At 44.9% G+C, this 144179-nt stretch overlaps 1 protein-coding gene and 1 pseudogene across 1 annotated transcript; both read left to right on the top strand.

Annotated features, from left to right (window-relative positions):
- The first annotated feature begins 42754 nt into the window (after window positions 1-42754).
- Window positions 42755-115299, top strand: NUAK1 (NUAK family kinase 1). The gene is made up of 7 exons (XM_004473291.5): window positions 42755-43137; window positions 75560-75680; window positions 93219-93370; window positions 95935-96000; window positions 106411-106530; window positions 108406-108538; window positions 110793-115299. Exons 1-7 carry the CDS (start codon window positions 42868-42870, stop codon window positions 111944-111946), a joined length of 2016 nt encoding a protein of 671 aa, XP_004473348.1. The 5' UTR covers window positions 42755-42867; the 3' UTR covers window positions 111947-115299.
- Window positions 115300-123268: 7969 nt separating this feature from the next.
- On the top strand, window positions 123269-124049 carry LOC101442150 (histone PARylation factor 1 pseudogene; annotated as a pseudogene).
- Window positions 124050-144179: the final 20130 nt, after the last annotated feature.

Here is a 144179-nt window from a genome sequence, read left to right as displayed (position 1 = left end):
TGGATGAAGCCTGCCCACAGTATCAAGGGTACTCTCCTTTACTTTAAGTCCACTGATTGTAAATCATCATATCTACAAAATACCCTCATAGCAACATCTAGGCCAGTGTTTGATGAAACAAATGGACATCACAGCCTCACCAAGTTGATGAATAAAATGAACCATTAAATCAGGTGGTGTGTCTTTAGTTACAGACTGCTTCATTGAGGTTTGGCAATCTGTGAGGTAGACCAGAGGTCCTCACAGATGACTGGTTTTTCCCTTGAGACATTAAAAAATTTGGGATTAAGAAGTGTACTTTTAAAAGTTAGGTGAGGGAGTGGATGTAGGTCAAGTGATTGAGTGCCTGCTTCCCACATACAAGGTCCTGGGTTTGATCCCCAGTACCTCCTAAAAACAAACATGAAAAAACTAGCTTTCATTGGGGAGCAGATGTAGTTCAGTGGTTGAGTTCCTGCTTCCCACGCATGAGGTTCTGGGTTCAAACCCCGTACCTTCTAAAAAAATTAAGTTAGGAGAATTTATATTTTAAAAAATCTGGATTTCCAGGCTTACTTGAAAAAACTGGAAGACCTGGCAGTGCTGGGTCCATATCTCACATTCTAACACCTGGCTGGTGCTAAGGGCTGGCCTTGGCGCTAAGGTGGGCTATGTTTCTCCATTGCCAGGGTCACCCTCTGTGTGCTCTGCTTAAAACCCTTCAGGCTTCCCATTGCTTGTAGGATAAAGGTCCACATTCTTTCCATGGTCCACAAACCCTTCATAGTTGGATCCTCAGAAAAACCTGGGAGGGAAGCACTATTATTATCCTTATTTTACAGGTAAGGAAAATGAGGCACAAAGAAGTCAAAGGCTCACAGGTAGGAAGGTCCAGGACTGGGATTTGAACTCAGGTACTAGCCCCTTGCGGACTTTGCTCTTAACCGCTGCAGTCATTCGGTGGTTCCCTCCCACCACAGGCTTTTCTGCCCTTCCCAACTTTCTTCCAGTTGATTTTCCCTCATCCTTCAGTGCCAGCTCAAATGTCCCTTCTTCAGAGAAGCCTGTCCATGCCTGAGTCACCAGAGCTGGTGGTTTTGGCTTCTTTCCTCTTGAGCAGCAACTCCTGCGGTGCTGGAAATACTCTCCCTCCACGCTGTCCATTTGGTAGCCACTGACCACATGTGGTTGCCGGATACTTGGTTGGCGTGAGTAAGAAATCCATGTTAATTTTGCTTAGTTAAGTCAAAGTTAGATCCAAATAGCCACATGTGGCCAATGGCTGCCGTACCAGACGGTGCAGCTTTAGGGTGTTTGTCTCACGTTGGAATTATACCCCAGCTTGTGTTGGTTTGATCCATGTTTGTCTCAGCCACAGACCGTAAGCTTCATGAGGGGAGGCTGGGGCCTGCTGCTCCCTGCTGTATCTCTGACCCCTTCGTCAGTGCCTGGCACAGCCCAAATATTGGCTGAATGGACAAACTTCCAGCTTTTGTCCCCATCAGAGGAGGACGTGGCTGTTAAAGACGGGCAGTCGGAAAACCCAGGATCCGGCACTGCCCTGGCAGCAGGGTGATGGGGCACCTACAAGCGCTGTGAGCCTCGGTTTCCTCCTCAGGAAAATGGAAATGGGCATCATTGCTACCTCAGAGGATAGCTGTGAGGAATAAATGAGTAATTGTGCACAGTAATAGCTGGGCCACTGCCAGCTTACCGTGTCTTCTAAGGGCTGTCCGCAGGTTCTTTTAGTCCAACCTCCCAGCAGGCTGAGGCCCAGAGGGGTTAGGCGACCAGCAGCCATGCGGCAGGCGGCACAGGCGTGGAGCCGGGCGCACGCTCAGCCGTCCTGCTCCCCGGCACTTGCTCTGCATCGTCATCCAGAGTCTTTTAGCTGTTCCCTCACCCACCCCTTCTTTGCCCTGTCCCCTCCTCCCGCTGCCAGCTGCTCCCTGAGTCCAGATGCAGGAATGACACCTTCAGGGGGAGCGCGGGGCTGCCAGGCCTTTATGGGCCCTGGGGGGCTGAGCAGAGCAGAGCAGGAGAGCTGTCCTGGTGTCCAAGAATGGGCTGGCCCCCAGCCAATCTCTAGGGTGACCCCGCTGCTGCTCCGGACCTTGGGCGGCTCAACAGGCCACTGCAGCCTGGTCCAGCTGTGCGAGGTCAGCCTCTCTACCCCCAGGCAGTCGGGCTTCTATTTAGGCTCCGGGGGGATTCCTCTTAGAGTCAGACCCTGAGGCTGAGGAGGTGGGGGGGGGGAGGGCATAGGGAGGAGGGGGAAATAGAATGAGCTGGTGGGTGATAGGTCATCTCTGATGAGAACTAGGGCATCTTGGGATTTGTAATCTCTTGGGCAGCACTTGGCAACAAGGATAATGCTAATAATCTGGATAGATAATATTTATCAAACACTCGAAATGAGCTGGGCACTTTCCTAACCCCTTTACATGTATGATCTTATTTCAACTTTGCAACAACCCTTCAAAATAAGTTCTATGAAGATTCAATTCCATTTGACAGATGCAGTAACTAAGGAAGAGAGAAGTGAAGTAATTTGCCCAAGGTCACACAGTAAGTGATGGAGTCAGTATTCCAACCCATGCAGTGGGACTTAAAAGCCCAAATCCCCATGAAATGATAGGAAGCCCAGACCATCTCATTGTCTAAGTGTTTTGGGGGGACCCCAGAGAGCAACTATCTAGTACACCTGGCTCATTTCACAGCTCACACAGCAAGAAGCTACAGGGAAGACATGATTGGCTAGAGGACATAACCATGACCAGAGACGGAGCTGGGTAAGAACCCAGCCCCTGATTCCTGCTCCAGGGACATACTGAGAGGAACCAGGACTTGCCCGTGCTCAAATAACAGGATGGAAGAGGAATCAGGACTTGCCTATGCTAAAACAGTAGAATGGAAGAGGAACCAGGACTTGTCTATGCTCAAACAACAGGCTGGAAGAGGAACCAGGACTGGGTTATGCTAAAACAACTAGAATTCTAGCTCCACTATGACTTCTAATAGAGATTCCAGTAAAGTACTTCCAGAAGCATGCTCCACCAGATGCATATTTGCTTGCTAAAGCCATGTCATCTATAGCAGCTTGATAAGAATTTTGTAAGCATTTGATTCAATGGAATTTAAAGAGAGAGAAGGACTAGTTGCAACTCAGGTTGAGAAGAAGGAGGGTGGTGGAAATCAGATAAAATGGGAAGTATAGTATTTGGGAAAGGCCATGGACTTCAGTGTAGGTCAGACTTGGATATAGATTCTGTTGCTCTACTACTGCTGGACTAGCTGGTGACATCATGCAGCTCCTTAAAGATGGTTTCCTCATGTGGGCAATGATGCCTCTCATGTATGTGTGAGCAGAGATGAAGTTGTTGCTATATCTGACATGCAGGGTCAAGTTGACCAGTGATAGCTATTAATCTTAAAACAACAGTTTTCAAAGATCCAAAGTATATTAAGGGAACATGGGTTCTTTGGATCTTAATGGGTGTTACTGTCAAAAGGCTTTGTTATCAAATACATTTAGAGAATGGCTAAGCAAAGGGAGACAGAGTTCTTTTTGCAGGACTTATCAGCACCTTTAGCTAATTAAAAAAAAAATTTTTTTTTTAGGTACTGGGAGCCAGGAATTGAACCTGGGAACTTGTATGTGGAAAGCCAGCACTCAGCCACTGAGCCACATGGCTTCCCTGAAATGGTTTTTTGTCTGTTTTGCTTGTTGTTGGAACTGAACCTGGAACCTCCCATGTGGGAGGTGGGTGCTCAACTGCTTGAGCCACATCCGCTCCCTAGATTCCTATACAACTCCATCTCTGGTCATATTTCCTAGGATTACCAATTCTGAGTTTAAAAGAAGAACTTAGCTTCTTTCTTTCTTTTTTTTTTTTTTTTTTTTACATTTTTAAAAAATTAAAGTTAATAGATCACAAAGAATGTTACATTAAAAAACATAAAAAAAAGAGAGAGGTTCCCGTATACCCCACTGTCCACCCCCCTACCCCATCATTTTTGTAAATGACACTTTTTTGAAGATATAAACATCACAAAAAAAAATAAGACATTCCTGTATACCCCCCACCTCCCCACCCCACACCAACAACCTCCTCCATCATAGTGTTATACTCATTGTACTCAGTGAACACATTCTGGAGCACTGCTGCACCACATAGATAGTAGTTTACCCTGTAGTTCACACTCTCCCTCAGTACATTCAGTGGGTATGGCAGGATATAGGAAGTCCAGCATCTGAACCTGCAATATCATTTAGGACAATTCAAAGTCCCAAAAATGCTCCCACATCACATCTCTTTTTCCCTCTCCCTGCCCTCAGCAACTACTGTGGCCACTTTCTCCACCTTGATGCTAAAATTTCTTCTATTACTAGTCACAATAGTTTTATAGTAGAATATCAGTAAGTCCACTCTAATCCATATTTTATTCCTCCATTCTGTTGACCCTGGGATGGTGATGTCCACTCCACCCCTAGATCAAGAGGGGACTTAAATTCCACATGGATGATGGATACAATTCCTCTGCTTGTAGTTGTTGGCACTCTTGATTCCCTGTTGTGGTGGTTGACCATCTTCACCTCCCTGTTGGCTGACCTGGGTAAGTCCAATGAACCAGAGACCAGGAGTCACAACTTTGCTGAGGCTCAGGGCCCAGCTGGCACAATGGGCAGTCCAGAGATTCAAGTTCCCTGAGTATGCCCCATCCCTAGCACCAACCACAGATTCAGTAAAAGTGACAGAAGAGGCATGTGTAGGAAGGTCACATCTGAGTCCAGCTCCATCACACTCAGGAGCATAAATTCCAAAGTAAGGCCCTCTGACATGGCACAGAACTCCAAATCCATCTGCCATAACCATATACCCTGTGGATCTCCATAGCCTTTAGGAGAACCAGCACCTAGGGTTGTATCTACTTTGGTTCTCTCTGGGGTCCTGCTGAAGTGTGCATAAGTGTAACCCCTCTGATGACCTCCCGACTCTTTTTGGAAGACTCTTAGCCATATAAACTCATTTGTCTTTGCCATTTCCCCCTTTTATTCAAGGTCAAAAAGCAGTTTTTAACACTTGATCCAATATGTAGGCTGAGATATTCTGCTGGTTGGAGTTGACCCTTTTATTCAAGGTCTCTTTCTAGTTGCATCCCAGTTAGTGATTGGAAGTAATCCCTCGGTGCCAGGGAGGCTCATCCCTGGGAGTCATATCCCACGCTGGGGAGAAGGTAATGCATTTACATACTGAGTTTGGTTTAGAGTGTGGCCACATTTGAGCAACATGGAAGCTCTCAGGAGGTAACTCTTAGGCACCCTGCAGCTCTAGTCTAGTTTATATTTCAGGTCTTTTTTGATAACTGTGTCTTTCTTTGTAATCTCTAAGTCATAATGCACCTAAAACCTTTTGCAGTCCTTTGAATATTGACTAGTACGGTATCCTGAGCTAAAGGGATGACATGTCATACAAGGTGTCATAGGGGGGATAAAACAAACATTTATTAAGGACTTACTTTATGCCAATTACTTTACACATATAGTCTTATTTACTTTGCACAAAAAGCATGAGTGATGTCATTATCCCCATTTTATAGACTAGAAAACTGAGGCTCAGAGCTCAACGACCCAATGTTCTCCAAGTAGTTTATGGCCTGCTGAGTTTTAAACCCAACTTCAGGCTGACTTCAAAGTCCATACTCTTGGGGTGGTGGACAGAGTGTGGTCTTTGGGAATGTTGAAAAATGAAAAGGCACTAAAGAGAGAAATGAGCAGTTCCTTGGGCAATAAAATATGAACAGAGATGCCCAGGGGGAAATGAGTTGGCTGGACTGCAAGCTTTCCTCTGGCTGGAAAGCTGGTGCTGGGGAGAGAATTGAATACGTGAAGAGGAGGGTCAAGTTTTCTAAAGATTGACAAGCCAATAAAATAATGACCTTCATCTAGATTAAGGGATGGAAAATGGGGGTAACTGGAAGAGAATGGCTGTTTCTACCTCCTCTGGCTGAGCCCTACACTTTACTACATGTGTTCAGTTTGGATCAATTGTGATTTTCCGGCTCTGTTCCTAGTCTTTAATTTTTTCTAATTTCTCAAAAAGGACTTTGAAGCTGGCTTCCAAGAAACAACTTTTCCATTTTATGCAGGATCGTTTTAATGACTTAATATTGCTTATTGTAATTTCCAATAATCCTTTGGATATTGGAAATAAAATGCTCTGGTTAAAAAAAATATGCTTTCTCTCCCACTTTGGGATTTGTGATTCTTCCTTTTTAGAAAGAATGAAATGGAACTTAGGAGAATTAAAGATAGAGAGGGAAAAATTGAACATGGACTTGAAGTCAAGGCCTTTGGTTTCTAGTCCAGAGTTAGGATTAGAGGTACTACCTTGCTGTGGGGCCTGAGCAAGTCCCTTGAAGTCTCTGAGCATCAGTTTCCTCATTAGGCAAATGAGGGTTTTCAACCAGCTTATCTTTAAGGTGGCCCATTGCTCACCTACTCCATAGCTATGAGACTATTGGGTGTGCATGGGATAAAAAATTATACAGTCAAAGTTCCAGGCTAAGGGAGCTGGATCTGGGAGGGGCATCGGGGAGAGGAGTGGGAAGGCAAGGTCTTCTTTGTGACATCAACCTCAGAGGGTTAGAGTTGCTCCATAAACTGTGTGTCCTAGGCCATACACAAAAAGACTGTGTGTTATCATGGTTGCTGTGGGTTAAGGAAGGGTTTGAGTCCCAGACTTGTTACTTGATGAGTTGGTCAGGTGATGTCACCATACTTTCAGAAAACCTCCCGGGGGCGGTGTGATACCCGGCTCTGTCTGGGAACCCCTAGTCTGATCAACTCTCAGGTGTTTCCACATATAAAATGACTCCAAATCAATTTCTTTAATCAGCAAAACTGAAATAACAAGGCTTATAGATGTGTCATGCAGGTTGAGTGAGATAATATGGGGAAGGTGCCCCATGAGAAGTAAATGCTCATTAAGCAAATGGTAGCACAAAGTAGATGCTCAATAAACACCGCATACTTACCTTGTGTGTTATTTCCCTGCCCCCTCCTGCCTAATCTTGGCCCTTTTTGCACCACATCCCCACAAAACTGTTCTTCTCCCTTGTAGGTGATCCCACCATACATGTTGCTTTCTCCTTTGAGACTTTGTCCCTGAGCTGCCTGTCACCGGTCTGTTGGGCATGCTTTCCCAGCATGCTTCTGTTCTATGGTCCTCATTGCCTGAGACTGGGATTGGAAAGTCAGGTTTTATTTTAAATAAAGCAAAGTGTTCCCTCTTTATTATAAAAGTGATCCCCACTTATAACTGAAAATCTGGAAAATAGGGAAAAAATTAAAAATAAAATCTTCATTAATCTAAAATTTATAGCTGAACACAGTGACGGTAAATGCTTATGCCACAGTCATGTTTTCTTATACCCTTTTGTCTACACAAAATATGTTTGAAAATAATTGGAATCAAATAATACATACAATTGTGCACCCTGCTTTTTTCCTCTAACATTGTAACAAGCACTTAAGATATAATCACAAGCTCTTAGGTCTTCTTTGTAAAAAGTGTCTAATACTCCACTGAGATGGGTGGCTGTATTAGTTACCTAAAGCTGCTGTGACAAAAGTGCCCCAAACTTGGTGACTTAAAACAAAAGAAATGTATTCTCTCACAGTCTTCAAGGCCAGAGGTCCAAATTGAGGGGTCAGCAGGGCCCTGGTTTCTCTGAAGGCTCCCGGGGAGGGTCTCCTCACCTCTTCAGCAATCCTTGGCATTCCTTGACTTGAGGCATCCTTGACATTGCTCCAATCTCTGCCTCCATCACCATGTCTTTCTCCCGTGCATCTCTGTGTCCCTGTGCCTTCCATGGCCTTCTTATGAAAGGACACCTACCTCTGGCGGTAGGGCATACCCTAATCCAGTGTGATACCTTCTTAACTTGGTTACATCTGCAAAGGCCCCATAGCCAAAGAAGGCCATAGTCACAAGCCTGAAGGCTAGGATTTCAACATATCTTTGTGGGGGACACAACTCAACCCAAAACAATGGCCCATAATCCTTTTATTTCACTATTGTTCACACAAGAGGCTGAGGGCCAGGCACTAGGTAAGCTGTTAGACACTTAGGTTGTGTCTATTTGTGTAATAATATATATAGTCCTGGGGTAAAAAAAAAAAAAATAGTACATAATAAAGTTTTTTTTTTCCAGTTTTTTGGGGTTATCTTCTTAGGCTAGATTTCTAGAAGTTGGAGGCAGTAGAGTGCGTTTAATGGAAAAGTCTTTGAGTCAGGCAACCGGGGCCTGTCTCCTGGCAACACCAGCTGCTTGACTTTGGACAAGTCACATAGGCTGTCAGAGCTTCAATTTCTCTTCTTTAAAATATGGGTTAGAAATCATCTCTCCCAGGACCATTCTACAGATTAAATGATGCTGGAGTAAGGCCTGGTATATAGCTAGTGTTGAATAACCAACACAACAAAATATATCGTATTAGGAGTTTGAGGGTCAGAACATTTCAGACATTTGTATCAATTATGAGTCGAGGCGCCTCTTGATTAGCCTTCTCAGCTGTCCTCTCATTTCTTTCACTCTGGGCCTGAGAATATCTTAACAAGCTCTTTGTTTCTCTTTGTCTCTCTTCATTTATCCAGAAACACCTCTCCGTGAGGCCATAGGGCAAGAAGTGGCCTGCGAGGTGAAATCTAAAGTGAAATGAATGGACTGCCCACCCTCCACGGCTCCCTGCCGGCCTCCCGCGGTACCCACTTCTCCATCCGGGCCACCTCTGTGGCTTGCAGCAGCGGGCTGGGCCGACGGCCAGAGCCTGGGCCTACTGTGGAGGGTGGGGTTTCAACCCTGACTCTGCCCTGGGAGGGCCTCAGAAGGAACCTCTCTGAAGCAAGTCTCCTCTGGCAGGTGGAGCCAATGCTTCCTTCCCCCAGGACTGAGGGAATCACCTGAGGGTGTCAGTGGAATTGGACGTGGCACGGCGGCAGGCTCCCCTCACCTCACGCCCTGCCCGGCTCTGGGTGCCGCTCAGTCCTCTCTCTGTCCTGCCGGGTTGTGCCCTGTGCGATTCCTCCCCAGCGTTGCCAGGTCTTCTGATTTTTCAAGAGAAGCCCACATCTCTGGATATTTAAACATAAAATAATCTTCCAGGTTTTAAATATTAGCAAACTCTTACCCATCCTTCAAGACTTCCAGCCACGATCTCTTCTGGGGAGTCCTCTCTTACTCCCCCCACCGCGCCCCCAGCCTCCCCAAGCGTGCCCCTCTGACCCTCTGCTTCCCTCTCTCACTGCACCTAACTCCCTCGCATATCCTCTCATGGCTGCTTTCCTGTCGTCTCACATTTGTCCATGAGTCCTTTGAGGGCAGCCGCCTGGCCTGACTCATGCAGTTTCCTGGAGCCCAGCACAGAGCCTGGTACTTGTGGGTGCCTGATAAACTCTTGCAGCATGAATTGATGACTCCGTGACTGATGAGCTAACCGAAGAGCTAATGATGGAAGATGCGATGTTCTGATGCACAACTTGCCAATTCGAATGTCAGCCTGGCAAAAACAACAGAAACTGGGTGGTTTGTGGGAATTCTGTATTTTATGCATGATTGTTTTGTAAACCCACAACCTCTCTAGTTAAAAAAAAAACAACAAAAAAACGGATAAACAAGAAAACCAGAAGCCCCCAAAGCTGGCTGGACCTGAGATAAGAGGTGCCAGGCTGTTGTAACATGAACAAGAAATTATTCTCTGCCTCTGTCATGTGGCTCAAGCAAACTGCCCAACAAAAGACACACTGGGGCTGCTCGTGTGCCATCCTTGTAAATCACTAAATGGGAGTGGATTACATGTGACACTCTGTCAAAATAGCTCTCATGTATAAAGACAAGAAAATTGAACAGGACACAAATTACAACAATGATTAGGGGTATCAGGATACTGGTGTAGTTCTTTCCATTAAAGAGTTTATTTTTTGTTACAATAATTAATAAATTGTTTAGCTGGAAATGATATTGAAAAAATTGCAGAAAGCTAGAAAGCATATCGTAGCACACATCCCTGCACCCTGAATTGTTAACATTTTCTCTTATTTGTTCCGATCTTTTTTTTATGTAGATGAAATTAAATACAGATTAAGCTTAAGTCTTCTTTTCTCTTTTTACTCAGCCCACTTCTCCCTACCTCCTCCTTCTCCCCACACTACCAATCCATACTCCACAGGCATTTTCTTCTCATCAATCTTGTACACTTGGCAATGCTGTTTTACACAATAAATAAAAATGAGAAAACAAAATAATTGTGCCTTATTAGACCCGATTCCTCTTCTGTTAGATGCTGTGATGAAAGGCCTGGAAATCTCCCTAGAGATTACAATTTATCTAATAGCAGCATTAGGAAAAGAGGGAGGCGAGCCTGATTTCTAGAATGGGGGTGGGGTGCCTCGTAGGGCACTGTTACATGTTGAATGAGATTACACACATTGGAGACAACCAAAGAAGTAATGATAGATTCAGAGTCTACAACTATGAATTATATGACCTCATTTGATCTTTCCAACAGCCTATGTGGGTAGTATTTCCTTCCCACTTCATAGATGAAGAAACTGAGGCTTAGAGATGTGTGACACCCCAGGCTACACCTAAGAACCAGCAAAGCTGGATTTGGTCCCAGATGAGAGGCAGTTGAGGGACAGAGGCTGCAAACGGGCTCGTGCCTGCAGGCCAAGGGTCTCGTGCTCATTAAACATGGCTGCTATTTGGAGCTCTGTTTTCTTTCACTCACTCATAATTTTTCTGAAAATTTCTCTCCTTAGGGCAACATTTTCCATCACAAAAGGTGATTTGTTTTGGAAAAGTTTGAGTAAAAACAGCTCTATATTTCTTGCTTTCCAGAGAACGGAAAAACACATGCTATTCGGTCGTGTTTTTAATAGCTACTTTAAGAAACAACACACAGACACTCACATAAATTATTTCTTCTTTGTTAGTCACCCCACATGCCATCCACAGTGTTTCCAAAGAATGGCTGGGAATATGAGCTCGAAAGTTGCCTGATTTCTTAACATATTTATTCTCTTTATGAAATCTGTATCCTCTGCTTTTGAAAAATAAATGTGTTTGCTATTTCTCAACTTGGAATTATTCAACATTTTCCAAGGACCAGCAGACTTCCAGGTCCCTTTCGGGGCATCCAAATAGACTTGGTCCCTGTCTATGGGATTTCAACTTAAAATCTCATAAACTGGGCAAAGATACACAAAGATGTCTGAATTAATTGTGGCTAGTATTTGTATAGTGCTTTGCAGTTTACAAAGCGCATTCACCTAAGTATTTCATTGCCTACCCCTGTGAGGTAGGGGAGGAGGCATTGTTATTCCCATGTTACAGAATAGGCAGGTGGGATGTCCAGGGATTAAGTAATGGGATCGGGTTACGTGGTTGTCAAGCGGCAGGACGACCTCTCCAACTAAGGACTTCTGACTTCTGGATCTGGCTCATTCCACAGGGAGACGGACTGATCTGGGTTTGAATTAGACTCTGCTGCTTGCTGACCAGCTGTGCAGCTCTTGGACAAGGCACCAGACCTATGAAGATCTCATGTCTTCAGCTGTAGCTGCCCTAAAGGGATATGAGAAGAATCAGTGAGCAGAGAAGAAACCCACAAGAGCGGGTGCTAACAGCCTCTTCAAGGAGCTCAAGCAGCAAGTGGGATTCAGCCAGATGGTCCTGGGGTGGCTCAGGAAACCAGGCTCTCGCTTTCTCCCTCTTCTTTCTTTACTTATCCCCTACTCCCTGCGACCCTGTGACCGCTCGTCTTACTTCTCACTCTGCCTGTCTGTTTTCTTCTTTCCCTCTCCCCACAGGTTTTCTCTGCATTTCTGGACACAGGCCATATAATGGCTCCTCAGCTCTCACCTGTCATCTTGGTTCAAAATTCTTGGTTCAAGAATTTTTCAGTACCAGTTATAGCTTTCAGAAAGATAAAATCTGATTGGTCCGGCTTGGGTCAGGGTTCTCAGAAACAGGCCCTGGGGTCAAGCAGTCAACAAGTATTTAGTAAACTTTTCAGAGCCAGGCAGGAATGCTATGACTGGGTCAGATTTTTTGTTGTTGTTTAACTACTACTAATTGAGTGTTTCTGTAAGACAGGGCCCCTGCTTTGTACCATGATTTCATTTTGCACCATGGTTTCATTTTATTCTCACAACAAACCTTTGAGGAAGGCATTATCCTGTTTTTTTTTTTTTCTCCTTAACATATGAGGAAACTGAGGCTCAGAGGAATCAAACTATTTGCCCAAAGGATAATAAGAGGCATAGGTGAGATTCGAACCCAGGTCTACCTGACTCCACATTGTAACCACCAGATAATACTGCCAATAATGACATTTGCTGCTTGTTGGAATGCTAAGGAATAAATGAAGCGATGAACAACCCAATCGCCTATTATTTCAAAGATGCATGAGAACATGGGGGTGGCATGTTTCTATCCAAGCTCTTGCAGAGACTAGTGAGCTGTGATTAATTTAAGGGTCTTTCCTGGGTTGTAGGTTAAGGTGTTGTTTTGAACCTGTTTTGGCATTGCTTCTGCTGGTTTTCCAACTCTCTTCTCCTTCAGTCCCAGACACAACTCAAACCAATGACAGCCAACGGTCCCCACTGGCACCTCTCCCTCCGGCCTGTACTCTAGTTCCAATCTGTGTTCTTTGTACCCCTTGACACAAGAGGACTGACAAACAGGACTTCACCAAAGAGACTGTACCTCGCAGATCCTTGTTTGATGGGAAATCTTAGACTGAAGTGAGAACCATGTTCACCGACCACAGGGGAATCTAAAGAGGCCTTGATGTTGTTGGTTTCAGCTCCCTTCCAAAGCTCTGCTTGGGGCAGTGGTGGTAATCTTGTTGGTGGGTAACAAAGCCCTGGGGAAAATTGCTGTATTAGTAGCTATTTGTGAAAAACATTGATGAAACTGATTAGAGTGGGTTCTTACCAAGTGTATTAAGAGCTCACCAAAACCAAGGGTGACCCACTTTTCTGGGCTGGGTAGATGTTTTGTTCTTTTAAAACAAGCAATGAGGAATAAGCTCCTGGACATCAAGAGATGTAGAAATCACTCAAAGGTTGTTCTGTCCCTTCAATATCAATTCAAACCAACAGTTAGTCATTACCACGCTGTTTTCAGTCCTCAGCTTGGGATATGTATTCCTTTTTGATCTCTCAGAAGAGATCTCCCAATTTGGGTGGGAGCAAACCAAAAGAGTTTTGCCCTCAAATGGATACCTGCTTTGAAGTGGGAAGATGGTAATTTCATAAAGTCTCCTGAGGAGGATACAGTTAGAGTGATGACATCAGATCATACAACTGAAACTTTGATTGATGGAGATTTAATGGGTTCCTGTTAGCTTTCTAAAATTAACATTAAACTGTAAGAATGGCCAAATTATTGAATGATCATTACTTCCAAGTATATGTTCTATTTGTTTCAATAATGCAAAATTTGTCTTTCTGAGAAAATTATACACAGATCTTATTGTGATTTATTGCAGGCAAAGAGAAATAGTTGAGTGTATTTTTATCCTCTTCCCAAAAGATATAGGGGGAAAAAATCTTAAAATGTATGGTAAGTATGAAAAGGCCATTATACCTTATATCAGTTAGCCTGCAGTCAGGAAATAAAAAACAATGCTAGGTGTTACTAACAGAAGGAATTTAATATAGGGTACTACACAGATGTTAAAGGACTAGAAAAGCAAAAAAGGAAGGAAGAAGGGGGACAGAAAGGGAAAAAAGGTTGCAGTCAGGTCTAGATGAGTCAAAGAGGTATCTCCACAGCGTGGGCTGGTACTGCTGAAATGCAGCTACTTCTGCCAGAGCAGCTGACGTCCAGCAAGCACGAGCACATTCTACGCTGTCTGAGAGCCAGAGCAGGAAGCTTCTCACTTCCTGCCACCCACTTTCTCATCTCCCACCAATGCCTCCTATTGGCAGAGCAAGCCAGGAAGCTAGCAGGCAAGGGAAACTGGGAAATGCAGTTTGCAGATACCTCTCTCTAGCCATACAGAGCAGAGGCCAGAAAAGCAGATGTAGGGTCAAGAATTGACAAGTAGATTTGGGGCTCAGGCCTATCAAAGGGAATTTGACCAAGGGTCTCCTGGAACCCCAAGGCTTCAGGGACAGTGGTATAACTTGAGGGGGGTTGGTGATGAGAGTAACTGGGAGAGAAATGGGAAAGAGAGGACTGGAGAGTCAGGAGACAATTATGCAGGATGTGATGTGACCCTTCCCCATTGTCTCCCTAGCTTTAGTGATGTAGCTAAAAAAATTAATTACTTATTTAGGAGACGGATGAGAGATTTCATCTATGAGCTGATGCGATGTATTAGTTTCCCAGCTGCTAAAACAAATATCACTCTGTGGACTGGCTTAACAACAGGAACTTATTGGCTCAAGGTTTCGGAGGCTAGAAGGCTTGCTTCCACTTGGGGGTCAGTATCTTCTGGCTGGCCAGCAATCTTTGCGTTTCCTTGGCCTTTCTTTCACATGGCAAAGCACATGGTAGCATCTTCTCCTTTCTCTTCCAGGTTCTGTTGACTTCCAGCTTTTGGCTGCTCCCTGTGGCTTCTCCTTCTGTGCCCAATTTCCTTTGCTGCTAAGGACGTTAGCCATATTGGAGTAAGGCCCACCCTCCTTCAGTTTGGGCACACCTTAACTGATAACATCTTCACAGGTCCTGTTTGTAAAGGTTCACACTCACAACTCACAGGGCCATGGACTGGGACCTGAACATACCTTTTGTGGGGGGACAGGATTAAATACTCAACATGCCAGGGTGGCCAAGACAGCTCATGAAGTCCCAGATATAAGAGCCAGAGATAGGAGACCATGATAAGTCCATGAGAATATGCGGAAATTTTGGACAGGCTTAGCATCCTTTGGCTGTATCTGTGCACACTTAAGGTACTCTTCTACAGATCTCAAGAGTTGCGAAGGTCTATTTTACATCTAGGTTACAAGTAGAATATGTGTTTGGAATTAGACTTAATTTGGGCCTCTGCTGTTTACTAGTTGTGTCACCTTTGACAAGTGACTTGTTGAAGTCAATCTCTCTGCACTTCAGATTCCTCCTCTGTGAAATGGGATAATGGCTGCTCTGCTGGTTGTTTTGAGGATTAAATGAGATCATGAGAGCACAGTTGTTTGCACACTACCCATTGTACATACCACTCCCCCTCTCAATTCCTTCCCTTCTGTCTACACTTGAACGTCCTCTCTGTCTTTCAGGGCCTGGATCCCCTGTCACCTCCTCTGGGAAGCCTGCTCCAGCACCCAGACAGAGTGAGGTGGAATTTCTTCTGTGCTCCCACAAACCCTTATGCTTTCCTTTCTGGGAGATCTTCTGGCATGGTATCATGAATGGAGGGTTTGTTTTTCTCTCTCTCCCCCTGAACTCACTTGAGCTCCTCAAATGGACTAACTTCACTTTATTCATGATCTCATTCTTCTTTAGTAATAGATGTTTTTCCTGGGCACATGGCTGTGCAGAACAAAGACTGCATTTCTCGAGGTTCTTTGTAGCTAGTAGGGCCATGTGACCACGTTGTGGCCAATGGGATACAACTAGGTGTGACGTGGGAAACACCCAAGCCCTTAAAGGGAGGAGGTCTACGGCCTTCCCCTGCTCTTTCCTTCTAACTGGCTGGAATGCTGATATGGTGGTGAGCTGTCTTGTGTCACGTGGCTGAAGGGACTGCTTGGTAGTGGCTGCTGTACCGCACTGCCCAGATATGCTTCAGAATGGGAGAAGTCATTCCCATAGCTGCCAGTCCTCAGCTCTCAGCCCTCTTTGAGAATTGCTCTCAGCTGAAGAGAACCTTTTTAAAAAATTATTTATTTATTTACAGCCCCCCCCCATTGTGTATTTGCACTTGCTGTCTGCTCTCTGTGTCCATTTGCCATGCGCTTTCTGTATCTGCTTGTCTTGTCTTCTCATCTTCTCTTTTAGAAGGCACCGGGAAATGATCCCTGGACCTTCGATGTAGCAGAGAGGCACTCAGTCACTTGGGCCACGTCAACTTGCTGGTTCACTGAGTCTCCCAATGTCCCTCCTCTGTGTGTCCTTTGTTGCATCATCTTGTTGCACCAGCTCGCTGCACAGGCCAGCTCTCTTTCACCAGGACGCCTGGGAATCAAGCCCAGGACCTCCTATATGGTTGATGGGAGCCCAATCACCTGAGCCACATCCGCTTCCCTGAAGGGAGTCTTATCCTTCAAGATCACCCCTTCTTCTGGCGGCAGCCAGTATCCAATGATGAATCTCTGAGCGTGTGTGTAAAGGCGCCTGCATCCTCACGCCACAGCCTGACAACTGGGAAGGGCCGTTACATCGTCAGAGCTCCCCAAGGGCTTGGCTGAGACCTTGCTTGTGGCTATATCACGGCCCAACTCCTCCCCCTGCCCAGTCCTGCTCTTTACCTTTTCCCCACAGGTGTTGAAACTGGGAGTACTCTTCAGGAAACTTCCTGCATGCTAGGCTCCATCTCAGTCCTGGCGAGGCTGAATTGCAACCCAGCCTAAAAGAAAGTGAACCAGAGGAGAGAAGCCTCTGCGCCCCCGACACAAGGGAGCTGCCATATCAACCCGGTACTGTTCCCACCAGGACTGTGGCGTGAGAAAGACATAAACTACTTCATTCGAGCCATTGCTCTTTTCAGTCTCTGCCGCTGCCTCAGGTCCTATGTCCTAGGTACTGCTGAAGGCTGGAGAGGTGAGGCACATTGAACAGCGGGTCGCGTTCAGTGAGCTCTGGTGGTCTTTCTGGCCTGGAGTTTCTAGGATTCCCACATTCTATGAACATAGCACGGTGGTCCAAAATCAGTGTGTGCATCACTAGAGAAACTAAAGATACTGGTTTGGGGGTTTCATCCAAGACCTCTAACTACCTAAACTCTTTGTGGAATCCACATGGTTCTGATGCAGCCAACGAGGCAACCAATTGCAGATGGCCTTTGGGACGCACGGTGTGGGGGATAGCGGGAACCCCGTTCCAGCCCTGAATGTGTCTCTTCCCACCTCTGTCCTTTGTCTGGGCTTCAACAGATTCATCTCTAAAACGAGATCAAGTTATCTGAAAGTCTTTGCTCTGCCTATTTCAGAAAGTTGCATGAGGCCAAACTGAGGCCAGATGAGGGACTTGGAAAGGGCAAGAGCACTGTCTAAACACACAAGGTGCTGTTAGCATTGTTGGTGTTGACGTGGAAAGGCTGTTTTGGTCACAGGTTGTGTGAACTGATACTTGACAGATGGCGCTCCCCGAAAACTCCCAGGGGCATCATGCCTGGGAGATTTTCCACTGAATGCCTTTCTCTTTCAAAGTTTTGTTTTGAAACCAGAGAGCCAGTGAGGAGCCTTGGCTAATCCTGGATGAAGGCTGAACAAGTCAGCGGGCTGAGCCTAAGGCAGGCCTTTTATCTGGGCCTGAACCTTTGGTTGACCCTGGAGGAGAAGCTCTTTCAGTCCTTAAGACAGTGAGCCACAGCTGACCAAAAGAGAGCTGAGTTAAACTCAACTCCCTGCCTTTGCCTTTGTCTTGCAGCATTTTCTGAGGAGCCGGTGTATATGTGTGTGTGTGTGCGTGTAAGAGAGAGAGAGAGAGATCATAGAATATTGGCATACTGAAGCTGGAGGGGACCTTGCACAATCTAATTTCATTTTCCTCATATTGCCAATCATGACACAGGCTCAGAGAGGCTTAGTGGCTGACTAATGTCACTCAGCACATTAACAGATTGCTAGGAGCAAAATATAGGACTTTTAATTTCCAAGCCTGGGGCTGTTTACCACCCCAGAGAGGCTGTTTACTGTAGCTACCTTAGAGGCTCAGGAGAGCTGGGGAGTGTGGCGGAAGGGTGGGGCACATTTGCCTGGACCCAATTTCATATCTCAATTATTTGTTCCTCCCTTGGTGTGGCTTGAGCCTCGGACAATTAGCTTCTCGGAAGCAGCCAGGGGTGGTGACCTGACGGCCCTGGCTGACCCTACTTTGAAATGGAGAAGAAAGTTGATTATGTGGTCTGAGGAGAAGGGCAGTGGGACACCATCTGCTTCTCAGTGGACTGCCTGACCACTGCCTGGAGTTCCTCCATTAGGGTCCCTCTTTGGGGTTGCCTTTCTAGGATTCCTGTATTTAAAATGTAAATGCCCCTGGTAGTGCAATATTTTTCCATCTGACCTGCTTCTGTTGCCTGAGAGACAGAATCCAAATGACCACGTTGGGGGGTGAGGGGTGAGGAGGGGTTGGGGAGGGGTTGGAAAGAGTACAGGAGTGAAGACTGGGTCGTGGGAAGCAGGCTTTTCTCACCTCACGACGCTGAGGGCGCTGGCCGGCTCTGCTGGCCTGGCCTCTGCCTGGGTGCACTTGACCTGATTTCTAACTTCAGGTAGGCGGCCTGGAAAGTCCAGGGCCTCCTCACAACGCGACGTCTTCCACAGATCAGCAGGTGGGAACCAGGCACCTGAGAGCAGAGCTGCTGGGGATCCGGGGCCATTTTGGGGAACAGGGAAGAGCCCTTGACGGCACGTGTGTGCTCGAGGCCTCAAGGTGGCCCTGGGGCAGAGAGCAGCGGCAGAGCTGGGAGGGGCCATGAGGACAAAGGAGAGCTTGGGGAGGGGTCTTAGCAAAGGTAGGGGACGACCCCCCCCAACTTCCTTGTGTAATTTCAGGGGAAACTAGGGGTACCTCGTGATCCCTACATATCCTCCCTCTCCACTGGCTCTGCCTTCTCGCCCATGGAGCAGCATTTCTTTTAAGAAAGAACATGTAAAATTTTCTTGTCATAAGTATTTATCATAGGAAATGTGGAAAACAGAAACACATAAAGAAAAACAAAAGCAATCACCTGTAATCCTGTTGCCCAGGGAACTGTGTGTAAATAAATACTTCTGTAAGGTCCAAGGAAAGCAGCCCCCTTCCCCACCTGATGTCTGAATCTCCTGAGAGAATCCAAAGAGCAGGCAGGAAGCTCGCTGGAAGAGAAGGGGCTTCCCTGAGGAGCGGGTAGGGAGGGGTAAGGAACAAACAAGCATGGCCATGGCATCCGAGACGGGCCACCGTGGAGAGGACTGACCTCCCCAGAATGCAGGGAAAGGAGAGATTCCACGGCCATGGGGGGCATGGTGCCACCGGGCAGGGGTGCTTCTCCCCCAGGGCTCCTCGCTGGCGCCTCCCATGAGCTGAGCTGCGTCCAGCTGCAGCTGGAGGTCTCTGGCCTAGGGAGGCCAGAACAAAGAACGAAGAAGGGATGGGGTGGGGGACAAAGAAAGAGCCAGTGTGAACTTTCTCCCCCGGGGAGAGGTGAGTGAAATGATGAGAGAACCCGGGTACTTACAAGGAAGTAAAAAGCAGGAGTGGGGAAAAATCTCCCTCATCCCACCTGTCTGTCTCTATCCCTCTATCTCTGTCATCTACCTTTCTATGTCACAGCATATCATATCACAGCATATTATTTCAGATGATCTATCATATATCGTACCTATCTACATATCATCATCCATCTATATCTATCGATCTATCATAGATCATCTCTCTCTCTTTCTCTTTCTTTCATCTGTCTCTACATATATTTCTTTCACGAGAAAATTAAAGCAGTTTGGAGCAGCAGCTAAGTGCAGGCTCTAGAACCAGAGCACTTGAATACTGCTGGACCTATTAATACCTATGTGTGTTCGAGGCAGGTCATTTCATCTCTCATTGGCACCAGTGGTGGCTGGGAGGATTAGCTGAGTGACTATGAGTAATAGAACAATGCCTCTTGCACATAGTAGGTGCTCAGTTTGTAGCTACACCAGCAGCTCAGTTTATAAATAAGAACTGATGAGTAGTTGGATAAGAGTTCCTGGTGTCAAAGAAAGAGCCAGTTGCCCGTTCGTGGGTGCTGGGCTGGGGGCTGCTTGCCCCTCCATCTCAGGCTGGCTGGATTCAGCTTTCACAGCCAGGGCTGCAGGGGGGCGGGGGCAGGTTTCCTGGGATTTTCTCTTCCTGTTTGATGCTTTTGAAAGTGAATGTCCTTGCAGGGAGGGAGTGATTCTCACTGAGGTGCTAACGACTGGCCAGCCTTTAGTGGCAAGGGAAGTGGCATTTATTAGCTTAGGCCAGGAAAGGAGAGAAGGGGGAAGGGAAGGAAGAAAGACGGGGAGCAAAGGGCACCGAAGGGAATGTGTGGGACCCAGAGACCAGTTCCCCCCGGCCAGTTCTGAGCTTGGTCTCCTGCTCACAGGTCTCTGCTGCTTTCTGGCTGCGTGACCTGGGGTGGGTCATGAAGTGAGCCTCAGTTTCCTCTCCTGTCAAATGGGAATAATAACCCCTCATTAACCTGTAATGAGGTTAAAGGAAAGAATGCACTTTAAAGTGCCTGGCACAAAAGAAGAAACTCGCACATGGTCAGGAAAACAAAATCAAGGGAGTTATAATAACAATGTTATTATTAAAATCAAGGGAGTTATAATAGCAATGTTATTATTATCAACAATTGCTATTATCTTTTGAAAGAAGTAAGTGAGCTTTTTCAGTGCTTTTTCTTTCTCTGAGCCCAGCGCAATACCAGTAGGTTCTCAATTCATTAAAGTTCAAACAAAACAAAACAGAACAAACAAAAAACCATGGAAGCTGAAAGGCTCTTCTCCTCTTCCTCTGCTTGCTCCTCCAGTTCTTTCTTCTTCTGGAAGGCTGGTCCTGTGTCCTGCTCACTGTTTTATTTCTAGGACCTAGCATGGTGCCAGCTTACCTGAAAAATTTTAGTGAGTGAATGACAAAGGGCAATTCCAAGGGGAAAGACTGTCTCTATTCTCCTACTTACACTCCTGGAAATGCACCTTGAGGCTATTGGCTTGGCCATATAAATGCAGCAAAGCAATGGAGAAGCTAATAACAAGGACAGCTACTCTTCCCTGGAGGGAAACTTTCCTGGAACTCCCTTCCCTTTATTCCAGAGATAATAGGTAAGAATCAAAAGCTTTAAGGCAGAAGAGCCAGCACTTGGTGAGAGAGCTGCAAGCTTCTCATCCCTTCCTAGAAATGCCGAATCTTTAATCATGCATCAAAAAACAGACAAGAGTCCTTTCCAAAATCCATGTTACTTCCAAAGGGATGAATTATATGAGAGGTTTTCCTGTTTTTTCATTGAGCATTCCTTTGAAATGTTCTAATTGTGGAATGCACAATAGTCACTTTTTGGTAGAGCAAAATTTATCTCAGGGTTTTGAGAGCTACTGTGTTAAAATCCCTTGGAGACTGGAATGAGAGTCTTGTACGCCCATTTGCCTTTTTTCCAATGGGGAGTTTGAAAGTCTCTGTGATTATTTCTCATTTTGAAGACCAAGAGCCAAAAGGAAGAGGCAGACCTGGGGCCCCTGGCCTGATTGACAAGGGCAGCACCCAGCTGGTTGCTGCCTCACCTCTTACTCTTTAAGGGGGGGCCTATGCATGGTCACCGCCACTCTCACCACTACCCTTGTGTAAACTAGGGCTGCCAATTGTATTTGTTAGCTTTTGCTGCGTAACAAACTACCCCAAAATGTAGTGCCCTAAAACAACAACCATTTGTTTAGCTCATGAGACTGAGGGTTGACTGATTGTCTCTCAGAGCTCGGCCAGGTATGGCTTATCTCTGCTGGGCTTGCACATCTGAAGTCAGCCACAGGGTTACCTGGGGGCTGGCTAGTCTAAGAAGCCCTCAGCTGGGATACTTCTTCTGTGTACCAAGTGGTCTCCCATCCTCTGGCAGGCTGGCGCAGGCCTGTTCCCATGGTAGTTGCACAGGGTAGCAAGAGAACAGAAGTGGTAAGACCTCTTGCGAGTTCAGGCTTGGAACTGGCTGAACATCACTTCTGCTGCCTTCTCTTGGCCAAAGCAAGTCACAAAAGCAGCCATATTCAAGGAGTGGGGATAATTTCAGGTCACTCTTACATTATAAGTTGCTAACACATGGGCTATCACACTGACTGGAGAAATAGTGAAATAGTACTTAGCACAATGTTTCCCATTAGTCATGCTCAGGAAATGTTGAATGAGTGAGTGAAAACACTTCACTAGGTAGAAGGGATGAAAATCAGAATAAGATGTAGATCTTGCTCTCAAGCACCTCAGAGCCAAGAAGGGAAGACAGATTCATAAACAGAACTCCACTGCGATGTGCTCGGGCAGGTGATAGCAGTCCAGGTGGCATGCTACGAGGCCAGTGAGAGAAGGGCTCCCCTCACCAAGCCCGGCAGTGAGACTGGATACAGGGGAGTGTTCCTTGGGAAAGGTGATTCCTGAACTAGAGTTAGTAGGGTGCAGTGTTTAAGGCATGGTTTCCAGCCACATTGCCTGATCTGAAATACAGGATCTGATACTTACTAGGTGTGTGTCCTTGGGTAAGTACTTGACCTTCCTGTGCCTCAATTCCCTCATCTTTTTTTAAACTTTGTTTTAAAAGAAGTTTTAGATTACAGAAAAGTTAATTCGAAAATGTAGGGGATTCGCATATACCCCACTCCCTCTCCCTCTCACATTTCCCCCTATTAATAACATCTTTCATTAGTGTTCGATTCCCTCATCTTGACTGTGTGGATGTTAAAAATAGCATCTTCCTCATAGTGTTTCCATGAGGTTTAAATGAGTCAATATTAGAAAAGTAGGTATAACAGTAACTAACCTACAGCAACCATTATATGAATGTTAGCTATTATTATTACTATTATGGGCATTGAAGAAAGAGTAGGCCTTAGCCAGGTGGGGTCTGGGAGAGTTCAGGTGATTCTGGGTGTTGAGGGTTCCGTGAGACTCTACTCAACTCTCCTTCCCTTTGTATGTGGAACAAACCTAGAAAGGGAGCAGGAATCAGAAGTGAAAGGATCAGTTTTATACTGGCAGAGCTGGACTGGGATCTAAGCTGTGGTCTGAAGTTAGAATGATCTCCCCATTCCTTTGTTCCCTCATAGACTCCGGTAGGGGGGCTAAAACGAGCCCTGGTGAGATTATCACAGGGCAGGTGAGAGGAGGGAAATAACGTCAGCAGTGTGGGCAGGCAAGTCCCAGAGCGAGACCCCACATGTGATGGTACCCTTTCCCCACCGCCCCCCTCGGATAATGAGGGATTATGTAGAGGGGAAGTGACCTTTCAATACTGTTCTCTTCTGAAGGGTGAGGAGGACTCTCCCTTTCACACATGGACACATTAGAAAGGATGCAGCAGATTCTGCCATCAGAGAGTCACTGTCCCTCCCACTTCTCAGTGGGGTCTCTGCAATGTGACTTGCATATGTCAATGGAATGGGGCAGAACTGATGGATACCACAGGCCCTCAGAGGCTTTAAATGTATTCACATGGTTGGTTTGGCTTCTTGAGCTTCTGCCTCTGTCATGAGATCAACTTGCCGGAGATAGTGACTGTTCTTTCAGCCCGGGTCCTGGAGTGAGAAGACACATGGAACAGACTTGAACTTGGCCTGTGGCCCAGAGCTGAGGCCCAGTTGCGTGCAGCAGAGTCTCCAGAGAACTGGCAAAACCACACACGAGAAATAAATATTTCTTGTTGTAAGCCACTGAGATCTTGGGAGTTGTTTGTTAGCACCGGAAAAGCTGACTAGTAAAAGTGAATAGCTGGTATGTTCCTCTACCACTAAACGGAAGGAAGGGCCTGAAAAAAGTCAGAGAGGCAAGGAGGAGGAGCCCAAAGCAGCTCAGGGACACTGGAGCAAAACAATGGGATTCAAGGATGGATGGAGAGCAGGCAGGGGCCAGGTTAAGGAGGAAGGGCCTCACTGGACAAGGCCTTTGAACTTTAACTTAAAAGCAATGGGAGCCATTGAAGGGTTTTAGGCAGGGGAGTGATGTGGATTAAACTTGAACTTTAGCCCCTTCACCTGGATAATTATAAAAGGTCCTACTATACATTTAGGCCTTTGGAAAAGTGGTGAGATGACTAAGACCTAGTTCTTACTTCAAGTATGTGGTGGCACTTGGGACAAGCCCAGACTGGAATTTGGAGACCTGGATTCCTAAATTCTATCTGCCCAGATGTGTCCACTGAGAAGGAGAAAGAAGAGATGAGGCCATCCTTCCAAGTGAAGCTGTGAAGTAGATTTCTAGAGAAAGGCCATTGGACACAGGATTACAGAGGCTGAGCATGAGTCTTGGTTTTGCCACTTGCTTAAAATTACCAGCTCTCATGGTATTATTTAGAACTGTGCTTGCAAGTAACAAAAATGTGTTTGAGCTGGGTGAAATGAAAGAGGGACTTTAATGTAAGATGCAGAGATGTTTTGCAGAATTTAGGAAAGGAATGCAGGTGGGTCTTAGGAAGAAGCTGGAACCAGTAGCATAAAAATCTTCAGGAGCCATTGCTTCTCTCTGCCCATCTGCTGCATCCTCTTTCCGTAAACTGACTTTTTCTGCTTCTTGCCACATGGTGCGTAAGATGGATGCCCCATAGCTCCCGAGTTTACACCTCCCCATTCAAGTACTCAGCCCAGACCCATGTAGAATCTGTAATCCTCATTTCAAATAACTAGAAGAGAGAGTGCAGTTGGACCATCTTGGGGTTATTAGCCACTCCTGTGACCATGAGTTCAAGGTCATAGAGCCCAGACTCATACATATGGGTGAAGAAGACGTCAAGAGCATTGCTGCAAGCTGGGAATTATCTCCAAAACTTACCTGTGGGTTATCTTAGAACATAGGTTCACTGGTTTAATGAAGATCTAAAATAACAATAGTTAAGTCAGATAGATTATTTCTCATTTAACAGCTCAGTTATAAGTAACACAGGGCAGGAGCCTAGCCACAATACCAGTATGCTGGGCTGCTTTTGTCTTGGTGTCTGCCATGCCTAGGATTCACCCTCTTCTTCACTCCCTACCGGTTTTACCTTCAAGATGGCAGAAGAGGTAAGAGAGAAGGAATACCGCTCTCTTCAATGGCATGATTGAAAAACTACCATATCTCTTTTGCTCACATCCCATTGCTCAGAACTTTGTTACATGGCCAACTGCACTGCAAGGAAGGCTGGGAAATACAGTCTTTATTCTGGATGGCCATGTATTGCAGAGGAAAATGGATTTTGTGAGACAACTAAAAATCCCTGCTACACTATAAAATTTCTTACCTCTACAAGTTGTTCTGAGGATCAAATGACCTGGTACATGGAAAACTTTGGAAACCATAAAGCACAATATAACTGTTCACCTTCAGCCTGGGTACTATGACCCATGACCCAAAAACCTTCTCATGAGTTGATTTTAGGCCAGTGTAGGGGTTAAGAAGCTTCATTTCAGAATCAGAAAAGACTTCACCACTTATTATTTGTGCGGCCTAGGGTGAGTTACTGAAACTCCTGGGCCTCAGTTTCTGCAAAGATGAAACGGGGCTAACAGTAGTAGCTGTCTCAAGAATGTTGAGATTAGTTAAGACAAAGTACTTACTGCTAATCTGGCGTGTTATGTTTAACAAGTTATCACTCTTTATGGTGTCTCCCCCTTTCCTGCCCCCCCGCCCCCCTTGCCCACAACATCCCCATGGCCTTGGGTACCACCTGATTCCCCAGATTGGGCTCTAACTGAATTTTGACTCTTAGTGGAAATCAAATCTCTGAGAGCCTTTCTTCGTTGCCTCCTTGACCTCCTATTTCCTTTTCTGATCCCACTATGGAGGCTGAGTGTGCTAAGTATTTGCTTTCCTAGTATGCTCTGTAGCTCAGGGTAGCTCTGTGACCAAGATTTGGCCAGTGGCAGGTGCTAGGAAGTATTGTTGGCTTTCATAAAAGAAGAGAAAAGCCTATGAAGGGAATTACCCTGACTGACCACCCCCTTCCTTTCTTTGGAGGCAGTAGTATGAGGATGTGAGGTTTGGGACTATGGCAGCATCTGCGACCATGAATTAATAATTCAAGGGTAACAGAAACCAATAAGCTAAGAGCGGTAGAAAAGAGGACTATAAAGAGCTTGTGACCTTGATGTCCTTGTTGAACTGCTGAGCCTACCCTGGAACCTTGAATCTTCAGGTTTCTTGTTATGCGAGACACTGGCATGTCCTCATTGTTTGAATCACTTTTACTTGGTTGTTTTGTTCTTTGTCACTACAAGCATTCTCTTACAAGTCCTCCCATTATGAAGGAAGATGCATCCTCGCTTAATATGCCACACGCTAAGAATGTTCTTCCCCAAAAGTGTCAAGCAATATCTAACATTTGTTGGAATGAGAGCATCCCTTCTTAGGGAGACTACTCTGAAGTGCACACCATTCCTTTTGGATTTATAAGTTCTAGTGTATTTATTTTTTCAAAAATCAGTCTCATTCCTTTATAGTTACTCCCCAGGGCTTCAGTTAACTACTTACTTTGCCCCAACTATATCAGGCACTGAAATAGCGCTATGCTGTACAATAAAAAAGAGACCCTCACCTGGACCTCAAAGAACTCACAGTCTAGGGGAAAGAACAAATAGATAAACAGATAATTCCCACCAAAAATGGAAAGGGCAATGATGGGTATGAATGTACAAAGGAGGAGCACTGAGCCACGTGGCGGGGGTAGAGGAGCAGCAAGTCAAATAAGGAAAGAGAATGTTTATTGAACACCTACATGGAGTGTCTAAAGTATATGAGAAGATGACTTTTGATTCAAAGTTTCACTTCTGGCCATAGCATCTTATCAATACCAGCATCAGTGCATGAGGGCTGTCTTCCTCCAAGGAGGACCACCTTACCTTATCAGCATCAGCATCAGCATCAGCATATCAAGGTAGCCTAGCAGCGCCAGCAGGGGCAGGAATCAGCTGATCTAGAATCACCAGACTAGGGTCTGCTTATTTGCATTTTTAGTCAAGGAGAACCGGAGGGTGAGTGGAAATGCCCAAAGGGGATCCAGTCGCAGAAAGGGAGTTCCTCTCTACAGAGCCCAAGAACCTGGAGCTTTCACAGCTGGGGGCGACTGTCACCCCACTTTCCTAAGTAACCCTTGAAGTCTTTGACTAGAGGCTCTGGACTTCATACTGAAGAGAGACCTTGTACTGGATACAGCCCCTGGTGTGGGTGGAGGCAGCTGAGGCAGGTGAGATCACATTCCTTTCTGACCTTTGGAGGCAGCTTCCTGGACCTGAAGGTACTGATAAGACATTTGATCCCAAAGGATTATATGTGTGTGCATTAAAAGGAAGGTTGTCTGGACAGTTTAGGTTATTTTATACTGGAAGATCCATTCAATGTTTAATAATCCTAATTTTATGTGCCAGTGGAGTGAATAAAATGGCTCCCTGTAGCTTTAGAGCCCCATAGCTTCAGGGTGCCCATAAATGGGGACAACACCAGACATTTCTGCTAAAGTAATAAGGATGGATTTTGTGGAGCCCACTGTCTCTGCAGCTTTTATGTCAGAGTCACAGTCAAGGTTGTGCTCTACACACCAGGCCAACACCCTCAGGAGACAAGAATTCTTATCTGAGGTGACCCCTGGCCAACACTGCCCTATGCCACTTATTTACAAAGATGATGGGAAGGTCTTTCACCTATATAGACACTTCTCCAGCTCATCTGGTATGGTAGACTGTGTTATGCGACTGAACAAACACATGTTCTTAATCATAATCTGCATTCCTGTGCAGCAAGCCAGCACCAGAAAGCTATAGAATTTTTTGGGAGTAAGCATGTTCTCACCAATACCTTGATTTTGATTTCTAGTCTCCAAAGCTGTGAAACAATAAATTCTTTTTGTTAAGCCAACCTGTGTGGTATTTCTCATAGCAGCCTGGCAAACTAAGACATCTGGCTATGTCTGAAATTCTATAATTAAAGTTTCATCCCTTTGGCCAAGGCCAAACAGGGAATCTGTGTCTTATTAAAGTGTATTCTTAACTGGAGAGCCAACCTTTCCACTTAACCACAAAAGATTTGCTCTCATATCCTCTCCTCTCTTTGGATGCCCTTGATAACCCAGTCAGATAGACTTGGCCATTATGCCTGTTTCATTGATGAGGAAACAGAGGCCCAAAGAAAAGCAGGATTTAAATCCTTGGCTTGGATTCCATATTTCTCTGCATGATATTGTTCATCTGTAGGTTGGACAAGATAATGCAATAACACAGCTAATCTGGCAGTTATTAGGAAAATGGAATGAGGCACACTACTCTTTTGCTTGATGATTCATTAATTAATTAGTTAATTCATTCATTCATTCATTCACATTTAAGAAAATGGTTCTTGCTGTCCTAATGCTAACTCCCAAAATGCTTAAGGAGAAATTGATTTCCTACCATAAAAATTAGCAATACCCACCTTTAATTGAGCCCTTATGATGTGCTGGAAACCAGGCATAATTTAATATAATTCTCCTGAATTATATGAGGTATTGTTATTCCTATTTTGTAAATGCATAAACTGAGGCCCAGAGAAGTTAAGCAATTTGCTCAAAGTTACACAGCTAACAATGGAGGGAACTGGGTTTTGCCCTAGATCTGACATCAGAACTTTCATTCTCAATATTATACAACCTCTCCTGCACAGCACTTTTTGTGTGCTATATTCCCTTCACCTTTGGTTGGACTTCTGTTTTAGTCTGCTAGGCTGCCAAAATTCAATATACCAGAAATGTGTTGACTTTCACAATGGGGGTTTTTATTAGCAAACAAGCTTACAGTGCCAAGGCTGAGAAAAATGTCCAAATCAAAGCATCATCAGGTGATGCTTTTTCTCCAAAGACCAGCTGCCCTGATCCTAGATTCCTCTGTCATATGGCGAGGCACATGGCTGTGTCTACTGGTCTCTCCCTTCTTTTCTTGGTTGTATTCCTTCAGCTTCTGGCTTCCCTGGCTTCTTTCTCTGAATTCATCCTGTTTATAAATGACTCCAGTAAGAGGATTAAGATACACTCTGGGACATGCCTTAATTGAAGTAACCTAATCAAAGGGCTTACTTAGAAGAGGTTTGCACCAACAAGAATGGATGAGCCTCAAGACAAGTATATTTATGGGGTACATAACAGCTTCAAACCATCACAACTTGTTTTATGTAGATGCAGCTGGATGCTAAGGGCCTACACAGTCAAATGGAAATCTGCTATGGCAGGTAGGCCAATGATACCAGTATTGTGGTGAGAGCTGTTGGAAAATTTTAGGTAAAGGTATTGGGGCTCCAAACTCTGCATAACTGCTGTATCTGTGCTGTGGCTGGGTGTAGACCAAGTGGGTTTCTCGCTGTCTCCTTGGTCAACTTCATGAAATATCTGGTCACATCTACTCTTCCTTGTCAGTGTAGGGGTATCGTCCCTTGGGCCAGTCCACTCATCGTCACCTACCTGACACGAGTGACTGGTATAGCCCTGGAGAGGAAGGCCAGACCTGAAGCTGAGCACCAGGCAGAAGGGGCCTGCTGGGTGGAAATACCCCAAGGGCACATTAATTTCCCTAAATGCCCTTCCAGCATAATTAAGGCACTGAGAATCCAACCAGCTGCCCTTTTAAAAGGAAGAGCAGGAGGCCAAGCTGAAGCTAAGCTGGGTTTCTCTGTCCTGTCTTTTTTGCTGGCTCTCCATCTTGGCTCACTGTACTTTACCCTGGATGTCAAAACTCTTTGCATCCGTTTTCATTTAAAAAAAAAAAAAAAAAAAAGATTAAGTCCCTGAAACCTAACACATAAAAAGCACTTTTACAAATAGCTTTCACAAACCTGTTCTTAAGTCATTTTGACAATGCCTCTACAATGCCATCATTTTATAGATGGGGAAACTGAGGCCCAAAGTGACTGCATAATATGGTGGGAAGTGCCAAAGACTAGGAGGTGGATGATTGGGCCCTTCTAATCTAACAAATAACAATGGACACTGTATAATTCTTTAGAGCTGACAAAGAATTTTTGCATCCAACTTTTAAACTCCTCCAATGGAAAACCTGAAGGGGTTATTAGAGTTATCTCCCATTTTACAGATGGCACAGTTAATGACTACCTGATCCTCTAACGCCATATTCTGTTCTTTTCCATCATATACGGCCCCCTGGGCTCCTCAAGGTCTTTGATTTCTTTCCCAGGGGTTGATAAACTTCTGTGAAGGGTCAGCTAGTGAATATTTCAGGCTTTGGGGGCCACCAGGTCTCTGTCACAACTACTCAAAACCGCCACTGAGCGCGAAAGCAGCCAGAGACAATACACAAACAGGCATGGCAGTGTTCCAGTAAAACTTTATTTATGACTCTGAAATTAGAATTTCATGTACTTTTCAAGGTCATGGAATATTATTCTTATTTTGATTTTGTCAACCATTTAAAAATATAAAAATATGGACACTGAGTGTGCTGAATAGTAAAAATATAAGAGTTTTTCTTTCAATGAAACAGTATGTTAATACCAAAAGATGTTAATAATAGGGTAGTATAGGGACAAAAACACACCCTTAGCCAACTATGGACAATATTATGAACTGTAGGGATTAATAATATATTATTTTCCTATCAATTGTAAAAAAAATGCAAAGTGAAAGAAACCAGACACAAAGTACTACATATTGTTTGACTCCATCTATACAATATGTGAATATAAATGAATCTATAGAGATAATTAGATTAGCAGCCATGTATGGCAGGGGAAGGATAGAGGGACTGAGAGGTGACTGCTAAGGGATAGAAGGTTTTTCTTTTTGGAGTGATGAAAATGCTCCAGTATTGGTTGCAGCGATGCATGCTATTGATTGCAGTGATACATGCACAACTCTGTGATTATACGAAAAGCCACTGAAGGTACACTTCAGTTGGATTGTACGGTGTGTGAATATGTTTCAGTAAGATTGCTTTGAAGATAAAAAGAACTTGTCTCTGGGAAAGATGAACCTGTCAACAGATCAATAAAGTTAAAGCCTGCTTCTCCCCATCCCTACCTCCAAAATGTAAAAATTTAAAAACCTCAGGGGCTGCACCAAGACAGGACTGGGTCATAGTGCCCTGGGCCCTGCTCTGTCCTCATCTGGCAAAACTGGGGAGCAAGAACCTCTCCTTAGACTTGTTGCGTGGATGAAATGAAATCACACAGATAACGCTCTTCACGGGGCATAAGCACACCGTCATCCTATGTCATCCTGTAAGAGCATGAGCTTCCCCGGGACTCAGTTTCCCTTCTATAAAAAGGGAAGGGCTGGCCACCTCCAGGCCCAGGAGCTGGCATGGATTTCTGCTCAGTTTTTCCTCAGAAAGTAGTTTGTCAGTCTTTGCACTGTCCTGAGGACATCTACACCTCCTGGATCTCCCTTGAGTTTCTCCACCTCAGCCCCATTTTGCCAAGTCCCTTTTCTTGGACCTGGTGTGTAGATAGTTTGTGCCGGGCTTGTACTGAAACAAACTAGATTTCTTCTCCCTGTGTTTCTCAGAGAATTTTTAGTGTACGGAGACTCAGCCACTTGGTGGTGCTGTGGGAAGATGTTTTTCCTCAGAAGCTACCTCAAATTCCACCCAGAGAACTTCAGATGTAAAGGTGGAGACACTGGAAATAGTGCTTTGGGGGTGGGGGGGCGGGACAAGGTGGAAGAGCGGGGAGAGGCAGTGCGAGGCTGCGCTCCTACCTGTGTGTGTGTGTGTGTTTCCAGCATTTGTCCACACTGTTAGTTGGGGCAGTCGGGGCTCTGAGTTCAGGTATTTCAGGCACCCTGAGTGGGGTGCTAATAGCCGAGGGGGCAGGGGAAAACAGGCCTGGCAGATTGCGATTGACCCTAATTCCTGAAAGTTTCCCAGATGATCTCTTCTGCCATATGGGGGAGGGAGTCACTCCCCCACTTCACCATTTATAATATGCAATTTCTTTTTGGAGCCGTCAGTTATACAGTCAATGGACTTTACCTTTCAGTGAGGTGACTTCGATGACTTTTCCGTGACTACCATTTGTGAGATGTGATATCGCTGATACTAGCTGCGGTGTAGCCCAAATACCTGAGTTTGAGCCGTGGCTCCCTTTATATAAGCTGCGGGACCTCAGGCAAGCCAGCCATCTCTTAGCACCTCCTGTGAAAAATGGGAAAATCAAGACTATCTAATCCCTAGTAAAATATCATTAGGAGGATTAAAAGTGACCGCTCATGGGAAAACATTTTGCAAACTGTAAAGCGCGGTGCCGATGGGAGATATGCCTTGCAGGCAGGGGACGGTTGTCTCTGACTTTTTATCCCCAGCCCTGATATAGAAGCTGCATCATCAGAAATGTTCCATAAGCATTTGTTGCATTCTGGAGGGGAGGGCGGATAGGAAATGTGCCCTTTGAAGGGTTTCAAAGGACGAGAAATGTGGGGCACGTTGCCTCATCTGCTGAGAAGGCAGCTATTGCATCCCTCCCCAGCTGCCGCCTGGGAAGCCTGGCTCCACTTGGGTCCTGCTGCCAGGCTCCAGTCCCGAGCCAGTGGACCAAGAGCTTCTGCTGTCACGAGCGGGCTGCTGACATACCTGGAATGCTCTCGCTCTTGTGCTGGCTTTTAAAGCCCAAGTCCCCTGGTGATAGTAAACACGACCGATGCAGGGCCTGACACCGAGCTGCCCTGTGCCTTGGCAGAGTGGGGCCGAGGGACCGGTCACCCATGGTTAAAAAGTACACATAAAAACAGGACAGAGAAATACAGGCAATTATCTAAAAAATTCCAGGCCCCAAACCTATTGTTTTCTGACCTAGTTTTTTGTTTGGGACAGAATTACTTGGGAAAATGAAATTATATGCTTTAGATGGTTACTATAGACCTGATGGGATAAATTGAATAGTAATAATGTTATTTTTGTGAATTTAAGAGTACTAATGGCAGCTACCATTTGTCAGACCTTACCACAAACCCATGTAGGTAGTAGGCTAAGCACTTCGTACATAGAATATTATTTAGTTCTGTAAGACAGCACTAACCCTGGAGGATGATATCACAGTGAGATCGCTGATACTACCTGTGGTGTAGCCCAGATACGTGCTTTTGAGCCCTGGTTCCCTTTATATAAGCTAGGGAACCTCAGGCAAGCCTTAAGGTAAGTATTAACATTAGACCTATTTTACAGAGGAGGGTATTGAGGTTTACTCTCTTGCTGCAGATCACAGAGCTAGTAGGTGAAAGAGCTGGAAAGTGAACCATTATGTATTAATTCATCTGTTCACTCATTCCACAAATATTATTGGCACTTACCATGTACCAGGTACCTGGGATTCCTGAGAGAATCCTGCTGATTTATAATGCTGATAAAAACCCCTGCCCCCTGGGGACAGACAAACACAACAGAGAAGCACAATAGATCCTGACATGGTGATACAGGCAAAGGTGGAGAATAAAGCAGGGAAGGGGGTAAGGAGTACGTTGGGTCGGGAGAGGGGAGGGTGGTCAGGAAAGTTCCAAAGTCCCTGTTGAGAAGGTGACATCTGAGCAAAGAGCTGAAGGTGCTGGGTTGCTGGGCTGTGTGCAGCAGAGAGACGGTTGCTGCCTATGAACTTTGCCCCATGGGGCAAACAGGCAAATTGGAATCCAATGATTTCTGTGGAAATCTTTTAAATTCATTCTCACTCTCCTGGGCTATGCACTTCCAGGTTAGGAACTAGGATGGCAAGTTAGGGAGGAAGTAAAGGCAGTAAAATTCATTCATTCAATCACTCCTTTATTCATGGTTTATTAGATACTCATTACAAGCCAGGCCTGTACTTAAGATCTTAAACTGCTTTGCTGGATACAATTGCTATTTGCCATATGTGGCTACTGGGCACTTGAAAGGTGGCTATGTGACTGGGGAACTAAATTTTAATTTTATATAACTTTAATTAACCAAAATTAAAATTTAAGTTTAAAAAAGGAAGCAATACAACATTTTTCTGTTAAGTACAACTTTGTTGTTTTGGTAGGGATACATTTCAGTTCAACCACTGAAAATTAAACTCTGAATTGACATTTGTTATAAGTCTATAATACCCAGTGGATTTTGAAGACATTTCAAAAGGAAAAAAGACTATAAAATATCTCATTACCAAGCATATATAATGGTTACATCTTGATAATATTTTGGACACAATGGATTAAGTAAAATACATAATTAAAACTAATTTTACTTGTTTCTTTTTACTTTTTTTAAACATGGCTGATAGAAAATTTAAAATCACATATGTGGCTCACATTATGTTCCTCCTGGACAGAACTGGTCTGAACCTGACCATCCTGTATCTCCCAGGCAGCTGGGGGGACGTGGGCATGCAGGTGGCTAATCGTCACACCAGGAGGTACATGCTAGAAGAGACCCAGGAACTGAGTGCCCTGCAGATGAGAACTGAGCCTTCGGCTTCCCCCAGGGCAGGATCAACGGCGGTGATGCCCTAAGCCAGGTCTCCAAGATGAGTAGGGGTTTGTCATCGGGGGACAGGAAGAGGGACAGTCCAGGGGGTGGGCATGGTGTGTGCAAAGGCCTAGAGGCATGGGACAGTGCGAAGCGACCCTGGAATGCCGGGTGCCGGGTGGTGTGGTGGTGGTGGTGGGGTACGCATCCTGAGAGACCTCTTAAGGCCAGACTGTGCAGGAAAACGGAAACGAGCATCACTAAGCAAAAGAGAGCATTTGCTGGGTGCCTGTGTCTTTATGCTCCATGCTCATTCATATATTCAACACATCTTTGCTGAGTGCCTAGTATATGCTAGGCATCGTTCTAGGTGCTGAATATGCAGCAATGAACAAGACAGGAAAGCCCCTGCTCTCACACACTGACATGCAGGGAACAATATCCAGGGCAAGGAAGAAACAGAAAACAACTGAGATCAGAGAGGTTGAGTGACTCAGGCAAAGTCACACCGTGGGTGAATGTAAGGCCAAGTTTCTATCCTGGGTTCTTTCAGTGGTAACCCCAGTGCTCTGTCATCCTGCCACAACTGCCCTATGTGTCAAGTTATAGAGTTTGGACTTTGTCCTGAAGGCCACAGAGGATCAGCAGTGTTAGAGGAGGGGGACATAGGGTCAGGGGTGTGCTTCAGGAATGAGCCAAGGTGGCCACCTGGAGGGGGATGGCACTGGAGGCCAACCCTGAAATACGATACTTTTTGTTTTGTATAATAGTTCTTGTAGGCGCCTCTTAACATTCGCCATAGTGCTTCCCTTCCTGCCAGAATCATTTCCTCCCTCAAGTCAGTTGTCAACATAGTCGCTAGAGGGAGACTTTTAATACCCAAGTCTAACTGTGGCACTGGTCTGGTCAGAATCTGCCAACGGCTTCCCACCTGACTCAGAATAACAGCCAAAGTTCTCATAATGCCTCACAAGGCCCTTTACGGTCTGGTCCGCCCTTAAGTCTCTGGCTTCAGCGTCTACTACTCTTCTCCTAGCTCGATCCACTTTACCCACATTGGTCTCCTTGCTGCTCCTTGAGCATGCCCCAGGGCCTTTGCATTCCCTAGTTCTTATGCCTGGAAGACTCTTCCCTCAGATATCCAGATTGCACGCCCCTTTACTTCCTTGGAACCCTGCTCCAATGTCAACTTATCAACCATCCTCTGCTTACCATCCTCACCATCTTCACCTGATTTATGCTTCCTGCTGGCTCTTACCATTATCTGATACATAATACGTTTATTTGCCAACGGCTCATTGTCTGTCTGTACACCCAGTGAAAGCAGGGACTTCATTTTTGTTCACATCTGCATCCCCAGCACCTAGAATTGTGATGGTTTCATCATAAGTACTTAGTTAATATTGTTGACTATATCAGCCCGTTGGAGTTTGGTGGGATTGTAAAGAAGAGCTCTTTATATTCCCATCCCTACCCTCTTTAACATCAACAAAACTCAAAGGCCCTTCCATTGGAGCCAAAAGAGTTTTACTCCCACATGACCCCAGCTCATCCGTGCATGGGACATATTGACGCTCTCGACTTTCGGGATGCTAGTCATCAGTGTTGTTTCCTGTTTCTGGAGTCCAGCCAGTGCTTACCCTGTTGACGGGGCATTTATCACATTTCAGTTACTTTTTCTTGATAATAGAACCCTCCAACGAATCCCTGCTGATTCCAGTCCCCCAGGAAGAAGCTATCTTATTTTTCAGTTTAAAGGTCAGGGTAGAGAAAACAAAGCAAATGGAACTGCTGCCCGCCAATCATTGGCTTGCCCCACACTTTCACACATGTCCAAAGATAGGGAGAAGAGGAGGGATGGGCAAGGAGCATAAAGCTGGGTTCTGCAAAAGGAAATGAGCGCGGCCAGTGCCAGAGGGTCATCCGAGGTCATTGCTGGGAATTGACTCAGGCTCCCCACAAAAGACACGTTCGAGTCCTAACCCAGGGTCCTGTGGGTGTGAACCCATCTGTGAGAGAACCTCCGAAGGTGTTGTTAGTTAAGATGTAGCCCAGGTGAGTGAGGGAGGGCCTTAATCCAGTGTGGCTGGAGTACTTACAAGCAAAGGAAAATAGACACGGAAGCAGAAACCAGAGGAGGCGACAGAAAGACAGAGTGCTCTAGGGCGGAGGTATAGACTGAGCTACCCCGAGAATGCTACAAACTACAGAGTAAGTGACCTGCTAATGCCTTGACCATGGACTTCTACCCTCCAAACACTGAGAAAATAAATTCTGGTTTAAGCTCACCGGTTTGTGGTCTTTATCACAGAAGCCCTGGCAAACAAATACAGTTACCTGGCCTGCGGACTTTATATTATAGACAGGCAAAGGCAGCTGCCCGAGGGCCCCGGTCTGTTGGTTGGCCCCATGCTATGGAGGATATCCAAACTGATGCTTTTCTCCAAAGAATCCTACTGCCTTCAGTCACGAAATGGAAGAGAAATGGAGAGTAAACTCTTGATCTGGATTATTTCAGTTGAATCCTTTAACATCCACTGATACTATTTATAATACTGTTTTTTGATGTCCTGGGGGATCATCAATCCCCACGAAAAGGCCTTCCCTGTGTCTTACTTTCCAGGCTGCTATGACAAATATCTCACTACGGATTGACTTAAACAATGGCAATTTATTGTCTCACGGTTTTGGAGGCTGGAAGCCTTGCTCCCTATGCCCCCCTCCTGGGGTCGCCAGCATTCTGGAGATTGGCAGTTTCCTCGGCTTTCCTGTTCCACGGTGATGTCCTCTCCTTTCTCTTCCAGGTTCCAGCTTCACGCCCTTCCATGAGGCTTTCTCTTCCCAAAGCTTCCAGCAATAAAAGGATTAAGGTGCAACCTCATTCAGTTGGCCACACCTTAACTAAAAAACAGTATCTTCAAAAGGTCCTGCTTAGCATGGGTTAACACCCACAGGACTGGATAAAAATTAAGAATATGCCCCCTCTCCCGCCAGAGGGGGCGTACTTAATTCACCCTACTGCACCTTGTATCCTTTTACACATAAAATATAAGACCAGTGGGAAAGTGGTAAATAATATAAGAGCCAACATTTACTGAATGCCACTGTGGATCTCATGCTGTTTAGGGTTTTTTGGTGCATTTACTCAGTCGATTCTCACAAAATACCTCCCTCTGAGGTAGGTATTACTAATGTCCCATTTTACAGAGGTGGGAACTGAGAAACAAGAAGGAAATTACCCAAGATCCCACAGCTAGAAAGTGGTAGAGCTTAGATTAAAACTCATCTGGTTTTGATTCTGGAATCGATGTGCCCTTAAGCAACATTTTTACAATCTCTCCAGCCCCTAACAGGGGAGGACCACAGTTTTCTGTTTTGATTTGTGAGCAAACTTTCATTTTTATTTTAGTTATCTATTTCACATTCAAATAGCCTGGGTTGTCCCAAGAAGTTTGGAGATCAGGCAAATGCTGTAAATTGTGATTTCGACCCACAGACTGGAAGCTTCCCAAAGATGGGGTCATCTTGTCTTGTCCCAGCTGCATCCTCAGCCCCAAAGATTTGATGTGTAGTGGGAAACTAACAAATACTTTTGCAAAGTAAATTCATTTCTTGCTGTTTTATGACTGAGGAATACTTATTTGATTTCTGAGGCATATAACACATGGAAAATTAAAGGAAAAACCCAGACCCCGAATAATCTGCTTTCTTCTAGAACAAGCATGTAGACAGACTATAAAAGTGGCATATTGGGGAAGTGGACTTGGCCCAGTGGTTAGGGCGTCCGTCTACCACATGGGAGGTCCGCGGTTCAAACCCTGGGTCTCCTTGACCCGTGTGGAACTGGCCCATGCACAGTGCTGATGTGTGCAAGGAGTGCCCTGCCACACAGGGGTGTCCCCCGCGTAGGGGAGCCTGATGTGCAAGGAGTGCGCCCCGTAAGGAGAGCTGCCCAGGGTGAAAGAAAGTGCAGCCTGCCTAGGAATTGTGCCGCACACGGAGAGCTGACACAGCAGAATGATGCAACATAAAGAGACACAGATCCCCGTGCCGCTGACAACAACAGAAGCGGACAAAAAAGATGACGCAGCAAATAGACACAGAGAACAGACAACTGGGGCGGTGGGGAGGTGGGGAGGTGGGGTGGGGGAGAATAAATAAATAAATAAATTTTTTTAAAAAAGTGGCATATTGGTTCCAAATATTTGATGGCTGCTATAATTGTCCATTTTGCATTTTATATGTAAATGCACATCTAATGTAACTGTATATATTAGTGAGGGTAATACTAGCTACTGTCACAAATAAACCCTCTAATTTCTGGGGCCTAACACAATTGAAGTTGATTGCTCGCTGATGAACCCATCCCATGTAAGTATTCCCGGTCAGAAGGGGCTGCTTCTTCATGAAGATGCAAGGACTTCTTCTCTCCTGTGGCTCCACTGTGCTATAGGGCCTCAGTGTCCGCTGTTTCCAGTGGGGCAAAGTAGGGACACTTTTTAAACACCCTGGCCTAGAAGTAACACACATTCCTTTTGCTCACTTACATTAGAAGAACTACATATATGGCCACATTTGAATGCCAATGAGGCTGGCTGAGTAGCTGTCTGTCTGCTCCCCTATGCAAGGAGGGACATGAATTTTTGGTGGGCAGCTAGTTATTTTCGGCCACATCAAAGGCCACCTTCTTAAAATGTTGTTTAATGCAGATGTTCATGAGATGACATATTACGTTAGAAATTTCACAAAGTAACTTCCCAGTACTTTATCTAGAGAAATGGGAGAAAAATATCAACCAAAGGACAGGCATTAATTGATGTGAATTATGATGTCAGGCAGCTTGGAATAAGGGTCAGAACAAAGACTTTGAGGAAGATACTTAAGTTGCTAACTGCCTGATCACAGGCAACTTAACCTCTTTGAAACTTGGTTTTCTCAACAGTGAAAAGGGGACCGTAACACCCACCTTGCAGTTTATAATGATTAGAGATAATATACATATAAAGATCCTGGCATACAGCAGATAAATGTTGGCTGGTATTGCTGTTTCCTCAACAAAGATTTCTTGAGACAGTATATACATACTTTCTTTATTTTAAATTGCTTTGATAACAAATTGTAATAAAGAAACAAGTAATGAAACTTAGGTAAATATAACTTGTGGGATAGTGTGGATGTCATGCTTCCAACTGCAGATCTAACAGCATTGGTCCTACATCCAGCATGGAGCCAGAAATCAAAGTCTAAGCAAGCAGTGTGCTTAAGCCACTTGCAATTTTTCAGAATTCTAGTAGGAGCCATGGGAGAGGAAAAATAAGTATAATGTCAATGGGCATTGATTTATTGATTGTGTGTTACATCCCTTAACCCACATGCCAACCTCATGGGGCATAGGATTCCCACTGCCATTTTGCAGAAGAGATAACTGAGGTGTACAGAGGAAAATAATTGTCCAAGGAGTAGTCCTAGGTGGTAAGTGGCAGTCTGGCAAAACCAGGCAGTCTGACTGCAGAACTCCAGCTCGTAATCATGCAGCCTGAGACCTTGTTGGAGGAAATGCTTTGTATGTGTGAAAACACTTGCGCATGATGCGTGATAACATTGTACTGCAGTGTGGTTCAAGTTATAAATGCTATAGGAATTCAGTCTGGAGAGGAACTCCCAGGGCTTGGGCATGACTGTGTGCCAAGCATTGTCCTGGGCGTTTTCCATCCTTCCCATTTAAGGAGAGGTAGCATGGCATATGTGGAAGGGAAGAGCACGGGCTTTGGAACTGGACAGGTTGGGTTTAAATCGGACTTCGCTAGTCACAACCTGTGCGATATCAGGCAAATTACGTCACCTTTCTGATGTGGTTTCCTCAATTGAAAATAAGGAGTAGAGGAGTGATTTTAGATAACATATGGAGAGCACCTAACACAAGACTGACAATTCAGTAGGTACAATTCATTCAACAAGTCCTGATTAAGTACCAGGCATTTGGGAACCACACTATCCTAAGTCAGAATAAACTAGATCATGCTGCTGTAATAAACAACCCCACAAATCTCGGTGATGTAATATTCATGCACGCTACTTTTCCAAGGCAGGTTGCCTGGAGCTGTTCTTCCCTCTTCATATTAGAGACCCAGGCTCGGGAAGGTTCTATCTCTGTCCCGCCACCATTGCCAAGGTCAAAGCGAACAGGGTGATTTGCTTGCTCTCTGTCTCTTCCACCTGGAAGCAACACATGTCACTTCTGCTTACCTTCCATTGGCTTACTCAAGTAGCATATCCACACCTCACTTCAAGAGGATGGGTAGTGGATTCCTCCCAGGGAGGAGCAAAAGAACCAGAAAACATTTGGTGAACAGTTCTAATGACCACTACAGACGCAATCTGTAAGATTGATCCTCTAATCCCTGTTTCAAGATGAGGAAACTGAAGCTCAGAAAGGTTATTTACCCACAGTCACACAACCACTCCTCTGGGACTCAAGTCCTGCGTCCCTTGCTCTGACACGTGGATGTACACGCAATGTCGACAGACTTTGCTAAGAGCAGGGTTCAGGACCGGGGCAGGGAGGCTTTGGACAGAACAGGAACAGAATAAACATGGCCTCTGTGCTTGTATTATGCAGTAGTCAGTGTGGGTCTGGGGAAGGCAGAAAGGGCGGAGGGGGTTATGACAAACCTGAGCAGAGGAAAAAGTGGTGAGATAAAGAGCACCAAATGCCAGAGTGGGGGAGGCACGTGTGAGGAGGCTATGGTAAAGGGCATGCTTCAGGGCCCTTACCCTGGCAGGGGCAGGTGCAGGGGGAGGACGGGCCTTTGAAGGAGTCCAGGTAAGGCGGCAAGGGACAGACAGGAGCGAAGACAGCGCGGATTTCCAGAGGAAGGAACGGACTTGAGATGCTTCAGGGGGAGCTCAACCGGCTCAAAGGTTACAAAGAACCATCCAGGTGACTTACAAAACGCACCAGCCACTCTTCATCCCTCCCCCGTCCTAGCCCAGTCTGGTCGACCGCATCGTTTATACAGACAGAGATATAAAAAAAATCCTTAGGGCCGCCTTTTCTCTTTCTTCCTTCCTGATTTTTTCTCGCCCCTGGTTAGGAGAACGGCGGTAGCTTCCCCCGCGGTTGGCAGCGTGTGGGAGACGGGTCCGGACCTGGCCCTCCCCGTTAGAGGAAAACGTGCGAAGGGCCAAGAGGCCCGCCAGTCGCCGCTCGCTCAGCAGGACCCGAGCCCAGCTCGAGTCCCTTGTTTGCCCACCTTCGATGGCAGCCTCCGCAAGCCGGCAGGATGGGCGCCTCTGCGGACCCAACTCTGTCCTGGCGCCTCCAGCGCTCCATCTCTTTCACGTCCCCAACTCTCTTTTCTAGGCGGCAGCCCCCGCCGGGGTCCTGGATGGTGCCAGGGGACCGGCAGTGGGCGGCGGGCCCCGGGTGCAGTCCCTGCTTCTCCCCTCCTCCCCGGCCGCTCCCTTCTTAGGGACGGCGCCCGCACCCGGGCCCAAGCGCCCTTCCTGGGCTTCTCCAGGGCGCTCAGCTGCCCCACGCGGGCGCGCCCTTCCCCAGCCGAAGGTGAGGGCCTGCGGGGCCGGCGTGCCAGCCCTCGCTGGACGGGAGAGGGTGCGCGCTTCGGCGGGAGGTGGGTGCAGTGACTCAACGCCTGTAACCCAACACCCGCCCTACTTCCCTTCCCCCAGCCTCTCCCCCACCTCCGGCCCGGCGGCCGCGGCGACACCTAACAGAAAATGAAGGCGCGCCCGGGCCCGTGGCTCCCCCAGCCGGATCGCGAGCGGCCTCCGGCGGCCCCCAGCCCAGGGCGCTCTCGCTCCCCCGGCCGCGGGGCTCGGCGAGCCGCCGCCTCCGCCCCGGCGCCGGCAGGAAGGAAGGCCCAGCGGCCGGAGCAGGAGGCGGCGGCGGCGGCGGCGGCGGCGGCGGAGGGCCCGCGGTAGCTGCGGTGGGGGCGCCCGCGAGTGCCCGCGGCGGGGGCGCCCGGGCTGGGAATCCCCCGCTCCGCGTCGCGGCGGAACGAGGACAAAGCCGCTGGCCGGCGCCGCGGCCTAAGCCGCGCGGCACAAAGGGCGAGTCCCGACACGCACCCATCCCCCTCCCAGCTCCCCGGCCCCGGGGGGCGGCGGGGAGGTGGGGGAAGCCGGGGCCACGCCGCCCCTCGCTCCCCCTCCCTGGGGCCGAGCGAGCGCGCCGCCCCCGCCCCCGCTCCGTCCGCCCGTCCCCCCGGGGAGGGGTTGGGGGGCGCGGCGCCCCACATAACACTCCCTCTCCTGCGCTCGGAGCCACCCCTCTCCCCTCCCTCCTGCAAACACCACCGCCTCCCCTGCCACCGCCGCCACCTCGCCCGCCGCTCCGCAGCTAGCCGCGGCCGGTGGGCGGTGCGCGGACTGTGCGCGCCGGGGGCGCCAGATGTGCAGTCCCCGCCGCTGCCAGTGACCCAGCCGCGGCCAGAGCGGGATCCCGGCCGCCTGCTGCATGCGGCGGGGGTGACCCTGAGCGCACCCCGGCTTCCCTCGGCGGGGACCCCGACATTCGGAGCGCTGCGACCCGGTCCTACCCTCTCCAGCCCGGCCCGCCCCGCGTTTGGATATGGAGGGGGCCGCTGCGCCCGCGGCGGGGGACGGCCCGGGCTTGGGGCCCGGGGCTTCGGGCTCGCCCCCGGAGGCGGCGGCGGCGGCGGCGGGGGCGACTGCAGCCCCAGCGGCGGTGGCCGCGGCCCTGGAGCCCAGAAAGCCGCATGGGGTGAAGCGGCATCACCACAAGCACAACTTGAAGCACCGCTACGAGCTGCAGGAGACCCTGGGCAAAGGCACCTATGGCAAAGTCAAGAGGGCCACCGAGAGGTTTTCCGGCAGAGTGGTGAGTGGGGAAATCCCCAGGGGCGCCGGTTAAACGCGACTGGGGACCGAGGGCGCGCGGGACGGGGGTCTGTGCGTGCTGGGCCCCCTTCGTGGGAGGGACCCCCCAGACTCCTCACTCGGCCGCAGCACCCCGTGACTCAGGAGTGTCTCCTGAAACAACACTTGTTACATCCTGTCTGTCTATATGAAAACACTTATACACACGCACACGCATATATAAAATCTCAGCGGCAAAGTCAGGTTTCTGATTTGCAAACACTTCGCAGTGTCGGGACCATCAGGGTCTGTCTCGCGGGCTCGCATTCAGACCATGCCCGGGAATGCCTTATTCCTCCAACTCCAAAGAGGTCCCATCCTCACCTCAGAGCTGGTGCCACATCCCCTGTCCTGTAGGCAAAGGCCTTCTCCTCACCCACCCACCCACAGACCCTCTCTCCGCATCCTCCCATTCTGACTCCAGTCACCCAGGTGCTGCTTCCGCTATAAGGGAGGGCAGACCTGTGCCTATTTTTTATTTTATTTTATTATTATTTCTAAGAGAAAGCGCTAGGGAGCAAAAATAAAGGCAGCTCCAAGCCTGACAGTTTGCACCATGGTTTCTGGAAGGACCAAAACGCCTGTGGGCATGGCAGCCATACAGACGCAACAGACTCACAGCACTTCAGGTGCTGCGCTGCAGGGCTATTAAATCCTTAAGGGGTCTGACCAGAGGTCCCACCCCCTCTGACAGCTGAGACCCTGCCAAGGTCCCAGCACCATTTGCACAGACTCAGGGAGCACTTTGAATACCCTGGGGTCTCTCAGTCCTGCCCCAGCCTTGGCTCATTGTCATTTTCATTTCTGCAGAACAGCCGGTTGAAATCCACAGTGGTTGTGGCTGGAGGGTTGGGTTCAAAGTGACTGACTGTTGCAGAAAGATTTTGGGTGGTGTGTGGCAGAAAATTAACACGGCTCTTTGATTTGAAGCAGATCACATGTATTATAATCGATTTAGGGCCCCAGTAAGGAACTAATTATGAGACTCGTGTGCACTTTTGGGGATGTTCAGGGCCCAGGGCTGCTTGTAAACTTAATAACTAGCCACAGGGATAAAAATGAAATGAACTGTTGAAGGAAGTGGTAGGTGATGTTGACATTTTTCTTTTGCATTTGTACAGGGACAGTGATGTGGAAAAAATGAGGCATCATCAGCAAAGCTCAGCCCCCACATTCTAAAATATCTGAATGTATCAGGGGATTTGAATGATCTGGATACGCTCTTCATTTCTCAGCTTCACTGTTTGGATTAATATAACTTTTTCTGATAGCTTTTAGAAAAAAGTCTGTTATCAGTTATTTGGAAATTTGAGATGTACAATATATTTCTTAAGCTGCTTCTGTAATAAATTCTATAGCAACCAAGTGTTTGAGAACTCACTTTGGGCAGTTCTGTAGCTTGAAAATGAAAAAGAGGAGTTGGGCTGTGAAGATGCTCTTTGACAAACATGCTTTCAGGTGTGTGGAAGAAGAGGCTGGGAAAAATGCACTTCATTCATGCTTTTCTTCTGAGGTTTTATTCCCCAGGCTGAATGTTGAATAAGCAAAAGCTAAGCTTAGCTCCTTGGTCATGTTGTCTTAATAGGTGTTGAAGAATCACGCGGGGGAGTTGGAAAGAGGAGTAATGAAAAACAGATAGACGCAGTTCCAAGCTGCAGGTTGAGGCTGTGAAAGTGTGAGGGACTGAGCGGTAAGGGTGTGTCCTGTATTTGTGCAGGGACGGAAAAGGCCTAAATGCTGGGGAGCTGCTTCAAACTGTTTGGAAGCACGAAACCTTTGCTTATAGCAGAGACTTCTTTCCCAACTGCATTGGCGCTTCCTGTCAGGCGTTCTTCTAGCCATCCTGATCCACAGGCTAGATTAGGTGAAAGGGACTTGCATCAGTGATCAGGAGCCTGCCTTTCTCTTTTCATGTGTCTTTCATTTGCAGAAACTCTGAACATTGCGCCAGGATTTAGTGAAATGGCCACTAGGGGGCGCCTTGAGAACAGAGGAGGCTCATTTTTCAGGCGCGAGTCCGGGGTTGTTATGGTCCAGCCCCAGTTCAGGTTCCCATTGTGCTATTAATGTCAGCTGAATCTCTTGTTTTACTAAAAAATTAGGTAGAGATTTTGAATTTGGCAGCAGATCCAGGTCCAGACACTGGCAATCCCCAACCTGCTTCATTTATTGGGCTGGATGGATAACCACAGAATGTTAGCAAGATCATCTGAATGAAAGCTTGCATTAAACAGATGGGGAAACTGAGGTTCAGGGAAGGGAGGGCCCCCTTTGCACTGAGTCCTCCCCCTGCTGAGCACACTGCTCACAGATGGTGTAAGGACTTAAGTGAGAAACAGGAATTGTCAGGTGGAAAATTCTCCTGGCCTGGCTGAACAGAAAACAAAACAAAAACTGGGCAGTACGTTGTTCTTGCCCCTACGGTGCTGGTGACTCAGAATCTGTCAAGGGCAGCAAGAAATCGTCACATAAAGGATAAGCTTGGTGTTTTCTTCTGGTTCTGATGATGCAATAAGCATCCACAACTTGCTTTTGAGGAGAATATAAAGGACATTGTCTGTGTATCTTTTTGCTTTTTGGGGAGAGTCCTGAAGTGATGTTTGGTTTTCATTTGTACCAAAGCTGTTTGTAGCATCTCTTGAGAGGCTGTGGCTTTCGCCTGCTTTGCTAGGGTGAGTGCTGCAAGTCTTGTGCTGGGTGGGTATCAGGTTGCTTGAGATGCTGTGGAATCAACCCTCATGGTGAGAGCAGGGTTCCCTCTCAGAGACGAGAGAAGTTTCTAAAAATGATAATATTGTGGCTTTTGGTTGCACATCTGGCAGGGCTTTCTGAATAAACACAACACAGCATCATTGTCAATATTCTGTGAAAGGCAGCTCTGAAGAGAGCTGCAGCATCAGGAGCCCGGAGTCAGCAGGCCCAGCCCTCTGCGTGGTCCAGGCGCCCTTCCCTCTTCACTCCCAAATGCGGTTTTGCAGCTGTTGCTTGAGCGTGTTCCTGAGGTGAGGGCTCAGAGTGGCTTGTTCCAGAGGCGGACAAACCCAACAAATAGACACTTTTGCAGAAGGGCTAAGAACTCCGGCTTCCCACTTACCACTTACTAGCTTTGCGATCTGGGACAAGCTCTGGAATATTTTGAAACCTCAGCTTCCTCATCTGTTAAATGGATTTTAAGACCATCAGCTGCACTGGGCAATTATCCTTGTGTCACGTAGCGAGAGGAAGGGGGAAATAATCAGCTTTTCAGGGTGATTTAATACATGGTAGGATAATCAGGGAGGTGCACCCACAGGAAGCCGAGACAGCTATCCAGATTCAGATAGGATCTGGATGCATTTCTAAGGTCTTAAATTTGGGTGTCTTATATTGCACAACTTTTGTTTTGATACAAGTTTGAGCAGGGCTGTGGGGTGAGCCCGTGTCATAATACGGCATGTTTTGTTTGAGCCAAACTTCCTGGAACTTCGGGCCCCACAAAGCATTGCCAAAAAAAAAAAAACAAAAACAAAAACAAACAACTTTCTGGAGAGATGTGCCATGCCATCACCTCCTTGCCAAAGGCCAAGTTCAGCTTTCTTTCTGTACCAGGTTATCTCTTATGGGCAGTGTGGGGTGTGATATGAGCAGACACGGGTCTCCAGGAGGGGTCTGGGATGGGAGAGACAGGATGGATGGGCACCGTGTGCCCCGGGTCTGACTCAGAAGGGATTTGACCAAAAAGGGGTGTTTTAAGTACTGACCAAAAGTTATTCATAGTCTCATGCTGGAAAATGAGGCCTCAGGGAGGCAAATGAGTGAGTGAGATGGGCTGCTGGGCCAGAGGGCCCTGTGGATACCACGAGGCATATGGTCCAAGCTTCTCATCCCGGAGGTGGGAAAAATAAGGCACTGAAGTGGTGACTTTTCTCAGGTGGCAAAGCTGGTAAGTGACTGAGCTGGGTATAGAACCTGATTCTTCACTTGGTATTGTTATATCACTCATTTAGTAAATCTTTACTAGAGACAGAACTTATAACCTAGTATCAAAGATGAAATGTACTTTCTTTTATTTATTTATTTATCCCCCTCCCATAGTTTTGTGCTCGCTGTCTGCTTTTTATGTCCATTTGCTGTGTGTTCTTCTGTGTATGCTTGTCTTCTCTTTAGGCGGCACTGGGAACCGATTCTGGGACCTTCTGGAGTGGGAGAGAGGCGCTCCATCTCTTGTGCTACCTCAGCTCCCTGGTCTGCTGCATCTCTTGTTGTCTCTCCTCTGTGTCTCTTTTTGTTGCATCATCTTGCTGTGCCAGCTCTCCGTGCAGGCCAGCATGTCTGCGTGGTCCAGCACCCGTGTGCCGGCCTGCACTCCTGCATGGCCCAGCAAGCCATGCAGGTCAGCACTCTGCATGGGCCGGCACGCCACATGGGCCAGCTCTCTGCTCAGGCCAGCTCTCCGCTCAGATCAGCTCTCTGTGCAGGCCCCTTGCCTTCACCAGGGGGCCCCGGGAATCAAACCCTGGCTCTCTTATATGGTAGATGAGAGCCCAATTGCTTGGGCCGCATCCGCTTCCCTGAAATGTACTTTCAAATACCAAGCTACTTCAGTTCATTTTCACAAAGATTTATTACCATCTTCCTTCTGGGGCTGCCTTGTTAAATGCTGATATAGAGATGAGTAAGACCAAGGAGCTTACAGTCTGAGGGAGGAGACAGTGTAAGCAGTTTCTGGCCCCTGGGCCCTCTTCGATTATTTCAGGTGATTTCCAAATTGGCGTTTATCGAAGCTTAGTTCATTAAATTCAGTTTGATCCCCAAGAAGTCCCCCTCTCCCCACTACCATGGCTACTGTCATTAACAAGCAGCTGACATTTTTGCAAACTTGGGGTGTGCCACACCGTGCGAAGTGTTGCGTCACGCTGGGCTTAGTGCTTTACAGACATTTTCTCTCATTTAAGAACCCTATGAAGTATGCACTCTAGTTCGATCCACTTGGCAGATGGGGAAACTGGCACTTTGTCAGGTTAAGTAATTTGCTGAGGGCCACACAGTTGGAAAGTGTCAACCGAACCTCCCTCTCTTGAAGTCCAGAGAGCTGCTGGAGAAATTGAGAGCTTCCTGCTGTTGCTTGGCCGGTGACCTCTGGAATTGGGTTTGGTGCCAGAGGGCCACCCTTTTCCTGAGTGGGTTCTTGCTGCTCTTCAGGGAGGGGATTTAGGGACGGCATGGTGTAAATACTGTAAGATTAGAGAGGGAGCCTCCTCCTGCTAAGGAGAAGGCAGGTGTTGTTGGAGATGACCCTTGATTTGGAATTCAGAAGACTGAGATGCGGGGCTTTTCAGGCAGAGAGCAGATTCCAGGGCAGCCATCCATGTGTGTTTGTGGAACAGTGGGCCAACCAGGTGCTTGGGATGCAGGGTCTGTGCTGGGAGACAGTGGAAGGAAGGTTGGTGAGATGGGCTGGGGGTAGTAATAATACTGTTTAATAATAATTATTACTATAGCTAATACTGAGTGCATTTAACATGCTATACATATTACATCATTAAACCTCCTAGCAATCCTGTCATCCCATTTTCAGGTGGAGAAATTGAGTCACAGTGAGGTTACGTAGCCTGTCCAAGGTCACACACAGCAGCAGAGCCAGGATATGGGTCCAGGTGGTGCGAATGCAGAGCCCTTGGCTGTAACCCCCCTTTAGCTGCTCTTGGGCGCTGCTTACCTGGGTTCTGATCGCACCAGGGCCGAGCCCTTTGGTCTGGCATGCAACTTGGAGCAGGGAGACTAGCTTAGAGGTTTTTGCAATGGTTAAGGTGTGAGAAGATAAGAATTGGAAGCTGAGTTGTGGGAGAGAGCCATGCCTGCTTCTGACCAATTGTCTGCTTGTGAGCGTGTTTGAATGAATGGGGTCAGGAGGCTGTCCAGCTAGACCCTCGTTGAGTCCTTTGTTCCTCTGAGCAGCCTCGGACCGTGCATCCCGAGGAGGCTTCTGGAGGGGTCGGTGGGTTCACTCCCTGACTGCAGTCTGAAATGCACCCACACCACACCGGGCTTTCTTGAATCTCGCCTCCTTCTGGGAAGTAGCGGGAGATAGGGCTTGAGTCAGGGGGCCTGGGCTATTAAACCTGTTAACCATCTTGCAACCATCCCACATTGCTGCCTACTGTCAACACCTTACCTGGCGCCAGGCACATAGTAGGCCCTCAACAAAGGCTTGTAGGATAGAACTGAAGTGATTGAGTTGAGCAAGTGACTATCTCGGGAGGCGCAGGGCCTGTCGTTCATCGTCCCTAACCTCCAGGAGCTGTTGGTTTTGGTGGGAAGAAAAGACAATGCCTGGAAATGAGTGGCGGGTTATGCAGCAGAGCCTGCAAAGACAGGCAGACCCTTCCCTCCATAAATTCCCTTCTGCTACGTCTGCTCCCCCATTCATTAGGGAGGGATGTACAGCCAGGCTTGTTGGGTTCCTGGCCGAGGCTTCCTGTCCTCAGTGGCTCCGGAGTCAGACAGCGTAAGTCTCATTTGTCTTACCCACATGAAAGTCCTGGAGCATCTGTAAGTTATGATTTGCGAAGTATCTGCTTTAAAGCAGAATGCATTTATCATCGTGCTGGCCCAGTTGACAGTATACAGTGCAGGAATGAGAGGATCCCAGGCCCCGGAACAGGAGGGGCTGGGCCAGATGGTCCACCCATGAGTGGAGTCTGGCTCTATTGATAAAATTCCCTGGAAATGGCCCAGGAGCAGCCAGATGTTGAATTCATGGCGAGGCTCTTTGGTAAACTTTTAACTGCATGTCAAAAGTGGGCTTGGGCAATTCCACTCCTAGGTATAAACCTACGAGAAGTGCAAACTTAGGCTCACACAAAAACTTGACCAAATGTTCATAGCAACATTCTTCATAATAGCCCAAAAGTGGAAACTACCCAGATGTCCATCAGCTGGTGCATGGATGGATAAGGTGTGGTAGAGCCATTCTATTTATGGAATTTTACTTGTGGAATATTTTACTTATCCCCTAATTTAATGGAACGTTTGCATAATATTTATGGAATATTATTTGACAATAAAAAGACATGAGGTACTTATCCATGCTACAACACGGATGGACCTTGAAATCATTCTGCCCAATGAAAGAAGCCAGGGTGTGTTGCGGGAAGGTGGGGAGTGGCTGCTAATGAGTACAGAGTTTCTTTTTGGAGTGATGAAAATGTTTTAAATTTGATTGTGGTGACAGTGGCACAACTCTGAATTACAAACCATTGAATTGTACACTTTAAATGGGCCCGTTGTATGATATGTCACTTATGTCTCAATAAAGCTGTTATTTAAGAAAACTGGGGCTTGGGGTATGTTTGGGGGCCAGCGAGTAGGGTGGAAGCCCACGTCTAGCAGGCCTCCAAGATTTCAAACTGCAGGGCCCACAGAATTCTCACGCTCCTTTTGTATAAGAAGTAGAAGGCAGTGTCCTGTGAGCATGGTCAAGAGAGCGAGTCCTGGAACCAGCTAGCCTGAGTCAAAATTCCATCCTACCCCTTGAAAACTGTGTGACCTTGGGCTAGTTACTAATCTCCTTTTAACCTCTTCTTTTCTCCTATGTAGAAAATGGGGTTCAAAACAGTTCTTATTTCATGGGATTGTTGATAGGGTTCAAGGGGATGGTGTAGTTTAGCCTTTAGCCAAATGCTTGGCCCTTCCTTGGTAGGTGCTCAGTAAATGCAGCCAGGGCCATTGCAGGTGTAAAAGACTCCTTCCTGTGACTTAGGCGAAAGGCTCCCTTCCCAGCCTCAAGTAGTCCCCCCCACTCATGGCTTGGTGAGAGTGTCATGGGCTGGATGCCAGCCACCGGCCCCCTAAGCTGGATACCTAGTACCTTATGGGGCAGCCCTGGTGGTAGCTCTCATCATTCTTCCTCTTGGGTATCACTCATCATTGCTCTGATGAGCCAGTGGTTCACCAGAATAAAGACCCAACATACACTGGTAGATAGCGCACAGATCTAGCAACGAAGCAGCTGTGTTCAGTGAACACTTTCTAATGTGCCCAGGGCTGTGGAAAATTTCAGAGAAGAAAATGACAAAACCTGCCATGGAGATACCTAGGATTTAGTTGGGGATGTGTGACTAGTACATGGGAAATAATCTATGAACCTTGCAAGACATTAAATAAATGAGGGATAGAGGAAAAAAATCATGGCTGCAGAGTCAGAGATGGGTCTGAAGCCCATACTGTGCTCAGTAGCTAGATGATCCTGGACAGGCTGTACACTTTGAGCATCTGTTTTCTCATCTAGAAAAATGGGGCTTACCAATATCCTACCAAGTGGAATTGCCATGAGAAATAGATATTTGGAAGCTCCCAAAACAAAGCCTGTGCCTAGTAGATTCTTAAAAGGCAGAGTGAGAAGTTTTATTCTGAGGAGAAGCAGTAACTGAGAGTGAGTACTGGTAGCCTTCTTGTCTTGGAACAGCTCTCTCTGCTTAAAACTCTTGCATGGATTGGGTGGAGATTAAACTCTGAATTTGCTGTGTCCTTCAGGTCCCCTGCCAGGATCTCTAAACTTATTCCTCATCTCCGTTTCTTCACATGGAAGCCATGTGAGTTTGTCTGTCTGTCTGTACACTCTCCCCTCCTTCCAATCCCCATAGAAGGCAAGCAGGAGAGATGTCCATTATACTCACTATGCATCCTGGCCTGTAGCCCAGTGCCAGGCATATAGTAGGTGCTCAGTAAGTAGGAATGAATGATGAATGAATGAATGAATGAACAACTGCATATTCCCCAGCAATCCTGAGAAGGGAGAGTTCCATCAAGGCGGGAGGCAGCAGGCAGACCCTTGGGGATCTGTCCTCTTCTCTTTCTCTGTCACCTTTCTCCACACTGCAACGGGAGAGCCCAGCTTTGCAGCCCTTACCACTGCTGGGGAGAAGGAGGAGACCCCAGCCCACCCTCAACATCTTCCTCACCCTTGGTGGCTAATCTCTGTGGTTCATTGGAACTCTGCAGTCTCATTGGGGTCCCCCCCACTTTTCTGTTTTCCTCTAAAGATTCTAGCTCCCCATCTGGGAAACCGTGGCGTTCTCTGCAGAATGCACAAGATGCAAAATGCTTTGGCCAGATTTTAAAAACATTTCTCCCGGGGTTGTAAATGAAGCACTTGAAGAATTGTAAACCTGCTGGAGTGCAGAGTTAATGTATATCTGGAAAAAAACCACCATGATTTTACTTTTAAATTTGCGAAAAGAATTCCTCTTCCTTTACTTTCACTAGAGATACTGAGAGCCAGGATGAAATTTCCAGAGGGGTGGCGCTAAGAGGAAGCTGTGGCAGGTTTTGCTCCTTTCCTGTCAGGGGAGGGCACGGTGTTGTTGAAGTCCCTCAGGGTTCAACTTTAATCTGTTTGGCTGAAGGGCAAACTCCCCGGAAAAAACTAGCTGCTTCTTTCCATGAGCATCTCCTAAAGGGGCTCCACTTCCTCCTGCCTGTGTCACGCTCCTAGTATCGATGGGGCTCAAAGGCCGCAAAGGTAGCTGATTGCACCAGGTTAGAACGAATCCTTGCCAGCTGTTGTTATTTTACTATGAACTGGGCTCGGCTCATGTATGATTTGCCCCGATTGTCAAAAGACACTCGGTCTTCGACAGGCTGCTGGAAGGGAAGTGGACAATCCATTCTTTGATCTAAGACGCAGCTTCTGTGATGGTCAAAAGAGTGACCTCTGGATCCCGGCTGCCAGGGTCCGAGACTCTGCCTCTAACCTGCGTAACCTCGAAAAGTCAGTGTGCCTCAGTTTCCTCATCTGTGCCATGGGCGGGCTGTGAGGGCCAATGAGTTGTGCATCGGGTTCTTAGAAAGTGCGTGGCGCACAAGTGGATGACCTCTAAGTGTTACTCTTGGACAGAGCCCGCGGGGAACAGGGAGGGTGGGCTGTGGGTGGCCTCTGCGCCTCGGTGGTGCTGGGCACAACACTTTGCATACAGTAGGTGCCCCCGTGTGGAGCCCTCTTTGATTACCTGTGAATTGGGGGCTCAGACAAGACATCCTTAAAGGACCTAGGCAGCTCAGAGGAAGAGAATCCTAGGATTCTTGGAATGGAATCGGTGAAATGGAGACTTCATTTCCTGTTGCCTGGTTTTTGGCAGAAGAGCTCCTTGTTGGGGAGAAGTAGCTGCAAAGGATTCTCAGAATCCTTTGGGATGCTTTGGTGCGGGCTTTGCTATCACGTGCTCAAGGACAAGGAGAATCTGCCTCCCGGAGAGCGTCGGCCTGGGCCCGCCAGGCCTTCTTGAGCACGGATCCTTTCAGCTCAATGCCGGTGGTGTTTCTCCTTAAGCACGCCTGTGAGGTAGGTTCTGCATCAGACTCTGTGGAACGTGGAAAATGTGCACCCTCCAAGAACCGGCCAGTTTGCCCCTCTGGAATATGGGATAATAGCAGAACCTACCTCCTAGGTTGTCGGGTCACGCGCTGTGGACAGGGCTGAGAACGGGGCCCGGCGGTAGCCAGTTCTCAAGACGCACGAGCAGTTACTACTCGGGATCCAGAGGCAGACAAGGTCACGTTCTGCCGGCTTGCTTGGAAGCACCTTTACTTATTCCTTAGTAGACTCAAGGGGGGCGGGGTGTGCTCTGCCCCTGCCCGGGGCCGTGCATTTGGGTTTCCCTGAGTGGGGGGCACTTTTGTCTCCCCGCCAGGCTCTAAGCAGTGATTTGGGGCTAACACTTACTGAGCACTTTATGTTTGCCAGCCTCTGTGCTAAGCGTGTCACACGGGGTCTGGCAAATCTAACTCAGCGTTATCTCACTGAACTCTCTGAGCCATTCTGGAACATAGATGATATTGCTACCCCTGTTTACAGCAGAGGTCACTGAGGCCCAGGACCACACTGCTTGGACCTTGGGGAGGGCAGGGATGGAACCCATATCTGTCTAAGCTCTTAACTTCGACCCTAGACTGCTCCCCAAGGAGTAGAAATATCTCTGTTATTTTTCTCTAGTGGCAGACGTTCCTTCTGCCTCTCCCAGGGAGCAGGTTTAAAAATATTTATTCTAGTATTTGTTGAGCCCCTCCTCTGTGCCAGGTGCTGTGCCAGGCATTGGGGAGACAACAGAGAATAAGACACGCCCTCTGCCCCCCATCTCACCCACCTCAATTCTAGAAAGTGCATCTAACTCGTCGTTTCTAGAGCCTTGGTCCCTGCAGTCCGCACTTAACGTCCTGTTAATTGAGATCTGCTTCCCACACAGAATCAAGTGTAATGCTCGCAGAGGGAACACATGTGTGAGTGGGTGTGCCAGCTGTTGGTAGCAGCAGTCCTGGAGAGGAGAGGGATTAAGTGGAAATCGCCACTGAGTCGTAGCCACCTTCAGTATGTAGAAAGTCCCAGGGCAAAAGGAAGAGCCTTCCCCTAAGAATCCTAATGCCAGGAAGCATTTAGTGAACGGTCACTGTGTGCCAGGTGCTCTCTCTCACAGAGCCAGGATTATGATTTCATTCAATTTGCAGATGAGGAAGTGGTGGAGGCTTAGAGAGGTTAGGTGATTTGCTCAAGGTCACAGAGCAGCATTCAGGGCTGGGCTTGACTCACCGACTTCGGGGCTAACGATTGTGACCACTGGGCTCCAGACTTCTCAGGGGTGCTGAGGCTTGGAAGCTTCTGCTGCTTTCTGTTCTGGCCTTTTCCCTGTATGGCAGGCTGGCAGACACTGTGGAACCCAGACTTCAGGCTTGGAGAAGTTGTCTTCCAGGCTTGTGGAAATAGCAATTTGAGTCACATAGTTCCATGATCCCAGATTTTCTGTGTCTTCCTCATTTATGTACTCCCACTGCTGAGGTTGGTGCCTGGCACTTAATAAGGATGCAATGCATATTTGTTGAATAGTTGTGTAGTGTTACAAGTCCAGGAATGTTAGGAAACTTGGGTGCTGCTCTTAACTTCCATAATTTAAGCTGTGTACCTTTGGGCAAGACCTGTTCCTTCTATGGCTTCAGCTGGCTTATCTGTAAGATGAATCTCTGGGCAAAAATTTTTTTTTTAGGATTCATGACTCATTCCACAAATATTTATCGAGTGCCAGTTATATGTCAGACACGGCTCTGGGTGACATGGATAGAGTGGTGAGACAGACGAGGTCCCTGCTCTCTTGGACTCTACATTCCAGCCCTTTCCAGATTTGGCATTTTGTGAGTCTTTACGTCTGGTTCCAAAGTGCTTTGGCACGCAGTTGCTGAATTCTCCCAGGTTTGTCCTCCTTCAGTAGAAGGGCTGCTCCATGAGGGCAGGGTTTTTTTGTTTGTTTGTTTTTCATAGTTTTGTTTACTGATCTGTGCGAAGTGCATCCAACAATGTCTGGCAAATAAATATTGGTGGCATTCATGCCTTCATGTGGAAATGAATGACTGCAGTATTTCAGCTGCTAATGAAATCTCAGGATCTAAAAATTCGGGGACTAAAGCTGGAGAAGAAAATTGAGGAACAAAAGTCCCATTTTCCAGAAAATATATTGTCTTATAAAGGTAAGATGCCAATGAGATCGGAAAGGTTTATTATCTGCTAGTTGAGATATTAGGGAGCCAGGTGGAATTCCTTCCCTTTTTTTCTTTTTCTTTTTAAAAAACCTGGTGATGTCTTTTGCAAACCACAAACAAAACACAACAAAAACAAAAATTTCCCATTACTTTTCCTTTGCTTCAAGCAGAAGCAGCACTTGCTTCTTAAAACAGCTCATGAAGGAAAAAAATTATAAAAATAATATTTTGCATTTCTCTGGTGGCGGCACAGTCTGAATTCCTTTCAGCCCCATGATGAGTTCTAATTTTATGAAATGTTTGGATTAGCAACCAATTTTCCGGTGGAATTTAGGAGGCTTGTATTTGTACTTATGTTTGCAGCAAAGAAATCTCATAAAATCCATTCAATGCCTCAGGCCCAGTGGGAGGTACTAGCCAAGGACAAAATGACCATCAGCGGACTTACCGAGAAGAAAGCGATGTCTTTGGCAGCTGTGGGCTGACTTTGTGGACAGTGGCATGTTCTTGAACCTCTGTCTCTGGGGCTTGGTGGAGCTTGCATACCACTTCCAACTTGATCACTGGCTATAAAAATTCCAGCCCAAGCACAATGCCTCGTACCTGACCTTGTTCTTTCAATTCCCTGAGCCAGAGAACATTGGGGCATCTGGTAATTGGGTGTGAGGCATTTGATAGCACATGGTGTGTTATACCCCCCCACCCCTTAGCACATACTGCCCTGGGTTGAAATTTCCAGTTTACATATTTCTCTCTGCCTCTAGACCATCACTGCCCAATTTGGACACATGCGGCTATTAAAATTAAAATTAGTTACAATTAAATAAAGGTAAAAACTCAGTTCCTTGGCCTCATTGTCACATTTCCCATTCGCTGTGTGTTCTTCTGTGTCTGCTTGTCTTCTCTTTAGGTGGCACCAGGAACCAAACCTGGGACTTTCCAGAGTGGGAGAGAGACACTCAGTCTCTTGTGCCACTTCAGCAACCTGGTCTGCTGCGTCTCTTATTGTCTCTCCTCTTGGTCTCTTTTTGTTGTGTTATCTTGCTGTGCCAGCACTCTGCTCAGGCCAGCTTGCCATGCGGGCCAGCTTGCCTTCACCGGGGGGCCTGGGGAATTGAACCCCGGACCTCCTATATGGTAGACGGGAGTGCAGGTCCTTGAGCCACATCCACTTCCCACATTAGTCACATTTTAAATGCCTAATAGATCTATTAGGCTAGTGGCTACCTTTGAGTGGTGCAGAAAAAATCATTTCCATAATCTTATTATAGAAAATTCTGTTGGACAGTGCTGCTCTAGACTCTAAGTTTAAAATGAGGGTAGGAACCTGTTCCACCCCTCACCTTGCTTTATTAGCTCTGTTGCAATTATTTCTATCTGAAATTATTCCTAAGCAACTTCATTCATCCTGTTTCATCTGTATCTCTGGTGCCTGGTGTGTAATAAGCACTCCATAAATATGTATTTTAGAATGAATGAATGAATGAATGAATGAGTAAGTGAAGTTATCTGTCCAATTCTTCCTTGCTTTGTATGTGCCAGTGGGACTTAAAAAAATTTGGAATGAAAACTTACAGAGTTGTAGCCATTGAATGGGTTCATCTGGTATTTGTTGAGTACCTACTATGTGCCAGGCATTGTACGGTTCTGAGCAAACAGACATAGATCTTTCAGTTAAGGAGCTTTTTCAGTCCCATGGTTCTTAAATCTGCGTGGACATATGAAACTCCTGGAAGTGCCTGTTAAAATGTGCCTTCCTTTGGGAGGGGGTGTGGCTCAGTGATTGAGCTCCTGCTTCCCATATATGAGGTCCCGAGTTCAATCCCTGATGCCTCCTAAAAAAACAATGTCTTCCTTGGCACCCACTCTGGAGAGTCTGATTCAGCAGGGCTAGGATGGGACAAAGGGAGTTCTGGATCTCTTAGGTATTTTGGCCCAGCAACTCAAGTGAGTGCCACACAGGAGGCCCATGTTCTCTATTCTGAGAAACAGATCTGGGCAGTGAGAAGTCCCTTGGTGTGTTCATCTGCAGATATTTCACTCCACTTTCTTCAATCCCCGCCTTCTTTTGTGGTAAATGGAGGGCCCTGGGGCCCCAGGTTCTTATTTGGGACCTGAAACTTGAGGTCTCTTTCCCCGTTATCCCTCCAGGGAGTAATAATAACAGTAAACAATTACATAGCACTAAGCATGTTAAATCACTGACCTAAATTCATCCTCCTGGAATGTGTGGAGGAATGCATCATCATTATCCTCATTTTACAGGTGACTAAACAGAGGCAGAGAAAATTAAGTCACTTGCCCACATTTACACTACTCATAGGTGAGATTCAAACCAAGAAACCTGGCTCCGGTGCCTGCGGGTTTAACCGTGCTGTGACATTGCCACTGACAGTGGCTGGACTCTGAGCAGCTGCTTCCTGAATGCTGAGTGTGCCTTTTGATCCTCTTCTACCAGTTGCTCGAAATCAAAGTTCAGGTAGGACATTTGAAGTGCCTGTTCAGGGGATTAGCAGATTGGCTGTTATGAGCTCTGTGGATCAACAAGTGCCTGTCCCTGCCTTCAAGAAGCAGGATTCATTCACTTGGCAGACATTCTCTTGGTGGTCCTACTGTGCACCAGCCCTGTGTGGAGCACCTAGGCGTGGGAGATTGGCCATGGTCTAATGGGGGTAACGGAGACACAGGCAAGTAATGGAAAGACTTCCGCAGAGAGTGTCAAGCTCACAACAGGTTTTCCTTTAGATAGGAAAGGCAAGCAGATCTCAAAAGCTAGCTTTTCCTTCATTGTCCTGCCTTTTTTTAAAACATAATTTTGCTGTAGAATATGCCTGTTTCGTACAGTAGGGCTTGTGTATGTGCTTATGTGTGGGTGTTTTCTGCGTATGGTGGTGGGTCCAACAACCCAACTACCAGTGCTTTTGACCTTTTGACCTTTCTGGCACCCTTAAGGAAGGGTGCAAACCACTTAGAAAGTCAGGAAGGCCCTCAGAGGTGGGAGCTGCCCAGATCGTCCAACCTGCTTGTGAACCTTCAAAAAAGAAGAGTGAAAGGAAGCGGTATTACCATTTATTGACTACCTACTGTGTGCCTGCTACAAGACGCACGCATTGAGGCAGGTTACATGGGTTATTGCATATAATCTCCACAGCAGCTCTGAGGTGCAGTGATACCAGCTGAAAAAATTGATGTTCAGAAAAGGTAACTGACTTGCTCAGGTAGCACCTGTGTTAAAACACTCAGGGCTGTCTGACTCTGCTGGGGCCTCTTTCCACTACATCAGTGGTTCTAAGTCCTGGCTGAGCACTCGGATAAACTGAAGAGCTTTGAAAAGACCCTCATGCCTGGGTTGTACCCCAGGCTAGCTAAATGAGACTTGCTGGGAATGGGGCCCAAGCATCAGCATTTAAAAAAATATCCCCAGGTCATTCCAAGGCACTGTTAGGGTTGAGAGCCACCAGCTAGACCATTTTGACTATAGAGGTCCCAGGGTCTTCAGTCCTGAAGGTGACCCCATCAATACCTGGTTTGAACTAGGACCTTGTTTGCAGGAAGGTATGTCCCTGCAGCCCCCCTATTAACCCTGCCTCCAGGACCTCCTCACCATCCAATGAGGACTGCATGCTTGGCTTTCTTTAGGGAGGACTGGTGTACCCTAAGCCATCCCATTGGACCTAACCTGGGACCTTTTGCTCAGTTGCATCATGGGCTGCCTGCAAATCGGCAGCTGGCTTGTTTTCTCTTTAGGCCCCGGTTGTAGTGACCTCTGTCCATCTGTTTATTTCAGAGAAATACTTCCATCCTGCAAACTCAGGTCCCTTGGGGCTAAAGAAGTACATTTGGAGGGACTTCTTTTAGTGGAGTGACCTGAAATGGCCTCTCCAAAATGGCTCCAGCTGTTCCCTTTCCCCTAACCCCTTCCCCACTTTGCCTTCTAATGTCCTTTCAGCCTCATATTTTGAAGCTGTCCTTGTGGTGTTCTTACATACTTCTCTCCCTAAGGCTTATTTGTTAGTGATAATAATAATCGTTATCATAATTAATAAAAACAGCCATAATTTTTGGAGCATATACAGTCTGCTGGGCATGCTACTGGCCATTTTCTATGTGTTATCTCGTTGCATGTTATCTTTTCTTGGCAGTGATGAGAGTAAATATGAGTCCTTAGAACAGGGGCAGTAACAATTGTGCCACCATTTTCTGGCATTGTTGGGGAATGAGGTGTTCCATGGACACGAGGCTGCCATATTGGAAGCAATTGCCTTGGTCCTGGTGGGAGTCGGGGGTAGCTGGCTAGTTGAATGGGAGGGTTTGGGAAGAGCACAGAATAGCCTAACAGCCCCTACTATTCAATCTGCTATGAGCCTGAGACCCAGAAATGGAGAATACTTGTTAATCTGATGCCTTGGTTAAGTGGAAGTACTAGTACATCATAACAGAGAGCTCTAAATATATGTATTTTTGAGGTAATTGGAGGTCACCCATTTAAGGGGCAATACTTTAAAGAATGTTAGCTATTTCTTAAGCAAATCTTTCTCAAGCGGATTTCAGTTTCCAGCTGTCTTTAAACAGAGGTGGTGAAACATCTTTCTGTCTTTGGGTTCCTTTCCTAACTAGTCCTCTGTCCTGTGTTTGGAAGTTCTCATGTCTGCTCTTTATGTTCTGTCCTGTGTTTGGAAGTTCTCATGTCTGCTCTTTATGGTTTATCTATCTTTTCCCTCAACAACTTTCCTTCCTTTTTTTTTTTTTTTAAATATTCTTCAAAAGTTTTTAAAAAATAAGATACTTAGATTACATAAATGTTACATAAAAAAATACAGGGGATTCCCATATTCCCCACTCCCTAGCCCTCCCACATTTTCCTACATTAAAAATACCCTTCGTTAGTGTGGTACATTTGATACAATTGATGAGCACATTTTGGAGCATTGCCACTAAGTGTGGATTATAGTTTACATTGTAGTTTACACTTCTGCACATTTTTATAAGTTATTACAAGATACATAATGGCCTGTATGCCAGTGCAGTGTTGTTCAGGACAATTCCCAAGTCCCAAAAATGCCCCCAAATTATGCCTATTTTTCCCTCTCCGTCCCCTCACAACCTCCAGTGACCACTGCCTCCACATCAATGATAAAAGTTCTTTCATTTCTAGAATAACATTAAGTCTACAATAGAATAATAGTGAGTCTACTCTAGTCCACTGTTTATTCCCCAGTCCTGAGGATTCTAGGATGGTGATGCCCCCTCCACCTCTAATTGAGAGGGAGCTTAGACGCCATGGGGCAGATGGGTGGGACTGTCATGCCTGCAGCTGCAGACTCTCTCCGTTGCTTAAGATGGTCATTGTCCATCATCTTCTCCTTATTGGTTGTCCTGGGTCAGTCCAATGAACTGGAGAATAGGTGCTGCAACTGTTGAGTTTCAGGGCCCAACTGGTACCTGGACAGCCAAAGATTTAAGTCTCTTGGACATAAACCTATCAACTCTAATATTAACTATAGGTTCAAATAGAAGGGGCAGAAGAGCCATGTGTGATTGCCTTCCTTTTTCGACCTTTTTAAAAATGAAATTCTTCTTTTCTTTATAGCAAAAATAATACATGCTCAATATGAAATCTCACAAGACACAGAAAAATTAAAGGTAAAATAAGTTGTCATCTTTTGATGCTTTCAGTGAGCCTGTCTCAAATGTCTTTCTAGTTCCATTTTCCCCAACTACTCTATAAGTTTGCTGTGACTAAGCTTGTCAGAGCTGTGTTGATAGGGAAGCTATGGGTGCCCGTCTGCAAGGGTTTGAGGCATGAATTCTGTGACATTTCTTTGGGTGGCTTTTCCAGGGTCCTTATTTCAGAGAACCCTTCCTCATACAGTTTTCACAGGTGAATAGGCCATGACAGTAGATCTAGTGATGTTTTTCCTCACTTAACAGGATGAGCGATCTTGGAGCAAAATTGGCCACCCAATTAGTATGTGGCCACGCTGGTTCCCCTGATTGAGGTCCAGTGTGTTTCCCATTTCACCACCTCTTACCTGTGTTCTAGATTGTGAGGTTCAGGGATAGGTAGATTTAGAATAAAGGGGGTATACTATATTTCACTTAGTAAAACCAAGTAAAATCCACCTGTTCCTAAGTCATCTAGGTTGTTCAAGTGACCAATTTTTAAACTTTTTATTTTAGAGGAAGCCAGCAGAATCTGGCAATCTCTTGAGCATGTCAGATCCAGTCTCTGAACATCAGTCTTACATTAATAATAAGATGGACCCAAAGACGCAGTTGAAAGCAATTCACATTATTATCTGAATATTGTTGTGTTTTATGACCTACCTGAGGATGCAGAGAGCATAAATCTTGGGCTGGGGCAGACTGTCTTATTTACTTGCTCACCTTTTATGCAGATGGGATGCTTGCATCAGAGCCGGGCGCGCTTCAGATGTCTGCTCAGGGATATTTTAGCTGAACTGTATGAGTCCACTAAACAAATGTAAGAGTTTTGGGGAAAGGAGCTGTGTCTCAAACCAAATGTTTTACATGGAGAACATCTGGGGAATATTGGTATTTGTGTGTACAGTACATCAGAAAGCAGCTTGGCGGGGTTCAGCTGGGATGTTTCTGGCCTGTGGTTGCTGGATTTGACAGTTTTGTTGTAAGGGAATGGTTCTTATGAAGTATTGCCATAAAAGCAACATTCGATCCAAGAAGGAGTGTCCTTGTTTAGCCGCACACTCAAGTTGTTCTGATTAGTTCCCCAGGCACATCTTCCAGGACATTTGAACAGTCTGATATCTGAGCTGGTTTTCCCCAAAGATTTAACTCTAGAGAGGAATGTTTCTTCTTTACCTTGTGGTTCCATAGATTTGATGAAATGGGGAAACAGACGTGGCCCAGTGACAGCAGCGCTGGTCACAGGATCCAAATACTCGGGTATTGCCTTTATTATCTGTGGGAACTTGGGGAGGTTACAACTTTGCTGCTTCTGTTTTCCTCTCCTGCAAGATGGATAAACTACCCCATGGGGTGGTGGGGGGAGGGAATAAAATAAAATGGGATGGCATGGTATAAATAGGACGGGGTCATTTATACAACGTGGTGTTGAATCCATGGGGTTTGTGGACTTGTCCACAAATATAGAAGCCACATGAGACCAGAGTGGAATTTGGGCTATCATCTGGGTAGATTATATGACTTTAGCGACTTGTAGATAGTGGGCCAGGTTGGTGGTGGTAGTGGGTTGATGGGTGGGAAAGGAACAATTATAAAAATTAAGACTCATGATATTCATCATGATTGGTTCAATTCAGCTCACACAAATTGTTGAATGTCTCCTTTGATGCTAGAGTCTCACCTAGATGTTGGAGACACAGGGGTGAATGAGGCAGTTATGTTGCCGGTCCTGCAGTTTGAGCTTGCCACATCTGATATTGACCATGAAAGGCCTTCCCTTTAGTTAGGTTATTTGCTGACTATAATCTGGGTGGCATGGACAATGACTGGTGAATATTTTGTACGTGTGAACATTATTTGGCAAAGAATATGGCTAGACTTCCTGTACCTTTCTTGCAAGGTAAGTAGAAAAAAAACTTCTCAGCCAAAAAAAAAGGCATAACTCCACATTAGTTTTATTTATTTACTTATTTATTAATTTATTTTTAAATATTTATTTTTATTTATTTATCTCCCCTTCCCCCTCAGCCCTCCCCCCCATTGTCTGCTCTCTGTGTCCATTTGTTGCGTGTTCTTCTTTGTCTGCTTCTGTTGTTGTCAGCAGCCCAGGAATCTGTGTCTGTTTTTGTTGTTTCATCTTGTTGTGTCAGCTCTCCATGTGTGTGGCACCATTCCTGGGCAGGCTGCACTTTCTCTCGCGCTGGGCAGCTCTCCTTATGGGGCGCACTCCTTGCGCGTGGGGCTCCCCTACGCGGGGGACACCTCTGCGTGGCAGGGCACTCCTTGCGCGCATCAGCACTGTGCATGGGCCAGCTCCACACAGGTCAAGGAGGCCCGGGGTTTGAACCGCGGACCTCCCATGTGGTAGGCGGACACCCTATCCACTGGGCCAAGTCCACTTCCCCCACATTAGTTTTATATGGCATTTTTGTCAGGAAAGAGGAAGTTATTGTGAAAATTGTATCTGAATGGGTCTTGAATGGCATCTTGACTAGTAGTGGTCAGGTGAGGTGGTTAGAGACCCTTTTATGGAGGAGGTAACTGAGCATCACCAGGCACTCAATATAAACAAGTGAAAGGGACTGTGTAGACACCCTCTGGTCTCCTTTGGGGGATGGGTAAATGAATAACTGAGCAAAGTGAGACTCAGTTCTAGATGGAACTGATTCTTAATGAGGATTGGAAGTAAGACATGGAGAGGGTAAAAATGGAGAAAATTGGAAAGATTTCTCAAGAGGCCTCCACCTCCTCACATACATTTAAGTTTGCTAGAGATCCCACAAAGAGCAAATCTTGCCTCGGTAGTATCTGAGAGTCACCTATGCCAAAGCTTGTGTATCTTCTGGGCCCATCTCGAGTTCCACCTACCCGCCGCTGCTAAGCTCTCCCTGCCTTCTCCAGCCCACTCTGCAGCTGGGTGCCTGCCTGCTAAGTAAACTTGCTCTCTCTTCCCAAGCTTGCTCATTGACGTGGCCTGGTGGAATTTAGGGATCTTGGTTACAAGTGAAAGAAATGGATTCTCTGACACATTTAAGCAGAAATGGATTTACAGGATGCGGGGGATCCCCTCGAACCAGGCTTTGGAAAGCACAAGAACTAAGGAAGCTCTGAGGAACTAGGCAGGAAGAGGAACTACTACTGGGCAATCTCTTCAGGATATTGCTCTTGGGATGAATGCCCTAGGCATTTTCAGGCCACTCAAGATTCAATTCTGGGAAAGAGCATCATGCTGTCCAAACTCTAGGCTCATATGTCCACCCATCGGCATGGGGCTGACTGACAGTCACTGCAGTGGAGAGGGATGGTGTCCAGAGCAACATCAGGAGTTTCTACCAGTAGAAGGATGAGTGGGGCAAACGGGCTGGAGTCCCAGTGTCTGCTGCCCTTTCCAGTTGGATTCTAAGCAATCTGAAGGGCATGTCTGGGTCATGCTCTCTAGGACCTGATCAGTGCCTTACCCAGAGCAGATTTTCCCCTGCTGGCTGGGGATTGACTTATTACTGTATCACTTTCAGATTTTAGGGATGATACCCAGTCCCTCCTGTCCAGTCATGCCTTTTGCCCAGCTCCCGTGGCTGACTCCACAGAGAGCTGCAAGGAGTGCCGACCGATGTCCTTTTGAAGACAGGAGGGCTTTAATACTAGTTTAAAAAAAGACTTAGGAAAGTACTGTTCAGCCTTGGTGGGGCCTTCATCTCCAGAGATTCTGATTCAGCGCATACTTATCAAGCATCTGCTCTGTGCCAGGCATTGGCTAGGGTTTGTTGGTGTGGTGTGGCGGGTGAGAGTCCTGCCTTTGGGTTTGCTGAGATGCAGCTCTCCTGCTTATTGCTTGTGTGCCAGGGGAAGTTACTTTAGCTCTCTTGGATTCAGTTTATATTTATTGAGAAAGCAGAAATGATGTGAGAAACTGAGTTGCTTACACATTGTGGTGGCTGGTGCCCCGCACATAATAAGGGCTTGATAAATGGCAAATATTTTTACTACTATGAGCTATTATTGGAAACTATCCCCCAGTCCCTCTTGGAGTTGGCACTGTTATCTCTATTTTAAAGATGAGGAAGTGATTTGGGGTGATTTGGAAGCAAGGAGGAAGGCAATACTAGGAGATTAGCAAGTAAAAGGTGACCCAGGGCAGGTGGCTGGGCCTATTGGTTGGTTGGAATGCTAAAATATCCCACTCTGGTTTTATGATTTTGAAAGTCCTCCTTAATACTTGGTCCATTTCAGCAGTAACTTCTTTTGTCTATACCATGCATCAGGCACCTGCTAGGCACTGGAGATGCTATAATGAATAAAACAGAAATGTTCTCTTCTTGAATGAAGCTTTCAAGTAATGCGATCAAGGTTCTGAAAGGGGACCTGTGTGTGCCTGGGAGCTTACGGCAGGGACGAGCCGTGTGTGGGATGGATGAGGAGCAGTTGGTCAGCTGAAGAAGTTAGTTGCAGATGACAGGGCATGGAGGGGTCCTGGCAAAGAAAATGACACGCATGAATGCTCAGGGGCACACACCCCCTCCTCAACCCAGAACACCCTTTTAGAGAAGATGGCACAGCCAATGCTTGGGTATCTGTCATGGCAGCAGACCCTACCCCACTGTCCCTAAGGACAAGAAGTCAGTGATGGGTGGCCACCGCCTGCTAGGGTGGCAGGAAATGCCCACCCAGGCCTGAGTATGCTCCGGTGGTGGCAGGCGGGTCAAGCTGTCAGAACTTGGGGCGGAGCCGCTGTGACAAGCGTGCCAGCGGGTTTGAGGAGTGCTAATTAGTGGGCTGACAAGCATCCAGAGGGGTTTTGCAGTGGGACTAAGGAGCAGGGTCTAGCCTGTTAACTCTCTAGATAATGGACAAAGAAAGCTTCCCTCTGCAGGCAAAGAAACTGCTGCCCGTGAGATGACGATGAATGAGGCCTCAGAGGCTGTCCAGAGGTCGTGGGGACAGATGCTGCAGCCTGCGCTGGTCCTCGCTCCAGCTGTGAAATGTCTTTGCAAACCCTAATGGCTGTAAATAAGGTTTCTGAATAAAAGAGACTGTCAGGATAAAAATTAACTTCTGAAGAATCTTCCCTTTCACTATCTATTAAATTACCTGTGGTTAAATTATAAAATAAAATAAATGCCATTCCTTTGTGGATTTCTTGTTGGTTATGTTTTATCATGTTAAGAATTTAAAAAATATTTTCTCTTTGTTCTGTTCACCTGGGTCAGCTAAATTCAATGGACCGATTGCCTTCCCCTGGGAAAATTAATTCGGTTTTCAGGCTCTTGGGTCCTGTGCTCATTGTTCCCAAAGGCAGTGATTTGGTAGCAGCCTGAGGTTAATATTTAAATATACCATTTCCTGGAGTCAGTGTTTTCAGGGAACTAAGAAATAATGGTATACAAACCTTCCAAGTATACCAATTCCTGTGTGTTGTGAAATCAGGCTTTAGAAATTGGAGCGGGGTTTGTCTGAAAACGGTCCCCAGCATGCCTGGGGAAGGACAGCCCCCTGGCCTTCAGTGGAGGTGACATCTCGCATCATGCTGTGAAGCGAGTCATCATTTGTCAGCATGCTGAGGAAGAACTGTCGCTCTCCAACTCAGTTTATTAATAATGCAACAGTTCTAGTTCTGGGGACTGAGCTGTGGCTGGGGCCTGCCTCACAGATAAATGTGAAACCTTTCCTGGTTTCAGTCCTGCTGCTGGCTGTGCCTGGGTACTGTGTTAGGACCACTTGCCCTGAGCGTTAATTCCCCCGGGAGCAGAGCTCAGGACTCCTGTGTTGTGATGCCAGTGCTCCCCTTCACTTAGTGACTTTGGGCCTATTCTTTAACCACCCCCGGGGGCTCAGTTTTCTTACCTGTAAAAAGAGGGAGCTGGTGAAGACCCTCCCAAGATCCTCCTAGCTCTAACATCCAGTAACTGAAATGGTGCCCCTATTTATGGTGTGTGCTCGTACCGTGTACACAATCTAATTTGATCCCCACATCCACTTTGCGAGATTGGTGCTATTATCCCCATTTGCAGATGAGGAGACTATGAAAGGACGCCCTGGGGACCTCTCCGTTAGAGACGTCTGAACCGGTTGCTGTCACAGATGACGAGGGCAAGGGGCTGGGTTTCTTGGCATTTCTGTTGGGGCTCTTCTGGGCTTGGAGGTGGGCCAGTTACAGTTGCACAGCCCTAAACTTGTCCAAGCCACATTATAAACAGTGTCAGAGCGATCGGATGCTACCAGCCGAGGCTGTCCCCCTTGTGGGTCACCTCGGCCCTCTGCCCCTCCACACAGTCCCCTACCCCAGGACAGTGGTAACCTGGCAGAAATGCAGTTGCACCCTAGAATTCTGAATTAGTGTTGCCTTTGGCTCTTGGAAACATGAAGGTCCAAAAATATACAACTGCTTGACAACATGAGACCCAGCTAGAAGCCTTGCGTTTTTAGTCTCCTGGGAAGCTGGTGTTGCTTGCTTTAGCATCTCTTGTGCTCCTGGAGGCCTTTTCATGTAAGTGGCTTTGGAGACATTTATCAGAGCAGGCCCTGGGCCTGGAGAACCTTCCAGGGGATGTTTGTAAAGGAAGGCTCCACACAGCCTCCTGAGTCTGACCCTTTCCCTACAGAGCAGGTAGGATCGACCCAGAGCTCACTTCCTCTCCCCTCCTTTGGACACATCCACCTTTACCAGGCTTGGGACCCCCAGGTTGTGTGCACACTGTGAAATCTCCCATCAGCGGCTGGCTTCTGTGGGCTGATCTCATCAGCAAGCCTGCCTCGGGCTAGGATGAGTGAAATATCCGCTGGGAGCACACCTGCCATTTGCCAGGGGTGAATTAATTCAGGTTGCCAGGTTCCCTCAAGGAAGCAGCTGGTTTTGAATTCCTCTCTCAATGGATGGGCAGTTCACGAATTTCCTTTTCATTAATCCTCTAGTGTGTCCTATGCCTGTGTAACACCTACCCTCCCCAATAATTGGTGCTGTCTCAGCCATATTTACTCTGGTTTAAGATGGGAGTTCTCCAACTTCAGAGTGCAGCAGAATCACCTGGGCAGCTTATAAGACATGCTTATACCAGGGTCCCCCCCTGAATTCCCTAGGTCTGGGAAGGGCCCAGGAATTTGCATTTTAAAAATACTTACCCAGGCAATTCTGATGCAGGCCGTCTGCTGAGCCCCCTTGGACAAGAATCTGTCTTAGAGGCTCTAATTGTGCTTTCGGGCCTGGCTTGCTGCTTGCTTTTGGCATTGCCACCTGCTGTTGACTTTCCACTGTCTTGCCACGCAGGGAGTGTACAGCTGCCCACAATTTCTTAGTCACTTGTTCCCTTCTCCCAGCGGCCTCACCGCTTGACATTCTTAGTTCAGTGCGTGCACGGGGGTAGTGGAGAGTAACGAATGGCTAGATTTGTCCATAAAAACTCCTGGCCCTCTCTCTGGGTCTCCTGAGCAGGCCTTGGCCCAGACAAATCAAAACCTGGTTGGCTGTTTAAATTCGGGAAAGAGAACATGTTTTACGGCAGGAGAAAAATCAGCATTGTCCCAGGAATCATCATGTCTTTTGAGGGGAGTTTGAGGAACTTGAAGGCTGAGAACTGAGTTCCAGGGAATTATATCTTTAGGCCTCTTAGACGATTAAAAAGGGCAGTAATGGTGAATGGTGCAATGCCATTCTTTGGGGGGAAAGCTCTTTCTTGCACATGCCATGCATCCTGGGATCAGGGAGTCTCTCTGCAGAGCCTGTTGATACAAATCTTGGCTTTGGTCTGAAAAATATCCACATAGTGCTGACGGGCCAAGGAGGAAAGCAGAAAAGGCCCATGGCTTGCAGCAGAGCTGGCTTGGGGCTCTGTGGGGCTCATTGAGTCACAGCTTAAAGCAACTTGTTGGCATGCTGTCCTGAGTTTGTGCTCTGCACAAAGGGCTGGGGGGCCATTTAATGAATTGGCAGCTTTGGCTGCAAGTCGGCCTCCTGGTGGTGTTGTGGCAGTGACCACCAAACACAGCTCTTCTGAGTGAAAGCCGTTTGGTGACCCTGGGGAGCGGTAGGCGATGGTGGTCCGTGTGGAGATACGCCTTGTCCCAAACTCTGTCCATCTCCCAGACAAGAGCAGGAACCCCCACACTGGCCTCCAGCTTGACTTGGATGCTCGCTTGGCTGCAACTGGCCTCTGGGCCCCTTGGAAAGCTCCCCTCCCTGCCTCTGACTCAGTGCCCTGCAGAGCTGGTGGAACTGGCCGGGGTTAGCTCACTCCTTGTGAATGGCAGGGAGGTTGCCAGCTTCTGTTGTGGGGATTAGAGAGCAAACTTGTTCTCAGTAAGTGATGCTAATGTGGTGTTTATGCTTTGCTTCCCTGTTACTCTCTCCCTCAGTCCCACCTCCCTGAACCTCTCAGTTGATCCTGTACAATTTCATCTGCTTGGACGGGTCCATCACAGTAGGATTTAGAGATCCTCTGGTGTGGCAGCGGACTTGGCCCAGTGGTTAGGGCATCCATCTACCACATGGGAGGTACGCGGTTCAAACCCCGGGCCTCCTTGACCCGTGTGGAGCTGGTCCACGCGCAGTGCTGATGTGCGCAAGGAGTGCTGTGCCACGCAGGGGTGTCCCCTGCATGGGGGAGCCCCACGCGCAAGGAGTGCGCCCCATAGGGAGAGCCGCCCAGTGCGAAAGAAAGCTCAGCCTGCCCAGGAATGGCCCCGCACACACGGAGAGCTGACACAACAAGATGACGCAACAAAAAGAAACACAGATTCCCGTGCCTCTGACAACAACAGAAGGGGACAAAGACGAAATGGCAAATGGACACAGAGAACAGACAACTCGGGGAAGGGAGAGAAATAAATAAATCTTTAAAAAATAAGAGAGATCCTCTAAAACCTGATTCTGTCATCCCAACCTTATCCATGACCTGGAGAATCAGCAGCCTCTGGGATTAGCCTGCCTGCCTTTTAGGCCTGACTCCATCTTTATGAGCTGTGTAACCTTGGGCAGTCGTTAGCCTCTTCATGCCTCAGTTTCCTCATCTGTAAAATGGGGTTGAAGTTAAGATTAAATGAGATAATGTGCACTGGTACATGGCTAACACATAATAAATGTTATTGTTATTATTGTGATGCCCGCTGATTAAAGATGTTAACATCTCAGGGCCAAAGACGTCTCCGAGACCTTGCCACTCCAACTGTGGTCCCTGGACCAGTGTCACCTACATCACCTGGGAGCTTGCTAGAAATGCAGAATCCAGGGCCCCACTCCAGACCTGCATTTTACCGAGATGCCCAGTGACTCCTATTTGAGAGACACTGTTCTAGAATACTCCCTGTAGGCTCTCCATTGATGAGCGCCAGACCCCTTGAGGGTAGGGGGCTGTGATTTTCTTGGTTAAGGCCTCAAATACTTCCAAGTGGCCCACAGTCTGACCCACTCCCCAAAGCAGGCCAGGAGGATGGCCGGCCCACCCCTCCTGCCCCAGGGCGCATGTCGAGGGGCAGGAGGAAAGATACGCATGTGGGGGTGGGGAGGGGCGAGGCCTGTGCCATGACTTTATGATTTGCTGAGTGCTCGTCTCTCCTTAAGCACGGGTCCTAGGACAGATCTCTGACAGATCTCATGTAGAATCACCGTCATGCCGTGAACCCCTGCTAGGTGCCTGGCAGTTTACATACATTATTTCCATTCCTCATAACAACTCCAAGAGGTAGGCATTGCTAACCCCATTTTATGGATGAGGAAACTGAGACCCGTCAGGTTGGGTGGTTGCCCTGAGGTCCCCTAGGCAGTAAAAGCCCAAGGCTTTCCCATTGCCCTGCTGAGGTCACCCAGCTCTTAGGGCTCACGGCAGCCAATGCGGAAGATACAGCCAACGGCTGCAGAGCAGGTGCTACTGGGGCTTACTCAAAAAAGGAAATCCTGCCTGTGCAGAGGAGGCGGGGCCCTGCATTTCACACGGGGTGGGAGCTGGCTGGGCCGAGGTTGCCTCTTCACTAGGCAGCGCCGCAGGTGCACTTGGCATCGATGGGTTAAGCATTAACTCATAGGGTGGCCTTGGTTAAAAGTGGACCGTTTTATAAGGCATGTGGTGCCGTCTAGACTTGGGGACATTTATGAAAGGGGCTGCGCTGCCTGTCGGGCTCAAACACCTGAGTTGTTTGGAAGGGGGAGGGAAATCTCTCTCACTTAAGGCAGGAACAAACTGGATATTTTCGTGGAGGGTATGTGATTTCAGACGTTGGGTAATCTCTTCCTGCTGGGCCTGTCTTTCTTTGTAGATGTGGAAATGGAGCAACACTGGAGAGGGGGTGAAGCAGGGCGTCTCCAGACGTTTCTTTGGTAGCTCTTGGCCGTGAGGGTAATTTTGTCATTATCGATGTCATTTTTTTGTCACTGCCCGTTCCCCCTACCTCGAGGGCTGGGGTGGAATATGGCAGCTCCCTCTTGTGTCACCTCAGCCCTGTGCTGGGTACGTGGTGGGAGCTCAAAAAATACTTACCGCCCGAGCGAATGAGTGAATGAACAGTCACACTTCATGAAGGCTGCGGTGATTATCTTGAAGCTGACTTGATTCTCAGAGGAATGTTCTAATCCCCCTGTTGCGTCTGATGGGCAGCAATAAGGAGGCGATGGGGGAGATGGTCCTGGGGACGACGGTCCTTTCGGGGTTCAAGCTTTTCATGCTGTCATCTCAGGGCACTCAGGGCCCGTGGTAACGGAGGCCACTTCTGGCATTCAGAGGAGGTGCAGTTTAGGGATACAGGATGAAGAGGCGCTTGCCTTTGATGCACTTTGGGAGCAAATGAAGTCTGCATTCCTTGCTGCCCATGAGGAAGCAGGAGGAAATTCAGGTATGCTCTGAAGAAGGAAGGAGAGAGGAAGGGAGGGAAAGAGGGAGGGAGGGAGGAGGGGAGGGGAAGTCCATTCATGGGCATCACTCCAGGTTAAAAATGGCTGATGTTTACTGAGCAGGTTATCATTACCGTGGGCCCGGTACATTCTAAGGCACCATTATTTCCCTGCTTCACAGATAGGCTCTGTCACCTGCCCAGGGTCACACAGCTGGTTAGTGGTCTTAGCCAGGATTCCACCCTGTGTCCCTAAGGGCCTCTCTGTGCCCTGACTCAGTTTATCCTCACAACAACTTGGTGGAGCAGCACTGTTCCAGTTATTACCCTTCTCCTTCTGAAACAACCTTTTAAAAATGTGAACAATCATTCTTAGATCTCCTGGACTCTATACACAGGATATGGGCTGGATTTGGCCCTTAGGCTGAATATGCAGCAAAGATGCAAGATGATTTCCAAGGATGCAGAAGGCTTGGAAGAAGACAAAATGAGAAAGGTGTGAAGAGATGATGGTGGTGTCAAGGGTGGCAGGATCAGTTAGGGGGTCGGGGACGGTTTCCCGAAGGGGGTGGGGTTGGAGCTGAAGCTTGACTGATCTAGAGGCATGCAAAGAACAGCACTTGCCTGTGCTGTATAGTGTACAGTAAGCCCTAAGGATTGCTGGCTATTATTACTTTCGTTGTTATTGCTTTCTTGTGTTGCCATTACCTGGCTATCTGACCTTGGCTGGGTCATCCTTCTGCTCCTGGGAATGGAACTAAATGTCTTCCCTCTAAACTGTGGCAGTTGCACAGTTCTAAGTGATTTCTGGCCTTGGTCTTCTCCTGACTTCCATAGGCTCTTTGAGATAGGTGGGCTGAATGGGTCTTCTTTTATATTTTCAATGGCAGATTCATTGTAGGAAGAGGGAAGCTTTTGTGCAGAGACAATGATGATGGTTCTTAACATTTACTGAGCCCTTTTAGTTTCCCCAGTGCCTAGTGGGGTTTTATTAGAATGTGAGCACTTTCTTTTGCATACTGGGCTGTTAGCATCCCCCTGGCAAATGCACCATGAGACTGTTGCTCCACTGTTGGGGGGAATTGACAAGGGGGCTTATTTTCTTACCCCCCAGAATGTCAACACCCTCCCCTGACCCCCGGATGGTGAAAGAATTTATTCCTATTATAGTTTGACAATAGGCCTTCTTTGGGCCTCCTTGAGGCCAAGTGCAGCCTGCTGCATAATCAAAGGGATGGTTTCTACCCTGGGCCATCTTATTTCATGAAGGAATGTAGGAGTTGGTCCAACAGCCACCCACATCCAACTTGTCTGCCTGGCCTGTGTGCCTTCACTGTCTGCTTCCTCCCAGGATCCCAGGCCCGACTCAGATAAAATAAAGCCTTCCGCTCATATCTTTACATTTGACGTAAGCGAAGGGAGGCTTTTCTTGCTCTGCGCTGAATGGGGCTGCTGTGAAGGCCTGGGGTAGTGCTGAGCCTGGCCTCGGCTGGCAGGCTCGTTGCTGTCTGTGCAGCCTCCAATAATCCATCCACAGGTGGACAGAGGGCCGGGCCTGCCCCTGGATTTGCAGGAGGGCTCCCTCTTGCTTCAGATCATTTCCTCTGCTGCAGGATCCCCCGTGCAGGATGGCAAAGCAATCCTGCGTCATCTTACCATCATGCCTGTCTGGGAAGTCTCCTTTGGGGCGGGGGGGGGGGGGGGGGGTGATCCCTCGGTTTTCACCCCAGTTCCATTGCTGCTTCTCTTCTCCCTCGCTTTCTCTTCCTTCCCTCTCTCCTCCCCTTTCTATCTACCTGGCACCTGCCTGGCTTGCCTACAATAAAGGTTTTCTCAGGCCTACTACGCGCCAAGTGCCGCGTGAAGCACCAGAGATAAAGCTGTGAATAAGAGCCCCGCTGGTGCAGAGAAAAGCAATGGCACAAATACTTACTTCATTACAACTGGGAAGAAGACTGCAAAGGAGAAATACAGGGAGCTGTGGTTGACTTAACCTGGTTTTTTAAAGGAGGTCAGCAAATAACGAAAACAGCAATAACAGCTTCTCTTTTCTTGCTGAGTCATAGATGCACTGATTGTATTTGAGAATTGTTTCCCTTTCTACTAAGGGCTTGGTTGAGACCTGGCTCAGGTCGGAAGTTGGAAATGTTCCCAAATGCAAATAAATTCCTGCCAAGGCTGACCCCGGGTAACCCCGTGATAGTCCAGGTGGGAGGGTGGGTGGCTGCTAACAAGGATGCACCAGAGAACTTCCTGTCTTTGTAATTCAGAGGGATAGTTTAGCTGCCCGTCACCTGGCAAAAGGTGGTACGGGAGAACACTGGGGCCACAGGAGGGCTGGTTTCGGAGGGAACTGAGCAGGCTTTCGGAGCCCAGCAAATGGCCTGGTGGGCTTCTTGGTACCCCTGGACACCCAGCTGCCCGAGTGGTTTCTGCCCCCCTTCGAGCCCAGGAGGTTTGAATGAACAACCATCTTGTTTATGAGCAAAGATGAATATCCATTGGCAAGCATGTTTTTCCTTCTTAGATTCCCAGATTCCCCAGTGTCATTTAATGCATTTTTATTGATGTGTTTCTTTTGAGTAATTGCTCTGTGCATTGGCCCTGGCAGTGCCCTGCAATTCAGATTTTCAGACGTTGGCACAGATCTTTTGGAATCCACTGGGGCAGGGCAGGGAATCCAGCTGCCACTTCCTTTGTTTTCCCTGATTTTTCTCTTGAGTCTTTTTTTTTTTTTTTTAGGTACCAGGGCCAGGGGTTGAACCCAGGACCTTGTATGTGGGAAAATGGAGCTCAACCACTGAGCTGCATTGGCTCCCCTCTCTTGAGTCTTCTTGTCATACCATGTGTTACAAAAGGTATCTTGGGCAAGAGGAAGGATGTAGGAACGATCTGACTTCTGAGTGATTCCATAAACACAGCCTCAGCTGAGTCTTCAAACCCAATATTCAAGGCAGAACTGGCCTCAAGATGGGCCACGCAATTATGCTGTTGCAGCAGCTGTTTGCTGGCGCTGAGTGGTACTCATTTCACTTAACCGTGTTTCATCATCGATACTCTGTAAACTGAGCTCTCCTTTTATGCTATTTTCAAAGGATCCGGAGTCCTAGCGTAAATGAATCTGGCCACGTTAGGCAGCCTCTGCTTTATGGCAAAAAAAAAAAAAAAAAAAAAGAATCCACAATTCTAGACCTTAAAGGCTGTTAAAACCTGATGTTTTCTGTTGCCGGGAGAAGGGTATTTTTGCTATAAATGAGAGACATGACGGGGTATTTTGAAGCTTTGTTTTGGTTATTGTCAGATCTGCCAACAAATAACATCTGTATTTATTTTCCGAACTCCCCCAATGGCTGATTTGCATCTGTTTAGTTCTTTGAGTAACATTTCATTTCCTGACTTTATAGGTTGCTATAAAATCCATTCGTAAGGACAAAATTAAGGACGAACAAGATATGGTTCACATCAGACGAGAGATTGAGATCATGTCATCCCTCAGCCATCCTCATATCATCAGTATTTATGAAGGTCAGTGTTTTGTTCTTTTTTTCCACTCCTGTATCAGTTACCATTTCTCAGACCATGGGGCTTCCCAAGACTTGTAGATAATTGTCCTTCTGGGCAGAAGCCAAGTATTTTTCCTCATGATGCAAAAAGAGTTGGTTGGATGTTATCTCTCGTTTGGTTACCTTGAATGCAGGGAGACACAGGCAAATGCAGCTAGCTCCCTTTGGTCATGAAGTATCTCTGGGGGGCAGACGCCTTACTCCCTCTTACCAGATCTTCCATGGTTGCTAAGCAACCCGCCTTATTGAAAGCCAGTATGTGAGACAGCCGTGATTTCTGAAAAATGGCAGTTCCCTGGGTGACCATGTGCTGGTGGAACATTATAACCGCTGTTCCCCAAAGCTGACGGCCCTGGTGGTGGAGGTGGTCCCAGTTTTTCAGTGTTAGCCTCTTTTGAATTAGGAATGAGCTCTGAGCAGGTCTAGGAAGCCCCAAGAAATAGGGACTGGGTGGTATGGCAGATGCCTTGCAAATAGAGCCCAAGTTGTAGTTGTTGTTTGGAGAAGCTTACAAAGTGCTCGTGCTTTTGTCCTTTATGGCCTATTTTATTTTTATACTCTATAAAAAATATACACAAACAATATGTGTTTCTTGCAGAATGGTTGAAATACAAATATTAAAATAAAAAAAATAACTTCTGATCCGACTCCCAGAAGTAACAGATTGATAGATAGAACTCTGTCTGTATTTTTATCTTTCTCTTTCTGTGGATTTTATCCAAAATCAGATCATACTATTTATGCTTTTTGATTTATCATTAAACATATATTTTGAAATAATTTTAAACTTACAGGAAAACTGAAAAAAATCATAAAAAATATTACAGGGAACTCCAATATACCCTCTACCCAGATACCCAGATTTATCAACTTGAACATTTTGCCACATTTAGTCTTCCTTTCTCCTCCTCTCCCTCCTTCCCTATGTCTCTCTCTCTTTCTATTATCTATTATCTATTTTTTAAACATTTTGAGAAGAGGCTGTATACATACAGTGCTCCTTTAACCCTTAATATTTCCATGTGTTGATGTGTTTTATAACTTAACTTTTTTCATTTATTATATCATGCATCTCTTCCTCTGTCAATAAATGTTCCTTGTAAAGGTATTTTAAAAGACTTTATAGTATTCCATTTATGGACATACCATAATTTATTGAATAATTACTCTTGCCAAACATTTGTTTCAAATTTCTGATTATTGTAAACAGAACTTTAAGACCCTCCTGGCGCATAATTTTTACAGTTAATTCTAATTATTTTCTTAGAATAAATTTCTAGTCTTGGACTTGCTGAGTCAATGTGTTTCCCCAGAATGCTTTTTTTTTTTTTTTAAATGTTTGGTAGAGTCAGAAAAATTAACCTATTTTTAACTTGTGATCTGATCATAAGATAGGCAGGATAAGAGAATACTAGATGGTAACCCTAAATTTTTTCTGATATTTTTAGTTTTCCTTTATCTGGTTCCTTGTTCCTCTTTGCCATTCTTCTTTCTGTAGGTTCTATTTTTGCTTCTTATCTAGAGGTAAATGTTAGTAACATCTTATCTTGTATCCCAATTTTTTAAAAGCTCATTTTTGGAGTTTTTGGGGATTATATTTTAAGGGAAAAATTTCATTCATCCAATCATTTATTCATTCCATGAACATCTCTTGCAAAGATTCCAAATTGTGTTCCCTGAGCTAGCAGCACAACATCACTTGGGATTATTAGAAATTCAAACTCTTGGGCCTCATCCTGCGTCTAATGAATCAGAGACTCTGAGGGTAGGCCCAGAAATCTGTCTGTTAACAAATTTGAGAACCATTAGTCTACTGAGTTTCTGCTTCCCATAAAGCATGTGTTACATGTGATTAAAAATATAAAGGTGAATCTGATATGGATCCCATACTCAAGAAGCATGACAAGGCAGGATGGAAAAAGCGTTAAGTAAGAAATCTATTCTGGGAAATGAAGGCCTGGGGGTCAGAAGTTTTCATGGAGTTGTATGATATCTGGACTGGGCCTTGAAGGAGTGTTTTGGGGGAGGAAATGGCGAAAGTAGAATTCCAGGCTGATAAAACAAATCTGAATATACCTGGTAAATGAGGAGAATTTCTAGAAGTTAGAAGTGAGTAGAGCTACAAGAAGCAGGGTGAGAGTGAGATTTAGTAAATTCTGAGGGTATTTAAAGCTCTGGTTACCATGGAAACTAGAAGGCCATGGTAAAGGATGATACAGTTTGCTTGACCTCTGTGGTGTGGACTGGTATGGGTAGTATAGTCTGAGCACTTTTGTATTTTGGGATTTCTTGGACTGGAGCAGGAGACTTCTCCATCAGGAAGGCAGAGACTTTTCTCCCAGCACAGAGTTTACAGATTCTTTATTTGGGAGGCAATGTGTGGTAACCGATGACTGACTGGAAAAGCTTGATTTCTTCACTGCCTCCATGCCCTCTCCGACCTTGGGAGTCACCCACGTCAAATGTGGGGCAGGAATCTTAGTGGAGGGATGTTCTGTTACCAAGATCAAGTCTGCCTCAGTTGGAAGCCACTGCTGGAGCTCTAAGAAGAGAAGCCCTTGCTTATAACTTTAAAGATGGCTGCCAGAATGAATAAAAGTTCTATCAAGGCCTCCGGAGGGAGGTTGGACTGCGATTCAAAGCCCTTAGAATGGGTTTCAGGGAGTCAGGGAAGAGCCTGCTTTCTAATATCAGACAGCTTTGGGTTTCCGTCTCAGATCTGCCATCATGGCCTGGTCATGAGACGTTGGGCAAGCTGGTGGGACTCTCAGTGCCTCAATTACCAAACCTATAGAATGGGGATAACAATACAACCTCTCTCATAGGGCTGTCAGTAGGATTAAACAAGATGACACATATTACCTGGTAAGCTCAAAAAAGATCATTATTTTGAGAATACATAATCATCACAAGTGGTTCTTAACTTGGGGTCCCTAGGTAAGGATATTTATGGGTAAACTGCAGGGGTCTTTAAAACCCATTGGAATGGTATTTAACTGTGTTTCTCAAAACAGAAGCCACTAGCCACATGTGACTTTAAATTAAAATTAATTAAAATTAAAAATTAAAAATTTAGTTCCCCATTGCACTTAATCATATTTCAAGTGCTCAATAGCCACATATGGCTAATGGCTACCGTATTGGACAGCGTTGATATAGAATATTTCCACCACTGCAGAAAATTCTGTTGGACAGTGCTGGTGTATAATATCTTAGTGTTATGTGCATGGGATAATTTTTTCTGGGGAGATAGCATATAACTTTCATCAGATTCTCAAAGGGATTCCTGACTTCAAGTAGGTTAAAAAAAACCAACGTGTTTTGTGGCTGCAGGATGCCATTCAAATAAAATGTATTGTTTTTAATGCAGAAAACTCCTAGGGACTTAAAAGTGGCCTTTTCTTCTTTTAATTTCTTAGAGAAATCCAGTTTCTGTGCTGTTCCCTTTTTTCTCCCACACAAGCTCTGTTTCTCCCATATCCACTAAATAACTGTGGGGGAGGCAGCTCCCCTCCCTTCCCGGGGGCTTAGAAGTGGGAGATCTCCAAGGCTCTATTCCAGCTTTTATACCTCTAACTGTGACTTCACAACCCTCAGGTCCCAGGATTTTGTCTTGCCTCACTGCCTAGGGCCCCAGGGCCTGGCTCTGAGAGTAAAATGAGAAGTCCCGTGTCTTCTGTGGAACCCTTTAGAATTTACAAAGCCGTCTAGCACATCTAGCCTCATTTGATTCCCACAGTAAACCTTTGGGGTAGGCTGGGTAGGTGTTCCCATTTTGCAGTTGTGGAAACTGAGGCTCTAGAAGGTGAAGGACTTATTGGTATCAGAGCTCACTGGTGTCCCTGGCAGGCAGGTCTCCCAGCCTCATTGGTTTTTCCCTGTACCAGGCCTCAGCCCTTTATTTCTCATCTTGTTTCTTATTTTTCTGTTCTCCGCAGCCCATCTCCTGCCCCTCAGCACTCTCCGGTGCTTGGACTTCTCTACCCTGATGTTGCTGCTTTGTTGTGGCAGGGTCTGAGCCTGTGACTTAATAGGCTGATCTCTCTGCCATGCACAGAGAAAAAGGGGATGCTTCTCTCTGGAAGCTGATTGGTTGTTTGATAGGCCCTTCAGTAATCTTAGCTGAGTCCAGAAATTGCATTAATTTGATTAGTGAATAATCAATGCCTAGGCACCTAAGTGGTTTTTTGGACATTACCCACCTGAATAGGACCTATTAAAGAATTTTATATTTTCTTCTTCAGCACAGACTTTTATGATTTAAAAAAAAACACAAACACTTGGCAGCAGCTACGTAACAAAGCAGTAAATAATATGCTTAACCTTGAAGTATGTTAAGGAACATTGAGCTTTGGTGAAGGAAGACACCATCTTGGACTAACTGGTACTATTTCCAGAAAAAAGTCATTTATTCATTTTAAAAAATATTAACTAAGCAATCTACTACCTACCAGGTCTTGTCCTAGCACTGGGTGTACAATGGCAAACAAAAGCGGCCCCCTGCTCTATAGAGCCAGACATGGGCAAGAGGAGACAGGCGGTGAGCTGATAGGGTGACCACTGCCCAAGTGGCTTTTGAGCTGAGGCCCAAGTGAAGTGAGGCATGTGCCCTGGGAAGAGCTGGGGGGGGGGCAGGCAATGGGGACAGCAGGTGCAAAAGCTCAGAGGAGGGAAGGAGCTTGTGTTGGTGGAAGCTTGTGCTGGTGTGAGGCTGAGGGATGCATGAGAAGGAGAGTGGCAGGAGAGGGGAGGTTAGAGAGGGCCAGTCTTTAGCCCTTGGCTAAAGGAAGGAGTGTGGATTTTACACTGGGAGTGACTGGAAGCCACTGGTTTTGAGGAGGTAAGTAGTACTTTTTGGTTTACATTTTTAAAAAATACTAATAATAGCGGGAGTTCTTGTTTATTACCACATGCCAGGAGGTGTGACTGTGTCATTTCCTTTATTCCTCATGTCTGTGAAGTATGTACTGCTAACATCCTATTTTTATGGGAAGGAGAGTTCGGCTTAGAGGCTATGTACATTTTCTGAGGCCACACTGACTAGTAATTAGTGGTTCTGAGAGTCGGACCCAGGCAGTGACACTCTGAAGCAGGTGCTCCTAAGCTGGGTTATTGGGTGGCCTGCGGGGACCCCTAACTGGAGGCAAGCATAGTCCTTGATCCTGTGAGAAGGAGAATTTGTAGCCTTCCCAGAGGATGCTGCCTTCTATATGTGAGAGCATTAAATCCCAGCTTTCTTGGTGGTTTAGAAAATATTTTTGCCAACATCTCAGAAAAAGTATATGGCCCAAATCTGGTAAACTACACAGATCATTATTTTGCATGCTGCAGAACACCATGGAAATGTAAGTTGTTTATGTGTAATCTACAATGCCCACAGGTCCATAAACTCTGGCTCTTCACTGATCCACTCTGGTGTTCACGAAATCTCAAAAACAATCCCTCTCTAATGTCTTTCTCAAACAGACCCTGGGGTTACTCTCCTGTTGGCTCCCGTGTGAAAGTGATTAACCCTCAAATTTGTCAACTCTGTGTAAACACAAACCATAACTGGTTTCTAATGCTAAGTAAATAAAAGAGGATAGAAACACACCTTGTAGTGAGTGATGCTAAGGGCGACCTAATCTAATCAAAAGAGAAAAGAAAGGACAAAATCGTTGGCACCATCACTGAGATGAGAAGGAACCGGGTTTCCAGTCAAAGGAATTCCATTCTCTCAGCAGGGAGGTAATTGACAATATGGAAAGAACATCTGAAAAGGAAGTGCCCGCTAGAGCTTTCAACTTGGTTGCCTAGGATGGAAGAGATAAAACTGTTTTTGCCTGAGGTTCTGATTTCAGGACCCGAGTTCAAACATCAAAGGCAAGTTGTCTCGCTCCCATTTCCCCTTTGAAAGCCTAGGAGACCCAGTCTGCGAAACATCTTGCTGCACAACACTTTAGGGAATCTCAGCATCCCATCTGGTAAAATTCCTGCAATTGAAAGCGCAGAGGTGGGGGAGATGGGGCCTGGGCCTTCACTTTTATGCCCTTGGTTTTCTTTCCTGGAAATCTCTCTTCCTGGCCATGCAAGATTACAGCTCGAGGTTGGTTGGTCCTTGGCATCGTGGTATGCACAGAACTGGCAAGCCCTCTCAGCGCTCCAGTCTTGGGTTAAGTATGATCCTGCTCTCCAGGACCAAGTGGGAAGCCTAATTGGAGGCTTTTGCCAGCTGTGATCTCTCACCTTTGGAAGAGTTTCTCAAACGTAAAGACAAAACAAAACAGACCAGAATGCCTCCTTTTGATAAGTGGGTGACTCTCAAGCCGTTAACCCTTTCTTACCTGCTGCCCATGACACATGTAAAAGAGTCCGTATTCTTGAATACTCTGAATCCCTACCATCAAGACACTTTGGATGAGTTGACTATCAGTTCAAGGTTCCCTATCTTCATAGAAATCTACATTATCATATGATTTTTCAAGCTACCTGTGCCTCCTGAGATTCTGATAGATGCTTCTGGAAGGGCATCCTTGCTTCTTGATGAAATGACTGCTCTAGAAATCCAGCCAGATGGGAAATCAAGAGATGGACTCTGTGGAAATGCCAGTACTGTGTACTGCAAGCCTTCTACCTTCCTGCCTCTCCCTCCCCACCGCCCCCTGCTTTTTGTGGCAAGGGACAGTAGGACTTTTGGCAAGACATTTCCATAGAATCCAGCAGAGGTCCTGGAGTTGGAAGCTGTTGCTGACCCACTCCCTGCCCCTGAAAAATGCATTCTTGTCCTTGAACAAGGATTGTGGAACCCTGACAAACTGGCTAATAATGCATTTGATGAGCAGCGAGCTTCAGCGGAATCAGCTCCACCTGGACGCCAACCCAGACCTACTGAATCCAAAGGTGGAGGTGCCCGGCCACCTGAGTAGTAACAAGCCCCTCAGGCGTGGGAACCACGTAAAGAGAAAGCCTCCTTAGGGGGTTGGAAAATGAAGCAGAGGCCCCATTTCTAGCACCAATTATTTGAAGATACCTACAGTAGAAGCAGTTTACATTTTTCTTCTCTGGTTCAAATGACCTAATCCAGGATTCTCAGGCAGACTTGGTAGCAGGTCCTGATTTGGGCCCTTTTGAAGACAGGGGGATAGCTGAATTGATCTAACAAGGTCAGTCAGTCATTAATATCACCCACTGTTCCTATTCATTCATTCATCATTCATTTTATAAAAATTTATTGAGCACTTATTATATTCCAGGCAACTCTTCTAACAGGTTGACTATATAATTTATAGACCAAAAGGGGCTGCTGATTATAATGGACTTAGCTTTGAATACTAATTCTCCCAGTTGCTACTGTGGGACCTTAGGTCAGTGACTTCATCTCCTTGAGGCTTAGTTTCTTTATCTGTAAAATGGAGCCAACAGCTAGCTACTTTATAGATAAGGGTGAGAGGATTAAATGAGGTAATAAATTTGCTAAGCACAGTGCTGGGTAGATGCTCAGTAAATGGTAGCAATTATTCCTGATGTGGATGTTTAGGGACCAATGAGAGAAACTTCTTCTGGGAGATGGTGGAAAGAAGGACAGATTGTCTAGATCCAGGAGTCTCGATGCTGGAAGCACATTAGGATCTCGTGGGGAGTTTGTAAAAAAACCTTGATGCCTGGGTCTCATCCCTAGAAATTCCGACTTAATTGATCACACTCAGATCTGCAAAGAAGAGGAAATGAGCCCTGCCCTAGAAACTTGTGTCAGTCTGATCGTTTGTCATCAGTGAATTCTAGAAACCAACATGTGTCCAGCAGCAGTCACCAGTGCATCCTGGGTGATACTTTTGGGCTTGGATTTACTTAGTTAGCCATTTGATTGCTGCCCTCATCAAGACTCAGAGCCCCATGAAACAGTTTGTTGAACTTGGCAAAGTGGTGTATAATGCTTGTGTTTACTCTTTTGGACCCATAGAGAACTGGTGAGCGGTTTAATGCCCTCCCTTTGCTGCCCAGATGCACTTGTTCCACATGAAGTCCCTGCAGACTGGATCCAAAGGAAAGGCTCGCCCCTATTAATAACACAGCATCAGAGTTTCTTCACTTGTAGTCATATGAAAGAGCCCTGCAGCTGTGGATCTGCTGGCCACGTTTTTTTAATGAGTTTCCTATTAAGTTAGCTAGTTGACCTTCAAGTGTATTATTTTCATTGTTTTCATTTAATTACACCCAAGCCATTTTTCTAAAGGCTGGAGATTAGAAATAAAACAACTGAAAACTAATGCTACTCCCTGGCTGTCCTGCCTCACCCTTGGGTTTCCTGGAATTCAGTATTTGCTAGTGCCTTAAATAATACCACTTGCACTTGAAGCTATTTTTTTTCCCTTTGAAACTGCATTTTATTGGCTAAGTTATTTCTTAATATCAACAGTGCTTTCTCTGCAGCCTCTATACCTACAACATTGAGGAATTTACCTTCACAGGATGAACCAAAGATGAGGCTTACAGTCTTCTTTTTAAAAACTTATTTTGAAATAATTTCAAATTTATGGGACAGTTGTAAAAATAATACAAACCCCATACAGAGAACTCCAGCTTACCCCCACCTCCTGAGGTACTCAGGTCCACCATCTTTTAATGTTTTGCCACATTTGCCATCTCTCTATCTCTATAATCAGTCTTTTTCACCTCTATCTATCTATCTATCCATCCATCCATCCTATCCATCCATCTATCTATATTTCCTGAACATTTGATTTTAGTTGCACACCTGTTGTTTGAAAACTTAATACTTGCATGTGTATTTCCTGAGAACAGGGATATTCACTTATGTAACCATCTTAAGTACAGTTATCAAGTTGAGCTAATTTTTAAAGAAGAAAAATGAAACTATTGCAATTTAATATGTTGCCATTTGAAATTAATTGGGATGACTCTAATTTGCCTAGGCAATCAACAGCATGTATTTAGGAAGTCTTGAAGAACATGAGTGAGAGGCCTCTACATTAATCATTTAGATATTGAAAGGGGGTTTGCATTAGATGAATGGTGACTTCTAGCCTGCAGAGTCTGGGTTCCTTTGATTTAGAACACTTGCATTTCTCCCCACACCCCATGCTTCTGGCAGCAGGTTCATCTGGTAACTATGGCTTTGAGATGACCTCTGAGGTTTGAAACACCACTGGGGAAAGAAGAATCGGCCACAGCTATGTAGGGCATCGAGCAGTTAGGAGAGCTAGGCTTGCTGCTTGCTGCGGGTGACTGTCTGAGGCCTTTGATGTCTTTGAGTATTAGTTTCTCTCTCTCTCTCTCTTTCTCTCTCTCTTTCTTTCTTTCTTTCTTTCCTTTCTTCTACAGCCCCCTCTCCAACAATCACACAAACATACCTCAAGGGTACAAATGTGATCTCAGGTGCAGATTCTGCCAATAATAGACAAATTTTCATTTCTATAATCCTGGACTTGATCCAGGCATGTCTTTACTTGTTCTCCTTTCTTAAGCTAAGACTTGGTGCCCAGTAACAGCTGGCACTTGTTGGATCATTGCTGTGTGCCAGGTACTATTCTGATAATGAAGGATAGTTTCTTATATCTTCATAGTGAAGATATAATAATGAAGCTTCATTTTACAAATGATGAAACAGAGGCACAGAAAGGTTAGCTAGTTTGCCAAGGACACCCAACTGGTAAGTGGCAGAGCCTGGATTTGAACCCAGGCAGCTTGGCTCCAGGAGTCAGCCTCTTAACTACTCCACTATATTGCCCATTGAGACAGACTGGAATTTAGAGTGACAACATACTTCACAGAGTGGCTGAGCCATATGTGATGGGTCAAGCTGTGGCTTGAACCAGAAGTCTCATAACCACAGGCCTGGATTTTCTACCCTGAGTATGTGGTGAGCGCGAGATGAGCTCCTATAGCAAATCCCTCTGAGGATCGGTGGGGGGGGGGGGGGGGTGTGTATTTTGAGAGAGGAAGACTATAGCTGTCTTCACTGAGGGATTTCTCCCCACCTCACTGCCTGAATTGGAGGGAGCATGCTTTTTTGATGAATTTACCAGGTTAAGTACAAGAGTCTTAGCATTAGCCTGGGGTTGTTCTGAAAGGTTCCAACCAGTTGTAAGAGCCTTTTTAGATTCAAGATTGTGTGAGTGACAGAAAAGCTGAGACAGAGCAGTCGAATGATCAGCAAGACTGTGGGGCACAAAGGATGAGTAGGTGGTGATGGCTAATGGGGCCCATTTCCACCTCAGCACATGAAATGAATGGTTCTTGGCAAGCCTTCTACATCCTGTCTTCTGCAGGTAGCATTTATATTTTCTTGCTATTTCTTCTGCCTGGCATGGAGTCCACTGTTGGCAGTGGGTGGTCTGGTTGGCTTTGGTTCTTCTTGGGCATGCCAACCAAGATCTAGAAAGAATTGGTTTAAGAAAAAACAACAAGCAGTGAACTAAAAAACCTTTCATTGTCCAAACCAGAGTGCACATTGTTTTAACTCTGAACAACTCATGGACGGAAGGAGAGCTGCCAGTCCAATTTAATTTTCTCACCCTCACTGTAATGGGCTTTTAGACTCAAGGGATCAGAGGACCAGTTTATGAAGTCATAAGCCCATGAAGTGTTTGGAATTTAGTTTTTGGGAGGAAACTTATAAAGAATGAGTCTTGTATTGACCAAATGATCTAATTAGGTCACAAGTCTTTTAAAAAGAAAGGATATTCCATTTATGAAATGAAAAATAAGCTCACTTTCTGTGAGGATCCTACTGACCTTTAATAACAGACCACTGCTTAGGGGTGGTAAGGTACTTCTGTGTGGGGCCGTTGGGAAATTTAATAAAATGCGCCCACATGGGGAGGCAGGAGGGTGGAAGGAATGGCAACATCCTGGAACTAATTTAGGAGATGGACCTGATGGAAAGCAAAGGCATGGAGAGAATTCTGACGGGTCCACTCCTAAGCTGTTGGCCTCTTTGCTTAAAACCAACAAACGAAACCTTCTGCCCTCAAAGTTACATGTGAACCAGAGGGCCGTGTTCCACAGAAAGACATCCTCCCGTTTTTATTACCAACTCTTCAAAAAGCCTCCTGTAAATGGATTCCCCCTAAGCCCACTTTTCTCCTGAATGGCTCCAAAACTGGCCGGTGGGTGGTTAAAATCCCAAGGTCTCCTCACTCATCAGTGTTTTGCTCAAGCTAGAGCATTGTTTTTATAATAGGCATTTTCTCAAGTTATGCAAGTTGTGCTATTAACCTCCAGGGCAGCAGGAGGGAATCATTAGGAATTGGGTAATTAGTGAGGTTGTGAAAGCCAGACAATCAGAAGGCAGGATTGGACTGTCAAACTGAACATCTGATGAAATTCAGAATTAATTTGGAGAAGTAACTTGTTGCTATAGCAACCAATCCACACTCTCCCTTGAAATGGAAAATAAACAGAAAACAAGAAAAATAATTCAAGTTGGTGCCTGGGGAGGAGGCCTTTTTGCAGAACAGTGGAAGAAAACTCAGAGTTTGGATGTTTTAGGATGTGCCAAAACAATGGTAAAACCAAAGCAAAATACAACTCCTTTTTGATGGTTCACTTCTATGCCTGTTTTCTCTAGGAATCTTTTCAGGTCCATCCAATCTCACCTCACCAATCTTTCTAGCTAATCATCTAAGTACTTAAAGTCTGACCATACAGGTTAGCACTTGAATTATTTTGCAAGTGTTAGTTGTGTCCAACTGGATAGCAATTCCTCAAGGGCAAAGAATATGTCTTAGGCTGCTTTTGCATTCCCTTTACAAAGCAGAATGCTTAGATAAGTCCTTCAGGTAACTAATATGAAACATTTTCAGAAAAGACAGTGATACTGGTTCTATTTAAAGAAACACAGCCTTTATTGAGAGTGATGCGAAGAGAGGAAATGAATGAGGGAAGCAGGTGAGGTGAGTTGTGGCTTTAGGGTCAACACCAATTTGTGATCAACTCCTTATTTGGTACATAGCATACAGATGCTCATCAAAAGTAAGGATAAGAATGTTTCACAGCAGCACTATTCATAATGCCTCCCAACTGGAACAACCCAAATGTCCATTGGCAGTAGAATGGGTAAGTAAACCATGGTACTTTCACATGATGGAGGACTCTAGAGCAATGAGAATGAACAATCTTCAAGTACACGGAATATTCTCACAAACATAATGTTGAGCTGATGAAGCCAGACACAAATGAACATATACGGCATAATTCCATTTTTATAAAATTAAAAACTGGCAAAACGAATTTATGATATTGGTTTATAGTAGGTTATCCTTGGGAAGGTGGTGAGAGACAGAACGGGGATGTGGAGGTGCTTGCGGGGTGCTGGTAATCTATTTTTCGATCGGGTGCTGGTGTCCTGTTTATGAGGTAGGGATCGTATTAGTCCTTCCCGCATAGAGTTGTTATAAGGATTAAGTGTAATCATCCACGGCATGTAATAATTACTCGATAGAAGTTAACCTTTCTTATTGGAAGCCATCTGAGGAAGGAGCGATCACTCTGGGAAGGCTCCCAGGAAGAAGTGAACCTTGAACTGTTTCATGGGTCCAGGATTGGGGATAATACCCTGCTCCTCATTTCCATCTCTTTCATTGTTCCTGGCAGTGTGTCATCATGTCTGACTTGCCCAAAGCTCTTACGGGCGCTCAAGGCTTCTGGGTTTCATCCATAGCCTGCCTCTTCCTTCCGTTTATATTCCCTGGCACCCACCAGCTCTCTGCAGTCCTCCTGGTTCTGCCCCTGTGTCCTTACTCACTCTTCTGCCTGGGCCGTCTTTTATTATATTCCCAGCTTCATTCAGCATCCCCAGGGCCAGCCACATGGTAGGTGCTTTATAAGAATTGTCATTATACCGAAAATCTAGCTCTGTACCAGATGGACACGCCCCCAGCACTGTGGGCTGACTCAAGCTGAGCCAAATTCCTGTTCAGGGTTTGCATTTTCCTGGTAGGCCTGGCGCGTCAAGGGGCATAGTTTTCCTTACCATTCTGGAGCCATCGGGCTTCTGGGTAAAATTGTCTGGCCAAGAGGCACACGCTTTCATTTTTTTCAGAAAGGAAACCCTTCCCAACTGCTGGAAAATAAGCTTTTGCTTAGTGACTAATAACATAAACACAGACAAGATTTCTGGGCTTATAAATAACCAGCCATAAAAGTGCCCAAGGGAAGTGGCCCTTTTGGCCAGAAGAATGGCTGCGAGTGTTCCTATCACCTCCCTGACAGTGACCTTACGCAGGCAAGAAGGCTGGGCCGAGGGTGCGGAAGCTGGTTTTTCTTCAGTACTTCGGGACGAATTCCCAAGAACTTATGGTGATACATTAGAAATCCTAGACTATTCTGGAAAAATAATAGATGATCTCTAAGTTCCCTTCCTGAGCGAAAATCCTGTGATTCTGTAGCAGCTACAAAATGTTTAAGAGAGGGAAGTAGTGGGTTTTTGTTTTGCCAGAGCTGCCTAAAAAGGCAGATGAAGTCATGAGAATAGCTTCCATTTGTTGTGCCCTTACCGAGACATCGAGCTGCACGCGAGACCCCTGAGCTCCCTGAATCCCCTCCCGGCAACCAGGTGGGCATGTTGTTATTGGCCTCATTTGACTGAGAAGGAGACTGAGGTTTTGGGAGGTTAAGATATGTGAATAAGACTCTAGTGACGAAGAGCACAGAGTCTGTGCTCCCATTCTAGTTCTGTCTTATACTTACTCTCCAGCTGCTCATCGTTACTTAACCTCACTGTACTCTTATCTGTAAAATGAGGACATCCTTAGAAACAAGATCATAGTCATGTGGATTAAATGAGATGATTCTTGCAAAATGCTTATTAGCCCAGTGCCTAGCACATAGTAGGCCTTCAATAAATGCTGCTATTATTAGGAAAGAACTCAAGAGGCTTCATGTATAACATCACAAGCCCTCCTTCATGAATTGTGGGAGCCCCAAGTCCAGAGCTGTTGTTTGGATTTAGCTAATCTAGGGATAAAATCATGGCCTTGACTTCAAGACTTGGGCAGTTTCCTAGGGCAGGGGTGAGGGTGGTGGGTGGGGGTGGTGTCCCGGAGCCAGGCCTGACCACTTGGATGGTGCTCTGACCTGCTGTCTACCAACTCTGCCTGTAACAGTGAGGGGTGATTTTTATCACTTAGATATCGTTTCATTCATCCAGTGTTTCCCAAACTGGTTCCTGGGAACATTTGTTCCTCTGGATGTTAGTAGGAGCATTGAAATGGCCAAACCTGCAAATCTCTGAGTTAAAGAAATAAGACTTTCCAAGACAGGTGATGGAGTATGAGCATTTTTCAAATCTTTCCCTGCTTTCGACCGTGGAACCCCTTTTTCTCTGACATGTCTTGCAAGACTCGTGCTCCATGGACTGTGCATTTGGAATTCCCCACCTCCCTCCAAACACAGTAGTTGGGGGGCAGGCAGGAGTGAAAACTGGGACCTCACTGAGGAGGATTCTGTAGTGGCCCAGGCCCGAGAGCCTGGGCGAGGGGTAGCTGGGGAGGTGAGACAAAAGGACACATTCGGGATTTATGGTAGAGGTGGGACCAGTACAATTTAAGCATGGCAGCTGTGTTGACATATTGAACTCTGCTGAATTGAACTGCAACCCTGGTGCCAGATGAGCCAGTTGGAAGGTTAGAATCCTGTCTCTTTTGTCTGCCTTAGGCAAATGACCCACACCTTCTAATAGTCATCGACTTGACCAGCAGTTTGGGTCTCCTATAAGGATGCACCAGACACCTTGGTTTGTGAGGCTCCTTTTATTTAACTGTCTAAGTGCTTTCTCTTTTTCCTCCTTCCTCTCCCACCCCCTTTTAAAATTAGAAAACTCTCTGCCTTCTCCAGGGCACATGCGTCTTATCATTTTTGGAACCTGAGCCATCCCAGAGGCAGCTCTTCCAGTTTCTAAAGTTTATTCTTAATGAAAAGTGCACGCAGGCTGAAATCCCTGGCAGGAGCTGAAGCTGCGGGATACACCGAGGCCAGCAGATGCCGAGCAGCCAATTTTATCTGGCTGTTCTCTCCCTCTCCCCACCCTCCTCCTTCCCCCTTATTTTATCAGAGAGGTTTGGCTGGACTTGAAGAATCCAGCAAGGAGCTGGAGAGGTCTGAGCTTCTAGCAGCCAGTGACAAGATGTGGGCAGATAGGGGACCCGGGCCTGGGGCAGGTTCCATTTACACACTCAGTTCCTCATCTAGTGTGTCTGGCTTGGTGCTAGGCCTCTGAGGGTCCAGTAATTTTGATACCTACAGTAATAGTTACTCCGATTGACTGTGGGCTGTAAGTTTAGGCCTTGTACTAAGCATTTAATACACCTGATATCAGAAACTTCTCCCAACAGTTCTAGAAAGTAGTGACAAATGTTGTTTGCATTTCATAGTTGACCAAACTGAGGCACAGAGAGGGCAAGCAACTTCCCCAGTTATACAGCAAGTAAGAGGCAGATCCCAGACCCCTAATTAGGTGTGTCTAATTCCAAAACTAAAGTTCTTAGTGCTTTCTCCTTGAGCTTGCAGGTAGGGAAAAGAAGTGGATGTATAAACCAACAAATAAATACCACACAGTTTGAAGGTGTTCTGATGTTGGTATCCATTAGTATAGTGAGAGGCAGACAGGAGGCAATGAGGAAGGCTTTGAAGTGCAGTCTTGACTAATGAGTTGGAGTTTCCCTGGCAGGTAAGACAGAAGGGGTAAAGTCAGAAGGAAGAGCAGGTGTGAAGGGCACAGAGCTGGGAAACAGCAGTGTGTGTGCATATGTGTGTGTTTGTGTGTCTGTGTGTGTGTGTGATTATGAGAAACTGCAAACACTGACGGGCAGAGAAGGCCTAAGGGGGAAGGTGAAGCTGATGAGATGCAGGGGCTATGCAGGGGTCCTTCAGGCAGGGTCTTTGGTACCCTGCAAAAGGTTCTTGTACTGTGTCCCTTTGGGGATGGTGGATTCCAAAACCGTTCTTTATATGGTCTTTGCTCAAAGGACATCTTATGTGAAGCCCAAAGTGTAAAAATTTAATGGCTTTGGTGGAGGTGGCACTGAGGGCCTAGAGCCTTACCTGGGCCCTCTCTCCCTCCACCCCCAGGCATCGGCTCCTGGGCATCTGTCTGGAACCCAAAGGACTTAGCAGAGAAGAGTTTGAACATCAGTGCTAGAGAGTATCAGGATTGGGGAGAGTGAACCACTTAAAAGTTGCAAGCATTTTAGAAAATGACTTCTGTGAAAGTGTCAGATATGGAGACTCTGAGGCTGGAGGCAGAGAAACCAGCTGGAGGTGATTGCAGTGAGGGCATCCTGGCATGATACTGGCCCCATCCACACATGAAGCTAAAGATAAGCTGATTTCGGCCAGCTCTTGAAGAGGTTGTCTAGTAGTAGTTAAATATTTGTCTCTGGAGCCAAGTTGCCTAGATTTGAATCCGATTGCAGACTGTGCAAGTTTCTTAACTTCCTCACCCTTCAGTTTTCTCATCTGTCAAATGGTAAAATTAGGAATATTTCCCTCATTGTTTGTCTTAGAGTTTAAATAAGTTCATACATGTAAGGTACTCAAAATCTTATACAAGGGGAGCAGATATAGCTCAAGTAGTTGAGCACCTGCTTTCCATGTACAAGGTCCCAGGTTTGATCCCTCTTACCTCCTAAAAGCAAATAAACAAACGAATGAAAAAATGGTCTCTCGTTGGGGAGTGGATGTAGCTCAGTGGTTGACTGCCTGCTTCCCATGTATGAGGTCCTGGGTTTATTCCCTGGTTCCTCCTTAAAAGAAACAAAAAACAAGACAAAACAAAACCTTCCATGAGCCTGATGCATAGTAGTTACTATACAATTATTTACTATTACTGTCCAAAGTATACTTATTCAGTTTTGAGTTCCCTCATTTAATAACTATTAATTGAGCCCTAATTTTATGCCATGTACTGTTTTTGGTGCTGGGGATGGACCAAGCCCTTCATTTACATTCTAGTGCAGGACACAGAATAAATAAAGACACAGACTAGACGGACAATTGTGCTAAGAGGCATCTGAGGACATTTAGGACTCTGTGGACCATGCATGTCAGGAACCTCGGGTCTTATTTGGAGTGAGATGGGCAGGCTCAAAAGTTACGAGCAAAGATATGACAAGACCCGTCACCCTCATTTTGGGGTCAGAATGGCTTTGCTGGCCGGAGGACCTGGCCCCCATCAAATGGTTACAAAGTTGTCAAGTTTCTTCTGGTGGGAAGGGGTTGTGAGAAATGCTCCTGGTGACAGGAGGGGGTCCTCAGAATAGAGAGCCTCGTTTCCCTTCATGTCACGAAGGTGTGTCCATCACGAAAATATTGGCATCGCTGCCCAGGCAGCTGGAAAGCTTGTCCAGCCCCTCCTGATGTTGACGGGCCTGGCTTGTATCCCGGCCGGTAGCTGCCTGCTCCCCGCTTGGGGACATCGCCGGCATCCGTGCGCGCGCGCTGTGGTCACAAGTGAGCTGGTTGGGTAAACTGGGGGTTTGTTTATTGCTGTTTCTCCCCACAGTGTTTGAGAACAAAGATAAGATTGTGATCATCATGGAGTACGCGAGCAAAGGGGAGCTGTACGATTACATCAGTGAGCGGAGACGCCTCAGTGAGAGGGAGACCAGACACTTCTTCAGACAGATCGTCTCTGCCGTGCACTATTGTCACAAGGTAGGGGCGGGCCTGGCCAGCAGCCTTGACTGCAGAGGGTTTTCATGGCACAACATCGATCTGTTCGTATCATAAAGGTGGTATCTGTCCATTGTAGTATATGGAGACAATTTATAAAATAGAAAGAAGACTGTTGCCTTCACCCATAATTTCAGAATCTAGGGATACCCCACTATTGACGTTTTTGCGTCTTTCCTTCCTGTCTTCCTCCTCCTCTTTCTCTCATTGATTTTTAATTTAAACTTTTTATTTTGAATGATTTTAGAAACTACAGAGAGCTCCCATATACCTACCAATTCCTCTGTTTCCTCTAATGTTACCATTTTACATTACTATGGTACATTTTTCAAAAGTAAGACACCAACCTTGGTATATTACTGTTAATGAGGCTTCAGATTTTACTTGGATTACACAAGTTTTTCCACAAATGATCCTTTTCTGTCCTGGAATCCAATTCCAGAGTAAGACATTGCATTTATTTCTAGTTTATGTCTTGCTCTTTTCACTTTATATTTGAATCTAAAATTTTCCTGTGCTATTAAAAATTTTCTTTACAGATTATGTTATTGTATTGTGATTGTTGGATATTTAGGCTGTTTCCCATTTCTGGTTATTAGAAATAGCAATCAACATCCTTATACATAAATCTTTTCCTCTCATTTGAATCATTTACTTAAGAGGTTTCAGAAAGGGAATTACAGAATCAATGGGTCTGAGCCTTTGTATACTCTGTACTTTTCCTTGCATAGGTGCCATATGCGTAGTTTATCTACATACACATACATTTTACTGCAACGCACTTTATGGGGTATGCTCATAATATAGCCACAGCGTAGCTACCCTGGTCTCTGGAGATAGAAATGAAATGCACAGATAATTCCAAGCCATAAAAATTGTCATTATTGTTAGTAATCATTTTAGCCATTATTTTCATCTCATTCAGACTTTTCCCCAAGTCATTTGTCTTGAGGACAGTAGTATCTTGAATCCAACCTGGCTTCCAAAATAGAGTCAACTTCTTCATACAAATGATTACAACTTGGGGCATTCTGATAGTTAGATTCTGGTTGAGAGTGGCTCCATAATAATTTCCAGTAATTACAAGATTATGTATTATTCAAAACCCTTAACCTATGTGAACATCATTTGACTGTTCTGTGATGACTCAAAAGGTACTGAGGATTCAGATTATGTAATACGTATTTTATCATCAGGTATCATTGTCAAGCACTGTAGGCCATATTCTCATTATTTGAAGTGTGTGACATTTGGGTTCTGTATGAACAGGCCTTTTTGGAAACCAGGAATGCAAAAATGTAAGCCAAACTGCTCCCAATATTTAAAACTAAACAAAGCCAGGTGCCTTGTATTCCTTGTCGTTTCTCCAAGTGGATAGTTTGGTTTGTGCATTTCTGAATTCAAAACATATCCTTGAAGGCTTGGGTTAGAAAATGAGTGGTGGGAATCCATGTTTTCATCTCTCTCCCATCAGTCCTTTCAGAAATCGTGGGAACTGTCACTGAAAGGAAAATAAACAATAAAGAACCAATGATAAACATGCAGATTCTGCACTAAAGAAACCTTGAGTGAATATGAAGAATTTCTAGCCAGCTGGTTTGCCCAAAAGAGCAGTTTCAACTGCAAACATCATTTACCCTGAACGAAGCTTAAAACCTACTCCCAGCTGTTTATCTACTCATCTCCAAATAGCTGGTTCTTTCAGTCCCACCTGTCTTCCCATGCCCCCCCATAAAAAGATAATTGGGTTTTAAACCAATCAAGTGTGCCAGTATTACTGTGTAGACCAACGGTGTGTTGTGTGGGGACTCCTTCGCTGCAGCTCCGCCTCCGGACTTGCCAGCGGTTGCCTGAATGGAAAGGTCACCCCGTGAGGCAGCACCCTGCTTTGGTTGAAGCAGTGGCGCTGCGCTCATTGGCCCGCGCCCACTCCTCGCCTTTCACCTCACACCAAGCCCTGCCCAGCTGAGATGCTCTTTCAGAGTCTGAGAAACGCCCTTGGTGGTCCCCTCCCCCCACCACTCACTCCCTGTCCTGGGTTATCCTCTGAACGGTTCTGGATCAGTTTCATGAGTCAGAATAGATGGGCCCGTCCGCTTTCCAGCACAGGGAGGCAGGCAGGCAGACAAGCAAGGCCTGTGAGCCCCACATTCCGGGGCCCCAGTCGGGCAAGCGGCTTCTTCCTCGGGAATCACATCATAGACAGACATTATTGGCCACTCGCTGGGACTGTGTTGCTTTCACACAGTGGAATTACATTCCGACCAAGAATCCCCCTGCCGTTTTACAGGCTCTGGGGGAGAATGGATGCCAGTCATTTTTCCCTTCACCGCACAGCAAGTGACTAATGCTCTCCTGTCTCTGGTCACTGGCGGGCAGCGTCCTGACAGTGGAGCAGCCCTGAAGGAATGGAGGCGAAGACCACCGGGCTGGCGCGTTTCTTTCGTCTGTCAGACGTTTCCCTTTGCGCCCCCTCCTCCTCCCTCTTTCTCGCTCCCTCATCCCAGACGCTCCCATTTAATTCCTTCCCTGTCTTCTCATTTCAGAACGGTGTGGTCCACCGGGACCTGAAGTTGGAAAATATACTGCTTGATGACAACTGCAATATCAAGGTAAATCTCTTGCTTCATTGATTGCTGTGCGGGGCTTGGCTATTGCAGCTGCATGGGGGCTTATCCCGTTCCAACCTGCAGCCTGGAAATGAGTCAGCCACTTCCATGCCCAGCAGGCTGATGGGGGAGCTGCTTGGCTTGAGCCCTCCATTCAGTCAGTCAAGTCAATTCAGCAAGCGTTGATCAGTCTCTGCATGCTCAAAAGAGATGACTAAGGTATGGTCTGCCCTCAGGAGTTATCACCCTAAAAATACATATAACACCTTACATGTTGTGGGCTGTACATACTTTGATATCATTTAAAATCAATCTTCACAGCCCCCATATGAGATAGATACTATCATTGATATCATTTCACAGGTAGGGAAACTGAGGCACAGAGAAGTTAAGTAATTTGCCTGGGGTAACACCTTGGGAAGTAGTGGAGTTGAGATTTGAATTGATGTCTGTCTTTACGAGCCTGGGTTCAAACCACGAAGCTCGATTTGCTTGCAGGGCCCCAAATGATTTTTGAGTTGGAATTCTTTCCCCAGCCACTTTTCTGTCATCCCCCTACCCCCATGTCTCCAACCTCTTCTGCACATCTCCCTGCCCGCTCCACTCCCCCTGAAACCAGACATAGACCTGGGAAGCTCACTGAAACGATGATGGTTTTTGCTGTTGGAAATAGCATCCCGTCAAGTGATGGAGTTTACTTTTATGGAGAGTATTATTGCTGGCTGCTGGCTGCTGCTGCAACTGGAGAAAGCTTTCCTGGCTGAAAGTGTTCAAATGCCTCCCACGGAGCACTCCCAATGTCCTTTTGATCACGTCTGCAAAATAAGCAAAGACAGTTTCAAAATAAACGGAGCTCGCTGCACGGGTTTCATTGTGAAATGGCCTTAGTCCTCCCAGCACCAGGGGAGCCTTCCAGTGGGCCTCGGGTGACGTGAGTGGCTCATCCCCGGCCCCGGACAAAGCATGGGAACGACCTTGCATTGTCCTCTGTTTTTGCTTGCTGTTGCCATCAGTGAGGGATGTATTACAGGGAGACTGTTGTTTCCTTGCTTGGAGGGATGGAGTTGCTTTAGTGTCTGAATTTTGTTTGCAGATTACGGTGGCAACGTTAAGTCACCATGGTCCTGTCCGTGATCCAGTGACCTCTTGTTGCAGAGGACTTGACCATGGTCATATATTTATGTGTAGTCCATGGGGCAAGTAGGAAGTGGTTGGCCACAGCTGTTTGCCCTAGGAACAGGAAGTGAAATCCCAGGGTCTCTCCATTGCTGGCTGAGTGTCTGAGTTATTCTAGCAGGAGCACTAGCTGTTGAATTAGCACATTCTGGGCTGTGTGGTTTACTAGCTGTTGACTTTGGAAAGTCACTTAACCCTGGTTCCTCGTCTGTAAAATGGGGTAACAGTTGTACCAGGCTTGTTTTGAGGATTACATGAGCGCCTCTGTTTAGCTTTCTAAACGGCTAAGTACTGTGCAGAAGAGTCAAGGTTAAGAGAAATGGCTTTGGCCTGGGTTTGAATTGCATCCCTGCCCCTTACTAACTTGAGGATTATGGACAAATTACTTAGTCTGTCTAAACCTGAGTTTCCACCTCTTTCAAATAAAAACGCCAATTCCTGTTTCTGGGGATTGTTGTTTATTTGTTAATTCTTTCTGTGAGCACTTACTGTGTGCCATGATGAATGTGAGGTTTTTGGGCAATGTTATAGACAAGGCAAGTAGCACTGGGCCTGGCCTGTGGTAAGCACTCGATAAAGAATGACAATATGTGAGGAGCCTGCATCAATGGCTGGTCACCAGAGAGGAAATCCAGTGGTGTCAGCTGCTCTGAAGGGGTCTGGGCCCTGGGGAGTGGTGGGCAGGCCAGGGTCCTGGTCATAGATGTGATGACACATTCTAAGGGTCTGTGTCATCTACTTTGGTAACTTTGCGGCCACCTGCCTCTGGAGCTCTAAAAACTAGATGCAGTCTTTACAAGGCCTGGAATGTGGGCCTCTCGCCTGGGGATTGGGTTTTGTGCTATGGAATGACCTCTTGGTCCCATTATGTAGTCCCAGAAGTGATAAGGCACATAGCTTCCTACAGGGTCATAGAATTCCTCGGTAGAGAATAGTTAGAATTCTGAAAGCCATTGTGCAGCCAACAAAGAGGCAGGAGCCTAGGAGAATGGCTCATTTGCATAAGGAATGGGGCAATGATGTGGGGACAACAGCTCCCCAGGACCAGGTACTGCAACCCAGGATTCCAATCCATCATGTAGGGAAATAGCTCACACATAAAACATTCTAAAAACTAAGGGTTTAGTCCTATCTTTTCCCTTGGCTTTTCCTTCAGAATTTCTACTCCTGGCAATCATTTCCCAAGATAAAACACACACATGCACACACCAAATAGAAACTAAACCTTCTCTTCTTTTTTGTTTCCTTCTCCTTCTTAGAACTCTAAAATGCTTCCTTCTGTTTGTTGAGGGAATATAGCTGGGATCTGAGGATCCTAGAGCTTGCCAGTACCCTGAGGGTCATTTTCCAGTCCCTCGTTTTTAGGATTATGGCCCTGAAAGTCTAAATGATATGCCCAGGACCACACAGTGAATCAGCCAAAGACTCTGTGTCTGTGTCTTTGTTTCCCCAGAGTGGAGGAAAGTACTCAGCACTCGTGGGTTCTTAAGCGAAGTTTGTTTTTGCAGTGAAGGAATGAAGAGCCAGGATTAGAACTCACATTTTTAACTTCCAGGCAACTTCTCTTTTCATCATCTCACATCCACTTCCAAGGTTTTTTAAAATACTTTTCAGATGGGGTTGATTTGTCTTCGGGCTGGATAGCCTCCGCTCTTCCTGACTCAGCATTTCTGAGAACATATTTAGAAAGGGCACTTGCTGACACAGGCGAGCAGACACATGGCCAGAAGCTGGCCCCACGTTCCAGAGAGTCCATGTCGCCAGTGCCTAGACCAGGGGACCCACTGACACCAATGACCTCTTACCAACCGATGGGCTAGGCAACGAGGGTCTGGCTGGGAGCCCCCTCTGGTGCCCTTCCAGATGTGGCTCCACCTGGCACCTTTAAAGCATGGAAGGCTTTTGTCCGGGAACTGTAAAAATGCTGCTGGTTTAAACTTTTCACAAGTCACTGCAGTTTTAGGGTGCGCGAAAGAGCTCGTTCCTCTCCCTTTTGCTGCCCGACATCGATTTGCAGTGAGCACATCTGGCATTGGAAAGTATTTATCTGGCCACTGTGAGAGGGTGTGGCTTCTAAAAATATTCACATAGTCGGTTGGCAGGAAGAATGAGAGCAATGTGCTTCTTTGGGTTGCATTCCGTACTCTGTGGAAGCATGTCTACTAAAATAGACACCCAGCACAGAGCATTAATTTGCAATTAATAAAAACGGCCAGATTCACATCCCACCCTCTGGGAGAATGGAATGCCGACAATTCCCATAGAAGGCTCCTGTAAAAATGCCTCACGATGAGAAGAGGTCCAGGCAGCAAGGTCAGCTGACCTCCTCCAAAGAGGGCTGGGAATTTGGCGAGCTCCCAGGGCTCCAAGTAGAGGGGCATAGGGGAAATGGCCTGTTGCCCTCAGTGACAATGGAAACACGGCTGTTGTGGATACGAAAAGAAGCTTTGAATGGTCGGGGCCAAGGAGAAAGAGCAACTTCTGGGGCTCAACAAGACCAAGTGGGGCAGCTCAGCATCATAAGCCTCTGGGCTTTGATCATATGAATGTGAGAACTCTGCATTCAGGCATGAATGAATTCATCCATTTCTTCATTTTTTCATGTGTATATATATGTACGTATGTGTATATATGCATATATGTATATGTGTGAATGTGTGTATGTATATATATGTATATATATTTCCTGCATGCTTTCATTAACTTACCCATTCCTGCATACATTCGTTCAGCAATTGAACATCTCCTATGGGCAGTACTTATTCAGTCAAAAATATTTTCTAAGTCCCTCATCTGTGCTTGGCCCTGAGCGAGGTGGTAGAGATTTAATAGTGAACCAGATTTCTGGGTCCCGTCCTCTGGGAGATCAGAATCTAGCAGTTGTTAACAGGCAGTTAAACAAGCTGTGAGGATACAGAAGTGAACAAGGTAGACAAGGTGGACTTTGAATTCCAGTTAGGGAGACAAGCTATAAACAAATACCGAATGTAATTGCCCAGTGCTGAGGAAAACCCATGCCAGATGAGGATGGAGGATGGCAGGTGCTATTTTAGGTAGGTGGTCAGAGAAGGCCTTGCAAAGGACTCATCAGCCTCACCAAGTTTTCTCTGGCTTCCTGGCCTTTGCAGGAAGGCTTTCCTCTGCCCACTCCTCTTTGCTGGCCCCTTCTTCAGTTCTTAGCTTTTTCTAGGAAGCCTACCTTGATCCTAATCCTTTGACTGGGCCAGGTGGCCGGGCCAGGTGTTCCATGGCACCCAGGTGGAAGCATGAGCAGGAAGGGACATCACAGCTGGGTGGGCCAGAGAGCCTCTGTGGAAGAAGTGGTGGCTAAACTGGATTTTGAAGGATGCATAGGATTTTGACAGAAAGGAATGTGATAATGGCATTTTAGGGGAAGTAGCTGCAAGCACAGGGACAGGCCTGGACTCTGGAGAAGGAGTGACATTTATTAAGCCATACTTTTTTTTTTTTTTAAAGATTTATTTATTTTTTATTTCTTTAATTCCCCTCCCCTCCCCCGGTTGTCTGTTTTCTGTGTCTTTTTGCTGCGTCTTGTTTCTTTGTCCGCTTCTGTTGTCGTCAGCGGCACGGGAAGTGTGGGCGGCGCCATTCCTGGGCAGGCTGCTCCCTCCTTCGCGCTGGGTGGCTCTCCTTACGGGTGCACTCCTTGCGTGTAGGGGCTCCCCTATGCGGGGGACACCTCTGTGTGGCACGGCACTCCTTGCGCGCATCAGCACTGCGCATGGGCCAGTATTGAGCCACTCTTGTTCGGTGCTCAAAATGTCTCCATGTAGGTGGGTCTGATTACCCCCATTTCCCATATGAGGAGGCTTCCACAGCTCACGTATGATGGGGCTGGCTACAGGCCCATGGCTGTTTGACTCTAAAGACCAGCACCTGATAAATTCCACCCTCCTGCTACCACAAGAGTTTGTCCTAAATCCAAGAGAAAGTCTCATGAGGGCACTTTTTGGTCTTCACTTGTGCCAGCCTTACCTAGTTAGTAGCAGGCTTGCAGACATCTGTCCCTGGGAGAGATGATCCAAGTGCTGGTGGTGGCTGATGGCCAGGTGGCTGGAACAGCTGCGTGGGATGGCAGAGTTGTGTGTCTAGTGCCTGGGACAGTTGCTGTTTAGCATCTCCTGAGAGGCCGCTTCTTGGATGCACCCTCAGTGAAGAGTTTCCCCAGATTGCTTGGGGTTGGTAACTTCGAGGCTCTCCAGAGAGGCAGTGTGAGCTTAGTTAGATCTTCTGAAGATGAAAGCTGACCCCATTCACTTCTGCTCATTGTTCTACTCCCTACCTGCACTTCCTGACAGTCAGGAGTGAGGCTGCCAAGGGTGAAGTTACAGCAGTTAACTCCAGGGCTGGAAAGGAGCTATGGAATGTGTCTTCCTTGATGGAACTGATGTCTTCCTGGGAGTTGAACAGAAAGCCCATTTCTTCATCAGCCACCATTAGAGCAATAACTCTCCTTTAGATAGAGCTTTACAGCCAAGGAAGCTCTTCACCAAAATCTCAGGCAAGGCACTAAACCGCTCTGTGCCTCAGTTTCCTCACCTGCAAAATGGGGATAGCAATAGTACTCATCTCATAGGGCTGTTGTACAGATTTAAGAGGTTAATATATGAAAAGTGCTTGGCATGTAGGAATGCTGCTATTTTGATTATCATTATCATCTCATTTAATCTGACTTTAGGTTTCACAACACCGTGTGGTTGGTGCTATTGCAATTCCATTTTCCGACAGAGGAAAGTAGTAAGAGTTATAATTTATTAAAAGCCTACTATGCCCTCAGCAACTACTGTGGCCACTTTCACCAAATCAGTGCTACAATTTCTTCCATGACTAGTCACAATAGTTTTATGGTAAATACCAGTAAGTACTGAGGGCAGGTAGAGGGAAGAAGAGATGAGATGTGGGAGCATTTTTGGGACTTGGAGTTGTCCTGAATGATAATGCAGGGACAGATGCTGGACATTATATATCCTGCCATAACCCACTGAATGGACTGGAGGAGAATGTAAACTACAATGAAAACTATAATCCATGCAGTGCAGCAGTGCTGCAAAATGTATTCACCAAATGCAATGAATATGCTGCAATGATGAAGGATGTTGATGTGGGAGGAGTGGTGTGGGGTGTGGGGTATGTGGGAACCTCTTATATTTTTTACTGTAACATTTTTTGTGATCTATGTATCTTCAAAAAAATAAAATTAAAAAATTAAAAAAAATAAACAGGTTAAGGATGGGGGGAAAAGCCTACTATGTGCTAGGGATGGTTTTGAGCACCTTCCATGCATTGATTCTTTCGATTATCATCAGCCCTGATTATCATCAGCGGTGGCTCTGGGTGCTTTCAGTCCTAGGTGTGTCTGGTCTAGCAAGCAGTTGTTAAGTCAACCAAACTGGCTGTAGTTTACAGAGTCTGCCAGGTACCCTGGACCTTTCCAGGGGCTTCTCGAGCATGTTACCAACCCTCATAACCCCCTTCCGAGGTGGGTTCTGTTATTATTCCCATTTTTCAGCTGGGGAAATTGACCAGCTTGTCAGATCCCACCACTCACCTTGTAGTGCGAAGGCCCTGGTCAACCCCAGGTTCTCCTGGCTCTAAAGCCTCTGGTCTGTCCAGTGTACCCCCCACCTCTTAGACACTCTAAATGAGTGACAGACTTTGCCTAGTATATGACCGTCATCGGCATTCTTTTCCATGGGTGATTCACCAGCAAGCTTTTTCGTTGGGTGAGCTCATTATTCACAGTGGCCCACTGTTAGCCCTTTTGAAGGATAAATAATCCCTTCCTAATTTACCTTTCTCAGATTTTCATCCAGCAGGGCACACCTCTAGAAAGGCTTCATGACAACAAGTACTTGTGGTATTGACTTGTTGTATTGACTTCCCAGAGTCCTTTTACGAGGCAAGACTGAACTGAACAGCACAGTACTGAGGGGCTTCTGAACCCCTACATGGCAGGGGAGCAGTCCGCCATCCGTGGAAATGCAAACCGTGTACCTTTCCACAAAGGTTACCAGTGGCATCAGTGAAATGCTGCTGTAAAAGCAAAGCCCGGTTGCCTCCTTGCCAGAGAGTCACCCTCAGTGCACACCTGCTGTTCTGTTGCTGAGAAGCTGCAGGAGTCGGAAGCTCTCAGGCTATGCATTTATGGTCCTCCCTTGTGACCTTCGGCAAAGCTTCTTAAGTCCTCTAACCTTCAGCTGTTTTATGTACAGACTGAGGGCCTGGGTTAGGTCATCTCCTGGGACTTTTTCAGACTGAAGCCAATTCTGGGATTTGATTATTTTTGTTTCATTATGTTTAAATCAGTATTTCCCAAATTTTAGCTTTTCTTTTTGTTTTTGCCTTTTTCTAGTATCCTCTGTACTACTGTACTTAATTTTTTAAAAATTTAATTCAATACACTTTTTAGAGTTATATTTATTTGAAAAGGAAGTCTTATATAATTACTTTAAATGGAAAAGCAGTGTAACTTGCCATGAATAGAAGATAATCGCAAAAATAAATATGATGGAAACCTGTTTTATTAAATGCTAGCATGATGCTGGGTGCTGCTGCAGGCTCTGAAGCCCAAGGCCTGTTCTCTTTGTTAAATATAGAGATGCTAATGACACTAGAGCCCAAATGAAAACTTCTTGACTTAATCCAAAGGGCAGAAAGAGAATGAGGAAAGATGAGTCTCTCGAAAGTTGTCTAGTCCCATAACTATTTGGCACTTAAAATTCCCTCTTACTCCTTCACTGTGGAAGAGTCCCTGATGTTGGAGTAAATCCTGTTTCCAGTATCATGAAGTTAATGAAGTGTACTATCTGGATTTAGAGACGGGAAGCAAGTATTTCTTGACCTCTAACTCTATGCCAATTACTGTCCTAAGCATTTTATACACTTTATGTCATTGAACCTTCAGTGACCTCATGGGAGCAGGTTCTATTCACAGCCCCATTTTACAGGTAGGGAAACTGACACTTGGGATTTTGGAATCTCTCGCCATTTCCCCTGGTATTCTCAACAGCCAACATAGCTCCATCCCATATGAAATCTTAGCACTGAAGCACAAGTTTGAATGGGTCCAGGTCTGAGAACTGTGTGTGTGTGTATGTGTTGATTAATGCTGCTTTTCTGTTGAAGTGCCAAGAACATAGACTAATCTAGATGTCTATTAATCTTGTCTTAGCAGCAATGACAGTTTTACTGGGTGAGGCTGATACACATCAGTCGCAGAGGGTGGGGGTGGGCCAGAACATAAGCACGCTGCACCAGGAGGGATGCAGAGAATGCAGGAATGCACGAACGCGAGGCATGCTGGTATGAAAATGCCCCGTGCGCATGTGTATGCGTGGGCATGCTGGCGATGCCCCGTACACCGGTGTGCAAGTGCGTGTCTACGTGCAGGTCCTTGCGTGAGGTGCTGTGGGTGCCTCTCACACATGCGTGGATCTAGAAGCTGGCACAGTGCCCTCTGCTGCTGCAGACATTGCTGGGCAGGACGGGAATATATTTTCCTGGGGTCAGCCCCTGCCTTAGCTGCAGCCAGAGGGAGGGTGAAGCCGGTGACTTGGCTGGACGTTCCAGCACTGAAGCCGTTCCCTTCCTGATTGATGGGGCACACATCATAAAGCTGCTGACCGGCTTCCTGCAAAAGAATCAGGGGCCTTGATAAGAAAGTGGAATTCAGGGCAATTAAATGCAATCTGAGCCCTGAGAATATGTTTTCTTAGGACAGTGGTCCTCCATCTGCTTTCAATGACATTCCATTCATTCAGGGATGACTTTTACAAAATGCGCTTATTCTGGGGGCTCATGTTCAGCGGCGTGTGGGCTGGGCTGCTCACTGGGCACACAAACCAACCTGCCTATTTATAAGTTCCCATGGGAATCTGATGGGGAGGGGAGGATGAAAACCCACAGTGGCTCAGCTTGCGAGGCTGGCTTGGATCAGAGAGAACCATGCAGGTGATCCAGGGGCAGTGTTGGGCCGTGGTTTGAATCTTTAGAGACGAAGGGCTTTGCAACACTACTTATTAATTACATCTCCTAATCGCCCTAAACCTCAGTATCTTTATCTGTAAAAAGGGGTTTTGATAGGATTAAGTTACATGAAGTGCTTAGAGCAGTGCCTGAAAATTGGAAAGTGTTGGTAACTAAGTTTACTGATGTTATTACTATTACCACTACTGTTATTGTTATGCATCACCTATTGGTTACCTTGTGCTTTTCAAAGTATAATGCCTGTTCAGGGACAGGTATTTCTTAAGTGGGGACAGGTGCTAAACAGTGATGACATAAAGATGAGGAAGACGTGGAACCTGCCTCAGGGACTCACAGTCTGTTAGGGAAGGAGGAAATACACTTATAAAACAAAGGAGCAAATAGAGGAAAGTGCTGCCATGGAGATAATCTTCAAAGGAGGATGAGGATGGCTGCACACTAAAACAGAATCCAGGTTAGCTAAAAACTTTGTGTACTATTTGAAGGTTAGAAAGCACTTTCCTACTCATGGTCTCATCCTGATTGATTTCTCTCCCCGCCCCCATTATTATTCTCACAATAACCCTCTGTGAGCTAGAACAGGGCAGGGATCATGGATTCCAGTGCAGGAATCATGGATGGGGAAACTGAGGCTCAGAGTGGCTAAGTTACTTGCTCGAGGTCACACAGGTGGCAGGTGGCAGAGTTTGGGCTGACATATGATGGCCCAAAAACCCATGCTCTGAATCCATATCATCCCGGGTCCCAAGGTGGGCAGAGCTCAGTTCCAGGCAGAGTGTGACTGGATAAAAAGCTGTTGTCCCTTGCCTAGGTCAGTGTTTTCCCAACTACGACATGGATGCAATGAGATTCGGGGTGGCACTCCAGCAGAGAAGTTTTAAATTAATGGATATACACTTTCATGTCCATCAGAAGCATCGAGTCCATGATTTTAGGACTGTGATTTCTCAGGGTTGGTTTAAAATGAAGTAAAAATAGAGAGACCATGTAGAGCACTGTTGAGTGGTAAGCTTGTAGTATGCAGATAAGGCAGAACCTTGTGGTGGGATGCCGAGGAGCAGTGGGGAATCGCTGACCTGCCTGTGTTGAATGTCCCTTTGTGGAGGCTGAGGACTCGGAGCAGTGGCCGCCAAGCTGGTGAGCCCAGGTGCCCTTAGCTGCTCCCTGTGCCCTGTGCTGTGAGTTCATCGGATGCTAACACACCTCCATGGGGCTTGCTTCTCTTTGTAGATTGCTGACTTTGGGCTTTCCAACCTGTACCAGAAGGATAAGTTCTTGCAAACGTTTTGCGGGAGTCCACTCTATGCATCTCCTGAAATTGTCAACGGGAGACCTTACCGAGGGCCAGAGGTGAGCAGGGGGCTGTGTGTGCGTGTGTGTGCATGTGTGTGTGTGTGTGTTTGGGAAGAAAGAGGAGGAGGGAGAAGGGAGAGAGGCCAAGGACTGGATCCGGGAAACACTTTCAAAACAAAACTCCCCAAAAGCAAGCAAACAAAGAAAACATTTCCTTATATGATTATGAAAGCCATTCATGTACCTGGGAGAAAATTCAGAAAATCCAGAAAAGCTTCTAAAGGAGAAAATAAAAGTTACCTTCAAACCCCCCAAGAGATAACCACTTTTAACATTTTTGTGACTTCTCTTTCAACTTTCCTCTAGTATAGAGCTTGGCATTTTAAATACAATTGAGATCTTTACATATATACTTATATATGTGTGTGTATATATATATATCTTGCCTTTTATTAACTTGTAATATCATATTATATTGTGATATTTTCTCAATTCATAATTATTTTAAAACATGATTTTTAACGATTATATAATGTTTGATTGTATGGTTATACCCTAATTTAATCACTTCCCTAGATTTGGACATTCAGGTTGTTTTCAATTTTTCCTTATTGTATCAAAACAGACAAAACAAACAACAAACAAAATCCCCTTCCCCAAACTTCCATGAATATCTTTTTTGCATATATTTTTGATAGCATATATTTTTGATAACATATTTTTTACTAAGGATACACATTTTAATTGTATCTACATGCCTAACACTTTTCAGAGCCATATAAGATATGTGTATGTATGTGAAAATATTATTTTAAAAATGGGTATTTCAGAGTGATTTATTCTCCTTAAAAAAATGGTTCTTTACAGAAAAATTCATCTACTCAGTATCCTTTAAATAGCAGCTGCTCAGTGTGTTGAAATGTTTTCTTACAAATATTTATCTGTTTGAGAGTTTTTGGGGGCAGGGCTGGAGGGTGAAGAGAAGAATGCCAAGAGCCTCTACCAATTACAGTGAAGAGAAAGTCTTTCTAAAATAAGAATGTAAGGGAGGAGCGTAGGATTCAATTTACAAAATCGCAGAAACTTGATGCTGTAAGTTTATGGTAGATAATGAATGTGTCTTTGATCTTGGATGATCTGGTTCCGAGGTTACAAGCTGGCAGCCTGTGATTTGGCCAGCAAGCATGTTTTATTTGGCCACATTAGTTTTTTCTTTAAAAACTGAGCAAATGTTTAATAATTGGGAGGTTTCACATAAAAGTCTGGTTTCTGACTTGTCTGGGAAAATCCAAGGATCTAGCAGTGGTGGGTGTACATTACCATGAGACGGCAATTAGCCAAGGAGAGGCTGCCTGCATGCAATGATTGTGGATGCACGCTACAGTTTGTCTCTGTACTCTGGATCTTGTTTTGTTCATGTTCCTCTGTCTGACCCTTGGAAGCATTTGAGTTTGCAACCCCCAATCCACTTGAAGAAGGTGCAGAAAGAAGTTGATTCCATGGACTAGGAAGATTCCAGTCTTAGGGGTGAAAAGCCCTGTGTCCGAGTCTTATTTCCCTCACTGGGGAAGCCATTTAGCTTCCTTGTGCCTTAGTATTCTCATCTGTCACATGGAGTTACAAAATAATCCAGGCTCTACCTGCTTCACAAAACTGTAGTGAGGATCACACAAGATTGTCCATTTAAGAAGGTTCTTACATAGATGGGGACTAAGGGTCTCTGTGCAAAATGGAAGCATCAGGCCCAATAGCAGGTCCAGTTGCATGGCCTATCAGTTGTTAGTCTGTGGGGGGAATCTGTCTGTCAGGTGCTAAATTTGACTCCTGGGGACATTGGGGGTGACTGCTCATCCCATGAGGATGCTAATAGTTTGGAAGGCATCCTGCGAATCTGCTTCCTTACCTCCTATGTGTCCCATCTCTCTGCTCCAGGTGGACAGCTGGGCGCTGGGCGTGTTGCTCTACACTCTCGTTTATGGAACGATGCCCTTCGACGGTTTTGATCACAAAAACCTCATTCGGCAGATCAGCAGTGGAGAGTACCGGGAGCCCACACAGCCTTCAGGTGCGTGCCTGCGGAGGATCAGAGGTTGAGGGGACAGGGCTGACTGACCTGTCCTCATGCACCCTTCCTGCTTTTGTTTTAATTTACCTGGAAGGAGTCTCCTACATTTCCTCCTTCTCCCCAAGGCTGGCTTGTTAAGCTGCTTTGCCCGTACCTTCCCAAGAGAGATTTCCTGAGCTGGGAGCCCTGTGTGCTTGCTGAGTGAATTTGGGCAAACCTCTTTGGACCTCAGTTTCTCAATTCCTTGAGTACAAATTAACATTTTGGAAAAAATATTGTATGAAATCCCATCTGGTCCATAAAAACCTGTAACCCTAGTGCCCCATTGGAAGTGCCTACTCTGGCTCATTCACTATTGGACCTCCAGCCTGAGCACTGTTTCATCATCTTGTGCTACCTAACAGCTCTAGCCCCTCCCTTCCCTGAGAAACAAACTGGTTTAAATACCATGAAATCCTCTCTTGATCCCGCAGGCTGGCTGGGACGCTCTGGTCTTGCTAGGGGTTTCCTCTATAGTTATAGTCAGATTGCAGCTGGGGCTGCTGCAGGGGCTGAGTGCTGGACAACTTGGGGCTCCCCCATGCATTCTTTCTCTCCATGAGGTGCCTTCCCCCATTTCTCTTCTTCTTGCATGGCAGCCCAGGCCTTCAAGAAGGAGGAAGAAGTAGTAGCCAGGCCTTCTTAATGTCTGCCCTGGGAAGCCAGAGAACATCACTTCAGCTGTACATATTGAGCAAAATCATCAAGGTCATAAGCTCCATCTCTTAATGGGAGAGTGTCAGGCATGGACAGGGAGGGTGTGTGCAGGTGGCTTGGAAAGCAGCTACTGCAGGAGCTTCATATATGTGCTGTGTATGTGTGCATAATTACATATATGTATACAAGTCGAATCTTATTATTAGCAGTAGCTACGTTCTATCAAGTCCCAGGAACAATGGATTAATGGATACTGAACCAGCCTTGTGCCCACCACAGCTGGGAATTCTTCACTCTTTGTGCTTGACTATGTCTAAGAATGCCCATGAAAGCTGTGCATTTTAATGAACAGGCAAATTTGCAAATAAATGAAGACCCCAGTTAGGATTGGGCTGTGTGTGTATGCATATATATATTTTAAAATTTATTTTCTCAATAAGCCAACCTGTTTTGGGGGAAATTTCAGGGTGATCTCTGTGGTGCCCCTATTTGCCTCACCAGCTACCTGGTGCCACTGCAGTTCCTGGCAGATTGTAAAGGAATATTTATCAGATGACTGAATGAATGACCATCCTGTGCCTTCTTAGGGGTCAAGCTCACTCCAGTCCCCTTTGCCAGCCCTTTGCCAGCTACTCATTAGCCTGGAGAAGTGGCTGAGAGGTGGAGCCTACCCCAGAACAAAATTCTACTCCAGCTGGGGGAGGACAGTTTGATCTTGAAAGCCAGTTCATAAGCTTGAGAGTGGATTGGCTCCTGTGGCCTCCTCAACTGCCTCCTCCAGGCTTTCTCCTAATTTCCTGATGGCAGAAATTTTCAGGTGGAATTTTCCAACAGGCTATAAACTGATGGCAGATGGAGATCAGCTCTCTGATGCAATAGCGCAGGGGGGTACAGCTTGTGTCTGAGAGGGAAGGGGCTGGGTGCAGGCCTCAGACACTGCCAAGAGCCTCGGGCTGTGGCCTCTCTCACTGCCCAGGTATGTCAGGTGAGTGAGTGTATGCTGACCCAGTGGCCTCTGGACTCCTCTCCATCCTTCTCTGTCTTGTCCCTTTGTCATGACCATCTTTCTTCTCAGTCCCAAATTACACTTTTGTGCTGGCGCAGCAATGGTGAGTGCTATATGTTTATGTGAGAGTATCTTTGGAGGAGTAAAGAACTCCATGGTGATATACACTTGCTTTCCCTTTTGGAAAAACGATATCCACAAAAGGAATAGCAAGGCCCTGCTTAAGGTCAGGCCTGGGATTCTTTCCCTGTTACCCGGCCTTCCCCATTTTATACAGATCTGAGTTGACAGAAAGGTCAGTCGTTCCCTGATATTCCTTCACGAATATGGAAAACATGCTGAGATTTGGTCGTGCACCGGCCTGAGCATCTGAGCCTTGATGATGCTCTTGATGTACAGACCAGAGGACTTAGGCTTTCTCAGGAGTGTGGCTGGACCAGGACGCCGACTGGATTTTTCCTGAAGTGCGTGGGCCTCAACGGTCGCTCTTAGAGGGTCACACAGCCGAGAGCTTCCTTGCATGCATCACCTGTTTTGTCCTCTGCCCTCTAGATGCTCGGGGACTCATTCGGTGGATGTTGATGGTGAACCCCGAGCGCCGGGCCACCATCGAGGACATCGCCAACCACTGGTGGGTGAACTGGGGCTACAAGAGCAGCGTCTGCGACTGCGACGCCCTCCACGACTCCGAGTCCCCGCTCCTGGCCCGCATCATCGACTGGCACCACCGTTCCACTGGGCTGCAGGCTGAGGCCGAGGCCAAAATGAAAGGCCTGGCCAAGCCCGGGGCCTCAGAGGTCATGCTCGAGCGGCAGCGGTCCCTGAAGAAGTCCAAGAAAGAGAACGACTTTGCCCAGTCCAGCCAGGACGCAGTGCCTGACAGTCCGGCCAAGCTGAGCTCCAAGAGGCCCAAGGGGATCCTGAAGAAGCGAAGCAACAGCGAGCATCGCTCTCACAGCACTGGCTTCATCGAAGGGGTGGTCAGTCCCACCTTGCCGCCTGCCTTCAAGTTGGAGCAGGAGCTGTGCCGGGCGGGTGTGGCCCTCCCCAGCTTCCCCGACGCCGAGAAGCCGGGTCAGCTCAGCCCCAAACAGTCAGCCACGGTGCCCAAGAAGGGGATCTTGAAAAAGACCCAGCAGAGAGAATCGGGTTACTACTCCTCCCCAGAGCGGAGCGAGTCTTCGGAGCTGTTGGACAATAACGATGGGCCGGGCAGTGGCATCCCTTCGCCCAGCCCCCCGGACCCAGCCAGTGTGACTTCCCACAGCCTCTCCTGCCGGAGGAAGGGCATCTTGAAACACAGCAGCAAGTACTCTGCAGGCACCACGGACCCCGCTCTCATCGGCCCCGAGATGCCCACACTGGAATCCCTGGCCGAGCCCGGCGTCCCCGCCGAGGGCCTCTCCCGGAGCTATAGCCGGCCTTCCAGCATCATCAGCGATGACAGTGTCCTGTCCAGTGACTCCTTCGACTTGTTGGATTTGCAGGAGAATCGTCCCACCCGCCAGCGCATCCGGAGCTGCGTCTCGGCCGAGAACTTCCTTCAGATCCAGGACTTTGAGGGGCTGCAGAACCGGCCCCGGCCCCAGTACCTGAAGCGGTACCGGAACCGGCTGGGAGACAGCAGCTTCTCCCTCCTCACAGACATGGATGACGTGACTCAGGTCTACAAGAAAGCGCTGGAGATCTGCAACAAGCTCAACTAGCTCACCAGGGCACAGGGGTCGGGTTGGGGGTGGGTGTGAGGGAGGAATGGGGGCAATGACTTGCGCCAATAGGCTGGTTACCTCTTTGCTGGCCATGACAACAGACTGAGAAAGGATGGGCGCCATCTCGCTTGGCCAAGTTCGCAAGCTTGAGCCAGCGCCTAGAAGGGAGAAGTGGGCTCTCTGCCAGTGCTGCCAACCGCTAGTCAGAATTTGGGTTCTGAACTGGCATTTGCTTTATGACACTTCCCATAGAGGTGGTGTTGGCCAGCATATAGGGGGCTGGGGGGAAGCCGATTGGAGAGGACATTTCCCTAGAAGGCATCCAGGTGCTTCTGGAGTTGGCGCTATGCTTTGAGTAAATCCACAAGGTTTGCTCCTCCTCTCTTTGCATTAGCAAGCTTGATCTGACTGCCTGGGGCTGGCGAGCAGATCTCAGCAACCAGCAATGATCAATTGATAGTGGCTGCCAGGGGTGTGCTGGTTTGAGTAGTATTCTACTCAACTGGTGCCCAGTCACATAGGGAGGGAGCTCTGTGATTGAATTGCAGGGATTCTATCCTAGGGATGGGAAGGGGGACATGCCAAGCTCTGGCAGTTGAGTGAAGGCATCCTGTGGGAGCTGTGTTAACTCTATCATGCCACCACTGTGGCATTTGTTAATTTGCTCTTCTATCCTGGGTGGAAGACAGGGCCTTGGTCAGAGAAAGAATGTGTTGAACTCTGCTGAGGGCCTAGCATCAGCCCAAGTGATTTTCCAGCCCCTTGCTGCCTGCCTCTTCTTTCTGATGTCTGCTGTGCCCTTATGCACCTCTCAGAGGTGGACAATGAAGAAGATGGTGGCATCAGTGGTATAGAATAGAGCCTGGGGACCCTTTGGGGTCTGTACACAGATGATTGGAAGTTAATCTACACCAGCGAGGTGCCAGTCAGGTTCTTGAACATCTCACTGGTAACTGGAATGTGGCCTCTGGGGTTCTCTCTGCATGCATGAGTGCTTTGAATTGGATGTCACACTCACTGCCCATAGTCTCCAAACCACTGCCCCGTTTACCAGTAGCATGAGATTGCCCTGTCTACCAAGTGTAGAGGTAGATGAGTTTGCTTCTTGGGAGTTAGCGTGTAGGTGGGATATTTGGATGAGTGAAGGAAAGTCAGGTAGAAGGTGCTTTTTCCCAAATCTAAATGCACTATATGATGATTTTGAACTTTGACATGAACTGCTGGGCTTTGAGGAAAAAGGAAGTTTCATCTATTTAAATGAATGAGTTGTTGAGAGAGCAAAGTAGATTGGGAGGAAGCATGTAGGAGAGGAAGCATTTCCATAGAAGTCATCCAAATGCTTCTGTTGAAGGGAGAAGAAAGACTTGGCAGGGCTCTTACCTTAGATAGTATAAAAACTAGGTGTTTCACTCCTAAACACTTAGATTATAGATGATAAGATTTCACTTCTCCAATGGGGCATCTTCAGAATACTGGATTTGGAATTAGTGGTCTTGTAGGGATGGCTTCAGATTCTTTTGGCCTGAGCAAATCAAGACCCTTATTTCAAGATGGCCAACCTCTGAGAACCACCTAGATATAGGAAGGAGGGTCAGTCCTGGGGATATCTTTGGATAAATTAAGAAACAAGAATTCATAAGGAGATGAAAAAGAATTCACTTGAAGGCACTAACAACATTAATTCGGATGAAAATGCCTTTTCCCTAAGGAGATGGTTCCCTTTTCCCCTTGCCCCAGCTTTGATGCTTTGACTTGTGTATTCCTTCAGGTTTAGCTGAGCAGTGCATTGTGGGAAACTGCTCAATTTCCTTTCATTCAATTCCACCTCCTTCCTGAATTCCAAGAGAGGTTAAAAGGGGGAAAAAGAGCGTAGAGAGTACATAGCGTGTGGGGGTGCACGGCGGGCATCAGGAACCTCTGAGCTCCCTGCTCCATTGGATGCAGCCTTTTCTGAGCAGACAGCTCAGCCTGCACTGCCACACTGCTGGCCCTCACATGGCAGCTGGCCCGGCTGGGAGCTGTCAGTATGGCTGAAGTAACATCTACTTACTTGTTGATGTGTGTCTGTGTAGGATTTTCCATCCTGCTAATCTTCAGGTAAAAATGATTTAAAAAACAACCAACCAACCCACATGCTACCTTCTTCCCATCCCACAGACACACTTATGTTCTCTGTTAGTAAACTCAGACAATGTGGCAAAGGAAGGTCTTGACTCTTGACTCAGAAGGCAAGGAAGCTGCGTTGAGTCCTGGTCTGCTGCTAGCTAGCTGGTGGCCATAGACAACTACAGTGTGTTTGGGGCTAAGTTCTCCCTTCACTGAGGCCTGGAAGGGTGGATTAGCTGGTCTCTGAGGCCCTGCCTAACTCTGCCATTCTGCTAACATCATCTGACTCTGGATGCAATGTTGACTCTGTCCTTTCAAGGGAAAACTTGGAATAGAGGGAAATTACCTTTACAGCAGCTCCTCTGCTTCCCAGTTAAGTCCTGTCATCCTTAACAGCCAATCCCCCAGCCAACTAAGTCATGCTTGTTTCATTTCCATCGAATTACAAGTGGCAAGACACTTTTATGACCCAGTGGACAAAGCAGGAAATTCGAAGTCAGCGCTCCTGGCCCTTTCCTTGCCTCTGTGGGCCTTTCAGTGTCTTAGTTTACACATCTGCCAAAGGAGTAGAATGATACTTCTTTTTACAGGTAAATTCAAAGGCATGATCAGTTTTCAGAAAGTGCTTCAAGACCCCAGGCAAAATGAAAATGCTTAGTACTCTCTGAATTCCCATCCCTGTTACTAGGTGCTGCTTCTTCAGATGATGGGGAGCACTTTTGGGGGTAAAATTCAGGCAAGTTTTGCTCAGGCCTGCTGTCTTGAGTACAAATGTGAATGATCAGCTCACTGCTTGTTGCCAAACTGGAAATATTCTGTAGGGATTTACTGGCGTAGTATCATTCCTAAAAGAAAAAAAGAGGGAGAGAAACTTGACTGCACATTTTTTTAATCCATGTTGTGACTTTTATTTAATTTCTATTTTTTTTCTGGTAACTAAAAAGTTGACTTTTTTTATTTGAATTTGTCTTTTTTAATTTATTGGTCTGAAAGGCATTTCAAAGGTATTATAATAATATATTGGTGTAATTTAATTGGTGCAACATGCTTTATGGCTCCAGTCAAAATAGGTTTTCACTCATTTGATTGGTTTGAGCCTAGAACAGCCTACAGGGAAAAAAAGCTGGATAACCACCCAAAGTGTTTGTATTTTCATTGGAAACTGATTTCTTTTTTGTTTGTTTGTTTTGTTTCGTTTCTGTTTTTATTTTTAAATTAAATAAAATGCAATGAACTGCACTGAACTTCTGGGACCTTGCTTCTTTATTTTGGTTGATTTTCTCTTAGTCAATTAAGTGACAGAATGGTTGCAAGTAACAGAAACTCACCCAAGTTAGCTTACACACAAAAGAGTTATTTATTTGACATTCTCAGAAGAGGAAATGCAGTCGGAACCAGGAATTGGAGAAACAGGATCCATGAGAAGGACTGCCCCCCTTTTCTGCTTCTCTTTGCATACAAACTTTTTTTTGTAGTTATTCTATTTTTATTTTATTTTTTAAAAAATTAAAAAAATATATATTTACATTACATAAATGTTACATAAAAATTATAGGGGATTCCCATATGCCCTGCTCCCCATACCGCCCACATTTACTCACATTAACAACATCCTTTATTAGTGGGGTACATTTATTGCAGTTGATGATATATTTTAGAGCATTGCCACTAAGCATGGATTATAGTTTACATTGTAGTTTACCCTCCCACACAATTCCGTAGGTTATGGCAAGATGTGTAAAGGCCGGTATCTCTTATTACAGTGTCATTCAGGATAATTCCCAAGTCCCGAAAATGTCCCTGTATTACATCTGTTTTCCCTCTCCCTGATGTCAGGACCTCCAGTGGCCACTGCCTCCACATCAATGATATAAGTTCTTCCATTGCTAGAATCATAATAAGTCTATAGTAGAATATCAGTAAGTCTATTCTAGTCCACAGTTCACTCCCCAATCCTGAGGATTCTGGGATGGTGATGCCCACTCCACCTCTAATTGAAAGGGGGCTTCAGTCTCACATGGCTGATAGATGGGACTCTCTTGCTTGCAGTTGTAGACTCTGTTGCTTGGTATGGTGGTTGTCCATCATCACCTTCTTGTTAGTTGTCCTGGATGAATCGAATGAACTGGAGAGCAGGTGTTACAACTCCATTGAGGTTCAGGGCCCTTCTGGCATGTGGACAGCCCCAAAATTCAAGTCCCTTGGATGTACACCTACCAACTCCAGCACCAGCTATAGGTTCAAATAGAAGGGACAGAGAGTCGTGTGTAGGGAAACCACAACTGAATCCAATTCTGTCACACTGGGGAGCACAAGCCCCAAAGTAGGGCCCGCTGGCAAGGCACCAAACTCATGAGCTATCTGTGCTGACCATAGTGCTTGGGTGTCTCCAGAGCTCTCAGGAGCCCCACTATTTGGGGTAGTGTCTAATTTGGCAGTCAATGCGATCCTGCTGAGATGTGCATAAGCGTAACCTCTGGAATGACCTCCCCATTCACTCTGAAGTCTCTTAGCCATAACTTTATTCTTTTCCCTCCTTTTGCAGCCTTGCTTTCTGCCCCCTGTTTGGGTGACCCAACTAGGCTCACATCATACTTTGTCATAGACATGTTCTCAGTTGTGGTTTCTAAAAGAGACTATTGACCAGGTTCCTTCAGTTTGAACTAGAAACATCAAGAAAAGTTAGCACTCAGCTACTTTCTCTCTCCTCCCTTCAGCTTCCTCTGCCTGCCCCTTTCTTAGGTGCTCCTCTCTTTCCTGAGGACAGACAAATTGCTAAACTGATTGATCTAAGTCCAGGGTCAATGAGCCATCCCACTAGTGGGCTGGGCTGTCAACAATAAAATGGCCTCTTAAGTCCCATTTTGCTATTGTTCCTTGTGTGAAGAGATCCTCCAGGATGCTTTTGCAAAGAGGGATAAATAATAGGGTAAGACTGAGGAGTTCCTGGATCCTGGCCATAATCTCAAGTAACATAGAAATCCTATCCTAGTATCGATCATTAGAGAATCTTGCTCTACACTGGATTGTACTCTTTTCCTCTGCATGGAAAAATCCCACTTTCCAAAGAAATTACTAGTTTCATTCCTTTTCTGGTTTGCTGGAAGAGACCAGTATGTAGCTTTGTTAGATTTGGAAGATTGAAAAAACTACAGGGCATCCAGTTAAATTTGAATTTCAGGATAAGCAATTTCATGCAGTATTTGTATCATACTTATACTAAAAAAAATAATTGTTTATCTGAAATTCAAACTTAACTGGGCATCCTGTACTTTATGAGATAATCCTAATTGTTGAGGTTTAATTGGCTAAATTGACCAGGTACTAGGAACGATGGATTTGGGAAATGGAGCCATAATTGTGGGATGCAGATTAGGACATATCAGTGCCTTCCAAATTGGGCTAAGATTGGAAAAATGGCAATTCCAATCTGGACTTGCTGAACGCGCTTGAGTCAAATTGCTTCACCTCCTTGGACCTTAGGTCCTTATCTGTCTAATGGGTATATTAATTGCTATCCTACTATCTATGAAGATGAATGAAACAATTTCTGTGCTGAGTGTAACACTCACTATGAATGGGCAATGATAGTCCTTTCCTTACAAAGCGATATCCACTGACTTTTAAAAGAGGGTGTTTTAAGGAAGCCTGCCCTTAATTCTTGCAGTGGTCCCTGCCACCATGAGCAAATGGGCCTGTCAGTCATTTGCAGGGTAAGGGGAGGCTTGAAAAACATAAATCTGCATCCAGATAGAGGAATGGCAGTGCATGACTTTACATGGACCAAATGTGCAATATAAGGGGTAGTGAGGAAACGAGGGTGGGGGCTAGGCCGTGGCTAGAGTCACCGGTGGCATGTTGTGAACTGGTAGGTCAGTGAGGTTAATTAGGGGAAGGATCACCTTGAGGAATATTGAGAGAACTAAAATTTATTGAGCGTCTACATGGTGCTTACTTTATCTTTATTCACTTGCAAGAGGCAGAAACCCAACTCAGACTATGTTAAATAACAAGAATTTACTGCTTCCTGTAACTGAGACGTTCAAGGGTCACAGGTTCAGCTGGATCCAGTGATAGCATTGCCTCTTTTCTCTCTTTCTGGATGTGGGCTTCATTCTTCTGCAGGTTTTCTCCACATGGCAGCAAGATAGCAATTTTGAGCCTCAATTTCCTCTTCTACAAAATAGCACTAATAATCCCTAACTTTCTGCGTTATTGTGAAGGTTAAATGAAATAAAAGCATGAATACAGTGCCTGGCACATAGAAGATTTTTATTTTTTACAGATAATATCAGTGAAGATAAATAATAGTAATACCATTGAAGGAAGATGTATTTGTTAGGAAGATTTCAAGTGTAAGTATCAGAAAATCCAGGAGATATTTTAACCACTATAGGGAATGTATTAGCTCATATACCTGGAATTCTAGAAGTAGGGTGTATTTCATGTTTGTTTAGGTATAGTGGGAGAAACAGACAAAAAACAAATAAAATCTCTCTCAATTCAGATTGCATTAAGTGCAATGAAGGAAATGGGCTATGAAGGGCATGGATAGGGTGTGTAGTTAGAGAATTAAGGGGATGGGTAGTAATGCTTCCTGTAGAAAGAGTAGTCAGGGAAGTCATATTTAGAACTAGCCATGTGAAGAATGGGCATTCCAGGCAGAGAACAGTGTGTGCAAAGGCCCTGGGGTCTTCAAAACAGGTTTACAATGGTGAGGTTCTGGTCCATTGGCATAGGACAACCATAGTGCTGGAAGTATTGTATTTTGTTAACAAAACATGTTCCAACATGGATGGCTGTGACCATTTATGACTTTGTGGACCCTTATTTACAAATGGCCTCTTCCTTCTACAAGTGGTCTCCAGATGAGATATATGCCGTGATGTGCAATTTTAAATGTGAACATGTGTCCTCTGAAGAAATTCGCTGCCAACTTAACTGAAATTTATGGAGAGGATGTTTTCAATCCACAGAGTCATGCAAAGTTTGGGGCATGGATGTGGAGCAGCAGTGATGCTATATGAAGACCAGAAAGTGCAAACTAAGGTTCTCATGGCACAAAGCCTGCCCCATGCTGCACTGGCTGTCTGGTTCTGGTAGGCCATTATGGGGGAAATTAGCTATCATTTTTGTTTTAAACTTGTGACAATTAGTTTCCTCCTGATAAAAAGTTGGCATGGCCCATCTCCACCTGATGGGGAATATCCATTTGTCCTGACCCTCTGGTTTCCCCATCCACTCCCTGTGCTAGTTTTGGCTTGTGAATTAGTCAGATTAGACTATGCTCTGCTGAAGTAACAAATAAACCCTGAGCTCCTTCTAGTATGTGGTTCCACCACCTTGGGGTCCTTCATTCTAGCTGTGCAGATAAGGGAGAGACAGCACAAGTTAGGAACTTTTAAAGTTCACTCCTGGGTGTGGTATACATCATTTCTGCCCAGATCCCTCTGGCCAGAACTTAACCAGCTGACCTCATCCTAACTGTGTGGAGAATGGGAAATATGGTCTTCCTATATACTTAAAAAGTGTAACATGAACACTATTTCTGCTTCCTATGTGGAAGCTCCAGCATAAGGAAAAATAATTACTGTAAATATTAACCAAGTATTTACTGAGCAGGGGGTATTATGCCTAAACTTTACATGCATCATCTCTTTTAATGCTCTTCATATGCCCTTATCTCTGTTTTTATGGATAAGGAAACTGAACGTTGAAAAAATGCAGTAACTTGCCCTGGTTACCCAACTGTTAAATGTGGAGCTGGATTCAAATATCTCAGCTGGCTTGAGAGCCCAAGCTCTCAATTGCTCTGTTGTGCAGCTGGAATGATCCCTCCTCAACTTGGCTCCTTGATCATAAGCCTCATCCTGTCTTCATTCCTGTTCATATAAACAGCATTTTCCTGCAGGAGTTAAACAGATACCATCAGGAATGAAGACATTAGCCCAAGTCAGTGTACTCTCCAAACACACATGGAGAGGAGAGCATCTGTTCTGTAGGATGTTGCTAGTGACAGGTTCTAGAAGACCCAGATAGAAATAATAAGATTGATTCTGGTTTCTTAACTCTTCTAGAGTAGAATGGGATTGAAGGAGTGAGTCTTTCTCCATCCTGAGAACATGCTGTGGCAACAGTCCTTCAGTGGCCGGGTTCCTTCTATTCAAAGCTGTGTAGCTGCTCTCATCCAATAGGGCTATACGAGCTCTTTCTCCTGGTGTTGTGTCTCAGGGGACCTGCTCTCCAAGGCTGAGAGCTCAAAACAAACTGCTTGGCACATATGGAAGCATGGAATGCCAGGGTGGGCTGCAAGGACCTGTCTGGGGTCAGGCACTGCAACAGCAAATTCTGTTACACAAAAAGCCGAGCATTGCCACGTCTTCAAAGCCCAAAGCAGGATGATGATGAAGGCATGGCTCCAAACTGCACTTCCTGAGACACACCTCCCTATCAAGTGAAACTTAGGGTGGAGGTCAGTTCTTTTAGAAGCCAGCTGGAGAAAAGGGCTCCAAAAAATAGCCTGAGAAAGTTCTGCAAATTGGAATTTGTGAATCAGTGAATCTGAAAAACATCTGATTCAGCAGTGCCTAGGGCATTCCAGAAGCTTCAGCCATCAGGCGTTGGAGCCCAGACAAAAGGATGTGTGAAAAGCAGAAAGCCAGATGCAGTCCACTGAAACAGTCCTGCTGGTCAGTCCCCCAAAGGCCATGTTTGTGGGCTCAGTCCCTAAGAAGTACAGCTGCTTCCTGGCAGAGGGTCTGCTTAGGCTGGCTTCTCAAAAACACTTATAGATGGGCACCATGATGATGAAGTTAAGAGGTGTGGAGGACAGGGGAAAACTTACATCTCTGCTTAGAGAAACATAATCATATGCCCAGGTCCAGAAGAGTGGATAATGTAGCCCACAGGCCTAGGTTGGAGCTAAAGCAAACACTTGTTGTTGAAAGAGGATTCTCAAATGAAGGGACAGATTAAAAGAGGTAAGTAATCATCCAAAGTTCCAGTGCAGTCACATGGTGGTGCTTTGACTAGTGTTTCATTTGGGACGGGGGGAGGCCCTGTCTTTGTATCTTCTAATCCAGCAGATCTACTCATGATCCTGCTGCCATACCCAATAAGCCGCACATTGCTCACAGCCAAAGTCCTGGATGTCATTGCTTGGTTATTTTCTCTACCTCGTCTACTAGACTATTTCTATCTTCTCCTGCCCCTTGAATGCTTGCTTTGCCTTTGTTCTCAGCCTCACACTCATTCCTTGAATGACACCACTGCTGTGAATTCCCTTCTATAGGCTCTTGGATTGGCCCACACTCTTTATCTGCACTGGGCATCCTCACTGCCTGACTCTCTGAGCCTAAAAAATGATTGGGAATCAACTTTTCAAGCCAAAAGAAGTCTGGGTCTTGGTTTGGTGCTGATGCTGAATTGGGAGTCAGGGGACCTTAATTCTGGTATCTGTGATCTTGATCCATTGTGTTCTTTTCTGGACTTCATTTTCCTCATCTGCAAAGGGAGGAGTTGGGTTAGAGCAATGATTTTTCAAACTGTGTTCTTGGGGATTGTGCCCCTTGAAAGGCTTTTCTTTGACAAGTGAAATTCATGGTTAGAAATAATTCAAAAAAACACTGGACTATATAGTGGTGTGCTGGTAAGATGTTTAATAACTGGCTCGTGGGACCAGGGAAGTAGAAAAGTAGGGGAGGAGATGCACTAATTTACAAGGTCTGCCGATTTCTGTGGTTTCCCACCATGGCCAATTTCAAGATACCGATGTGATGTCTGTCAAATGGAAAAATTCCTGAAAATTTCCCATTTGGTTCTTGTGAGCCAGCACAAGCCAACTCCAGGAATTGCTAGTCTTCATGGACTTCCCTAAAGCAGCACGAAAAGAACTATTACAAGGTACCTCACTTGTTTTTCACTGTATGGATGATATATTGATTCATATTTACAGTGCTGTTCCCCATATCTTTTAGGATCAGAAGCCCTCCACCCCTTTTTTATGGGAAATGCTTCTTGACTTTCTTCATTGATTAGTTCATTGACAAATAATTATTTTGTACATTGTTTAGATGCATAGATGCAAGGTATTCAGCAGGGAGCAAATAGAGATGGTCCTTGCCCTCATGGAGATAATTTCTAGTGTTAGGTGGGAAGAGGCAGACAAAAACAAATAAACGAAATATATATAATATGCCAGGTGCTGATAAGTGCTATGAAAAAAAAATAAAGCAGGAAAAGGAAGAAGGGGGAGGGGCTAAGAGCAGTACCTTTTGTACAGTGGTCATGAAAAGCTTCACTGATTAGGTGACAAGTAGAAACATCAAGGAGGTGAGAGAGTAAATGTCACGGCTCTGTGGTGAAAGCCTAGTCAGAAGGAGCAGCAAATGCAAAGAGCATGTTTGAGGTGCTCAAGAAATAACAAGGAGTCCAGTGTGGTTGGAACAGAGTAAGCCATGGGAGGAGTGGCTGGAGATACCAAAGAAGCAGCCAGAGGCACCCCAAGCCACAGGGCCTATGTGCAGGACATAGGAAGAGTACGTTTTTTTTTCTTAGAGTTTTCAAAGTGTGGTCTAAACCTTGCTGGGGATCCCCAACGCCTTTTGCAGCTACACAACTGTGTGAGGCCAGATTTTCATATACCCCAAGCCCAACAACATGTCATATTATATTGAGTGCACATATGAGAATCCAGCTAGGAATACAGACGTAGGAGTCTACGATTAAGCCAACCATTAAAGAAAAATTGTAAAAATGTAAAACAATGCCACTCTTAGATAACTTTTGGAAGATTTTGTTATTTTCCATAAGACATCATTTATGTGAACATTTAATGGGTTTGGGTTTATTGTTGCTATTTTAAAATAAATAAACAATTAAAAGTATCAGTTTTAATTTATAATAAATAAATATCTATAGGTCTAACCCACAGAAAGTAAAAGCTTCTTTTACTTGGAATCTTTAATAATTTTAAAAAATGTAACTGTTCTGAGACAAAATCTCAGAAAAAGGCTGTTGCAGCCATTCACTATTTTGTTTTATAAGGGATAGAACAGGTACAGATGAGAGAAAACCCCCAGGATTATTTCTAAATCTATGTTAAATTTCTTTGTTTTTCTCCTTTACAGAACAATTCAGTTGACTTCTATAAATAAAAAAAAATTACTATTGATGGAGATAATTCCAAGTTAGCATGTTGACACCAACCTCTCAATGAGGAAAAATGTCATCAGGTCCCTGTCACTTTCGCTAGAGGGTTTGACTGGGGTCCCCCTGATTCCCAGATCATTCTGTGGAAATAATAAAACTCAGTACCACATGGGGTATTTCAGGGATTCTCCTGATGATCTTCCTGATGAAAGATTATGTAATTGCTCAAAATGGAGATAATGTGTTTGTGCATTCAGATTATTTGTGATGAAAAATCTAAGGAACAGATGAAAAGATAACTAGACTCTTGAAAAACTTAGATGGAAAACTCACAGAAGCAGCCGGAGAACTGAGGTACTTACTGGAACAGAGAACCATGAAGGTGAAACAGAGATAGGAAAGTGGTGACAAAGTCCTTTCATGGTACAGGTTTGGTTGTCCCAGAAGATAAAAATGATGTTGGGTACAGAGAACTCCCTGAAACAGATGCTGACCTGAAGAACATTTGCAAAACAATTGTTGAGGCATCAACAGATGAGGAGAGATTAAAAGCTTTTGTTTCCATTCAGGAAATGATGACTTTTGTGCAATTTGCTAATGATGGATGTGATTATGGCATGGGCTTGAGTTGGGAAGGAACCTCTTTTGCTCTGGTTCTCACTCTTTCATAAAGTTGCTGGCCAACTTCTACCTCTTGCATATAATTTGTTGAAGAGGAATCTGTTTGCAGAAATAATTGAAGATCATCTGGCCAGCAGAAATAAAGAGCACATAGACCAATTTGCAGCATGCGTAAGAGTTGGCTTTGTTTAGCATATACTATTTGAAAGCATTAGTATGAAACTTGTTGCTTTTTTTAAGTAATACAGAAAATAAACTGATGGAAGCATCTGCTAAAATAAATGCAATACTGCTCTGTGCTGAGAGAGTGGAAAAACTGTGTGAACACCACAATTCATTACTACTGGCAACCACACTTTTCAGAGAAAATTCCAGAGAAAACTCTCATCTTCTATTCTGGCATTCACTGTACTTTGCATGCATTTTCTTTTTCTCTTAATCACAACACCTAAAGGCTAGGTCCTATTATTATTCCCATTAGACATACAATTCCTGAAAAGTTGTCCTTTTTTAAATCAATTTCATTGAGGTATAATTTATATACCATAAAAACTTGCCTTTTAAAAGAATTTGGTTTGAAGAATTTTGAAAAAATGCATACACCCATGCGAAAACCACTACAAATGGGATATCAAATAATTCCATCACTCCAAAAAGTTCTCTCATGTCCTCTGCAGTTAGTCCCTTCACCACATCTTTGGCCCCAGGCAAACTGCCAATCTAATTTCTGTCCCTATAGGTTAGATTTACCATTTTAAGTAAATGGAAGCAGACTGTATGTACTCTTTGTGTCTAGCTTCTTTACCTCAGCACAATGTTTTTGAGATTCATTCATGTTGTTGCAAGTATTTGTAGAGCATTCCTTTTTAATACTGTGTGGTACTCCATTGTATGAACATACCACAACTTATTACAAAGAAACTGCTGTAAACGTTTGTGTGCAAGTCCTTGTGTAGACATGAATTAGCATTTTCCTTGAGCAAACACCTAGGAATGGAATTGCTGGATTATATGGTATACGCATGCTTAACTTTCTAGGGACCCCAGAGTTTTCCAAAGTGGTTGTACTATTTTTCATTCTTGCCATAAATATGTAAAAGTTCCAATTGCTCTACATTCACTCCACCATTGGCATCGCTGGTCTTTTAATTTTAGTCATTCCTATAGTAGTTGTCATTTTCATTTGCAATTCCCTGATGACTAATGACATTGAGCATCTTTTCATGTGCTTTTTGGTCATGTGTCTTCTTTCGAAAGTATCTAATATTTTTCCCTTTTCAAAAATTGAGTGATCATCTTCTTCTTATTGATTTGTAAGTGTTCTTTCTATATACTATACACAAATCCTTTGTCGGTTATATATTTGCAAATATTTTTTCCCACTCTGTGGGTTTGCCTTTTCATTTTAAGAGAGTAATTTCAAAAGCAGTTTTGAATTTTGACAAAGTTCATCTCATCAATTTTTTTTAGTGGTTTGTGCTTTGTTGTGTCCTAAGAAATTTTTAGGTATACCAATATTGCGAAGATTTACTCTATGTTATCTTCTAGAAGCTTTACAGTTTTGGCATTTGAATTTCGGTATATGATCCTTTTTTTTTTCTTTAGGCAGTACTGGGGACAGGGAATGAATCTGGGACCTCATATGTGGGAAGCCAGCACCAAACTTCTGAGTCACATTGGCACCCCTGAGTTGTTTCTTTTGTTCATTTGCTTGTTGTTTGTTTTTAATTTTTTAGGCAACACCAGGGACCTAACCTGAGACCTCCCATGTGGGAAGCAGGTGCTCAACTGCTTGAGCCACATCAGCTCCCCTGTATGATCCATTTTTAACTTAATTTTTGTGTAATATGTGGAAGAAGTGTTGAGTTTTATTTTTTCTATATGGATCTTTAATTGTTTATGTGCTATTTGTTGAAAAGAATTTTCTTTCCCTATTAAACTAACTTGGCACCCTTGTTAAAAATTGACCATGGATGCATGGGTCTATTTCTGGACTTTTCTTCCCCATCGTTTTGTCTACCATTTTGCCAAAACCACACTGTCTTAATTACTGTAGCTTTATACTACATCTTGATAGCAGATAATTCCTTCAGCTTTCTCCCCAGTGTTTTTAGAGGATTTTGTTTGTGTGAGATGTGAGATGTTAGTCTGTTTACTTTTTGTAAAATCTTTGTCTGGTTTTGTTATCAGGGCAATTCTGGCCTTAATGTGTTGTAGAAGTCTTCCCTCCCTTTCTATTGTCTGAAAGGGTTTATTAAGGACTGATCTTATTTCTTCATTAAATATTTTATTGATTTCATTATTGAAGTCCTTTGGGCCTGGAATTTCCTTTATGGAAGTTTCAAAATGTGAATTTAATATCTTCAGCTGATATAGGGCTATTCATGTTTCTATTCTTACTTTAGTTAGTTTCGATGTTCATGTTTTTCGAGGAATTAGTCTATATCATCTAAGTTTTCTACATTTTGGAATGTAGGTGTTTGTGGTATTTCATTATATTTCTTATTAATTTCTGTTGGGTTTTTAGTGATGATTTCTTTTTTTTTTCAGGTACTGGGAGCCAGGAATTGAATTCAGGTCCTCTAATGAGGGAAGATGGCGCTCAACCACTGAGCCACATTATCTTCTCTAAGTTTTTTTGTTTGTTTGTTTTGCTTGTTGTTTGTTTTTCTGTTTTTAGGAGGCATCCAGAACTGAACCCAGGACCTCCCATGTGGGAGGCAGGAGTTCAACTACTTGAGCTACATCTGCTCCCTTCATTTTTAATAATATAATTTGTATCTTCTCTCTTTCCCCTTTCTCTTCCTCTCTATCTCTTTTTGATAGAATTTTATCAATTCTATTGTTTTTCTTCTAAAAAAATAAGTGTTTGGATACATCAGTTTTTTAAAGATTGCTTACTTTTATTTCATGGTATCTGTTCTTTATTATTTTATTCCATTTACTTGGTTCTAATTTGCTTTTCTTTCTCCAGCTCTTTAGAAGCTTAGATTGTTTATTTTGAACTTTTCTTCTTTTCTAATATACTCACTGAAAGCAATTTCTTTTTTTTTTTTAGGTACCAGGGCCAGGGATTGAACCTGGGACCTTGTGTATGGGAAGCCAGTGGTCAACCACTGAGGTTGTTTATGGGTCGCGGTGCTCAACTGCTTAAGCCACATCTGCTCCCCTATACATTTTTTTGTCTCATCACTGTTGAAGTTGCATCCCACAAATTTTAATATGTCATGTTTTCATTTTTGTTCATTTCAAAACATTTTCCACTTTCCCTGGCAATTTTTTCTTTTCCCTATTGGTTATTTAGTATTGTGCTGATCATCTCCTACCGATTTCTAAGTTAATTCCAGTATTGGCAGAGAATATATTTTGTATAATTTCAGTCCTTTCAACTTCATATAAACTAGGTTTATGCCCAGTGTATGGACTAACTGGGTGAATGTCCCATTTGCACTTGAAAAACATGTCTATTCAGGTGTTCTTGCATTGATTTTTCTATTAAATGTCAACCAAGTCAAAGTGATTGATAGTGTTGCTCAAGTCTTCTATATCCTTACTGATTTTCTGTTTATTTCCTCTATCAATTACCAAGAAAAAGTGTTGAAACCTCCATCTATAGTTGTGGATTTATCCATTTTTCCTTTTAGTTCTGTCAGTTTCTGCTTCATGTATTTTGAAACAGCACTATTAGGTACATATATTTATGATAATTATGTCTCTGATGAGGTGAATGCTTTGTCATTATGAAATATCTCTTTTTTCCTTAGCAGTATTCCTTTTCCTGAAGTGTGATAATAATATGGCCATTCTAGCTGTTGTCTGACCAGTGTTTACATGAATATAGCCTTTTCTTTTACTTATATCCTTTTTGTGTCTTTATTTTTAAAGTAGATTTTCTTGGGATTGATTTATCACCCAATCTGCCTTTAAATTAGGGTGTTAAAACAATTTGTACTTATTGTTCTTGTTCATATGATTGAATTAAAAATTTTTTTTAAAGATTTATTTTTATTTATTTCTCTCCCCTTCCCCTTCCCCCCCAGTTGTCTGTTCTCTGTGTCCATTTGCTGTGTGTTCTCCTTTGTCCGCTTCTGTTGTTGTCAGCAGCATGGGAATCTATGTTTCTTTCTGTTGCGTCATCTTGCTGCGTCAGCTCTTCGTGTATGCGGTGCTATTCTTGGGCAGGCTGTACTTTCTTTCGCGCTGCGTGGCTCTCCTTATGGGGCGCACTCCTTGTGCGTGGGCTCCCCTACGCGGGGACACCCCTGTGTAGCATGGCATTCCTTGTGCACGAGCACTGCGCATGGGCCAGCTCGACACGGGTCAAGGATGCCTCGGGTTTGAACCATGGACCTCCCATGTGGTAGATGGATGCCCTATCCACTGAGCCAAGTTCACTTCCCTGAATTTAAATTTATTAACTTGATTTGTTTTCTGTTCATATCATTCATTTTTCTACTTTTCCTCCCAGCCCTTTTTCTGCCTTCTTTTGGGCTAATTGAATATTTTTCAGTATTTCATTTTAATCTTTGCAATTCTGGGTATTAACTATTCCTCATTGTTTTATTTTTTTAATCAGTAATGCTAGGGTTTACAATAATCATCTTTACTCACAATATATCTTGATATATAATGTAAAAACATTACAATAGTATACATTCATTCTCCCCTTTTTTCCTTTATGTTATCATTTTCATACATTTTACCTTTGCATATGTTGTAAACCTCACAATACATTATTATTGTTTTTAAAAGCCAATTATCTTTAAAAATTATAAATCAGAGCATATCTTTTCTAGGTACCCATAATTTTATATTTGCGTGTTTTCACTCCTTTGTGTTTCAAGTTGGTATCTTCCATTACTTCCTTCGTTAGGAAGAACCTCTTAACTTTTCTTCTAGTGAAGGTCAGGTAATGAAAAATTTTCTTACCTTTTGTCTTAAAAAATCTTTATTTCAACTTTATTTTTGAGAGATTTTTTTCTTTGATTACAAAAATTTAAGTTGGCAGTTTTTAATCTTTCATGTCTTGAAAGATATCATTCCACTTTTGTGACTTGCATAGTTTCTATTGAGATGTCTGTAGATTTTGAAAACTCTTTCTTCTATGTAAGATGTTCTATTTTTCCTGTGTGGTATTTAATATTTTCTTCTTAACACTTTTTAAAAAAGTAACTTAATTATGATTTCTCTTGACTTGATATTCTTTATGTTTAGTTTTCTTTGGGTTAATTGATCTTGGATCTGTAAGTTTATAGTTTTCATGAAAATTTATATCTTTTTTGCCATTGTGTATTCAAAAAAATTTTTTTCTTTCTTTCCCTCTTCTCCTTCTAGGACTCCAATTGCATATATGTTATACTATTTGATATTGTACCATAGCTCAGTGAGAATCAGTTCAAATATTTTTCTATTGGTTTTTTATTATCTGAGTTTCATTTTGGATTTTCTTTCTTTTTTGGTATCTTCAAGTTTACTGATCTTTTCTTTGGCAGTGTTTAATCTGCTGTTAATTCCATCCAGTGAAATATTTTTTTAGATATTGTATTTTTCATCCTTAAAACTTCAACTTGGTGTGCATGTGTGTAAAACTTTTTCTTCACTATGTTCTTGGTTTTCTTTAGATTCTTGAGCATAATTATAATCTATACAGTAGCTTTAAAAAGTCCGACTAATAATTCCTTAATCTTTATTATAAATAGGTGTGCTTATTGTTTCTATTGATTGATTTTCCTTCTTTTATGAATCACCTTTTCTTGGTATATCTACTAATTTTTTTGTTGGATAATGGGCATTGTGAATTTTTATTGGTTGATGGATTTTGTTATATCCCTTTAAAGAGTGTTAGTCTTTGTATTAGTAGGTAGTTCAGTAACTTGTAATCCACGTTGTTTCCTCTGAGGCTCAATTTTAATAGTTTTAAATGCCTAATTTAACCCCTTTGCTCAAGGGCTAATTTAGTCCCACTACTAAGGCATAAATATTCTAAGACGTTACTGAATTCCTTGTGCATTTAGAAATGTCTCTGCAATCTGATTGGTGGGATCTTGAATATCTCTAACCCTGGGTGAGCTCTGAGAATTATTTGGCTTACAGCTCTTCAATAATTTTTCTTTTTTCTGTTACCTTCCTTTGTCCATAATCATGGAGTTTCACTCTATGCACATGCAGATTAGTATTTAGCTAAAGACTCAAGCTTTCTGGAGCTCTTTCTTTGTATACTTTCCTCCTGTCCAGTACCCTAAGCCGCATAACCTAACTGCCTTGATCACCCTGATCTTTATCTCCTCACCTCTGTTTGGGTTCCTCTTCCCTGTGTTTTGTTCTGTAAAATGCATCCAGGGAGAAGTGGGATGATTGTAAAGTTTATCTTGTTTTTCCTTCTACTGGGGATCATGGTCCCATGCTGCCTGTTATTCAATGTTTGAAAGAGTTCTTCAATATATTTTGTTCTTTTCCTCTTCCTCCCCTCTTCCTCTCCTCCTCCCTATCTCCCCTCACCCCCCTCCTCTTCCTCCTCCTTCTCCTTCTTCTTCTTCTTCTTCACAGCAGGGTGGAAAACCCCATAGGAGTTACTCCTTCATGGGTAAAAGCCTAAGTTGAGGGTAAGGTTTTTTGCCCAATTATAAATATAGTTGAATGCAGAACTGTGTCTAGAACTGGGACACGAGAGCCTTCAAAGCCTATGAATTTCTTCCTTTTTATGATGGCATTCCAGAAAAACATTAGGTAAAAACCAGTCAGTGAAAAGCAGATTGGTTATGCTGCTTGCTGGAAATTCCAGTAAAAATGATTATCCAAGGTGTTTGCTGCTATAGTTGGTTACTTCTCAGAGGTGCCTGCCATTTATTTTCGTTTATTTTTTTCCTTGTGAGCTACTGGAGAAAGAATGGAGCACTTCTACATTTGTTTTTTTACTCATTTACTAATTCTTTCCTTTAATCACCCATTCATGATAATTTATAGAACAGCAACCATGTTCTGGGAAATAGGCTTTTCTTCACATTGGGGAGGAAGAAATAGCTCCCAACAGGTTTTCCTTTGCATTCTTCTTTCTCCTCTTGCTCACTATTCCAAAACTTTAATGTGATCACATGGAAAACATCTAGATGGTGCCAGTTTAGAGATATTTCCCTGGACCCTTGTGGAGCTACTGAGTGGTTAGGAGAGAAATTAGGGTTTCCGTCTCTATTAAAAGAAATGCCAATACTCCTGTGAAGAATCACTTATTCTTTCATTCTAGTCATTGTCAGCCTAGCTTTAGCTAGTCATTAATGTTTCAGGAGAGACTTATTAAGTGCTAACTGAGAGTAAGACTGGAGAACAACATAGCCTCCTTGGGAATTGGGACAGGAAGAGAAAGCAAGCTGTTCTCATAGGAAAGGTGGCAAGAACAGACTCTAAAATCTTGCCTCATGCTGAGCTATTTAAATATATGTCTGTTGCCTTTTTTGGTGTGCATGAAATAATAACGACAAAGTTTAGTGACATTTTATAGTGTACAGGTCCCTCCATACTCATTATTTCTTTGAAGCCTCTCAAAAGTCCCTTGAGGTAAACATTAATATTGTTGAGGAAATGGAAGTGTGGAGAAAAGAAGTCACTGGCTCAAGTCATCCAACTGGCAAGTACATGGCCTGAATTTGAACCCCAGCTATCTAACTCCAGAGTTTCTGATGCTAATTTTGCTTTGACCTGTAAGGATATTAAGTTACTTGCTATGACTGAATCATCCTACCTTCATTACTGGTACTATCAAGTAAGCATTTTGCCTGTACAGCCCCTCCACAAAACACCAAGTTTTGTGTCAAAGGTCATCTGAGTCTTTGTCTGTCATCCAGATGTTTGGTGCCAACCTTGGAGATGATTTCTTCCCCTTTGTGGCTGGTTGATTGGAATGGAAATTAAAAGTAAGTCTGGCCAACTACCATCTAGAAGACAAGGAAATGACGACCAAAAGGGCACAAAGATGTTTTGCTGCCCAGCCAAATGTTCTTACCTTCAATCTCTACAAAACACCTGGGCATCTAGATTGGAAAGAAAGGACTTTTGAGGAGAAGCAGAAATGAAATAACATCCATATTGAAGTTTATGACTGCTGGAAATCAAAATGCAATGCATTTGCAGGGTGAGGTTGCAGGGCTATTAAGAGGCACCAGCAGGCTTTAAATGAAGGCTAGATGGGTTAATGAAATAAATGCATTTCCTGCTTCCCATGATTTATATTTCTAAGCCTGCACTACATAGTAATTCAATAAAGCTGAAATGGCAGGAATGTCTGGCAGACTTTTATTTGGAATATGCTTGGCTCAATGTGGTGGTTTGATTTCAGTATCTGGGTAAGGGCTAGATACAAAAGGACATCAGAAACACTATTCTCCCTCTTTCAACCTCTACTCCCCATCTCAGCTTTATTCATGTCAATATGGTAGTGTATTTATTGACACCTTCCTGAACTTCATGGTCTATCTGAGAATGATGAGATGCTCACTGCCTACTGATCATGGTCCTCAGAACTGGAAAGCTGATGCTTCAGTTAGTGGTTTTTCTTTTCTGTTTGATCAAACAATAAGCTTTAGCTCTGCCCCCAGAGTGATGGTAGGATTGATCTTCATGACCATATTGTTCTGTTAGGGCACCAGAGACAGTTTGAAGTCTCTGATTTGTGTGTGTCTGTGAGTGTGTATGCAAGAGACAGAACAGAGAAAGAGGGAGTGAGAGGAGAGGGAGAGAAAGGAGATACAGAGAAACAGAGGTGGGGGAGAGAGAGAAAGGATATTGGGAGGGGAGAGAATGAGAGATGAGAATGTATACTAACTTCAGGAGGAGTGTCCTGTTAGTTTCCATTCTAATGGCATTTATTGAATACATGTTCTGAAGCAGAAATCTGCTTTTTGTCAGTTCAGCATCACTTCCTTGGGAAGCTGTCCGTCCCAATGTAATGTGATTCCAGTGGGGCAGTCACATGACCATAATTACCTTCAACATTGCAGGGGTGAACTCTTCACCCACTCTAACCAGTTGGATTTCTCCTTCCTGGACCATGTGATTGATCCAGAATTCACTCCAAAACCCAAACAGGGTCAATCAGAGCCATTTGGGTGGTCAGGTATGGGTACTGGGGGAGAAAGCTTTTCCTCCTCCTTCTCCTTCTCTTCTTCCCCCCTCCTCCTTCTCCTCCTCTTCTTTTTTCTCCTTTTTCCTGAAATTACCATGAGAATAATGTAAACTAAGAAATACTACTGTTTTTTACCACTAAGTGATAGGAGAGATGGCTTGAGAAAGAAGCCAAGAGAAAGAAAAACAGAACTAAGAAAGCTAGTGAAATGAAATACAGTAACATCACTTGACCTTCTGAGTCTAACCATCTCTAGAGTAAAAACCAACCTGGGACTTCACAGTTATGAGAGTGATTCCTTTTCTTGGCTTAATTAGTTGACTTGAGTTTCTGTCACATGAAACCAAAAGATTCTTGACGTACAATTTGTAATCAAAATGTGGGATAAAAGCCTAAGGAGACTTTTACTGACACAGTGGTGAACAAGATAAACTTGGTCTCTGGCCTCATGTTGCTTATGGTTCAAGGGGTTGGGATTTCAATGGCTGTATCAGTTAGGATTCTTAACTTCAAACAAGAGAAATAAACTCTGGTTAGTTTAAGCAGAAACAGAATTCATTAAAGGCTATTCACTAAACACAGAGCCTTCATCAGGGCCAGGCTTTAAGACTGTATGTGCAGAAATAAAATTCTGTTGTAGAATTGGCCAAGTGGAAACTCCACTGCAAGCCCTACTGGATATAGACATTGTTCCTGTACTGCCAACATCCAACAGGGCGATGCTGGGAACAAGACATTAATGCTAAAATATTTGCCACAATTGCCTCTAGAAACTGCAGGCAGCCGCCACTACTCTTCCCAGAATAGATTCCCTGTGGGATCTGTGTCTGGGTCAAAGTTAAGCAGGGGCTTGTCTTGGAGATTGGGTCACATGCCTACACCCTAGTTACAATGGAAGTTAGTATCTTGTTTCTGTAGTAACCTCTAACTTACAGTAAGCCTCAAAAGATGGGGATTCCTTCAAGCACTCGAAGGGCATTCAAGGATGTTTAGGCTGCCAAAGAGGATGACAAGTATCTACAGTGTCGATCATGTTAGGGAAGGTTATGTTTGAATATGGGGCATCATAGGGCCCCAACTATAAGAACAGTCAAGCATGCTACTTGGGAAGACTCAGGTTGGACAGGTGTTTTGTTTCAGAGCTGCTGAAACAAAATATCACAAAGTAGGTGGCTTAAACAATAGAAATGTATTGTCTCACAATTCTGGGGGCCAGAAGTCCAAAATGAAGGTGTCCATAAAGCTCCCTATGAAACATGCAGGGAAGAATCCTTCCTTGCCTTTTCTAGCTTCTGGTGTCTGCTGGTATTTCTTGGCATTCCCTGGCCTGTAGATGCATTGCTCCAATCTCTCCTCTGTCTTCACATGACCTTCTTTTCCTCTGTCTCTCCTCTTAAGAGGGCACATCTGCCTACCCGTGTGGTGAGCAGGCCCACATGCAGTGCTGATGTGTGCAAGGAGTGCCCTGCCACACAAGGGTGTCCCTCATGTAGGGGAGCCTCACATGCAAGGAGTGCGCCCCGTAAGGAGAACTACCCCGTGTGAAAAAAGTGCAGCCTTCCCAGGAGTGGTGCCCCATATATGGAGAGTTGACGCAGCAAGATGACGCAACGAAAAGAGACACAGATTCCCAGTGCTGCTCACAAGAATGCAAGAGGACAAAGAAAGAACACACAGTGAATGGAGAGAGAGAGCAGACAATTGGGGGTGGGGGGGGGAGTGGGGGGGGAGACGGGTGGGGAAGGGGAGAGAAATAAATAAAAAATAAATCTTTAAACAAAACAAAACAAAACAAAACAAGGGCACCCGTCATTGGATTAGGGCCCATTTGAATTCAGTATGACTTCATCTTGCCTACTTCCAAAATAGGTCACATTCACAGGTACCGGGGATTAGGACTTGAACGTATCTTTTTGGGGCACAAAATTCAGTCCATAATAACAGGCTTTACAAAGTAGGCTCATGTGGCATGCTTCCCCATGAAGCTAAGCAACTAGTGCTGCTTTCTTTGTGCTTTCAAGTTATTTTTTATAAGAAACTAATAATGAAAATAACAAAAACAACTTTGAGTTTGGGATTGATAAGGTAATGGATAACAATACTTCTCTCTCCTCCAGGATTTAAATCTATTGAGAAACCAACTTGGGTGTCATATTTATTATTAGCATGTTGCTGGTAAAGCAAAATTAGAAGACATGGCTTAGATTCAAGGCCAAATGGGCTTTTTGCTAATTTTTTCTTCAAATGAACTTGTTTAGCTGTAACAGGTAGAGAAGAGGGATGACTGCAGCCTCCCACACTCAGTGTGCTTCACATGGGACCAAGGGGAAAATATGGGATTTCTGTGGGCAGGTGGTAAGAGAGTGATCCCAAATGGTCTTGGGTGAGCTTGCTCAATGCCCCTTTTCTAGTCTCATGGGCCAGATAATCACTCTGCTTCTTTGGAGAGAGGAGTAAAGACAAGGTCTAGACATGTTCTTCATAGTAAAATTCCCTCCTGTCAAGTAGAAAGGAAGTTCCTTACCCTTTGTCAAAACAGGAGTGAGCACTCTACTAATATTATCATTAATTGAGATCTTACTCTGAGTCAGAATTGGTGCTTAATCATCTTATTTAATTTTCATAGAAATCCCATAAAATTATATAACAGCTAACAGTTATTTGAAATTTTATGCCAGAACATTTTCTAAGCCCTTGACATATATTAATTCACTCAATCCTTACCAACTTTAGTCAGGGACCGAGGCATGAAATAGGATAATTTGTTAAGAGTTAAATAAAGGGACAGTTTATGAAGGTGCAAGCAGGAGTAGGGAAGTCCCTGGGGGTATGTAGTACACAGGAAAGTAATCCAGGGGAGGAAGGGAGCAGTTTTTAGACTCCTGTGGGTGAGAGCTCGTCAAAGGAAGTAGCCAACCAGAGGAGGCCCTGGAGGAGGGACCCCAGGAAATGATATTCTTGGCCTCATTCTTCTCCCTTCTTGGATCTGCCAGTGCACACCATTGGCTGAGCTTCAGTGAAGCCAGAGGGAAGGGATATTTATGACACGACCAACTTCCAAGAGCCTAGTGCAGGGTGGAGAAGGGTGGAGGGTGAGTCTGGAAGGGCAAAGGGGAGGAGACATTTATAGAGATTTGTGCTATTATTATCCATCTTTTAAACTTTTAAAATTGAAGCTTATCATTCATACACAAACATCCATAAACAATAAGTCTATAGTATAAGTTGTGAGCTTACAAAACAAACACGCAGGACTTCCATACATTACCCCACCACCAAAACCTTGCATTGTTGTGAAACAATTGTTACAAACTACGAAAAAGTATAGTCAAAACATTGCTACTACTAATAAAGAAAGAACAAACAGACAATGAAAAAAAAAGTAAAAGGAAAAAACATTACTGCCAGCTATAGCCAATATCTTACATTTGGTATATTTTTCCCTCAACCCACCTGGTTAATGATACCTTGTATTAGTATTATATACGTGTTATAGTTCATGAGAGAATGTTATCATATTTGTTCTGTTAATTACAGTCCATCTTCCACCACAGGATTCCTTGTGTTATACAGCCCCATGCTTCTTACAATCCATTTAAAGTGTGCAGTCAGTGGCTCTCATATTCATCATAGAGTTGTGTCATCACCTCAGTCAATTTTAGAATGTTTTCATTACCCTAAAAGGAAATATCCCATATCCCCTTATATCCCCCTGTTGTTGTCCCTTAGAATTGATAAATTAATAATATCTTCTTTGCCACTGCTGTAAAGTATTACTATATTACTGTTAACTATAATCCATAAGTTACATTAGCTGTAATTTTCTCATGTATCACCATATACTTGGTATTTTGTAAAGGAAGAACATTCTTATACTATTAACCACAATCTTCATCCATCACCAAAAAATAAGTTATTTTCTACATTATTCTCTAGCTTCCTTTCAATCAAAATATTAAATCCACAGACCAGCCCTTCCAGTTACAATCACATCTAAATCAGCAGTGTTATTTATATTCACTATAGTGTACTACCATCAATTCTATTCATTTTCACACATTTACAATATACTTTATTAAAATTCCACATACATTAAAGCATCAACTCCCATTTTCAACCCACATTCAATTTCCTAGTAACTTATACTCGAGTTTACCTTGGTGAGTTTACTCGTTTTTTTAGTTCATATTGGTGAGATCATACAATATTTGTCCTTTTGTGTCTGCCTCATTTCACTCAACATAATGTCCTCAAGGTTCACCCATGTCATCATATGCATCCCCATTTCATTTAGTCTTACAGCTGAATAGTATTTCATTGTATGTATATACCACATTGTGTTTATCCACTCGTCAGTTGATGGACACTTGTGTTATTTCCATATTTTGGCAATTGTGAATAATGCTGCTATGTACATCAGTGTGCAAGTGTCAATTCATGTCCTTGCATTCAGTTCTTCTGAATGTAGTCCTAGTAATGGGTTAGCTGGATCATTTGGCATTTCTATATTTAGTTTCTTGAGGAATTGCCAAACTGTCTTCCACAAAGGTTGCACCATTCCACATTCCCACTGACAGTGAAGGAATGTTCCTGTTTCTCCACATCCTCTCCAGGATGAATTGTTTTCTGTTTTTGTAATAATGGGCCATTCTATAAGCTGTGAAATGATATCTCAGTGTAGTTTTTATCTGGATTTCCCTAATATGTTGAACATTTTTTTCATGTGCTTTTTGGCCATTTGTATTTCCTATGTGGAGAAATATCTATTCAAGTCTTTGAGCCATTTTTAAATTGGGTGGCTTATCTTTTATCATTCAGTTGTATGATCTCTTTATATTGCATGGATATCAAACTCTTATCAGATATGTGGTTTTCAAACATTTTCTCCCATCGAGTAGAGTGCCTTTTCACTTTTTCGACAAAGTTCTTTGTAGCACAAAAGTGTTTAATGTTGAGGAGGTCCCATTAATCAATTTTTTCTTTTGTTGCTCACACTTTGTGTGTAAAGTTTAAGAAGCCATTGCCTACTACAAGGTCTTGAAGCTGTTTCCCTACATTTTCTTCTAGGAGTTTTATGGTTGTCACTTTTTTATTTAGAACCTTGATCCATTTTGAGTTAATTTTTGTGTAAGGTGTGAGATAGGGTGTCTTCCTTCTTTCTTTTGGATATGGATATCCAGTTCTCCCAGCACCATTTGTTGAATAAGACTGTTCTGGCCCAACTGGTCCAGCTGGTTGGGTTTGATGGCCTGATCAAAAATCACTTTGCCATAAATTTGAGGATCTGTTTCTGCACACTCAAATTATTCCATTGGTCAATATATCTGTCTTTATGCGAGCACCATGCTATTTTTACCACTGGAGCTAAGTAATATGCTTTAAAGTCAGGAAGTGAGAGACCTCCAACTTCATTCTTCTTTTTAAATATATTTTTGGCTATTTGGGACCTATTACCCTTCCAAATAAATTTGATAATTGGCCTTTTGAATTCTGTAAAAAAAAAAAAGGCTGTTGAACATTTTATTAGAATTGAATTGAATCTGTAGATAAATTTGGATAGAATTGACATCTTAATGATATTTAGTCTTCCAATCCAAGAACATGGAATGTCCTTCCATTTATTTAGGTGTTCTTTGGTTTCTTTTAGCAATGTTTTGTAGTTTTCCAAATACAAAATTTATGTCCTTGGTTCAATTTATTCCTAAATATTTGGTTCTTTTAGACTTTCTTATAAATGGGATTTTTTCCTGACTTTTTCCTCAGATTACTCATTAGCAGTATATAGACATGCTACTGATTTTTGTGTTTTAATTTTGCATCCTGCCACTTAGCTGAAACTGTCTATTATTTCTTGTAGCTTTATTGTGGATGTTTTTGGGATTTTCTAGATATAGGATCATGTCATTAGCAATAGTGATTTATTTCTTCCTCTCCAGTTTATATGCCTTTTATATCACTTTCTTGCCTAATTGTTCTAGCTAGAACTTCTAACACAATTTTGAATAACAGTGGTGACACTGGGCATCTTTATCTTGTTTCTGATTTCAGGGTGAAAGCTTTCAGTCTGTCTCCATTAAGTATAATGTTAGCTGTGGGTTTTTCAAATAGACATTTTATTGTGTTGATAAAGTTTCCTTCTTTTTCTGTCTTTTGGAGAGTTTTCATCAAGAAAGGATGTTAGATTTTGTCAAATGCCTTTTCAGCATCAATTGAGATAATCATGTGATTTTTATTCCTCAATTTAGTGATAAGATGTGCTACATTCATTGATTTTCTTGTGTTGAAACACCCTTGCATACCTATGATAAAACACACTTGATCATGATGTATAATTCTTTTACTATGTTGTTGGATTTGATTAGCAATTATTTCACTGAGGATTTTTGTATTTATATTCTTTAGAGAAATAGTTCTATTATTTTCTCTTTTCATGTTATCTTTTTCCGGCTTTGATATTAGGATGGCTTCATAGAATGAGTTTGGTAGTGTTCCTTCATGTTTTGGAAGAGTTTGAGCAAGATTGATATTAATTCTTTGAATGGTTTGTAGAATTCACCTGTGAAGCCATCTAGTCCTGGGGTTTTCATCTTTGGGAGTTTTTTTTTTTTTTTTTTTAAAGATTTATTTATTTCTCTCCCCTTCCCCTGCCACCCCAGTTGTCTGTTCTCTGTGTCTATTTGCTGCGTCTTCTTTGTCCGCTTCTGTTATTGTCAGTGGTACGGGAATCTGTGTTTCTTTTTGTTGTGTCATCTTGTTGTGTCAGTTCTCCGTGTGTGTGGCACCATTCCTGGGCAGGCTGGACTTTCTTTCGTGCTGGGCGGCTCTACTTATGGGGCGTACTCCTTGCGCGTGGGGCTCCCCTATGCGGGGGACACGCCTGCGTGGCACGGCACTCCTTGAGCATGGCAGCACTGCTCATGGGCCAGCTCCACATGGGTCACGGAGGCCCTGGGTTTGAACTGCAGACTTCCCATGTGGTAGATGGACACCCTAACCACTGGGCCAAGTCCGCCACCTCTTTGGGAGGTTTTTGATGACTATTTTAATCTCCTTACTTGTGACTGGTTTGCTGAGGTCTTCTATTTCTTCTGGGGTCAGTGTAGGTTGTATGTGTTTCTAGAAATTTGACCATTTCATCTACATTGTCTAGTTTGTTGGCATACAGTTGTTCATAATATCCTCTTATGATCTCTTTTATTTCTGGATGGTCAGTAGTGATATCCCCTTTCATTTCTGATTTTATTTATTTGCATCTTCTCTCTTTTTTTCTCTGTCAGTTTAGCTAAGGGCTTGTCAATTTTGTTGACCTTTTCAAAGAACTAACATGTGGTTTTGTTGATTCTCTCTATTGTTTTTTCCCCTCTCAGTTTCATTTATTTCTGCTCTAATCTTTGTTATTTCTTTCCTTTGCCTACTTTGGAATTAATTTGCTGTTCATTTTCTAGTTCCTCCTGATGTTCAGTTAGGTCTTTGATTTTAACTTTCTTCTTTTTAAATTTAGGTGTTGAGGACCAGCACTGTCTTCGCTGCATCCCATAGGTTTTGATATATTGTGTTCTCACTTTCATTCATCTTGAGATATTTACTGATTTCTCTTGTGATTTCTTCTTTGACCCACTGATTGTTTGAATGTATTGTTTAACCTCCATTTATTTGTGTTTTCCCTGTCTCCACCTGTTGTTGATTTCTAGCTTCTTTCCATTATAATCAGAGATAGTGCTTTGTAAAATCTTTTAAAATTTATTGAGACTTTTTTTGTGACCCAATATATGCAGAAAAATCCAAGAGCACTTGAGAAGAATGTATACCCTGCTATTTTGGGGTGCAATGTTCTATGTATGTCTGTGAGGTCTAGTTCATTTATATCATTCAAATTCTTCATTTCCTCATTGATTCTTTGCCTAGTTGTTCTATCCAAAGATAGGAATGTTGTATTGAAGTCTCCAACTATATTTGTAGAGACGTCTATTTTTCACTTCAGTTTTGCAAACATGTGCCTTATATATTTTGGGTAACCCTGGTTAGATGCAAAAATATTTATTATTGTTATTTCTTCTAGGTGTATTTCTCCTCCTTTTATTAATATATAATGTCCTTCTTTATCTCTTATAGCAGTTTTATATTTAAAATCTATATTGTCCAATATTAGTATTGCTACTCCAGCTCTTTTTTGATTACTTTTTTCAACCTTATACTTTCAGTCTATTTGTGTCCTTGCATATAAGATGAGTCTCTTGTACACAGCATGTATTAGCTGATATGTGTATATTTTTATCCATCCTGCCATTCTGTACCTTTTGATTGGGGAGTTCAATCCATTAAAATTTAACATTAATACTTAAAGACATTACTTCATCCATTATATCTTTTGACTTTCCATTGAACTCTTACTATTATCTTTCTTTTTATGCTGTTTGTTACCCATACTAATAAATTTCATTTCTACACTCTTCTCTGGGCCTTTCTCTCCTGTCTTTTCCTTTCGGGTTGCAGCACTCCCTTTAGTATCTTTAAATCCAGTCTTTTGGTGACATATACTCTTTTAGTTTTTGTTTATTGGTGAAGACTTTAAATTCACCCTCAGTTTTGAAGGACAGTTTTCCAGATAAAGAATTCTCAGCTGACAGTTTTTCTCTTTCAGAACTTTAATATATCATACCATTGCCTTCTCGCCTCCATGGTTTCTGATGAGAAATTGGCAGTTAGTCTTATTGAGCATCCCTTGTATGTGATGCATTGCTTTTTATTGCTGCTTTCAGAATTCTCTTTTCATCTCTGGCATTTGACATTCTGAATAGTAGGTATCTCAGAGTAGGTCTATTTGGATTTATTCTGTTGGGGGTTTTTATTCTTCATGGAAATTCATATTTATGTCTTTCGTAAGAGTTGGGAAATTTTCAGTCATTATTTCTGCAAATGTTTTTTCTGCACTTTTTCCATTCTCTTCTCCTTCTCGGAAACCTATAATATGTGTGTTTGTGCATTTCACAATGCCTTTCAAGTTCTGGAGACCCTGTTCCATTTTTTTCCATTCTTTTCTCTTTCTGTTCTGTTGTCTTTTCAAATTCAGATGCTCTATCCTCCAACTCACTTATTCTGACTTCAACCAATTCAAATATGCTATTAAATGCCTCCAGTGCATTTTTAATCTCTTCCATTGTGCTTTTCATTTCCATAGATCTGTTATATTTCTTTGCAAACTTTCAAATTCTTCTTTATGTTCAACCAGTGTCTTCTTAATATCCTTAAACTCTTTAACCATCTCATTGAATTTATTAAGGAGATATGTTTGGATATCTGTGATTAGTGGTCTCAAGTCCCGTGTTTCATCTGAAGGTTTAATTTGTTTCTTTGGCTGGGCCATCTCTTCCTGTTTCTTAGTAAGATTTGTACTTTTTTGCTGGTGCCTTGGCATGTGATTTTTTTTCATGTTTATTCTGTGCTCAGTTTCTCTCTTTAGCCTATGGCTTTCTTATTCATTGGCTTTTTGCTAAAGTCTTCTCTTCCTCCTCTGTGACTGTTAGTCTGTTCCGTTTGTTTTTTATTTGGCTCTGTATATTTTTAATACTCCTTTTGTCTTCTCCTGCTGCTATTTCTTGGAGCGCTAATTTTAGTAGAAGTTAGCACTCTAGGATCAACTGTTATAACCTGGGTACAACCTTACCAGCTCTGGTTTCCCAGTCAAAATAGTCTCAGTGGACCTGTAAATGAAGTGTAGATTAATTCCAATGTGCTCTGGAGAGGAGACTTTAAAGGCCTCCAATTTTCTCTGGGAAGTCTCCCCTCACCTAGGCTTTTCTAAAGTACCCAGCAGGAAGCACTCTTTATCCACTTGTTTTCTGATGCCCTAAGTTTATTCTGTGCCTTTAATTCTCAGCTGACTTAGGTCCCTGTGGTTGAGGCTGAGGTTTCCATCCTACCTGGGATGAAACTGTTGCACAGCTCCCAGTCCCTGAGATCTGAATACTCTGATAACTTCTCACCCCTTTGGTGTCCCTCCCCCTCCCCCGTAGGTGAGTTGAGTCTGCCTGCACTGTTTTGAGAGTGAGGAGATGGCTCTTGGTTCCTCTCCTTCCAGGGGCACTTTGAGAATGACAGTGCAGCAGCTCTTCAAGGTGGGAGGGGTGAACCTGCCACACTGCCTGCAGAGAGAGTGCATACTTGTCCTCCTTCCAGGGGCCATTGGAGCTGAGTGTGCAGAAGTCCTTCTAAGGAGGACATGCTAATGAGAGTATGCGCACTTCCTCTTTGTCCAGGGGCACCAAGTGTGCAGCAGTCCTTCAAGGTAGGTAGGGTGAACCTGCTTACTAGAGTGTATGCTTCCTCTCTGTCCAGGGGCACATTGGGGCCCAGAGTGCAGCAGCCCTTTAAGGTGGGTGGGCTAAGTTTGCCTGCACTGCCTGAGAGAGAGTGCATGCTTCCCCTCCATCCAGGGGGCTTTGGAGCCCCATGTGAATCTGCCTGCTCTGCCCCGAGAAAGTGTTCAAACTGCATCCAATTTCCACTCCTGCTGGGTGTGGGGGGCCTAAGCAGTGGCTTTCTAAACTGGGCATTCTGGATCTCATTCCTACTTCCCCGGAGGCCTGGTGTGTTTTTCAGTCACCCTTGCTTCCATTCCTGCCAGGGGTGGAGACAGCATAAATGTTGCTGGCTTCTTGGTAGCTTAGACAGGTTTAAACCTCAGCTGTGCTCAAGATTGGAATCCAGGTAGCCACATTTGCCAATTAGCAGCTGTAGTTGGTGCCAGGCTACTCCCCTTCCCTGCTCTTGGAAAAGGTTTCTGCTTCCAGCCAGGAAATGAGTCCTGAGGCAGCTGTCCTCTCCAACGGGGATTAGGCAATGACCTGCACTGTGGAGAAATCTACTCGTGAATCTTCACCACAGATGGTCAGTCTCCTCTTCCTCTTCTTCCCTGGCTGGTGCACTGTGTTCTTTTGGTCTCTGGAGGCTCCCAAACAGTTAATCCAGACAGGTCCTGACTGGTTATTCATTGCCCTGTGGGACAAGCTGATTGCTGGAGTTTCCTACTCTGTTGCCATCTTGGGTCTTCTCCTTATCTATTTTTATAGATAAGGAAACCAGGGCTCAGAGAGGTTAGATAGGTAATGGGTCCAAGATTATTACAATAAAAAGATAGCAAAGGCAAGGTCCCTCTCCATTCAAGATGGCAGAGTGAGATGCTTCAGGGCTCTACCCTCTACAGAAGCTTTGAGCAATCAGCAAGAACTGGCAAGAACA

Source organism: Dasypus novemcinctus, chromosome 12 (assembly GCF_030445035.2).
Source record: "Dasypus novemcinctus isolate mDasNov1 chromosome 12, mDasNov1.1.hap2, whole genome shotgun sequence".
In the NCBI taxonomy this organism is placed as follows: domain Eukaryota; kingdom Metazoa; phylum Chordata; class Mammalia; order Cingulata; family Dasypodidae; genus Dasypus; species Dasypus novemcinctus.
Note: the sequence above shows the minus strand (reverse complement) of the source record. Positions and strands in the feature narration are given on the sequence as shown.

Bases quoted from the DNA above. Each gene is read 5' to 3' on its own strand.
- NUAK1 (XM_004473291.5), top strand. From the start codon at position 42,868: ATGGAGGGGGCCGCTGCGCCCGCGGCGGGGGACGGCCCGGGCTTGGGG. The intron at 93,371-95,934 runs GTAGGGGCGGGC...TTCTCATTTCAG, and splicing joins CCGTGCACTATTGTCACAAG to AACGGTGTGGTCCACCGGGA. The intron at 108,539-110,792 runs GTGCGTGCCTGC...TCTGCCCTCTAG, and splicing joins GGAGCCCACACAGCCTTCAG to ATGCTCGGGGACTCATTCGG.